The sequence below is a fragment of the Barbus barbus genome (genome assembly GCF_936440315.1).
Source record: "Barbus barbus genome assembly, chromosome: 12".
NCBI lineage: Eukaryota > Metazoa > Chordata > Actinopteri > Cypriniformes > Cyprinidae > Barbus > Barbus barbus.
The window spans coordinates 3328845-3473023 of NC_136740.1; the positions used below are offsets into that span (position 1 = coordinate 3328845).

Sequence of the window (144179 nt, forward strand, 5' to 3'; positions counted from 1 at the left end):
ACCACATGTGACACTTTCTATAATTGTAACTTAAGTCATGGCCTGGAACTGCTTGGGTTTTCCATAATGACACAACAGATGGCTCAATCAAAGTAAGGCCTTGTGTAACCAAAGTAAATCAATAATGATAAAGCTGTCAATCGATAACAATAAAAATGTGTCAAGAAAACAATCACATACAAATACAACATTGACTCTTCTAAACCCAATAACACGGTAAAGTGTAACACACTGGTGGCTACACTATATAAACTACATGAATGAAAAGAAGGATTTCGACCACTGACAATGAGTAAAATTCAAAAATGTGCACATGGAGCCATACTGAGAGCCACGATTTCTCTGAAACTGAACCATATCGTTCCTTAAAAATGGACAAAATCAAAATGACAGTTTAAGACAAGAATCTAAAAGGATATTGAGATATATTTCATGCTTCTTGAGTTACAGGCACACAACCTTTGCAAAAAAGAATATCTTTGGCACTCAATGGAGCTAATATCTCTGGAACTGAACCATACAGGGCTTTAAAATTGAAGATACCAAAAAAAAAAAAAAAGGTTTGTTAAGGAAAAAAAAAATTCTAAAAGGATATTACAATATATTTAATATTACTTGAGTTACAGGCATGCAAACTTTGGAATAAAATGGGAAAAGTGCTTTTTGACCATTGGCATATAATGCAACAAGGATTGCAGAAGTGAACTGATTTTTACTAATAGACCTACCAATCTCTCTGTAAAAATGAAATAATAATGCAGCCATTTCTTTTTCATAATTTGTCCTCCCCCGTAGCTCCAGGTCTAACGTAAAAACTGTTACTTTGACCTCTTTTTAAAAATAGTGGATTAGTAAATTATGCATCCATAGTTTTTAGTATTTTGGCTTCTCATCTTCATTTATGTAGCTTTTTATCCATCAACCAAACAAACAAACAAATAAACAATCTTAGCCAGAGACCTCTGGTTGAGTTGACAATATGATTACTATAAAAGTACATATAAATACACAATTCTACCTACCCCTGCTTCTCTTGATGGCAGAGATCTGGAAGCACACTATTAGGCCTTGCGATGGAGGCTGTGGCCCAGATATTTTGCAGTTCTTTATGGAGAGGTTAAAGTTTCCAGGCTCCACCGACGGCTGGCTTACATTCATCAGTTTCACCAGAGGGTCTTTGCCCTGCCAAGTGTACTTCATTGTAGGGATGTTTTCAGGTTGGAGGCATGTTGGAACAGTGTAGCTCAGAATGCGCACATCAGTGTAGTACGTGGGGGAACGGTAAAATACCACATTGTCTCTGCATTTTCAGGAAAAGCGATTGGGGTAAAGAAGCCCTGGGTTGAGCTCCTCTCTGGAAATTAGCCAGTGCTGTAAAATAAAGTACAACATTTCACATGTGACGACTTTGTTTAGACAATTTGTGCTAAGTTTACCGTTGTACTTACAGTTAATGAGACGTCCCAGTGACACACCGATAACCTTCTTAGAGGTTGACCTCCAGGCACTTCCAAAGACAGTTTGCCAACATTACGCACATCGACTTGTCTTATAGCTCCATTCTGACAAAACCTTCCGACACTGACATTCTCCACTGCGAGCATGTAAACGTGTTTGTCTGGGCAGCTGTCTGTGCCGTAAACCAGTACTACTGAAATTCAAATGTAAGGTCTTCGTAGCTGGCGGCTTCATATTCCAGATGAAGGTGCGATTGAACTTTTGAAAGGCATTGTATTCTTTGGATTCAATGTTATATACTGCTGTGGAGCAAACGTGCATGTCAGAGAAAGAATACAGTAGATATGTTAAGCTGACAACAAGTACACATCTGCAAGCTATCATTTATGTATGCATGCATTGGTTGTAAAATGAAGCTTTTAAAACCCTCTGGTGCTCTTTAGTCATTTTTGACTGAAGTCTTTTTTTTTTTTACTTTGCTGCATGGTATGAAACATGGTGTGGTACCTTGAAAACAAGGTACTGGCGCTTGCTATGTAAAGAAACATACAAACAAAAACAAATGATAGCACTGGAAATTATTTAAAGGAAATTGATTTCTAGTGGAAACGTTTGGTACTGTGCCGAAACAAAATCGAAAAAAACGAAAGTTTTTTTTTTTCTCATATCAACCTCACATTAATTTTTTTAATTCTTCAGTTTTAGAAGATATATATTTTGAAAATACTATTTGTGTATTTTTTGTAACAATAATTATTTTTTTTTTCTATTTTTTTTCTTCTTTTTTTTCACTTCAGCAATAATATTCTAAGTGTCTTCTATGAAAAGACACCATCTGTGTCCCAAAGCGTTGGATATTACATTTTCAGGTCTATGCTCAAAAAGTGGATAACAGTCAATAAATGGACTGCATAAATAAAATTGCGTAACATGAAATGTCTCACCATTATTTCTGATGATCTGTACGGTGAATACATTCTCTGGCTGTGAGCAGCTGAGGACCACAGATGACTGAAACAACAGATGTGTGTCCTGTCTGATGCAAACTTTGCACTTTGTATTTGTGTGAGCCCTAGTATTAATGCGTATGGTTGGCAATATTGAGCCCTGCACTACCTGAAATGATGCACAGACTTTTAACATTTTAGGTTAAACTGTATGATTATATTAGGAAATAATATATATTTTAGTCAATTAACCACTATAACATTTAGGTCTTTTCACATATATAGCGAGTGACAAAATTATAGCCTACAATTATTTATAAAAGCACAAAAAATAATGCCGTCAAATTAAATGGTGTTAGGTGTTGAATGTGTTTTTTGTGTGTCTGTATGGAAAAGAGCTTGAAACATCCAGTGAAATGTGTCATTAGCCAATATAAATCAATAAATCCAACACCCTGCTGTCACTTTTTTTTAAATCTCAGGAGATGGAGCACATTGTTAACCTGTAGGCTATTTTAGCGAAGCTATAATTCATTTCTAAAGTGAAAAGACATTTCAAAATGACTAAAATACTGACTAAACATCAGAGCAAATAGTATAAACTGGAACATTTCAAGATCATTTCCTTAAAAACGGTGTAACTTAACAGTCAGGTCGAGTTTGTAAAACCAGTCGATTTGGATTTACGTTTAAATTTGAAGAGGAAAAGATGAATAAAATCGATGTAGCCTGAGCTAATACCTGTGCAGGTAAGTGTTGAATGTTAGTGAGTTCTGCTGTTACCTGTGAGATCCGGGACTGTCGACAGGAAAAACACAATTAAGCACATGAACCGCCAAATTCGCATGACTTTTTAACATTAAAACTCCTTACAGTGGGCTAAAAGTATAAGAGTGCGCCATCGACCGTAGACATAGGTCTTCAGAGGAAAGAGAAAAGCGGCTTGCTGGTTTGCGACAGACATTAGTCACCCATGCTGCCTCTCTCTGAAGCCGCATCAAGAGTCAAAATTATTAAAGAAGACGTAAAAACGACCTGTGTTCACTCGGGTCACCTAAAAAACTTAAGCTAGAGAATTAAAATGAGGTGAAAGCATCATGCAAACAGCGTGTAGTAACGCAACTAAGTGAGGTAGTCCCGCCTCATCCATCAAAACAGGTCAGTAGCCTACTTAAAAGACCCCTTTCTCTTTTCAGAACAATGTACATTTTCACGTAAAATAGCATTGTACAAACGCTTCGAGTGTTAACTTAACATGGAAATATCTTTGCTAGCCGTCTTCACATTAAACAAATGAACAAAGTTGCTTTAATTCACCTTAAAAACATGGCTTCTCTCACAGTATTTAGACAATGATCTAGGACCATGTAAATTCATAAGCCTGCAGTGTTTGTCTTTTTATTCAAGAAGTTGGCATTGCAATGAAATTAGCAATAAAAGCCAATATTTTTTGAGACCATGGGAAAGTAGGAGCCACCAGCTAGTTGCATTAAATGTCTAAAGGCTTTTTTTCTTCTCCCCACTTAGTTTGATGCAAATGGGCGCAGGCCAAAACCTGTTTTAGTCTGTGTGTGCATGCCAACCGGAAACACATTGCAGTATCTTTGCCCTGTATAAGAAATGTAACCATTTATCAAGACCATATGTGTGTATTTCACATTTTTTGGGACATTATCAGTTTTTACTTTTGCACACACAGGCTATCTATATTCATCAAGTCGCTCAGAAGGATCAGTGGAGATGATGTTTGTTCAGGCAGAGCTGGACTATAAGAGAGTCACGGCAGAAATAAAGGTCATTAGAGGTCAGTTCCAGCACAGCTTTCCTTAATTCTTGTGAGTAAATTCAACATGCAACAAGACAAAATGACAGTTGTGGCAAGGGCATTTATGTCATGTAATATTTGTAAACTGTTTTTATTCATTCCTATTCCCTCCATTGGCATTATTTCATTTGAATCATGTCTTATTTAGAATGTTATCAAAGTGTTGTGAAGATATAAGCCACTTAAAAAGTCTGGCATCGCCCATTTTGACTTGTTTGCATATTCTCTCAATGCAATCCAAAACTTAACGAAACTCGATATCCATAGACAACAGGTCATTCTGAGGATGCACACCAAATGACGTCACCATCTGTCAATAGGGGGCGTGAAAACTGAAAACCTGTCAGAACTCTGCAACGTTTGATCAAGGAAAAGCTAATTTGACAAGACAAGTGCTAACCAAAATTATGAAAAATCAGTTGTACAAATCAACAAAAATGACCAGCACTGGCCAAATTTCAGAAGTTTGGCATGAATTCGGGTTGATTGGGACACATTTTTCTGGTCATTTCAATCAACCTGTATTCTTATGTAAGGTATAGCGTACATTGGGCTGTGCACTAATAAGCTATTTCACATCTTAGCTAATAATTCTGGTGATTGCTAGAAAAGAAGTCATCTTTAATCTGAATCAGTGAAACCAAATGACGTCTTCACACATTCATTTCCACACAAAGTGTTTTCCACAACCTTATTCTTTTTTTCTTGTTTTTTCAAACTCGTCTGGCCGTTTGTCTGATTTGTGCACAATTGGGTATGCACCATCTCAAGATACTCCAGATACTCATCAAAAGACTACTTTAATTACCCTGAATTCAGCATGCAAACTTCACAAAACTCTGTATTTCATAAATTTCTGATTGAATCTGGGGCTAACAGCAACTACTATATAATGCTCAAGGCTTCTGTTTATCCCAATGTTTTAGTTTTTTTCTTTTAGGAACTACCATGTATTTTTGTATGCCTTTTCATCAAAATTACAATATGACTTTTCAAGCATTTAATAAAATACATGGTAATCTTCCATTTGAGCCATTGGTGCACGGACCCTGATGTTTGCTGCCTATTACTTTTTATTGTGGATGTTGTACTTAATGTGAAATACTAACAGAGAGAGTGAATCTGACTCTTCTCCACAAAGGACCATTTTATGCATTTATTCATACTACAAATAACAGTTATGACAGATCTATAAAGTATAAACCTTATACAAATTTGTTCACTTTTTACAAATGGATTGCCTGTCAAGTTGCCTCTCAAGCTATAATTGAGTTTTCCACATTAAAGAAATGTCTAATCACGTTTTATTAGGCTATTATTTATACAAACAAATACAAACACAAGAAAGCTGTCCTCCAACATTTGAAAGCCATTGGAATATTTCTGCAAGTGTTTTCGTATAATTGTTCCTGTCTTTACGCGCACGTCCTTTAATGAGCTTTTTGTCCGTATATATTTGTAAATAAACACTAGAAATCGTATAAAATAAAAACATGACAAACATTTGGAATAACATCTGAATATCACACATAATGTTTTTCTATTACAATCAATTTATAAAAACAAATGAAATCTAATAAAATACCTCCATCCTTCAGGAGATGCGGCTATAATAGCAGTTTCAAACACGAGAATAGTACGGTTTAAGCAAATGTATGACACGTTTGCCACTAAGCATGGGATGTTTGGCGAGTCAACTAGTTTAGGATCCTCTATTATGCTCATGTGAATTCTATCCTGTACTGTTCTATTACCTCTGCCGTCTCTGCTCCATTCCATTGGGCAGAAATCCCGCGATAATAGGAACTGGCCATATGAGGGCAGCGACGCTCCATATTATGATGACTAAAGTCATGAAGCACGCCACCAGAGTGGACTCGATGGGCTTGCGGTTGAGCCTCCAGCTCCGGTCGCCCTTCAGCTCGTCCAGAGCGAAATCCACGCAGCAGAAGTGCACCGAGTCGCCCGTCTGCGGACCCTCTGACCTGCCCCGTCTGAATCTCCGGTACCGGGACAGACCGCATCCCACGCACAGCCTGAACTCCTGCTGGCCGCCCGTGACGCCCAGGTGCTCGATGTAGACCGGCGAGATCGCCCGGTTGAAGGCGGCGGAGAAGAACGCCTTGCCGTGGTTGTTGGTAGTGTACATGAGCACATCGCACTGGAAGCCGAAGTTGATGTCCCAGCGCGCCACGAGTTTGGTGGGGAGCCTCTCCACGCTCACGTTGCACTGCGAGGAGGCTTCGGGCTCCTCCACGGATCTCTTGGAGTAGCCCACATCCACCTCCAGGCTGGCCAGGAGTCTCCCGGAGGAGTTGATGGGCGGCAGCAGGAGGTCCTCGTCGCTCCAGCTGTGTGCGCAGCGGACGGGAGCGGTCAGAGCCAGCAGGAGCGCGAGGGAGATGCTCAGCATGGCAGAGCGTGCGGTTCCTCCAGGCTCATGGTGGTCTCGCTCGTTATTCCGCTGCAGCTGCCGAGCAGTTCGTGTTCCATTAGTTCTGCGTGTATCTTGTGCTTCTGCTGCTGCTGCCTCTGCGCGCACGGAGAGCGAAGTGAGTGACCGAGCGCACGGTTGCGCGCCACAGCGTGTGACTGACTGTCTGTCTGTGAAGCAGATTTCTGCTCCTTCACCTCTCTGCTTCAGCTGTTAGCGTGATGAGATGATGTCCTCGTCGAAAGCAGGGGTAGGAGGCTTCATACGACAGTGTGATAATGTCACACACAGATGATGTGTTTTATGCATCGCATTAGAGAGACTGGGGCAAGTTGTCACAAGCGGAAGTTCCATTTATCAGTAACTATAAGGTCTGGAGACGAAAGTCCACAAATGTAGCAGTTAATAAAAAATTAGTTGTTTAAAATAATGCCAACATCATTTTATTTTGTCATATCTTTTGGGTAAGAAGTGGACACAATATTACTAAACTGACAAACTAACAATTGAAATAAGTTTCTAAAAATTTCTATATGATATTTATTATTAAATATTTTTTTCAGCATAATATATCTTCTACATTTGTGTCTGTTCATGATTTGTTTTATGGTTGTTTTACTGTTTTATTTGAATGTATCTGAAATTTGTACATACAGTGTGACAACATACTCTTATTGGAGGGGTCACAAAAGGTCAAGGGATTCTCTCTGTAATACCATTTACTATTTTATGATTTTCATATCACATGAAAACAAAATGCCATGTTAGTTACATCATATCATATCATAATTTAACACAGAAGTACTGCACTAGTTCTTATTCTTTTTTGATAAAAAAAATAAAAATAAAAACTCATCTCACATGTGACACTTGCTTTAGGCAGACTCGCCTATGTCCTGAGGGAACATCTAACCAAATATTAATATATTTATGGACCTGTCACACGAGGTATAAAAATGAGCCCTGTGAAGTTCACAAGATGTGATTCATTTTAAAGGAATAGTTCACCCAAAAATGAATGCACCCTTAGACAATTTAAGATGTAGATGAGTTTGTTTCTTCATCAGATTTGGAGAAATGTAGCATTGCATCAGTGTCTCAGCAATGGATGCTCTGCAGTGAATGGATGCCGTCAGAATGAGAGTCCAAACAGCTGATAAAAACATCACAATAATCCACACCACTCCAGTCCAGTCCAGTGCAGCCCATCAGTTAATGTCTTGTGATGCAAAAAGCTGTGTGTTTTTAAGGAACAAATCCATCATTAAGATGAATTTCATAATTAATCTGGCCAAAATACTAATACAAGTCCATAATAACGCTTCCTCCTGTGAAAGAGTTGTCTTGTCTGAATCAGGAGAGAAATATGCACAGATCAAGCACCGTTTACGAGTCATAATTAATAGACTAGACTCATGTGGATTATTGTGATGTTTTTATCAGCTGTTTGGACTCTCATTCTGACGGCACCCATTCACTGCAGAGCATCCATTGCTGAGACACTGATGCAATGCTACATTTCTCCAAATCTGATGAAGAAACAATCTCAGATAGTCTGAGGGTGAGTGCATTTTCAGCAAATGTTCATTCTTAGGCAAACTACTCCTTTTACAAAAGAATGAAAGTTTGCTGAAAATGTAAACTTTCACTGCAGCGAACTTTCCAATCTACTGCATTACAATATGCTTATCAACATAAGAATTCATCAAGTAAAGAATATTTGAATTATACATTTATAAGAATATTACAACATAAGATGATTTATAATAGCCAATTGCTTTTCTAAGGAATACATGTATGAATCCTTTTCTTTATAGATGTTTAAATGGCTTAATTAGTGCTTGAATACCGCCTTCTGTTTGATGCGAGAGCCGACTGATGTGTCGCACACATTACCTTCCATTTGCACCTGAAAGAGGAACGTCTGTCCTGCACTGGATTCAGCAGAACGGCGTATTCATCCTCTCGCCTTGCCGTCCCCTTTCCTTCACACACTGTCCAAATTCCCAAATACTGGCCTCTCAAATATAATATTCTCCACACAGTGTGGCAGTGAACAGAAGGAAAATGTAAATTACTTTCTTGTTCATTAATTATGCTATAAAAATGTAAATTGCTCCAGTGCCAAAAATGCTAATGGGACCAAGATAAAAGCCTCCTTTGTCAAAGCAGAATGTATGAAAGATTCAGAATATTTCTTTTCTTTTTAAAAATCAGGAAAAAGAGAGAGACATATTTGTAGATTCTGGGTTGGCTAATACTGGCTTTTTGAAGAACCTCCTTTTTTCATTTTTGAAACACACACACACACACTAACACTGACTCATTGTAGGTATTGGCTGGTAATTGTTTTCCCCCGCCAGGTCAAGTTCAAGTGTAGATTAGGCTCTAGATGTTTCATTGATTCCAGGGGCCAGTCACATACAGTATGTTAAGACTGTCTTAATAATTTGACAGCAGTTATCCAAGAAAGAATCAGTCTTACTTGTCTGATTCAAATTAGGCCAATCTATCTTTTTTTGTCTGACTTTAAAAAAGTTATGACCAGCCTTTTAAGAAAACTTTTTAAGACCAGTATAAGCAGTTTATGCTTTTGCATTTCCTCATTGCCACTAAAGATATAAACACTAAAGATTGACCACTGTCCACTGACTTCTGTTTGAAAGAACTGTGATGAGAAACTTATAGAGTTGCTCAAACCAAAGTTTATTACCTAAGACCCTAATATACTCACGACCATGCAAACATGACAGTAGTGAGAAAACAGCCGTTAAGACAGCATCTGATCATAGCACAGTGGACATGTTTACACCAGCTCTGCAATTAATCACTCCTGTCAAGTAAAACCACGTCATGTGTTTATAGCACTTTCTGCAATAGATTGCTTTAAATCAAGCAGCTTTACAGCATTAAACATGACAGCAGAAAAACATTTAAGTGTTGCTTTCAATTAGAATTACAGCTTCAGTTGACTATGAGGCAGCTCTGCGTTCATGTTTTTACTTGCATCTGACCTTGACATACTGAACAGAAGAACCAAAGAAGATTTCCCAAGTATAAAGGTCACTGCACACTGAAGGTCATTGCGCACAGAGTCCGAAATTTTCGCATGCTTTTTCCATTTTTTCGTATTCCCCATCCTTTCCTATCAAAATGCATGCTACAGACGTGAAAATGCAGAAAATCGAACCTGAATTTTTTTTTGACGGACGAAAGTTTCGGAGGCAGTGTACAAACGTGATTGACACAACGTGAGGTCGTGTTTATTTTTTAACGTGCAAAGATTTCGGACTCGGTGTGCAGTGACCTGTGAAATTTTAAACAAATAAATAAAATCCAGCTAAATAAATGAAAAGATAAAGTGAATCAGGGTTAACCATGTTTAACACCTATAGCATTGTGAGTGGCTAACACAAATCTTGCAGCTAGTGCAGCTGTGTTGTCATCAAGTATAAAGGGCATTTTCTCAATATCAGTAAATGATGGAATCAGTGCTTCTGGGGAGAAATGTTTCCCTCACATTGTGATATTTAGGACAAATAAGCAGAAAGTGTTTCTCGTCCTCGATTTGCTGTAGATAACAGTGTCTACAGATCCTCTCTGCTCTTGCTCTGTGTGTCTATGTCTTCCTCTCTCTATTTCTAAATCATGGTTACCTAATCTGTATTTGGAGAGGATTTGTCTTTCTTTAAATGGTTTAATACAGGGCTGTCCAAACTCGGTCCTGGAGGCCCGGTGTCCTGCAGAGTTTAGCTCCAACCCTAATTAAACACACCTGAAGCAGCTAATCAAGCTCTTACTAGGTCTTTTTGTTCGCTCGGGCAGCCTTGTTGCCGCTGGTTATACTCATACCCCTTCGTTTGAAGTGTGGTCCCGAAAAATCTTCATTTGAAGGTCTATCTGGCCCTTCCCCTTACCCCTACCCCTCCAACCAAAACAGAATCGAGACCAGGGGTAAGAGGTAGAAATGGGATTGTGCCTAAAGCTGCAGCCTCTCTGTCGCCATCTCTGTTTGAAACCTGCAATTATTTGCGTAATTATATTTTTTACATGGGTTGTGCACCGGCACGGCTCCAGTGGGGATGAACATGGCCACAGCCAGGCTTTGAAAATAGCCTTTATAAGAGACGGATTTTCTGATTTGATCATTTTTAAATCATACCCTATTTGTTGCATCAAAATTTGTTAATCCTTTAATATAGTTAGGGGTGGATCATTTTATAATTTATTTATTATTCATGCAACAATACATATTACTATAGTTTTTATTAATATTGCTATAAAGCTGATAACTTTGTCTAGTGCTTTTTTGAATGTTTATAGCATGATTTATGAAAATGTAACTACTATAGCCTACTGAATGACATAGCATAGACTTCTTCTTGGCTAGTGTTTGTGTATTTCATTTAATTCTGTAATCTGTTCTACAGATCTATGTACTAGTGTTAAATGTTAAATGATCATGTTCCTGACAGATAATATCATGATATTTTTTGGGTTTCCCTTACTGAATCCTGTTAGCTATAACCTGTCCGTGGCCTTTTTTGATTACTGTCAGTTTAAGTGCCAGCGATGCAATGTTGCCAGATATTGCTATTTTAAAAAAACGAAAAAAATAAAAATCAATTATTTCAAATCTTTTCCAAATAAGATAGGATAAACATATCGCTGAACATAAACCACAACTTACTACTTTATTACCTTTCTAAAGTGTTAAATTAAGTGGAAAAGACAAGTCCGAAAACACTTATAATACATGGATCTGGCAACACGGAGGCTGCGCCCGCGAGTTCACACCTGCCATGGAAGCAAAAAATTCTTGCAAACGGTCTAAACTGTATTATATGCAGACATTCATATGAGGAGTTTAACAGCAAATTAGTCATTCAAAGAACAAATTTTATTTTTGAACATCAAAAACTTACCAAGGTCCGGACCTCGGTGACCTCATAGCTGGCTATGGGCCTGGGGATGAATCTAATGTTTTGATTTGTAGTCACCACAGTCCTGTGCTTTGGAAACATAAAATCTAGCATTGGAAGTATGACCCAAATAAGAATTGTCACCGGATATTGTAAATAAAAAGTAAGTAAAAAGTCTGCCACTTTTGTTCTGACCAACTGAGGAAAAAAGCATTACATTAAATCACGCTACCAATGGGGATTAAATCTAATGATGGTTAGCTCATATCAAATCTAACCGTGCAAATTATACTTTGTTCTCAAATTGTTCATGTTAACAACCTCAGCATTGCGTGACTACGTGTGTGTGTGTGTGTGTTAGCGTTATATGTGGACAGCCCTAGAATGTATGTCCTTTTCCTGTTACTCATTTCTTACACAAATACATTAAAGTTGATGAATCAAGTCCCACTCTACATCTTTTCATGTTGAATATTCACTTAAGAAGTCACATTATGGAAATTGGCTGCCAACACAATTTCATGTTGAATTTTAACTGTCTTAACACTGAAAAAATGACACACCTGACTTTTAATGATAGTGTTGGCTGAATAAAATGGCTAGACTCTGGAAGCTGAGACAGACAATGCACAGCGCAGGAGTCTTGGGACACGTGATCATCCCCTTGTGTGCACCAGCTCTTTCCCACTTCTTGGAGGCAGCCAAATGATCAGGGCGCTAATTAGTAATATTAATTAATGAGAAGCAGGAAGGGGAAAGGACAGAGAGATGAGACTGATGCGCACACAAGGGACTGAAGGAGCTGTCAGCATGATAATCCACAGGAACTGTGATGGAAAACATCAAAAACCCTGATTACAGATCACACAATCACAGGACAATCTCCTGTTGGGCTGCTGCACTGAGGAGGGCCGTGTTTTCATAATTCTTTCATATTTTGTTTCAGTTTATACTAAAACTCCTAGGGCTTGCGGCTTGGATAGATATAACATGATTTACATAGCTACCTTTTACCTTCCATATAGACTCAGGCTGCATTTCTGTACTGTTGCTGGTAGCAGTTTTATAGTATATATGGACGTCAATGGCTACCAGCAACTGTTTGGTTACTATTCTCTAAAATATCTTCTCTTGTGTACAACATAAGGAAGAAACTCATACAGGTTTGAAATAACTTGAGGGTGATAATAACTATAAAACCTGAGTAAATGATGACCGAATTTTCATTTTTGGGTGAACTATCCCTTTAAGTACCACTTTTATATTTACTAAACAATCAAACTATATTCGGAGCTTGTATGCCTGAGCAAATTTTAGTATTGATTATTGTAAATTAAAATCATACAGGACATGACTGTTAGATATTTGTGAACTAAATCTGCTTATACAGTATTTTAGTATATTTAAGTTGAATGTTTTCATAGGATATTGTAAGTTTTGATAATAAATTTGAATATTTCCCAGTCATTTCCATGCCAAAAAGTGTCCTGATTTACCTCCACATATTACATTTCTGCACTAATTGTTCTTATTAGTGTTGACTAATGACAAGTCTGACTAGTATTCACTAGAATAAAAAAATAAACGGTTCATTAATCAGTACTTTTTACTTTAAATACTCAAGTATGTACATTAAAAATCAAGTACTTATTTCTACTCAAGTAAAATTGAAAATGAGTACTTATACATTTACTGGAGTAATATTTTATTATGTATCTGTACTTTCACTCAGGTACTTGAATGGTATTTGTGCACTTGTTAAACACAAGTAGAAAGATAAGAACATCTATAGGAAAGTGCACACGTAGAGATGAAAAAAATGTAATAATTTGCAAATAATGGAGCTTTTAGAGTGAAAGCTCATGCAAATGGCTGCTTTTAGAACCAAACAATGTGTTTTTGAAGAATAACTGGGCTACAAAATGTGGAAGAAATGCAAAAATGCAAGCTTCATTTATGACCAAATTTAGGGTTAGACCTTCATCCTTGCTTATTTTTCAAAATATCATCTGTACAAATCACATCGTACAAATTTATACGGCATCACCAGCTCGTGTTTTCTTATGAGATGGGGCTGCAGAGGATGATAATGGTGATCCGTCACTACAAATACACAGCTAAACAGGACAAATAGGAGAGGAAAGTGAAGGAAATGAGGGAGGAAGATTTAATCTCAGATTTGGACTTCATTGCACAGAGCCCGAGGCGCTGAGCATCATTCATCAGAGAGAGTCTCACAGATGCCCGGGGCCTGAGAGGAGACAGCAATGAGGAAATAGGATTGGGGAAATGGGCATTTCACATAATTATAACCAGTTCCTGACTAAGAGATCTTCATAGCTTTGAGGCAGAACGGTCAGATCCAACCACATCTGTAGAATGTGTGCATGTTGCTTCTTTAATAAAAATGATTGTTCAATATGCTGTAAATGGGGTTTAAGAAGAGAGGACATATTTTAATCATTTAATCATACAGGCTACTCATAACCCTGAGCAACAGATGATGTTTAATTTATTCAACTTCACTAATAAAATTAATAATTATCTATACTTTTCGCTTATAGAGCTTTTGCTTTTGGGGAAGTCGTGGCCTAATGGTTAGAGAGTTGGACTCGTAATCCAAAGGTTGCGGGTTCGAGTCCCCGGCCGGCAGGGATTGTAGGTGGGGGGAGTGAATAACCAGCGCTCTCTCCACCCTCAATACCACGACTGAGGTGCCCTTGAGCAAGACACCAAACCCCCAACTGCTCCCCGGGCGCCGCAGCATAAATGCTGCCCACTGCTCCGGGTCTGTGTTCACTGCTGTGTGTGTTCACTGCTGTGTGTGTTCACTGCTGTGTGTGTTCACTGCTGTGTGTGTTCACGGTGTGTGTGTGAGTTCACTGCTGTGTGTGTGTGTGTTCAGTGCTGTGTCCATTATGACCATCATAAGAAAAGAGTTTGTGGAAAAAACTGATTTGTGCACTAAAAGTGGTTCTTGGCTCGTAATCATAGGGGAACCACTTTAAAGGTGATATACAGCACCTTTGTCAAATGGCGCTATGTAGAATCATAGGAGGTGCCAAATTTCAATGTATTTCTTCAACAAAAATGATGCTAAACAGCACCAATAGTGGTTCTTTGGCTCGTAAAGAACCTTTAAATGGGCTTAACAGGTTCTTTGTAAGGCAGTGGTGCTATATAGCACCTTAATCACCCCAAAGAACCAGTGAAGAACCACTGAAGAACCATACAGGAGCCTAACAGGTTCTGTATATGGTAGCGGTGCTATATAGCCCCTCAGTCATGCCAAAGAACCGCTGAAGAACCATACAGGAGCCTAACAGGTTCTGTATATGGTAGCGGTGCTATATAGCCCCTCAGTCATGCCAAAGAACCGCTGAAGAACCATACAGGAGCCTAACAGGTTCTGTATATGGTAGCGGTGCTATATAGCCCCTCAGTCATGCCAAAGAACCGCTGAAGAACCATACAGGAGCCTAACAGGTTCTGTATATGGTAGCGGTGCTATATAGCCCCTCAGTCATGCCAAAGAACCACTGAAGAACCATACAGGAGCCTAACAGGTTCTGTATATGGTAGCGGTGCTATATAGCCCCTCAGTCATGCCAAAGAACCACTGAAGAACCATACAGGAGCCTAACAGGTTCTGTATATGGTAGCGGTGCTATATAGCCCCTCAGTCATGCCAAAGAACCGCTGAAGAACCATACAGGAGCCTAACAGGTTCTGTATATGGTAGCGGTGCTATATAGCCCCTCAGTCATGCCAAAGAACCGCTGAAGAACCATACAGGAGCCTAACAGGTTCTGTATATGGTAGCGGTGCTATATAGCCCCTCAGTCATGCCAAAGAACCACTGAAGCACCAGGATGTGGTGCTATACAGCACCAAAAGTGGTTCCCTTATGATTACGAGCCAAAGAACCACTTTTAGTGCTATATAGCACCATTTTTTTAGAGTGTAATTTATGTATTTGTTTAATTTGTTTATATTTTAAACTCAGTTTTATTGTTAATTTTAGTTTTAGTAACTTTAATGTTTGATATTATTTTTTAGATATTTGTTGTACATGGAAATGTCAGTAAAGTTACTGCATAATGTCTGGGTAGAAAATTACCATGCTTTTTTTGTTTCAGTATATGTTTGTCATTTATATTAGTTGTGAATTTTTCTCTTTTTTAATTTTTTAATCATTTAATCATACAGGCTACTCATAACCCTGAGCAACAGATGATGTTTAATTTATTCAACTTCACTAATAAAATTAATAATTATCTATACTTTTCGCTTATAGAGCTTTTGCTTTTGGGGAAGTCGTGGCCTAATGGTTAGAGAGTTGGACTCGTAATCCAAAGGTTGCGGGTTCGAGTCCCCGGCCGGCAGGGATTGTAGGTGGGGGGAGTGAATAACCAGCGCTCTCTCCACCCTCAATACCACGACTGAGGTGCCCTTGAGCAAGACACCAAACCCCCAACTGCTCCCCGGGCGCTGCAGCATGGCTGCCCACTGCTCCGGGTGTGTGTTCACTGCTGTGTGTGTTCACTGCTGTGTGTGTTCACTGCTGTGTGTGTTCACGGTGTGTGTGTGAGTTCACTGCTGTGTGTGTGTGTGTTCAGTGCTGTGTCCATTATGACCATCATAAGAAAAGAGTTTGTGGAAAAAACTGATTTGTGCACTAAAAGTGGTTCTTGGCTCGTAATCATAGGGGAACCACTTTAAAGGTGATATACAGCACCTTTGTCAAATGGCGCTATGTAGAATCATAGGAGGTGCCAAATTTCAATGTATTTCTTCAACAAAAATGATGCTAAACAGCACCAATAGTGGTTCTTTGGCTCGTAAAGAACCTTTAAATGGGCTTAACAGGTTCTTTGTAAGGCAGTGGTGCTATATAGCACCTTAATCACCCCAAAGAACCAGTGAAGAACCACTGAAGAACCATACAGGAGCCTAACAGGTTCTGTATATGGTAGCGGTGCTATATAGCCCCTCAGTCATGCCAAAGAACCGCTGAAGAACCATACAGGAGCCTAACAGGTTCTGTATATGGTAGCGGTGCTATATAGCCCCTCAGTCATGCCAAAGAACCGCTGAAGAACCATACAGGAGCCTAACAGGTTCTGTATATGGTAGCGGTGCTATATAGCCCCTCAGTCATGCCAAAGAACCACTGAAGCACCAGGATGTGGTGCTATACAGCACCAAAAGTGGTTCCCTTATGATTACGAGCCAAAGAACCACTTTTAGTGCTATATAGCACCATTTTTTTAGAGTGTAATTTATGTATTTGTTTAATTTGTTTATATTTTAAACTCAGTTTTATTGTTAATTTTAGTTTTAGTAACTTTAATGTTTGATATTATTTTTTAGATATTTGTTGTACATGGAAATGTCAGTAAAGTTACTGCATAATGTCTGGGTAGAAAATTACCATGCTTTTTTTGTTTCAGTATATGTTTGTCATTTATATTAGTTGTGAATTTTTCTCTTTTTTAATTTGCAGTTCATTTTAGTTAAATTATTTGTAATTTTGTTCTGTATTTGTCATTTTTATTTTGATTTAGTTTTCATTTTTATATTTTTATTTTCAGTTTTTATGTTGATTTCAGTTAAAGTATTTTGGTGTAATTTTGTAATTTTTTTTTTTTTTTTTTTTTTTAATATATAACTATTTTTTTTATTTTTTTTTATTTAAGTTGTGATAATTTTAGTAGGATACTAGTTTAGTAGCCAAAGCAAAATTATAAATGTTGTTTTGGCTACTAAATAAAATATTTTTTTTTCTGTATTTTTATTAATTTAAATCATTTTTAAAACATATTTTTAGATTAAGTGAAAAATAACAACTCTGAGGTTTGAGTGTAAGTCTGTAGTATTATCTGAAAGAAACAGGCACCTTCAGTTTGACACAAACAAAAGAAATCTAATCATCAAGTGTAGGTTCACCGCGGACGGATTTTTAAAACATATGACAGCCTTTGGGTGTGAAGATATGACTGAACTTCACTGACCTTATATAATAAAGGAGTTAATGCTCTGTTTGTTTCGTTTGGTGTGAAATGGAGCCTGTGCTTCACTGCTGATTTCACAAATCTGAATGCTTCAACAGAAAACAATCTGCTATTGAGAGATAAAAGGGTTGCTAAGGTAACAAGGAAAAACTTCCAGCACTGAATGTTCATGCCTGGCAGCTACTGTATGACTGTGCCACTCATTGTGATGCTTCAGTGTCAGATTCAAAGATGAAGAAAATTCTGATAATGCTATAAACCTATAATAAAAGTACACTAATAAAAACATAGCTCTAATGGCTCATGTGGATGATTAGATGATGCAGTTGAAATGCATCTTTTATATTTATGTTTATTTATGCACATGACCGCTATAACTGACAGCAGCAGCAACATAAACCAAGACTGTCAAATTTAAAACAATGATACTAGTTTACTAATAATTAACGTAAAATGTTTTCAAGCTGCAATGCATGCTGGGAACTTGTTCAATATAAAATAGTTTGTTCAGATGACTCGCTTCGAAAAGTTGGGAGAACATCTGGATGTTGTGAATAAATACTTTAGGTAAACAAAACTGCTTTTGCTAGCGACATTAGAGTATTTTAGTTCAGATCTCACAAAAATTTAAGCTGACTTCTCGTGCTAAAAATGATTTGTTCAGGCTATTTGTTTACATTGGTTAGTAGAACTTTTCGAAAGTAGTATTTTTTACAGTGAAGAGACGGACGTGGTGATGTTTGTGAAAGCTGTTTTCTCTGTTTTAGAGGGATGCACACTGTTAAATTATACCGTATTTATTGCATCAACATTTATCAATGCTTTACTATAGGTTAGGGGTGGATAATTAGCTTATTATTCATGCAACAACACATATTACTGTTATAGTTTTCATTAATAACCATTGCTATATAGATGCTAACTTTGTCTAGTGCTCTTATGAATGTTTTTAGCATTTAAATTCTATACTGAATGAAATAGCTTAGACTTTTTCATAGCTAGTGTTTGCATATTCATTTAATTCTGTAACCTGTTGTTCTGCTAGTGTACAGTGCATGGACCACCTGAGAAGATTATGAACGGCACGAGGCACTGATTCTGGTAGGTCACGTGACAGTAACACAATGACGGATGTTCATTCATGCTACTCATATTCTAGAATGCACTTTTTTTTAACACTCACGAAGTAAGTTCAAAGTCAGATGCACTATATCTACTCAGTATGCGACGCACCGACTATTTTTTTTGATGACACATTTTCGGGTGAACTGTCCCTTTAAGAGCGTGAATAAGTTTCGTTTGCTGTCTATTAATTTACACTATTAAAAGTGATAAAAGGCCAAAGGAAGCATCTCCAGTATGTTTAGAAAAGAATGCCAGTGAAGAATGCTTTCACTTGTCTTTAAATCTACTCCATTGTGCCTCCAGCGCGGTGTTTAAATAAAGTTGGAGTTATTTGAACAACATGGCGGCGCCCGTGTAGCGGCGTGAATCTGTCAGATTAGCGTGTCGTGTATTAATGCGGCACCAAAATGAAGCTGTGAATGAATAAATAATATCGATGACACTGAACGGATCGCAATATATCGGTATAGGTCCCGTTGTTCGTCGTGTAAGTAGAATGTGATCTCTCTTCCTCAGCTCTAACCATTTGACATCTGATGTCTTTATTTTTACACATCCTCTCCTGCTAGAAATACTGGCTTTATTACTGAAACGGATGGATAATGTTGTTAAAGGCGGCATTACACATTCAAATGCGTTAGACTTGACTTGCATATGCGTTGCTGAGGCTCTTCTAACACTCATGATCACATTGAACATTGATATTCACTTTGGAGTCCAAGATCACAATGAATCTTCCTCGCTGGAAGATGGGTAACCATAGCGACGGGACACTGCTTCTCCTCCTCCTCCCTCACATCTCTTCCACAAGCATGAGACCTTGAGTGTGTGTGTGTGTGTGTGTGTGTGTGTGTGGGGGCGGCTCTGAATGTTTCTCAATAGCCTCATGTGCATCAGATTAGCAGGTGCTTGATAACTGGGTCATCATGAAAAGAAATCCAAATATCGGATACACATGCTAAAGTGCTATTCATTATGCTATAAAGTATTCATATATGCTATAAAGTGGTATGATTTAAGTATATTTTGGGATGAAGGCTAATTTTTTAAACGGGCATTGGGCTCCAAATGCCACTGAAAATATAAATATGACCCAATATGGCAAAAATGCCTTAGTAATGAATTACTGTTTCGTGAAGACTGGCCAGTTATTTTATTCCAGAACAGCATTTTATTTATTACTTTCATGATTTCTGTTTTCTTTCTGTATCTTTTTATCACTTACTGTACTAAATTACGACACAGGTGCGATCAGTAAGAATCATTATCAATTAACAGTTCACTTTTTAAAAAGTGATTGTTATTTTGATTTATGGATTGGCAAATTAAAACAAGGGAAAGATATGATGGTAATTTGAGGATTGACAGATTTCCATCATTTATATTTTTTTAAAGGCAAGACACTAAAGGTTTTTCAGGCACTGGTAAAGCTTTTGGCTGTTTTACATGCATGCCTGTCTTCTTTCAGACTAGTGGAAAGAAACATCCAAGGTACACTTTCAGTTTTTATTGTATAACACGTCCGTATATTTAAATTACAATACATATCTTAAAAGGCCATTTTCTCAACATGAGTCAGAAGTCTCCACTTCAGCAGCACTTTCATGCCTCAAATTTGACTGTTTTATTCAGTCCACATTCTAAAGGTTTTTACAGAGGGGTTTATTCATGTATTATTCACCTGCTGTATATAACACTTTATTATGATGGAGCGATAAAAAGAGAGATCCAAAATCCCCTCTGTGAAAAGTAAAATAAAAACTGAACCTGGCTTCATGTAGTGTTCAGATTTCTGTTTTGAAAATGTTTGTGCATATTTAATTAGATAATGCCTCGTTTGCATATTTAAACATAATGTAATACAAACAGTTGTCTTAATGAATCAGAATCAGCTTTATTCGCCAAGCGTGCGCAAACACACAAGGAATTTGTTGTGATTTTTAAGGAGCTCTTGGTATATACATGCATACATACATATCTGACATGAGAACAGAAACATTTAAATAGACTTAATAATAATGTGTAAGAATCTGGAACAGAAGAAGATTTATGTACAGATTTGTGCCTCATATATACAGCTGTTTAGAAAAATATGCATATGTGGAAATTGCAATAAATCGCAAGTGGCAACTTCTCACTTTGAGCACACGAATGCGTGTGTCATTTATTTTTAGGTACAACACAGAAGAAAGAACATGACGCTCAACCGCGTCCACGTCACCACGCCATTTAAAGGGACCGCGATCCCTGTAGTAATGAATAACACACTAAGAACAAAGTGCTGAGTTTATAATCAACAGTATGTAGAACTACGCTTAATAACAAAGGTGAATTATGTATGTCACATTCACTACACACGTCCCCCCAGAATTCACCATATCAGAAGAGAAAGAAAAAAAAAAAAAAAAAAAAAAAAACAGTCAACGGGGAGGTGGTCGTATCAGTCGGCCACAACGGCTGCGCTGTTCCGGAGGTCGAGGAGACCCCACTGCAGGCGGAGTCCCGTCATTACACGTGTGTGGGGCATGGAGTGGAGATGGTTTGGGAGTAAGGGGGGCAAGGGGGGGGGCGCAGAGCAGGAGGTCGTCCGCGTGGTGGGGGCTGAGCCAGGTCAATGGGCCTAGCAACGTCCAAGTGAGCCGGTTTAAGGCGGTCAATGGAGAATCGCTCCGGTTTGCCGCCCCGGTCCACCACAAAATGTTTGTCCCCTGTCTCCAAAACCCGAAATGGGCCCTCGTAGGGCGGGTGTAGCGGCCCCCTGTGGGCGTCGTGGCGAATAAAAACATAACCAGCCGCCTGAAGCCCAGCGGGGATGTGTGACTGAGGGAGGCCATGACGGGAAGTAGGGACAGGTGCGAAAAGCCTCGCATTGTCCAGTAGAGCAGAGCGCTGGAGAGAAGCAGACCAGGGAACCGTAATGCCAGGGACAAAATCCCCTGGGACCCGCAGCGGCTGCCCATAAACCAGCTCCGCGGATGAGGACTGAAGATCCTCCTTTGGTGCAGTCCTGATGCCCAGCATCACCCATGGGAGCTTGTCGACCCAGTTACCGTCTTTGAGGCTGGCACGCAGGGCAGCCTTCATCGACCTATGAAAACGTTCACAGAGTCCGTTAGCCTGCGGGTGATATGCGGTTGTGCGATGGAGTTTCACTCCGAGGCTCCGTGCGACGGCATTCCATAGCTCAGACGTAAACTGCGCGCCTCGGTCAGAGGATATGTCCGAAGGGGTGCTGAAACGGGCAACCCAGGTGCCAATAAATGCCCGTGTCATTTCGACGGATGCCACTGACGTCAGCGGCACAACCTCAGGCCAGCGGGTAGTCCTGTCAACCATGGTTAACAGATATGTGAAACCGTGAGAGGAAGGCAGAGGACCAACCAGGTCCACGTTTACATGGTCAAAACGCCTCTCAGGCACAGGGAACAACTCTAAGGGAGCTTTAGTGTGGCGGTGGACTTTGGCCCGTTGGCACTCAACACAGGTGTTAGCCCAGTCCCTAACGTCCTTCTTGAGGCCGTGCCAAACAAACTTCGCCGCAACCAGTCTCTGTGACGCTTTCGAACCTGGGTGGGAGAGACCATGGATGGCATCAAAAACTTGTCGTCTCCATCCCGAGGGAACAACCGGCCGAGGACTACCTGTGGAGATGTCACACAGGAGCGTGGCGCCGGCGTCGCCAAAAACCACGTTCTCGATCTGCAGCCCTGTAGTCGAGGTCCTAAGGAGTTGAACATCCGGGTCTGTGGTCTGAGTCGCCGCCATGCGGTTGTAATCCAAACCCAGATGGACTGCCCCTGCCACAGCCCGTGATAGGCAGTCCGCCACGCGGTTATTCTTACCGGCAACGTGCTGCAAGTCCGTGGTGAACTCGGAAATGTAGGACAGATGCCGCTGTTGGCGGGCGGACCACGGCTCAGCCACTTTGGCCATGGCAAAAGTCAGCGGCTTGTGGTCCACAAAAGCGGTGAAGTGTCGGCCTTCCAGCAGGGAACGAAAGTGTCTGATGGCGAGGTAGAGAGCCAGCAGCTCCCGGTCGAAAGTGCTGTACTTCCGCTCACAGGGGCGCAGCTGACGGCTAAAGAAAGCCAGCGGCTGCCAGGCCCCGCCTACCCACTGCTCGTAGACAGCACCGACAGCGTAGTCCGAGGCGTCCGAGGTGATGCCGATAGGGGCTGCAGGAGAAGGATGCGCCAGCATGGTGGCATTCGCTAGGGCTGCCTTAGTGGCAGCAAAAGCCTCGACTCTGCTCTCAGTCCAGTCCACAGCGTGCTTGGGTTTACCTTTCAAAGCCTCGTGCAAGGGCAGAATGAGCTGAGCGGCACGAGGGATGAAGCGGTGGTAAAAATTCACCATGCCGAGGAATTCCTGCAGGGATTTGACAGTGAGCGCGCGTGGGAACTGTGTGACTGCCTCCACCTTTGATGGGAGAGGGACTGCCCCATCCTTAGTGACTCTGTGTCCTAAGAAGTCAATAGTGGAGAGACCGAACTGGCACTTGGCGGGGTTGACAATTAATCCGTGTTGGCTAAGCCGCTCAAAAAGTGTCCGAAGGTGCACCAGGTGCTGAGACTTGGACATGCTCGCTACCAGGATGTCATCCAAGTACACAAAAAGAAAAGGCAGCTCCCGCAAGACAGAGTCCATAAGGCGCTGAAAAGATTGGGCAGCGTTTTTCAGGCCGAACGGCATACGCAGAAACTCAAATAGACCAAACGGCGTAATTACTGCCGTTTTAGGAATGTCCAGTGGGTGTACCGGCACCTGATGATATCCCCGGACGAGATCCACCTTGGAAAAAATCACCTTGCCAGCCAGGTGTGCTGAAAAGTCCTGTATGTTTGGGACAGGGTATCTGTCAGGTGCCGTTGCCTCATTAAGCCGCCGGTAGTCACCACACGGGCGCCAGCCGCCGCCAGGTTTGGGGACGATGTGGAGGGGTGATGCCCACGGGCTGTCGGATCGGCGTACTATGCCCAGGCGTTCCATGTTGGCAAACTCAGCCTTTGCCACGGTAAGCTTGGTTGGGTCGAGGCGCCGAGCTCGAGCGAAAACAGGAGGACCAGTAGTGGCGAGATGGTGCTCCACACCATGCTTCACGGTAGATGTCGAAAAAGTGGGCTGAGTGAGGGCTGGGAACATGGCAAGCAGACGGTGGAAATCATCGGACGTTGAGAGCATGCTAGACAGTCGTATGGGGTCGGACTCGCTGAGGCTGCACATATAAGAACAAAACGTGACGGCGTCAACCAGACGGCGGTTCTTTACATCCACCAACAGTCCATGTGCGCATAAAAAATCAGCGCCGAGGAGGGGGGCGGCGACCTTTGCTGTAACAAAATCCCAGCCGAACTGCTGTCCTCCGAAACACAATTCGACATACCTCGTTCCATATGTGCGGATGGGGCTACCATTGGCAGCTTCCATAGGGGGGCCGTGGCTGTCGGTCGCCATGTCCAAACGGGATGCAGGCAGGACGCTCCTTTGTGCCCCCGTGTCGCACAGAAAACGGCGTCCGGAGATGCTGTCGCGGATGAAAAGCAGCCTGCCTATGCGGCCGACGCTCATGGCCACTGCTGAGCGCCGGCCCTGACATTTCCGGAACCGCCGAAACTGCATGGTGAACGGCATTTGGTAGCCTTGGTTCCAAACTTTGCATGGTAGAAACACAAACCCGAAGACTGTTGGGGGCCAGAAGGCTGCTGCCGACGAGAAGTGGTTGCAGCAACGAGTGTGGAGTCGTCCCGCGTCGCCATAGCGACGTGCGCGGGAAAAAACGCGGCCGCACAATGTTCCTGACTCGCCAGGAAAAATTTATCAGCCTCTTCAGCCAGGCTCCGACAGTCAGTGATTGTGGTGTTGGCCAAAGCAGCTCGCACTTGAGAAGGCAGCTGACGCAGGAAAAGCTGGATGAAAAGAAAATCTGGTCTGTGCTCGCCCAGAAGATCCAGCATACGGTCCATGAGCTCGGACGGTTTGCTGTCACCCAGTCCGTGAAGTGAAAAAAGCCTGCTGGCTCTCTCAGCGTACGACAGTTCCAACGTTTTTAACAGGTGGGCCTTGAGCACTGTATACTTGTTAGTTGCTGGAGGATTTGTTAAAAGGCTCACCACTCTGGATGCCGTTGAATTTCCGAGAGCTGACACAACATAGTAGAATTTTATTGTATCCGCGGTGATCTCACGCAACGCGAACTGCGCTTCAGTCTGGGCGAACCATGCCGATGCCGACGATTCCCAGAATTCGGGGAGTTTAAGGGTGACAGCGTTCGCGGTCATGGTCGTGTCGTGTCTCTGGGTACGTCCAGCAGACTAATGTCGGGGTCACCAGTGTGGAAATTGCAATAAATCGCAAGTGGCAACTTCTCACTTTGAGCACACGAATGCGTGTGTCATTTATTTTTAGGTACAACACAGAAGAAAGAACATGACGCTCAACCGCGTCCACGTCACCACACCATTTAAAGGGACCGCGATCCCTGTAGTAATGAATAACACACTAAGAACAAAGTGCTGAGTTTATAATCAACAGTATGTAGAACTATGCTTAATAACAAAGGTGAATTATGTATGTCACATTCACTACACATATATATTTACAAAGTACTAGGGAGAGAGTCAATAATTAAAGATTATATATGGTGTATGCAACCACTGGCAGCATAAGATGTTTCGAGTGTGGAGACATCGGACACAAGGCTGGTTGAACGTTTTCAGTTGACGAAGAAAGTGCTGATGGTGCGGGTGTTGGATGTGAGTGCAGGTGTTGGTGCAGCCTCACTAGCTGCTGTCTGTCTGTCAGGAAGCTGGTGATCCACTGACAGACGGAGGTGGGGACGGAGAGCTGTGTCAGTTTATTCTGAAGGGTGTCCGGGATGATGGTGTTGAAGGCGGAGCTGAAGTCCACAAACAGGATCCTTGCATAAGTCCCTGGTTTGTCCAGATGTTGGAGGATGAAGTGCAGTCCCATGTTGACTGCATCATCCACAGACCTGTTTGCTCCGTAAGCAAACTGCAGGGGGTCCAGCAAGGGACAAGTAAAGTCCTTCAGGTGAGCCAACACGAGCCTCTCAAATGACTTCATCACCACAGACGCAACAGGTCTGTAGTCATTAAGTCCTGTGATTTTTGGTTTCTTGGGTACAGGGATGATGGTGGAGCGTTTGAAGCAGGAGGGGACTTCACACAGCTCCAGTGATCTGTTGAAGATGGATGATAGCTGGACAGCACAGGCTTTGAGGCAGGCTGGAAAGACACCGTCTGGGCCTTTGGCTTTCCTTATCTTCTGTTTCCTGAAGACTTTGCTTACGTCATCTTCACAAATCTTGATTACAGGCTGAGAAACAGTAGGGGGAAGGTGTTGATGGCTGTGTTGTGAGATGGTCAGAGTGGGTGTGAGGTGTCAGACCAGGCTTTTGCATTTCAAATCTACAATAAAACTTGTTCAAGTCTTCAGCCAGTTGTTGATTAGCCTCGGTGCTGGGGGGAGGGGTCTTGTAACTGGTGATGGCTTTCAGGCCTTTCCACACTGATGTAGAGTCGTTACTTGAAAGATGGTTTTTTTTTAGCTTTTCAGAGTAGTTTTTCTTTGCCACTCTTATCTCTCTATTCAGTGTGTATTTGGACTGTCTGTACAAGGCTTTGTTCCCACTCCTGTGAGCATCCTCTTTGGCCGAGCGAAGCTGTTTGAGTTTTGTACTGAACCAAGGTTTGTCGTTGTTAAATGTTAAGTAAGTCCTGGTGGGTACACACATGTCCTCACAGAAACCAATGTAGGACGTCACGGCTTCGGTGAGCTGATCCAGATCATTAGCCTCAAAAACACTCCAATCATATACTGTGAATAATCAACTGGGAAAGAATTGAGGTTTATTAATTAAAAATGTTTACTCTATTCACATGTAGTGTCTTGCCTTAAAATATAAAAAGAGAATAAAGAAAAACAAACAATATTTTAATAATAATATAAAACATGAGGAATAATATAAGATACTTAAAAAAAAATACTGTATATATAAAATTACTCAAATTTTATATTGGATTGTTAAAGCCATTTTTACCCACATTTATATGAAGGACCCAAATGATACTAATTTATTAGAATGACCTCGGATGAATTATAACAAACTAATGGAATACTTTTTCATGAGAAAATAAAAAAGAAAGTAACTTTCTTTTTTGAAACCTTTTACAAAACCTTCCACGTGTGTTGTCTTTGTACTGATAAATTAATTTTCTTTAAGTGACCAATTTAGAAGTTTTTGTAGGTGTTAAAACATTTGTTTCCAAGGGGACAGGTTTATTTCCACCTTACACTATCTAATGTTGCCATAGTTACGGCTCAAATATATCCAAGTCTATTTGTTTCTCTAACAGAACAGACATCTGATACACCATAATCTGTTTAATTGAAGGAAAATTATGTATATAAAACTACAGTCGTGGTCAGAATTATTGGCACCCTTGGTAAATATGATCAAAGAAACCTGTGAAAATTAATCTGAATTGTTAATCAATAACTGAAAAAATCTGATCTTTTATTTAAAAAATTCACAAAAATCTAACCATTTATTGGATAATAAGAATTTAAAAAGGGGGGAAATATCATTATGAAATAAGTGTTTTACTCTAAAACACATTGGCCATAATTAACGGCACCCTTTTATTCAATACTTTTTGAAACCTCCATTTGCCAGTTTACCAGCTCTAAATGTTCTCCTATAATGCCTGATGAGGTTAGAGAACACCTGACAAGAGATCAGAGACCATTCCTTCATCCAGAATCACTCCAGACCCTTTAGACTCACAGCTCCATGACGGTGCTTCTTCTCTTCAGTTCACCCACGCATTTTCTACAGCGTTCAGGTCAGAGGACTGGAATGGCCAGCAGAAGCTTGGTTTTGTGCTCAGTGACCCATTTTTGTGTTGTTTTTGAGGTTTGTGTTTGGATTATTGTACGGTTGTAAGATCCAAACATGACCCATTATAAGATTTCTAACAGAGTCAGTCACTTGTTGATACTACATGTGGCGATGTAGGTGCTGTTTTTTTTATAAGGTTTTCTGACCCCAAGACTCAACTATTTTCTGTAATTCTCCAGCTGTGGTCCTTGGAGAGTCTTTAGCCACTCAAACTCTTCTTCTCACCGTGCATTAGGACGATATAGACACACGTCCTCTTCCAGGCAGTTTCGTAACATTTTATGTTGATTGTAAATTCTTAATTATTGCCCTGATGGTGGAAATGGGAATTTTCACTGCTTTAATAAAGCCACTTCACTAATTTGTAATATATTTCTTTTGCTGCACATCAGAAATATATTATTTGGTTTTTCTCATTGTGATGGATGATTAAGGGAATTTGGGCTTTGTTTTCCCTCCAATTTATATTTCTGTGAAACAGGAAGCCATGGCTGGATAATTTCATGTTCATAATCACCCTGGAGTGCTTAAAATTGTGAATATGAATGGGAATATACTTCAGAGATATTTTACTCACAAGAATTTCTAGGGGTGCCAATAATTGTGTCCAACGTGTATTTGAGAACAACATTTATTTCATAATGATATTTCCCCCAATTTTAAATAGTTTTAGTTCAATGAAAGGTTAGATTTTTGTGATAAAAAAAAAAAGATCAAAAGGATAATAATGCAGGTTTATTTTCAGAGCCTTCTTTGATCATATTTACCAAGGGTGCCAATAATTCTGACCACGACTGTATCTGTATTGGGATTCATCATCAGGCCATGCTGTAATTGTACCCTCTTTGACTGGTCAGCTGTACTGTGATCTTTAGTTGCCCAGTTTAATCTCTGACCGTGTGCTCCCTCAGAGTCATGCCGCTGGCTGTGTGGAGGGCAGGTGTGTGTCTGCGGAGGCCGCTGGTCGATGGCCGTCTGCTCAGGCTCAGCATCCGCAGTCTGTTCAGTGAATCAGGGGTCTGGGAGCGTGATTATAAGGCGGAGACGCGGCGGCGGGTGGAGCAGTGGTGGCACGGCCGCATACAGGAACAGAGAGATGCGGCGGATCAGGTAACTCAGGAATCATGTGACTGATGATGTACAGCAGATTATACTAATATGCAAAGATGTTTAGAACATCAGCTAACTGTCAGTAATAACTGTCTAATCATTATGTAGTTTTTTTCTTGTTTTTTCATGTAGTCTTTCTTAACACAAAAGGTGAATATATAAAATTCACATGAAATGTTATTCCTAAAATCATTGTAATTTTTTTGTTGACATCATTTGTGATTTATGGAGTAATAAAAAGAGATCCAAAATCCCATTTGTAACAAAACCACGAATATATCAAAATAAAACAAGAATTCTGAACCTGGCTTCATCCAGTTTTAAGATGTAAAAAATTAAGAAAAATATGAATATAATAATGAAAATCAAACTAAATATATAAAAAATGTACACAAAATTAGACTTTAATATATATCTTAAAGTTTCTTACGTAGCTTTTTAAAGTTTCAATTGAGTAAAATCCACTTGACATGAAGAAAGTGACTAATGATGTGCTCAAGTCATGTCAGAAAGGTCATATTTATGAGTTGATAGCACATTAAAGGTGCCATAGAATGGAAAACTGTCTTTACCTTGGTATAGTTGAATAATAAGAGTTCTGTACATGGAAATGACATACAGTGAGCCTTAAATACCATAGTTTCCTCCTTCTTATGTACATCTCGTGAATGAAAAAGACCACTGAAAAATAGGCGAATCAGAACATAACACGGACTGTGACGTAACAGTCGGGATCATTAATAGTTACGCCCCCAACATTTGCTTAAACCCACCCACGATCTAGGCCAGCCGGACCTGCACAGCCGAAGCAGTGTTGCCAGATATTGCTATTAAAACAACCAAAAACCGATAAATACATAAAAATAAACCGATATTATTTAAAATCTTTTGCAATTAAGATAAGCTAAAGATATCGCTGACCCTAAACTGTGACATCCTACTTTATTAACTTTCTAAAGTGTCAAAAAGAGTGAAAAGACAAGTCCAAAAATGCTTATAACAGCTGGATCTGGCAACACAGAGGCTGTGTCCGCGCCCTCATTCACAAATCTCTCTCAAGCCTCGATCACTCCACCAGCATCTCACAGCGATCATGCTCATACCACGGACGCTAAACATTCTTGCAAAATCTGTATCTTCATCTGATACAGGCTCAAACATATAAGGTTGGATGCCTAATCTCTCGATGTTCACGCCGGACAGTAGAGATCTGTTTGCTGTGTGAGCTACTGAAATGAGCCGTACTGTGAAACAGCCAATTATTATTCGTGACCCTTCCAAATAAGGCAATAACAGACCGTTTCATTCTGGGGAGAAATCCTAGGGTTGTAAATGCACATGTAAAACTGTTTCTGGAGAATTTTTGCCCTTATCTAAGCCACATACCTTCTATGTAGATATCAGAGAACAATTTAAAATATTGTATCAATGTATTCTGTGGCACCTTTAATGCCACCATAAAGTCATATGTACAAGTTAGGAAACTGATTTTCTTTAAGCTTGAAGTTTTTTAAGTTTCTGAGTTGGGTTCATGAAGAACGCAACTTCTGCATTGATGGCAAATTTGCTGAATTGAATAAATGTCATTTATAAGTTGCATTTAAAAAATTCAGTAGAACCTTCATTATTGAATAAAAGCATAAAAAGCAAAAATGCACATGATGTACATTCTTTATTCATCATTTAGGATAAGTAGAGTAAAAAAAAACTTGCTCTGACAAAAGTGACTTGAATGTATCTGATGGTGTAATTACAATTTACACCAACTCTTAAATACCAACGTCCCAGCAGGACTTGAACGCACCATAAGTGAACGAATGAAGCAAAAAACATCACAGTCATGATACAACCATCCCTAACCACTATCTCTACTCTTCAACAACTCTTTTAAATGTCAAACATAGCTCAACAAAAAACACTAACAGTTCTTACACTTTTACTTACAATGCATACCATAATAACCCTTTATTTCAACATTTAATCTCCCAATTCAGTCCTATGCAAATCATGCAGGGAACTAAAATTCAGTTTCAGTTAATGCAATTTAAATGATTCATTAAGTCCTAACACAAGTTTTTTTAGAGTAAATGTTACATGTGAGAAGTGGACTGAACACAATGAAATGAAGTTGTGATAAAATACCAAGCAATTGTATTGCTTTAGTTAAGTAAAATAAATTGAACAAGCAGCAAAAATAATTTTCTTCCACCAATGTATAGGTGACATACGGACTGCTTTTACGATACATTTCTAGAAGTTATCCGTGTGAGCTGTCTTTGTATGGACAAGAGCAAGTGAAAATGCATTAGAAATTCTCTTTTTAAAGGTGAGAGGAAGGGATTTTCAGTTACAGTCTGCCATGTTTTTACTTTCAAGAGATTTTCATTCAAAGAATCCCTTCCACCTCGCAGAGAAAACCTTTGTATGTGTGAGAAAAGAGACGTCTGGCTTCTGAAGCATTAGTCTTGCAGAGAAGCTGCTTTTTGTTCAGGTTTGCAGGTTGGTCTCTGTTGGCTTTTAAGCTTGTTGTTGTGTTCTGTAGGAGACAGTGAGGACGCATGTGTTTGCTGGAGCTGCCTTTATTAATGGAATCATTCAAAGACTGAAGGTTCAGTTCTAGATGTTCGTAGATCAGATCTCATCCATCCAACCAACCGGCTCAGAGATGAATCAAATTACACTTTAATTCAATATCGGTAACATTAGAAATTGTGATTTGAGTATTTGAAAATAAAAGACAAAAGTACAAGATTGTGTTTAAATTATTTTTCACGAGGGAATGAACTGCTCTTATGAAACATTGTGAATGATGTGAGTAAATCAGAAATGGCAAAACAATATGAAACCGATATCGATATTTTAAAATTCTGGCAGTTTAATGCCTACAAAAACGACTGGTAAGGGACTACAACGTTACTTTACGTCACGGACCCAGATAAACCCCGCCCCCGGGAACACGCAGCATAGGGGAAATCTCCAAATCTGATGAAGAAACAAACATACATCTAGGTTGGCCTGAGGGTGAATACATTTTCAATAAATTTTCACTTTTGGATGAACTAGTCCTTTAAAATATGTATCAAAATCAGATGCGTTTCTGCTGTGGTATTTCTGTGGTCGTTTGAAGGTGTTGGCTTCTAAAACTAGTCTGACCCTGAGCCGAGACCATTTAACACCTTTCATTCCCCAGACATGTGCTGCAGTCCTGCTCCATCTGCCTTGTTTTCCTTTAGCAGGTCTTTCTATTGTTTTCTCACACTGTTAGTTTTCACCACACCAAGGGCTTTTTGTACAGTCACTGGCCTTTCATAAAAAAGAAATATGCTTCTCTTGCGCTCCGAATAGATTTTAGTGGGGTCGACTCTCTGAAAACTGACCTCAATTGTTTATGTTCCAGATTCCAGTTCCACCCACCTGTAGACTGATTCACTAGATTAAGGGAGATGCGGTGGAGATGTATTCTCTCCCAAAATGTGTCTCTGTCTCTTTCAGCTGCTGAATAATTCAGGCCTTTTTGACCTGCACTGATTAATGCTTGCCCAGTGCGGCGCGCTTCTTCAAAGCCGTCATGAATCATTAAAACTGCCGTGGAGAGCGTGACTGAATGTATGAGCCTAGCGGGTCTCGCAGGTCAGCATCCTGCACTTAAACAAGTCATGTGAATGCCTCATATTAGGGATCTGCTGTGAGAACTACCTGGTGATATTGAGTTGTAACCTCAAGTTTCCACTACACTAGACGTATTTACTTGTATTTGACCAGGACAGGACCATTGCATCTTGCCATGGAAAATCAATATAATTATAATGTAAACCATATATGAAAAATACCAGTGATTCCATCGTTGCATGCTACCACCAAAGTTCTGTTTTACCGGACTTTTCCAGGTTTTAAGTGCTATAATCAAGTCCCCGGTGCATCTACCAAGCAAGGAAACGTGAAAAAGATTAACCCGGTAACTTTGTTTTAGTAAGCCTTTTTCGGCAAGCATCTGAAAAAACGAGCGCATCTGATTTCTCTCCCCTTGTGATGTTGCAAAGGGATCTCATTATAATATGACCTCCCTTTAATCTGTAAGTTTCCACCCGCTCCGTTATTTTGATTTCGCAAGCAACAGCGGTGTAGCAGTTCTAATGCCATGGCAAAAGTTTGAGCAAAGCATGCTAACTGTTCTGTGTTTGGCTGCACAGACAAGCACAGAAAACACTATTTAGAGCCCCAGCCTCAGAGGAGACGAGAGCAGTGGATTTATTGATTTATTTACTGTATATTACGCTGCTGCCACACAGATCTAATAGAAACATGTCATTTCTTTCACAGCTATTTACATTCACAGACATAACCGACTGTTTTTGTAACTCGTGTGTTTTTAACAAACTTGTGTGTGAATGAGAACTTAGTTTACTCACATGCCGTGTGACAGATGCTTTCTGTGTGTGCTTCGGATGTGTGCGCTCAGAAGAACGTATGTCAGAAGTTTAAACTAATATGGTTTAAAACACATGATTTCAGCGCGATAAACATGATAATCAGAACCAAAAACAGATGTTTGTTAGCAGGTATGAGCTGTAATGGCACAGCTCTATTCTGGAAAAGGGGGCAGGGAACAGCATCTCATTTGCATTTAAAGAGACAATCATGAAAAACAGCGTGTTTCTGCTTCTACTCAAAATAGACATTTTCAAAATGAAATAATAAATGATCTGTGGATTTTGAGCTGAAACTTCACAGACACATTCTGGGGACACCAGAGACTTATATTACATATTATAAAAAGGGGCATAATATGTCTCCTTTAAAATAAATTTATTGATATGACATTTTTTAATTCATTTAGCAACAATTTATTTAAATAATAAAAAAAGTAGAACTTCTATTTTTTTCCCCCAAATTTAATTTAATTTTCCTGAGTTCTGTGTTTTTCTTTTTTTAAATGGTTTATTTGAAGTGCAATAATCAAAAACCATGTCTAATCAATTGAATTCATAAAATGTTTTTACATTCAAAAACAATTTAATAATTTATATATTTTTTTAGTCAAGTCAATATTATTTGTATAGCGCTTTTAACAATGCAAATTGTGTCAGCAGCTTTACATCGGCTTGATATCAGCTTTACAGTATTTAGATCAGCTTTAGAGTATTTAGATCAGCTTTAGAGTATTTACATCAGCTTTACAGTATTTACAGTATTTACATCAGCTTTACAGTATTTACAGTATTTAGATCAGCTTTAGAGTATTTAGATCAGTTTTAGAGTATTTACATCAGCTTTACAGTATTTACAGTATTTACATCAGCTTTAGAGTATTTACATCAGCTTTACAGTATTTACAGTATTTACATCAGCTTTACAGTATTTACAGTATTTAGATCAGCTTTAGAGTATTTAGATCAGTTTTAGAGTATTTACATCAGCTTTACAGTATTTACAGTATTTACATCAGCTTTACAGTATTTACATCAGCTTTACAGTATTTACAGTATTTACATCAGCTTTACAGTATTTAGATCAGCTTTACAGTATTTAGATCAGCTTTACAGTATTTACAGTATTTACATCAGCTTTACAGTATTTACATCAGCTTTACAGTATTTACAGTATTTACATCAGCTTTACAGTATTTACATCAGCTTTACAGTATTTACAGTATTTACATCAGCTTTACAGTATTTAGATCAGCTTTACAGTATTTAGATCAGCTTTACAGTATTTACAGTATTTACATCAGCTTTACAGTATTTAGATCAGCTTTACAGTATTTAGATCAGCTTTACAGTATTTACAGTATTTACATCAGCTTTACAGTATTTACATCAGCTTTACAGTATTTAGATCAGCTTTACAGTATTTAGATCAGCTTTAGAGTATTTAGATCAGCTTTACAGTATTTACATCAGCTTTACAGTATTTACATCAGCTTTACAGTATTTACATCAGCTTTACAGTATTTAGACGGGAAATAGTTTGTCGAAATAGTGTCATTCTCCTCTGGCCAGACAAAATCAGCAGTTTATATCTAGGCTAAAGCAGAATCAGATTGTGCAAAGGACTCATCTGGTTCCTGTGGTCTTGATGGTCATCTTGGAGACAGGGTCTTCACTGGGGATCAGTCTCTGGGGCTCATCTAGGTGTCCTGGCTGTAGAGGTCATCTCTAGGTGCCTTAAGCGTAAAGAAGCAACCGTATCTAAAGTGCTAGAAAAGTGAGTGTCAATGGTTTCTGTTACATCATCAAGTTGTTCTGAGCTATTGGATATGCTGAGGAATTGAGATAAGTCAGGAAGATTATTTATAAAGTAGTATTTTGTGGTAGAAGTGATGGTGCTATCATATTTGTAACAAGGAGTTGGCTTTACAGCTTTAGCTATATGGAATATACACAAAACTAGATAATGATCTGAGATATCATCGCTCTGCTGCAATATTTCAACGCCACTGACATCAATTCCATATGACAGTATTAAATCTAGAGTATGATTTCGACAATGAGTAGGTCCTGAAACGTGTTGTTTAACACCAACGGAGTTTAGAATCTCTATAAATGCATGTATTATCAACATGGATATTACAATCACCAGCAATTAGGACTTTATCTGCAGCCAGCACTACCTCAGATAGAAAATCAGCAAATTCTTGAATAAAGTCTTTATGGTGCCCTGGTGGCCTGTATACAGTAGACAGTACAAACATCACAGGGGATTTATCACTAACACTTGTTTCTTTGGAAAACGTTATATGAAGCAACATTACTTCGAACGAATTATACTTGAAACCCGACCTCTGAGAAATATTGAAAAATAAAGTTTTAATCATATTATCAATATTATTATTTTTATTATACTTTGAGAAATACATTCAACTATATAATCTAGCTCAAATAACACAAGTTTTATCAGAATAATTGATGTAAGTGCTTTATAAATCTATACGCATTATGTTTCTTGATAACTGATAGAGCTTAAAGGGATAGTTCGTTCAAAAATGAAAATTCTGTCATCATTCACTCACCCTCATTTTTTCTGTTGAACACAAAAGATATTATGAAGAATGTTGGAAACCAAAGAGTTTGAGGTCCCATTGATGTCCATAGTATTTGTGTCCATGCTATGGGACCTGAAACAGTTTTATACAGGTTTGGATCATCATAGAAAATCATACAGAAATTCTTCAAAACGAAAAGGGCACAGATTGACACTTTCTTTTTTTTTTTAGAGCTCGCGAAAGAAGTTCTATGTCCTCTCCATGTTCCCGTACCCATCGGGTCGGCTGCATATGGGCCACGTGAGGGTTTACACCATTAGTGACACCATCAGCCACTTTCAGAGGATGAGGGGCCATCAGGTAATTTTACTCTTAAAACAGTCATATCAGGATTTACTGCTCTCTGTCTGCAGCACACACATAGTTTGATGATTTATCCTCTCTTGCTTCGTTTTTATATTCACTCACCCACGCACAGACACACCAAAACACGCTCTCGTAAATGGAAAAGCTGCAGTCAAGGTCTGCTGGAATGATGTGTGTTTTAATTATGAGGTGTCTGAATAATGGTAACGGTGTGAATATGTTCTTAATTAGAGCTCAAAGTTTGTCATGTTTAGAATGTGCTCACACCTTTAGAAAACGGCACTTTCTAAAGCCTGTGGCTCACCGCAGCAAAGAAATTAAGTTGTGAGAATGTTTCTGAAAAATGCCCTCAGTTTATAACAAGGAGACAGAAGCTCATTGCAGACATCATTATCCTGATGCTAAACTCATGGAGTGTGTTTTATACGGGTGGGTATGATATGATATGACCACAGGAGTCGTTTTATGTCACGGTAACAGTACATACTGTAATGTATAGAAGAGTCATGCTGCTGAAAAGTCAACATGTGATTTATTTCCATGTGGTAATGTCTTTTTCAACACATTCTCATGGGAAAAATGTGCCTCTACCTACATTTTTTGTAAATACACTTCCGTTTCCAGCTGAAATGAACATTGGTGTTATTAGTATACACTAGTATTATGCGTTAATAAAGACTTATTTTCACACAGAGAACTGTTATGATCTCAAAACATTTTACAGTAGTGCTTGGTTTGTGAACTGCATTTTGAATACATTTTGACATTTGCATCAAATAACCAGCTCTATATGGCATTTCTGATATAGTAAACTTGCTCAGTAGCTCACCTGGTACAGCACTGCACTTGCAAAGACATGGCATGGTTGATTTAGCTAATTGCTTTTGATAACACTATTGGTTAGATTTAGCGTAGGCATTTCATTTAATTTCCAATCTTCCGTGATACAAAAAAATGTTGCCAGATTCACATTCATCTGTTTTGGATAAAACTAAACATGCTTTTCAGTGCCTCTCATTGGACATTTCACTTTGAAAGAGTCGCGGAAATATCATTGTCAATATCACATGTACAAACGTGCTTTAAAATAGCAAAATGTGTCAAAGTCTTTTCATTTTTTTCATATTCTGTGTAGTGGTAAGTTTCCACTACAAAGCAATATTTACCCCCATATACTAATTTCAAGGTAATTTTTACCTTCATAAGGGCAGTTTTTCCTAACCTTATTAGATGTATGCATCATCTTTTTTGTAAAATACTTACATTTAATCAATAAATTCAATGTGAATAATAAAATACAATACCAATCAAATGAAATGAGTTTCAACTAAATCATTGGCATTTAGATACATTTACACAGACTGTTTAATGCAGCTCAGAGGTGGAATGAATGAATGTACCCAATTGCATAAATAATGCTATGAGATTTAAATAATAATAATAATAATAAAAAACTTAGACGGCAAGTCATTCATTCAAACAATTTGTTCAAATGGCTGATTCATTCAGTAATGAAGCACTGCTATGTGTTACTTGCAGGTGTAAAACTGTTCTGCTGTGATTTAATTTAGAAATGATTATGACAGAATAAAGATAAAACAGACAATATTGAAAATATTTTGTAACTCAAAATGTTAACTTGTTTATTGAACTGTTTTTATAAAATCAGTATGACTTTTGCATTTGTGTTGAGATTTAGGAGCACGTGTGATATTGCTTAACTATATCATTTTATATAAATATAAATTTGGCCCTGTATTTGTTGATTGATATGGCAATGAAAGTGCATTATGGTGCATTTTCATTCGTTTTTTTGCAAAACAACTGACATACTTGATAACATCAGCTCGCACATTTTGCAAACAATAATTACGACGTTATTAGATTTCGGTTTCCATCAACCTTCACTTCTTTTGGTGGTCATTTGTGTTATCGTTCAGTCATTATTGTAGATGATACATCATGTCACACAGCCCTGAGCCTGTGCTTTCCTCAGCAGATGTTTACTCTTCGTTATTGTTTGCTGTTTGTTCTTTCACTCAGTCTTTCTCTGTTTCTGAGTCTCTCTCTCCCTCGTGTCCTTTGAATCATCCCCTCATCCATCTTTGTCCTCTGCGTGACGAATCTCTCTCTGCTCAAAGGCACAGGCCGAATCTGGTGTGTGTTGTAAGCACAGCACTAAGTGTGTGATGATTTAATGGAGCTTGACGAAGTGCTGCTGCTGATTGAATTGGAATTGACAGTGTTCGGTTTCGAAGGCTTCGCCAAAACAGACCGACAAACCGTTTGAGTGAGCGACTATCAGTCTCATCATGCTGTCATTGACTTCAACTACAATTTGGTCTGTGTTTGTTCTTACATGTTTAGTTGTCATAAGAATAGCTTAAGATGCTGACATGGCATTAAATAATATATACTACTACTCTTACATGTTTAGAGAACGAGTAAAAAAAAGCCTTGGTGCCTCACTGCATATAGACAGTCGATGGCTTAACCAATCTTTACATTTATATTTAGTTATTTAGCAGACGCTTTTATCCAAAGCGACTTACAAATGAGGACACTTGAAGCAATCAAAATCAACAAAAGAGCAACAACATGCAAGTGCTATAACAAGTCTCAGTTAGCTTAACACAGTACACATAGCAAGTTTTTTTTATTTTATTAATTATATAATAAATAAAAAGAAAACACATAGAATAGAAAAAGAATAGAGAAGCTAGTGGTAGTTTAAAAACAAAAACAAGCAGTAAATGAATAGAGTGCTAAAAGGGGCACGTTTTTTTATATAAAGTCTATATAAGGTTTCAGAAACAGTCGGTTTCCATCAGAAATACAGTGATATAAAAACACGCGCACTGGGTTTCGATTTAGAAACGTGCAGAGCTCAACCAAGAGTTCTCCCCAACCATTCAAATTTCCGTAGGCGGGATTTGCAATTTGTGATATCACAAATACAGGAAAACAACTTTGTAGTCCAAAGAAGCCGTTCGCTGTAGTTCTTAAAAAGGGATTTAAAAAAAACTAAATATCTTCCTTTGGAGTGGACTTTGAGATTTGTAACGTTGTAGATCTTTTTATGCCCAAACATACACACTACACACTGAATAAAATTCAAAAAGTGAAAAAGCATAATAGCACCCTTTTAAATCCCCTTTCTTCCCCATTCTGATGCTCGGTTTGAACTTCAGCAAGTCGTCTTCACCACATCTAGATGCCTAAATGCATTGAGTTGCTGCCATGTGATTGGCTGATTAGCAATTTGTGTTCCCAAGCAATTGAACAGGTGTACCTAATAAAGTGGCCGGTGAGTATATATATATAATTCTAATAATAACTTATAATATAGTTAATTTAAATAATAATTTTATTGTATATAGTGCAGCACAAAAACAGGGAAACCAATTTATTTTGTTTGTGTTTTAGGTTGATCAGACTGTTTTGAGTTTCATGGCTCTTTAAAACCAAATTTATATTAAAGTGTTGAGGTGCAATTTAATATATAATAAAATTGAAACTAAATTGAAAATGTTTAAATAAAGCAAGTGGTTGTGCCTCCCTCTGTACCATGGTAAAATAACAGTAAATCACAGTAATGCACATTAATGGGTTTTTTTTTTTTTTTTAATAAAACAAGGACAACAATATGGTAAAGAGGTAACAGTGTTCAAATAATAGTTCTATTAATTGTAAAAAGTAAAAAAAGATTTAAATTCCAACTGGCAAGTAGACCATGTATATCTATTTGAAGTGATTTATTTTAGACTTTAAAGCTGCAGCAAAGTGGAGTAAACTGCAACATTTGGTTTTATTATAATTTGCTGTGTGTTGAATTTATATTTTTAAAGCATACACTGCAGAGTGTGATGTCATATTATGACTGTTGCGATGTTTGAAGAAATTGTGTGTTCAAAGTGTGAGCGTAGCTTTAGCTAGCTGGTTTTTGTATTATATGGTAACGCTGTGCTCTTTTAGCAGATGTTTTGCAGTCATCAAACCACTCAGCTGTCTGGAGCAGGAGTGTTAGAACAAAAAACTGTATAGACAAGGGTGCATTTTCAGCTGTGATTGACACATCTGTTTGACAGCTCTGTCAATGTGTTGTTTTCGCCACGATTCTGTAAAAAAAAAAAAAAATGTACAGTGTTCACTCATGCACATGCCCACACACACAAGCTTAAGCGTGGATTCTGAAGAAAGTAGACCTGTTGAAACATGGAGATGCTGGCTTTGGTTCAGCATGAACAGACAACATGGTGTCTAAAATAACACAATATCAGCTTCTTACTTACTGAACTGTTGTATGTTAGTTTCACATTTGCACTCGTGTGATATTGCACTTAGCCTATTGCTCGTGTGATATTGCTTAACTATATGATGTAAATATGAGACAAAAAGTCAAACAGGAGCATTTTTGGCCCATATCTTGAATTTTAGGGACATTCTAGCGAAGTTCTCTAGTCTCCATCACGCAGTGAGTTGTTCGCTGTATGAAATGGTAGATGACCCATGTAGGGGCGGAGCAAGTTTGTTAAATGCATTAATTTTAACGCTGTAACAATTTAAACTTATCTTACTTTAAGTCCTATTGTTACCAAAGGATTCTTTTTTTGGGTAATCTTGTTTTAAACGGTTTACCAACCATCAATTCAATAAAGCATGTGCCAAACATAAGTCTCTCAGGATTCAATGCATGTATTAATAAACATATAAACTTCAAACAAACAGTGTTCAATCCTACAGAACAAAGAACAGCATATTGGAAGGTAAATAAGTAAAGTGAGTCCAAAAGGCAAACTCTGTTATGAGTCCAGGAGTCCTATAAAGGCACAGATATCCAAATACCATCCATCAGTCCACAACAAAGAAGCAGTCCAATAAGCAATAAGCCCAGCAAAAAAGAAGTGGTAAAACGGACAAAAAAAAAAAAACTTGATCAGTCTCACCCACGTTATCTTCTCAGGGATTCCTGGATCCAGCCTGCAATGCTCCAGGAAAGAGGGAACAATCCACAAACGATCCGGGACAGAGAAAACGTTCTTATTCACTGAAAAGTAGGCCTCAACCCCCCAATTCAAGTAATCCTCTGGTCAATGGCCCGATATATGATAAATCCATGGCACTAGTGAGAGCAAGGCATTTCCCAGCACCTTTATTTGCCAGCCTCTCAAAGCATGGCCCAGTCCAACCATGTGCCATTACCTAAAATTAAATGGCCACCAGTTCCTACTTCCTTAAATAGTGGCCTTTTTCAATAAGAGTCTCTCATATTCCAACTCAAAACAAATATAAATAACATTACCATAGCAAAAATATAAACAATCAATTATCACCGCATTATTAGCAATGTTTGAAATCATTCGAATATCTGAAATGAACACAGTTTCTCTGTTTTGTGGCCGTGTCACAATGTGTTATTTTTCACCGTAATTAATCTAATTACCAGCCCTAATATATATATATATATATATATATATATATATATATATATATATATATATATATATATATATACACACACACATACACACACTTACATTTTATTAGCTTAACATAAAATATAAAAAAAAATGTCTCTCACATCAAAATCCACCAATATTATTTGTTTAGTGCTGTTTTTTCTTGTAAACAATGCCTGATTTGTGTATATGTGACCCTGGAGGACAAACGCAGTCTTAAGTCTCTGGGGTACATTTGTAGTAATAGCCAACAATACATTGTATGGGTCAAAATTATCCATTTTTCTTTTATGCCAAAAATCATGTGGATATTAAGTAAAGATCATGTTCCAAGAAGATATTTAGTAAATATAACAAAACTTAATTTTTGAATAGTAACATGCATTGCTGAGAACTTCATTCAAATAGCTGTATCTCAGCCAAATATTGTCTTATTCTAACAAACCATACATCAATGGAAATATTATTTATTCAGATGATGTATGAATCTCAATTTTGCAAAAATGGACCCTTATGACTGGTTTTGTGGTCCTTGGTCACATATTTCTCTTCTTATTCAGACCAGACCATATTTCACTCTTTTTCTGTCAGTTAACCAATTAACCAATTGATACAGTTGTGTTTTATTATTATTATTAGCATTGTCTTGGGAATCACTGACTGTAAGTGTGAGCAGCATTAACAGCAGCAACATACAACATCTTAACAGTCTGGCAGTGAGAAGAATCCACTCCTCTGTTTTATTAAAAACCTTCCTCTGAGAGGAAGTCAGTTCTCTTGTGTTAAAATGTGAGTAGCTTATTTTAGTGAATGTTGTATATAACAGTTTGTGTGGTCGTGTGTTACTGAGTTGCTTTATTAATGTTCAGCACTGCACTTAACGAATGAGATGCAGCCGGTTACCAAGGAGACAGCATCTCCTCCTGGAGCGCTCACTCTTCACACGTCTCTGCTGCTCACTTAAACAAACCGCACATCCACACTTCTGTCATTGTTTACTCACTCGTGTGACTTTTGGAACACAAACGCAGAATTTTAGAAGGATTTTCACACAGATTTTTAAATATTGCAGGTTCATACTAATCCGTCAAGTTCCAGAAAGGACCAAAAACACTATGAAATTTAAACCTAATCTGTTATTTATCTCTGATTTGCTTTCTTCTCTCTGCCTTTGCATAAACATGCGCTCAAAAGAGAAAGAAAGAAAAAGAGAGAGAAGGGAAAAGCCGACAGAGGAGTGAGTCAGCTGTTATTAAATCAGTGTGATCATCTGCGCCGATGAGGCCACAATGACATGACTCAACATTAGTCTGAAATATAGATCATGCTTTCATAGAGTTCATGCTCTCCATTTGCATTCTCCATTAAACACTTTACCACGAGCACAGTCTTTATGATCGACTGCATGCATTTCATTAGTCACATCTGAGAGCACATCTTTCTGAGGTACAGTATGTCACGTATGTTGTTACTCTTCCTGGTTTAGAGGCTGTAATCCATGCTGGAACAGGGAAGTTCATCAAACTTGGCTGAAAGTCAAAAAAACGTGAAGTCTGAAGGTTATTTAGGCCTTATGAGCTATGAATACTGGGGCCGTTTGCAGAGAGAGCAGTCGTTTGCTGATGCTAAGTGGTTGCATGGTGGTCACTAAAGGGTTGTGGGTGGTTGTTAGGGTGTTTCTAGGTGGTTAAGATTTTTGGAGTGGTTGTTAGGGTGTTACTAGGTGATAGATTTCAAAACAAATTTGAAAATAATTCCTTAAAGAGACCTATGATGTAGGGTTGGGCCGATACACGATGCCATCGCCGATGGCTGATAGACACAAAAAACATCACAATAATCCACACCACTAACAATATAAAAGTTAATCAATTAACATCTTGGGTGAAAAGCTGCGTGTTTGTAAGAAACTAATTCATTATGAAGATGTTTATAACTTCAAACCATTGCTTCTGGCTAAAATATGAGTCCATAATCCATAATAACGCTTCCTTCAGTGGAAAAGGCCATCTCTATCGAATCAGGAGAGAAATTGGATTGGATTGGATTCAATTTATTGTCATTGCACATGTAGGTACAAGGCAACGAAATGCAATAAAGAAGAAGAATACAGCACAACATGAGGAAAGAGAGGAGAAAAAAATAGTCCTCACACTACGCTCCTGAACGAGAGTGCAGTGTGAGAACAGACAAAAACCTCAAAGCACAGTCAACACAGGAACATAACTTGCATAGTAATCCAGTCAGACAAAACAGCCATCCGGCCTGCAGCCATTACAGCGCGAACACAGACCCGTTATCAACTGACGGGATGAAGCGACGAAGGCGTGGGATGGGGGTAGGGAGGTGGATGACAATCTGTATATATGAGCGTATGAGTGCGTGTATGTGTAAGTCCGTGTGAGTTCGTATGCCTTGAAATCCGTTGCGCCAGTACTCCAAACCAGTTGTCTCAGTTCGCAGGTTGTGGTGCGACATAGCAATTGCCATGGAAACGACCTTGGCCAGAGCCCAAGCGCCCGACAATAACAAGGTGTTTGATGGGGGAGGGAAGAAAGAGCGTCTCCCTGCAGTATTCACAGGAGAGTTGATACCAGAGCGGCCTTGCCAAGCCGTTCTGTTTTGGGAAGCCGGAAAGAGATAAGATTGTTTTGTCTTTGGGCGAACAGCTGTCTTCTGGTTTCACAGCTATTCTCATTGTCCATTCTGATCTCCTTGTCCATCAATTTTCCTTTCCAAAGCCGAGAGCTTAGCTGTGATCGAATCCATATTGCGGTTAATCGTCTCTGTTTCAGAGCCGACCGCTCTGCCAACAGCCTCAATCATGACGGGCAGCCTTGAGAGGTTTTGGATAGCCAATCCCGTCTCCTTAATTTTCCGATAGTTTAGGGCAACACCTAATCCAAACAGCAGAAACCCAGTTATCATGGTTCCGAATAAGAAGATGTCTTCAATGTCAGACACACGACCCGCCATCTCTCCCATGTGTCCATCGTGTAGCCAGCAGCAAACGTCCCAGCAGGACATTCCGGTTCTCCAGATCCCGATCTTCTAGTCGAGAAGATGGTGTCAATTGCGTTAAGAGACCAGAAATCTGCACAGATCAAGCAGCGTTTACAAGCCAAAGCAGTCAGTGTTTTGAACAGCAGTTCAGAACAAATATGTGGGTGGATTTTGATGTGAGATGGACATTTTCACTGGAGGAAGCGTTATTATGGATTATGGACTCATATTTGGGCCAGCAATTATGGTTTAAAGTTATAACGCCTTGATTATGGATTTGTTTATTACAAACACGGAGCTTTACACTTCACAAAATATTAACTGATGAACTGGAGCGGTGTGGATTATTGTGATGTTTTTATCAGCTGTTTGGACTCTCATTCTGACGGCACCCATTCACTGCAGAGCATCCACTGGTGAGACACTGATGCAATGCTACATTTCTCCAAATCTGTTCCCTCGAAGAAACAAACTCATCTACATCTTAGATGGCCTGAGGGTGTGTAAAACACATTTTCACTATTCCTTTAAGTTGGATTCACATTGTTGGTTGTGGCAGATTAGGACAGTAGACCTGCGGGGTTTGACTTTACTAGCAGCTCGATATTGTTTGTCTTGCAGGTGTTGAACCCGATGGGCTGGGATGCATTTGGTCTGCCGGCTGAGAACGCTGCCATCGAACGCGGCCTGGACCCGGAGGACTGGACCAAAAGGTGCGGAGCCGGGGGACGCTCGATGCTTATCCAAACAGACACAACTACACATGCATAACGATCCATCGCATGAGCTCCTGAACACCTCTAATCATCCTGCACGTCTCTCTCTGTGTCTTACAGTAATATTGAGTCCATGCGGAAGCAGCTGGACAGTCTGGGGCTCTGCTTTAATTGGGATCGGGTGAGTGAGAGCCTGCATTCAGCAGATGTGGGACCTGACCTGTGCCTCTGTCTCTTAGCTTCGCTGACTTATATCATTGCATCAGGATACTTTCTTATCTCAGACTCAGACAAACACACACACACACACACACACTGTCTGAGTTAAAGAGTTTCAGCATCAAAGGCCACCGCAGCAGACAGTACAGCACAGCTGTGTTTCTACTTTCTTAAAATAGTTACAACAGAATAAAGATAATAAGGTCACACGTGTCTTAAACCATTATTTTAAATCAGTTTCCTGAGGTAATGGAAAATATGAAAAAGTCATGGAGATTTATAAAATAGTTTTCTCTTCCCTATATGCAATGTGGAGAGGGTTGCTTAACCAAAAATAATCATGGTTGTAAAAAAAAAAAAAAATTATTGACATATACACTACTGTTTAAAAGTAAAAAAAGCTCACCAAGGCTGCATTTGTTTTGATCAAAGATACAGGAATATCAGTAATACTGTGAAATGTTATTACAATTTAAAATAGCTGTTTTCTATCTGAATATATAGTAAAATGTAATTTATTCCTGTGATCAAAGCTGAATTACTCCAGTCTTCAGTGTCACATGATCCTCCAGAAATCATTCTAATATGCTGCTCAAGAAACATTTCTGATTATCAATGTTGAAAACAGTTGTGATAGCATGACATATTTTTTTGTGATGAATAGAAAGAACAGAATTTATTTGAAATAGAAATTTTGTGACATTTTGTAACATTATAAATGTCTTTACTGTCACTTTAAATCAGTTTAATACATCCTTGCTGAATGAAAGTCTTAATTTCTTAAAAATAAAATAAAAATCATACCAACCCCATACTTTTGAATGGCAATGCATAAAAAGAAAATTATCTAAAAAAATGTCTATAAGATTTGATAATGTCAATCGTGTTATTTATCTACTAATTAACAGAGTGAATTAAACTTTGATTGATGGTTAAAATATATGGATATCATCTGCTTTTACAGTTTTTTTACAACTTTTCATTATAGACTTATTTCAGAATTGATTTAATTAATTTTTCCATAAATGGACACAAAGCACTCTTCAAAGACAAAATAAAGGACAGCTTACTAGAACTTTACATATATAAACCTTAAAGAAATCTCTCCTGCCTGTGGCTATTTAAACCCAGAGTGCCCTTTAGGCGTCTTTTTGTCGCTGCTGTGTGTGTCTTGGCCATGTTTGTGTCCTCTCTGGCAGCAGGATGGCGTTTGACTGTCACTGTGGTAATATCCAGCTGATGAGAGGCTTTGGACTTGGGCCAGACGTGCCACTTGGAGTTCAGTTTTGCCTAATTGGATCAGAGAATGTCTTCTTCATGCTCTCAGAGTTGGTTAAGTGTTACAGACTCTGGCTCTGGCTGTCTGAGGACTTTTACTCAAGACTGCCTTCAGTCACATTACCTCAGAGACCAGACTGATGGAGAGCTGATGCTCAGAGTGGACATTTACTCACTGAAAAAAATGATGCTAATTTTTTTTTAAGGTGAGTGGTTGCAAAGTATTTATTTTTAGCTACATTTAAAAAAAATAAAAAAATCACGTTGAAGTAGTCAACTAAATTTGTTTATTTAAATGTAGCTAAAATAAACTGATTGCAACCACTTACCTTAAAAAATGTAGTAAATTCAATTAATCTTTTTTTTTCAGTGCGCTTAAGGCCAATTAATATGTCCTTATTAAAGGGGGCATAACACACAGTTTCACCCAATCTCATGTTAATCTTGAGTACCCATATAGAGTATTACTACATCCAGTTTTATCATATATATAAAAGAAAGCTATAGTTTTACGACTCTCTCCGAAAAAAGCCGAGCTCCTGAAGGTGCGCCGTGGGCGGAGCTAAAGAGTGACGAGCACTTGCGCCGATCGCCAACAAAACAAAGACATTTGATGCCGTTTCACTTACCGTCTGCAGTTCTGAATCATGACCGGGATCTTTTATAGCTGGAACTGCTCCATCTTTCAGTACCCGGAAAACAACCTGCATCCACTGTTCACGTAACGCTGGGTTCTTCGGGAAGCTGAACAAGGTTATCTTTCCCTCACAACCAAAAACACACTTCTTTAGAGACATTCTTCCCGAGCGAGTCCTGTGCAGTGCAGCCTAATGAAGCGCATTGATGGGCGCGGTCTCGCGCTCACTCTGGTCGATGCGTGCACGGGCGCGTTCTTCCGGGAGAAATGCCCATATAAGGAGTTCCACCCTCGTTTATGTCATCAAGAGCCATGATTGAAAAAAACTTTCTGAAACTTGTAGGAACCCGGAAGGAAGATTTTTGCCACAGAAATACTTCCAAATCATTTTTTGAAACTTTGGCCATGCTTAGCATGAGAATCCAACTCTTTAACAGTGTAAATAACTCTGAATGCACGAAACAACATTGCACCCCCCTTTAAGATTATATTTTAATGCATAATGCAATTAATGTAACGCAGCACAATGATAATTGAGAGATGAATAATTAACCTTTTCTCAAAAGCCTTATATCTGATTTCTGAGACTCACATTTGAGTACAGCACCTACAGTTGCTTCAGTCCAGTATGTGTTCATTCTGAAAAATTACAAATAATTTAAAAGTTATTCTTATGTTTACTTTAAAATAAAATAAAACACACAAAACTGGAAATAAGACATGTAAAGCATGAGCTGAAAGTGGATGTTTTTATAATTATACTAAAAGACATTTCACTTACTCAGGGAAATATATATATATATATATATATATATATATATACAAAAATGTGTTAGAAAAGTATCTATATTATGCTTATTGTTAAGCGCTGTATGTTGTCACTGATGATTTTTGCTTTACCTTCCTCTGAATGTTTTTTTTTTTTTTCAGACATTTATGTTTAAAGTGAAGTTTGCCTTCTTTAATTAGAGCGTGGTCTTGTCTAATGTTTTGTCAGGAGGTCACTACATGTCTGCCTGATTATTATAAGTGGACTCAGTATCTGTTCATCAAGCTGTTTGAGGCTGGACTGGCCTATCAGAAAGAGGTGAGAACATCATTATATTTATTTATCATCATTTATTTATTGTCTGTTTTTCATCTACTGTTGAAAGATAAATTAACTTCAAAAGATGATCTGCTTTTCTTATAATAATAATAAAAATAAATGATGTTGTTTATGTTTAGAAAAAGACTTTAAATGATAAAAGAGTACAGTACAGTTTTTTTTAAGAAATTACTACATTTATTGAGCAAGGAGGCATTACAATGATCAAAGGTTACAGAAAATACATTGATAATTTTACAAAAGATTTCTATTTCAAATGAATTTTGCTCTTTTTAAATTTTCTATAAAAGAATCCTGAAAAAAGTGCCATGGTTTCATCAAAAATATGAAGCAGCACAACTGTTCGTTCATTGATAATAATCAGAAATGTTTGTTGAGCAGCAAATCAGCATATTATAATTTTTTCTGAAGGATCATGTGACACTGAGGACTGGAGGAATGATGCTGGAAATACAGCTTTTAAATACAAGTGAACATTAGCGAAGATAAAAGATCCTGCGGCATTTGTTTTCAGATTCCACCTGCTTTAATATTTATATCTAATGCAGTGACATTTAGACATTTGAAGTGTTGAAATGCATTTCCAGGCGCTGGTGAACTGGGACCCAGTGGATCAGACGGTTCTGGCAGATGAGCAGGTGGATGAGGGCGGCCGCTCGTGGAGGTCTGGAGCTCCTGTGGAGCAGAAGATGCTTAAGCAGTGGTTCATCAAAACCACCAATTATGCCAAGGTACGGCAGCCTGATCTGATTCATTCATTCATTTTTATTTGTATTTATTTTTTGAGAAATAGGAAAATGTTAAACGCTCAAAATTTCTATGTTAATATATCATGTAGGATTTACTTTAAAACATACTTCACTCAGAATTTGCTTGTAAATTTGACAAATAGTTACAAAGAAATGACATTGAATTAAAATGTAAAATTTAAAGCAGAAAAACTGAAATAGTGTTTTCTTGCAAAAACATATAATAATCTTTGTTTTATTTACTTTGAAATAAAAAGCAATGTTTTTACACTGTGATGAGAGTAAAATTGCATGCTTTGTTCTAATATTTCTTTGCCTAAATATTGCTCTTATGTCATTTAAAAGAAGATTTGCAAATCTGACATCACTATGGTTTGCAAGCCAGTTTTGAGTTCGAATCAGTCAAACCAGTTCAAAAATTTATTAGAGAATTATTTGTTTCATTTATTTTATTAATTACATTGAATTAATTTGAATGAATGAATGTATGTGCATATTCTATGTATTTGTTTGTTTGTTTATTTAAATCATTATCCAGTGTTTACAAATAACTGGAAAGTCTATGGAAAGGTACTAGCAATTTATTGCCATTTATTAGTTATTTTTTTAATCTAACAGATCTGAATTTTGCTGTTTTTTTTTACAGTGTGCCATTATAATATTCCAGAACAGCATGTTCTTATGAGATATTCAGATTTGACAATCAAATGCTCTCAGTTACAGCAGAGTGCTTCATTATGAATCCACACAACCATGCTTGCAATTTATTACAGTACAATATGTGCTGCTGGCTAGAGTGCTCTCCATCTTAATTATACGTCCTCTATTTAAAAAATATATTCCACCCACACAATAACTGGTTAAAAGTTCTGTGAGTCTAAATCAGTTTAAGATCTCACGGAGGAGGCCTGTCTGTGCTGAGGATTTGGAGGCTTATGATGCCCTCGAGTCATTTCCAAATGATCACATTCACAAGATGACCGTACATGAACGCCACTGCCGTGTGCTAATTATCAGTGGAGGCGTCGGTTAAAGAATCATGTTGGAAGCAAATTGGTACTGGTCTTAATTAAGTTTAAAATGTGAATGTTGCCTGTGGAGTTTCACAGTTGTGTTCTGCTAATGAAGAATAGCAATAAAGCTTGTCAGAAAATCATTGAGATATTTCATAAATCAGACCGGTGCTGTGAAACTTTTCCATCATTTTTTGTGGCAAACGCTAAGAGTTAAGACTAATAATGTTAAAGGGGTCATCGGAGGCAAAATTCACTTTACAAGTTGTTTGAACATAAATGTGTGTCGGAAGTATACATCCATCCTATAATGATAAAAATCCACCCAGTGTTTTTTTATATATGTTAAAATCCCCTTTCTCAAATCTGGCTGTTCTGAGGTTCCTGTCAGAATGATGTAGTTCTGTGCAGACCGTTCCCACGATAGTTGATTGACAAGGCCGTCTTACCTTAGACCCGCCCTGAGTGAGCTGAGAGCTGTCCGACTCCGGTGCAGGGGAAGATAAGATGTCTCCGATTAAGCAACTGAGGTGTTTAGTTGTTGGATGTAATAATGAATAAAGCAGTCGTCAGTTACTCCCAACATCTGAGCCGCTGAAGACGCAGAGGATTAACATTACTTTCATTTTGAAGTGAATGCGCCGATCCTCGATCTACATAAATGTGTCTATGTTCGCTCGAATCATTCGTGATCCAGCTTTATCTACAGAAGAAGTGAGTATAAGGGTTTTTAATTAATCTTTGCAAATCGTCTTTCCTAATAATTTGCTAGATAGCCAGTTTGAAGTTTAGTATACTCCATAGATATACAGTGCCCTCCAAAAGTATTGGAACAGTAAAGACAAAATTGCTCTGTTGGCTGTGGAGTCAAGACATTTACAAATATGATGAAAAAAGATGAATATGAGACAAAATTACAGAATTTCACGTTTTATTATTGGGTGATTCAACACGTGTTTGACCAGCTAAGAAGTTCAGCACTTTTAGAGTTCATCCCTCTATCTGATGAGAGCATAAGTATTGGAGCAGTTGCCTCACAGGTCTTTCTAAGTGATCAGCTGTGTTCTGTTGCATTAATTCTTCAGATATTAAAAGCAGGGAATGTGACGTATCAGTTATATCCATTACTTCTGCATTCTGAATCTTGCATTCGATGATGACACACACAAACCAGGATGAAGATGAGGGAGCTGACTTTGAGAGAAAAGCAAGCAATTTGGATGCTAAAAGAAAAGAGGAAGTCAATTAGAGCTCCAGCAAAATCAAAGGGCACCAGCAACCAACAATGACGTGATCGTCTGAGAAAACAACAGTAGTTGATGATAGACAAATCATAAAAGCTGTGAAAATGAATCCTAAAAGACGTGTCTGTAAAATCACCAACAACTTCCAGAAAGCTGGGGTGATGCTCTGACAATCTACTGTCCTCCGGAGACTTTGACACAGAATTACAGATGCTACACAGCAAGATGCAAACCTCTGACCAGCACCAAAAATAGAAAGGCAAGATTAGAGTTTGCAAAAAAGCACAAAGGTGAGCCAGAAGAGTTTTAGAACTGTGTTTATGGACCGATGAGACAAAGATGAACCTTTATCTAAGTGATGGGAAAGCACTAATGTGGAGAAAAAAAGGGAACTGCAATGATCCCAAGCATACAGCCTCATCTGTAAAGCATGGTGGAGGTGGTGTCATGGCATGGGCATGCATGGCTGTCTCTGGAACAGGCCCTCTCAACTTTACTGATGACTTAATGTATGATGACAGTAGCAGAATTAATTTGGAAGGGTACAAAACCATCTTGCCTACCAATATTCAAGAAAATGCCACCAGATTCATTGGGAAGTGCTTCATATTGCATCAGGACAATGACCCGAAACACCCTGCTAGTTCAGTCAAGGAATTTATAAGGGCAAAGAAATGGAAAGTCTTAGATTGCACAAGTCAGTCTCCAGATTTAAATCTGATTGAACATGAATTTCAGCAGCTGGAGAGGAGAGTAAAGGCAGAAACTCCCCAAAACAAGCAACAATTGGAATTGACTGCATTAAAGGCTGGGAAAAGTCTTTCAAAGATGAGACCAAGAGTCTGGTGATGTCTATGGGTCACAGACTCAAGATTGATTATTACAGTGAATGCGAGATGGCTGATGCGTCAATATCTGGAGCGGTCGAATAGAGATCTACACATAACTATGGTCTGCTCGTCACTCCACGGAAGAGAGGGGCGGAGTCAGCAGAGTTCATTAGCATTTAAAGCAACATGGACTAGATCAGCATGCTGAAAACAGAGCTGATTTTGACAGGGTAAAGAATGTGTTTTTTACACTACCATTAGCCAAAGAATGTTATAGACTTTTTTTATTAAGACCCTAAAGAATCATATCAGCTTGTGTAAAATGGGCATCCGATGACCCCTTTAATGGATTTACAGTCGGGTTCTTTTGCGAACGTTATACTACATCTTTGCTTTAGATGGTTTAGATTGTTTTGCTTTCAGATTTGTATTATAACGTTTACATCTCCACACAAAATATATACTTAAAACCTTTTCACTTATTATTTCGGTTTATTCCCTGGATAATTGATTTGATTTATTTCAGTTGTTGCTGTTAATATTGTAATAGTGAGTATGCTGTATAAATTATCTGTATATTTACATGCAACTGTAGTTGTTTTGCAATAAAAATGACAAACGTCATAATTTTTTTTTACTATGGGAAAAATTACATGGACACAAGTCATATGTTCTAATAAATATTCTCATATTACAAGATTCACATCCCTAAATGCAAGTGGTCTGAAAAGAAACCCAGTATTATCCAGTTCAAGAATAAAATGGGTTTATATTGAAACAATGCAAGAAGGACCACCGTCAAGCTGTAGTGCTACTTAACTATGGACCTCTACAATTACTTAAACTCCTCTGTTTAATTTATCTTTACCTGTATACCCCTTTTTTGTGAATTATTATTGATTGATATGATTGATCATATTTTATGTTCGTTAAAGGCTATATGCAATGTGATCTTTAAAAAACAGCAGATGGATACCAAGTTAGACAACATTCACTCCACGGGCGTAGCTCACGATCAGCGCATCGGTTCCCTTGAGTCAGGGCTCACGGAGGTGAGCCAACGTCTTGAGCATTTAGAGGCTGCTTGCTCCGGGCTCCGCAAAGACAACGAGTCGCTGCGGGTCAAAGTCTCACGGTGCATTTCCTCTGGCACTGAGCGAGTGCAGCAGAGTGTGCCTTTTCAAATCATTCCTATGGAAGTTGAGCTTAAATGCTTGCGCGGTGCAGTATGGGATTAAAAGTGGCGTAGAAAGCTTTTATGCTTACTATTAGTATTCTATGCCTCCTGTGATCAGTGTTCAGTGGCGTGGTGATGGCGCAGTGGATAAGACACATGCCTTTGGTGTGAGAGACCAGGGTTCGAATCCACTGCGAGACACCAATGTGTCCCTGAGCAAGACACTTAACCTCTAGTTGCTCCAGAGGCGTGCGACCTCTGACATATATAGCAATTGTAAGTCGCTTTGGATAAAAGCGTCAGCTAAATGAATAAATGTAAATGTATTATAAATGTTACACCACCTAGCGGTTTACTTAGATTTACCAGCTGGAATGTCAAAGGGCTTAATTCACAGACTATTTTCTTCTTGATAATAAAGTAATTCCACTTATCCGTGACTGTTCCTACAGTACTACTGTAATCTCTCACTTTCTGGTGGGATAACTTTCAGGTCTTTTTGGCGCCTAAATTCTCTGTTACTTAATGATCCAGATTTTGCAAAAGTTATTAACGACCGGATCAACCTTTTTATTTCCACAAATGTCACCCCCAACACTTCAGCTGTCACTATATGGGAAGCACGTAAAGCCTTCTGGTCCCACAATCAATCCTCTTCTTATTAATGATCATTTTAGGGATGTCTATACCTCTTTGTACACTTCAGAAAGTTTTACAGAAGAATCACACGTTGAAAGCTTTTTTTAACCATCTTGACATTCCTACTACGGATCCTAATTTGGCCTCTAAACTGGATGAACCCCTTACTTTAGACGAAATGAACCCCTTAGACTGCAGAATACAAAGTGTCCAGGTCCAAATGGGTTTTCCGCAGAATTCTATAAGACATTTTCAAATAAACTATCCCCTCTTCTATTGAACATGTTTAATGAGTCATAAAAATCTAGTATCCTTCCTCAAACCTTACGCCAGGCCACTATTTCCCTAATTCTTAAAAGAGATAAAGACCCTCTTCAGTGCAGCAGTTATCGTCCGATTTCTTTACTGTGCGCAGACGTAAAACTACTTGCTAAGACATTGGCATGTCGTTTGGATACTCTCTTACCAACATTCATTTCACCAGATCAGACTGGTTTTATTAAACATAGGCATTCTTTCCATAGCGTCAGACGTCTATTTAATATCCTTTACACTTTTCCCTATAAAAAGATCCCTGAGTTAGTCATCTCCATGGATGCTGAAAAGGCATTCGATAGAGTTCGATAGGGATTTCTTGTTTTATACTTTAAAATTTTTTGGAATAGGTGATCATTTCTATCTTGGATTAAGCTTTTATACACTTCTCCCCTAGCTTGTGTACGCACAAATAACCACTATTCAAAGTATTTTCCTCTTGGTATAGGAACAAGGCAAGGTTGCCCGCTCTCCCCTCTGCTGTTTGCTGTGGCTATCGAGCCATTAGCCATCGCTCTCAGGGGTAGTCTGATGTTAGGCATCTCCAGGGGGGGAGTGGAGCACATAGTGTCCTTGTATGCAGACGACCTTTTGTTGTTTGTCTCTGACCCGGCCAATTCTATTTCTCTGGTGCTTACATTGCTATCAGAGTTTGGTCAAATTTCAGGATACAAGTTAAATCTGACTAAAAGTGAAGTAATGCCTATCAATAATGCTGCCTCTGAATTTCCACTATCTTCCTTACCATTCAAGGCTTCTTTACATAGCTTCAAATATTTAGGTGTACAGGTGACGAAGAGTTTTGCGGAGCTATTTAATCAGAATTGCACAGCCATCTCACACAGGATTTTCGCCACTTTGTCCTTAGTAGGCAGAATCAACTGTGTGAAGATGATTGTGCTCTCTAAATTTGTATATATTTTTTTCAGTGTATCCCTATTTTTGTCCCTAAGTCTTTTTTTTTTTTTTGTTACATTAGATCAGGGGTGGCGAACGTCGGTCCTGGAGAGCCGCATCCCTGCAGAGTTTTACTTTAACCCTAATCAAACACACCTGAACAAGCTAATCAAGGTCTGAAGGGTTACTAGAAAGCTTCAGGCAGGTGAGCTTTAATTAGGGTTGGAGCTGAACTCTGCAGGGCTGCGGCTCTCCAGGACTGGAGTTCACCACCCCTGCATTAGATAGTTATATTTCTCAATTCATATGGAATGGCAAGACTCCAAAGATTCGAAAAAGTGTTGATAACATTGAGAATATTTCTTGTAAATCCTCCACGCTGAAAGCTTTTTTATGTTTTCCTATCACACTTTCTCCACTGAAGTACTCTGATAACATAATAGTGAAAAACTGTCTCAAAATTTGGATTCAGTTTTTACGTGATTTTGGTCTTCAAGTTACCTCCCTGTCAGCATTAGGCAGCATTAGCTCAGTTTTAAGAGGCTGAAGTTGACAGGCATCATCAGGAGGTCATTCTAGTTCTGGCTCAGTTTCACTTCCCTCGTGAGCTGATTGAATAGAGCCCCCTTATTCTGTGCAGTTGGCCGGTATTTCCCACAGTGCTTAGTGCCAGTTGAATCAACACTTCCTCCTGGTTCAGATTGACTCATGTGAGGTCTGGTCCTCCACCTCTGATTGTACTGGGATTGAGAGCCTGAGCTCTGCTGGATGGAAGTGGCACCTGTGAACCCACAAATGTACTGCTATTATATTGTGTAAAATCTGTTATTATACAACCTATAACTTGAAAGCTTGTTCATTTGTTGATCCTTAAAAGCACAGTGCCTGGCAAACCTTTTCACAGGCAAATGCCACTCATAATTTCTTCAGGAAAAAAAGGCACCGAACCCCTAACTGCTCCCCGGGCGCTGCAGCATGAATGGCTGCCCACTGCTCCGGGTGTGTGTTTACGGTGTGTGTGTGTTCACTGCTGTGTGTGTGTGTGTGTGTGTGTGTGTGTGTGTGTGTGTGTTCACTGCTGTGTGTTCACTGCTGTGTGTGTGTGTGTGTGTGTGTGTGTGTTCTCTGCTGTGTGTGTGTGTGTGTGTGTGTGTGTGTTCACTGCTGTGTGTGTGTGTGTGTGAGTGTGTGTGTGTTCACTGCTGTGTGTGTGTGTGTGTTCACTGCTGTGTGTGTGCACGTTGGATGGGTTAAATGCAGAGCACGAATTCTGAGTATGGGTCACCATACTTGGCAGTATGTCACTTCACTTTTTTATTATCACTCACTTTATATTCTATTGATTTTAATAATAAACGTTGAAATTAACATTACCTAAGACTAATACAAGTGAAGTATTTGAATAAAATGATTTTGATACAGATGGATGCTGAAGTATTTCTGCAGCATGTAAGAGATGCTAGAAATGTGCTAAAACATGCTAAAATGTTAGGAACATGATAGAAACATGCTTGAAGTGTGCTAAAACATGCTGACAGCAAACTATAACATCATGAATCAGAATAAGAATGAGCTTTATTTGCCAAGTGTGCACAAACACACAAGAAATATGTTAGAATGATAAAAAAAAACACATGCTAGCAATGTGTTAAAACATGCTAAATCATGCTAGCCACATGTTAACAATACCTTACAACCAGTGCTTGACATTAACTTTTTTGCTCACCGGCCTATGTGGCTAGTGATTTTCCAAATTTATTAGCCACTCAGCATTTTATTATTGGGAAATTACATTTTATCTGACTTAATACTGCATACAAAAATGTATTTAAATTTATTTCCAGGTAATTTTTGACCTATTTAAAGGGCATTTTCCCGTATAAATGCACGCATCATCTTTCATATCAAATTCTTACATTTTATTAATTATTTCACTTAGTATAATAAGACAATATAGGGCTGTTACAATATATGAAATATGAAATTAGTATCTACAAAATCGATCTTTCCACTGCAGAAGAAACAGAAGTGACTGGAGCGGCATTCAGAAATATAGCATGAATGCATTTACACTGTAAAATTATAACAGCATAAATAATGTTGAGAGCTTGGTGTTTTAAACAAAAACAACATATTTTAATATACAAATATGAAATGTTGGAAAAAATGCAAAGATAAGCTACTATGAAAGTAAACCGCCAGTAGGTGGCAGCATCTTAATTAATGAGTCATTAAAGCATGCCTTCAAACGATTCATTCAGAGGGCTGATTCATTCTTTATGAATGGACCACTGAATCATTGACTCAAATGATTCAAAATTCAAAAACGCAAATCATTCATTAACAAAACACCGCTGCACGTTGCTCAGAGATGCGCGACTGTACTGCTGTGATCTTTGGAACTATTTTTATTAACCAAATGGAGCAAAAACAGTCAACTTTGACAATATATCAAATTCAAATAGTGAACTAAAATGTATATTAACTGCTCGTTTTAACTCCTTTAAAATGTCAAATTTGCAATCGTGGTTTTCAGGGAACTTCCCTCTCTTGGTCGTGTCATGTTTTTTAACTAGGCTGTATGTTATAAATATAAAAACTAAGTTACATTTTTATCTTTCTTCTGTGTGCAGTTGCGTTTATTTGTTTTGATTTCTCCACAAGATTCTCTCACATAGGCTTGTTGTTACTGTTGATTATGCATTATCAATCGCCATTTACACCGAAAGTAAAATCAGAATCAATCTCGCCAAAATTTTACTTGCCCCTTCAAAAAAATCTACTTGTCCTGGACAAGCATTAATGTCGAGCTCTGTTAAGCCTATATAAAATTCAACCCGCCAAAGTGTCTAGTGGGAGTGACCGTGTTACCCGCCACAGCTGAAATCCACCCGCATTTGGTGGGTGTTAATGTCAAGCCCTGAGAAATGCTAACTGTCAGAAACATGCTAACAGTGCTTAGAAAGATGTGGTCTGATGTGGTTTGTTAGTGATCTTATTTGGTTTAATTGGATCTGAAAAGGTTTGTTGGGGGCTGAACTGGTTTGAAAGTATTATTTGGGGGTCTCCTAATGTGGTCAAACAAATTTGTTTGTTTGTTTGTATCTGACTTTCCTCACCCTAACCCATTTAACTTCAAGCTTTTAGAACTATATACTTTCAGGCCAGGCTTTGTCAAGCCAACAAGCTTGCCATCAAGTACTGTATCTTTAGTTTAGCTACCTATATTGTATTTGTGTCTAGTTGCTTCCTTCCAGACCTGTAGTTGCTTCCTGAGTTCAGTTCAGTTCAGTTCAGTTTTGTGTAGGATGGTGCTTTAGATCAGTTCAGAGCTGCTCGCTGAAACAGTGTGTAAGTTTATGTTGATTCACTCTTTCGCTGTCAGATGTGTTAAAATGACACAGCATGTTCCTGCGATTCACAGAGACTCTCATTTTCTCAGTAGTGGAAGTGTGTGTGTGTGTGTGTGTGTGTGTGTGTGTTTATTTTTGTAAACACACACACACACACAAAAATTTATTTTTGTCTTGTCCATTAAAAGTCATGTCAAAAAAGTGCACACATCTTTATCATTATTTCAAAAGCTGTTTTAAATATATAGCTAAAAGTAACAAATTATAAATCTTTAAATATATTTAATATTTTGGGGGAGTTGCACTACATGACATTTGACAACCTGAACTGGCCTAGCTTTGTCAAATTATTTGCTATTTTAAGAGACTTATTGGCTTTGATATGGAGTCAGGAGGGTTGACATATCAATTCCTGTTATTCTGCATGTTGGATGCACCACATGACGTAGATCTAGTAGTCAAAAGGATTTTAAATAATAATAAAATAAACAGCCAAAGTTTTTTTTTTTTTTTTTTTTTCCTTCAAGAATTTAATTCTTTTGAGTTTTGTTCTCTGTGATACCAGGACAGTTGTACACTGACATTTACAACAGTATTTGTTCATGTATTTGAATAAATTAATAGATCTGTACAAAAATACAGTAATATATTGTGAAATATTATAACAATTTAAAATAACTTTTCTATTGTTGTACTGTTATGATGCAAGAGCAGGCAGAAACAGGCTGAGGCGCAGGTCTACGTGCAGGTAGTTTAATTAAATAAAGCAAACCAAGAACTGGAAACGAGAACGGAAACACAACCAGAGAGGCAAAACTGACAAAGCACAAGGGAAACACAAGTCCTATTAATACAGAGAACTAAGGCAATGAACTAATCCGTAACCAAGGCAACTAACAGGGAGATGGGTGTGGTTCAATGAGTGTACATGACAAACAAGGGAGCAGAGCTGCAGGGAAACAGGAGAGGAACAAGGCAACAATAGGGACTCAGAATTACAAACTAAAAGTCCTTGAACACAGACACAGATCGTGACATAGCCCCCCCTCAAAGGAGCGACTTCCAGACGCTCCAAACAGAGGCTCAAGTCCAGGAGGGAGGTGGAGCGGAGGCGGAACAAGGGAAGGATGGAGGGCCAGGTCCATGGAGTGGATGAGGAACTGGAACTGGCAGAGCAGAAGGCCAGGGCGGAGCCGAAGACCACCACAGCTGAGCAGATGGGTCCGAAGATCCCCACGGTGGAGCAGACGAACACCAGGGTGGAGCAGACGAACACCAGGGTGGAGCCGATGGTGCAGGAGACCAAGGCAGATCAGGTAAAATTGGATCAGAGAGCACAGAGAGGTTAACAGTGTGGTCTCTGCGACCGCAACAAGGCAGGGAGAGAGTTCACAAACGGCCTTCATAGCCATGACCGGACAGTCAGAGAGTTCAGGAACGGCCAGAGAGTTTACAGACCTAGTCTCCTTGACCGTGACAGGATAGACGGTGAGTTCAGGAGTTGACGCTGCCGATTCGGGAGCTTCTGCAGCGGGAGCTGTCACCATCGGGAGGAGCTAGAGCTGGCTCAGATGACTTGGGAGGTTCTGCAGTGGGAGCAGCCACCTCGGGAGCTGGAGCGGGCTCTGAAGCGGATTCAAGGACTGGAGCGGACTCATTGGCTAGAGTGGGCTCAGGAGTGGGTTCACGAACTGGAGCAGGAACAGAGCAATGTGTTGCCCAAACACACAGAATGGCGACTGCCATAACAGGGAGCACCGAGGATAGGGGAACAGTCTCTGTGATGGCCATTGCTGAAGCCCTTGGAACACCCGCTGCACACACCAACATCAACGGTGTGTCTGCCAGACTGGAAGCCAGCCTCAAACGCCATTGGAACGCCTTGTTGTCTTCAAACACAACATCCACGATGCTCGGGAATACTGGGGTGGCACAGCTTGAGGCTCTGGTGTGACGGCCATTTTGTGCAGTGGCTCTGGGTTGGCGGCCATCTTGTGAAGTGTCTCAGGGCTGGCGGCCATCTTGGGAAGAGACTGGACTTGAGAGTGCTGGTACAGGAGTGACGACCTTAATGACTGGACATGGTAGTGACGTTGGTAAACCAAGCTCCATGGCCATCGGAGCTTGATGCATGGTGCCCCCCCCCCCCCCCCCCCCCAAAAAAAGTTAATTCTTTGGGGTTTCAACATGGTCCTCCTCTACCTTCCCCACAGTTAGAGGGGATCCACACAGCCTCAAGGCAAAATCGATATACTGTGCCAGAGTCCACCTGGACTCACCCTTTGGCATTAGACGGCCAATGTTCTCATCCAGACCACTCCAAAAGCATTCCATTAACATTACATCATCCAGTGGGGCAAGATGGCAGTAAGACACAAACTCCTCCACATAAACTTCAATGGGTCGGACATCTTGGTACATGGAGCAGAGAACACTCACAGGATCACGAAAAACTCCTGCTAGATCCATGGTTTGGGTCAGTTGTTCTATTATGATGCAAGAGCAGGAGGAAACAGGCTGAGGCGCAGATCTACGTCCAGGTAGTTTAGTTAAAAAGCAAAGCAAACAAAGAACAGAAACACAACTAGAGCGGCAGCACTAACATTAAACAACTGACAAAGCACAAGGGAAACACAAGGGCTATTAATACAGAGAGCTAAGGCAATGAACTAATCAGTAACAGGGCAACTAACAGGGAGATGGGTGTGGTTCATTGAGTGTCCATGACAACAAACAAGGGAGCAGAGCTGCAGGGAAACTAGGCAGCAATAGGGACACAGAACTACAAACAAAAAGTCCTTGAACACAGACACAGGGAACACAGGCAGGGATCGTGACAAGTATATATTGAGATGTAATTTATTCATGTGATCAGAGCTGAATTTTCAGCATCATTCTGATCATTATCAATTTTAAATTCAGTTATGTTGCCCAATATTTAAATTCCGAAGAACAGCATTATTTTTTGGAAAAAGGAATTTTTTTATCACTTTAAATGTCTTTTACGGTCATATTATTCAATGCATCGTTGTTGAACAAATGTATTAATTTCTTTACAAAACAAAATCTTAGTAACTTCAACAGTGTACATTGAAGGAGGGAGCTTCATAGAGACTTGCTATATCAGGGGTGCCTAACCCTATTCCTGGAGATCTACCTTCCTGCAGAGCTCAGCTCCAACCCTGATCAAACACAACTGAACCAACTAATTAGGATCTGAAGGAGCACTTGATCATTTCAGACGTCTGTGCTATATAATGTAGGCTAATAAACAACCATCCAGAACACCTTCGCGATACCCCGTCATTCAAAATTTATGCAAATAGTTTTGTCTCCTAACAGATCACCAAACACTTGCTACCTTGCATCACTTTTTCCACTGTTTCACAGATTTGTGCGTTGCCATGGAGACTCTCTATATGGTTTCAGAAATGTTCTCTATAGCCTTGCTGAAGCCTTGCCTTGGTTTGAGTAGAGAAAGGTAGCCTTTGGTTTGGCTCTTCTGCCGTTCTTGGCTCTTTGAGCGTTTTGTTTGCCTCTTACATCTCGCAGTGTGTCCAAGTCAGATCTAAGCGTGTTTGCAGACTGAATGCTGGCAGGCCTGTTTGGCTGATAAAATCCTCTCCTGCATTACATGCTGTGAGAAACCAAAGCACAAATTACGTGGACATCTTTAGTGAACATTTTTTGGGTCCAAATATCTGTGGTTATAATTTCGGTTTGAATTTAGCTTATGATGTTTTTCTAGAAATATTAGAATAAGTATTTTTCAGGTTGCATATCCCACTAGTCAACTTTTAACAATGAGACTTTGGTAGGGTTGTCACACCCAGGGTCAGAAATGAATGGGGGCCTGGGGGAAAAATGGCACCAAATGAACAAAAATATCCCCCAAATTCAATATAAGGGGGCACACAATTAAGATATTTTTGATGGAATCTGAGAGCTCTCTGACAGCAAGGGTCCTACCACAATCAAGGCTCAATCCATGGGACATCAGGGTTTCAACCATAATTTTACAAAGCTACATGAATACTTTGGTGGGCGGAGATCTGGGTGGAGCAGGGTGCAGTAAACGCAATAATTTAAACACATTATTTTTCCATAATTAATCACACCAAATGAACACGCTAAATTGACAGCCCTAAAATAAACAGATACGCCATGCCAGATGCAGGCATGTTCCACCAAGATGGCTTTTGTTGATAAAATTTGGTTGGTAACAGTCTATAGTATTAGTATTCTGATTTATTGAAGTAGTTTGTTTAATTTAAGTGTTTGACACAAAATATACCATAAATGCATTTAAGAAGGTAATTATAATAATTGTCCCTTTCTGTAAAAAAAATGCTCCCTGAAACCACTTCTAGGCTATATTACTCCTTTAATGGGAAAATTAAAGGGGTCCTATTATGCTCTTGATTTTGGGAGTGTACTAGAACATGCTGTCATGCTTGGTAGTTCGAAAAACGAGAACCTTTGCATGCACGGAAATTGCAAGACATATTAGAGTGGTAACGTTATTGTTGTTTTTTTTTTTTTTGGCTAAATCAGGTTTTAGATTCGATGTCAACAACCGCTTAAAAATAACTGCATTTACTATATACAAATAAGTGCAACGGTAATATGTATTTTGTTTATTGTTCTTTAATGTTAACATTATAACATGAATTGCAGTGAAACAGTTATACAGTTGAATTTATTTATAACATAGTCTCATAATTGAAGTGTAAATTCTGCAGTTTACATCATTGTGCAGTATTGTACTGTCAGCAGTTTATAAGTGGAACTGGGAACTGCTCTGTCTTTCAGCGAAACCAGCACTGTACTCCCTCATGTTGTGGAAGCTGTCCTCAGTAAAATGCGCAGCACACAGCACCAAATGGGGGTTATAATGCTCAGGAACATAGTTAATAAATTGCAACCACTGTTTCCTGACGTCGTCCGCTTTAGGAAGGTTGTTTAAGCACGGTGGCAAAAAAACAGTGTTTCTTCGACATGGTGAAAACTTGACGCTACAGCAGGACGACTTCGTCTGATGCACTCAACCAAGCGTTCTAACCACGACCTCGCCCCTTCTCAAATTGTCTGAAAGCAATTAAGGATGGAAGAGGATTGACACGCTACTAAACACATGAGGTTCTCCAGAGCAATGCTTTAAAACCGACAAAGTGTCTACACACTTCAAGAAGTCAATCTACTGGCTTATGAATAGTTCTCCCTAGACATCCGACTGGAAGAAAGTGTTTCAGCTGAAAGAATGACACTCATGACCTTTACGCATTTCAAAAATTGCTCGCATTGTCTTGCTCAGAGCTCATTTTGTAGAGCGCTCTGCTCAAATGAGTTGAAGATTTGAATACCATGATTAGAGCGCTCTCAAATGAGATGGCCGCATCTCTACCCCCTTCCGCCTCTTCGTGCAAGTGTGAAATTTCCTTCCTGCGAGTGCGTCGCTAATGAGTGCAGTGCTGAGGAAACGGACAACATTTGGGGTCCTTCAATTATTTTCTATTTGTTTTGCGCTCAGGGAAAGAAGCCTCTTGTGAGTGAGACCGCTAATGGCTAGTGACAGAGAGGAGCGAGATGTCAAAACCCAACCGTTAGCTTTTCATATCCCATCCTTTCAGTGCTTGGCAGCCCAGCTGAGCCTTTTGGCCTGAACCTTCGTTATTATGCATAGCTTCCTCTTTTCCATCGTCTGCCTCATCTTTTCTTCCTCCACCCCAAGAGTTTCTTTTTTCAGCCCGAGTCTGTGTGTGTGTGTGTGTGTTGAGACTTTGGGCACTTCATAAGGTTTTCTTTAAGCTGCGTTCTTCACTTGTAATGTGAAGGCAGTTGCTGTCTTCTAACCGTCTTCTGTTAAAACGGTTGCAGTTGCATGACATTTGCATGGAGGGATCAAGAAATTCTATAGTACTTGAAGTTGTCCATTAGCATTCCCATTCATCTCAATAGTGGTTGCTCAGGACTGACTCCCCATAAGTATGCAAACTACACACAGTTTTGCTCATTCTTTTTCTCCTGCTAAATTATGTAGTTCTACCGCTTGGGAGAGATTATTGCAAATAGTGACCACAGACAGGGTACTGCTGAACACTTCTGTATTGTAAAGGAAGCCGTTGAGTCATTGAATTATTCACTCAACCTTTTTATTAAAAACATTCATTCATTTGTTCAGTAACGTCACTACTGAGACTATTCCTGCTTTGACTTTGTTTGGAGGTATTTTAGTTGGTAAACCTGGAGTAGGTAATATATTTACATGTGCAAAAGTTTGAGGGGTTGAATAAAAATACTTTTTCTCAACCAGGATGCATTGAACTGATTAAAAATGGCAGTAAAGACATATAATGTTAGAAATGATTTCTGTTTCAAATGTGGTTCTTATGAACATCAAAGAGTCCTGAAAAAAGATGTATGAGGGTTTCCAAATTGGTAATAATCATAAATGTTTCTTGAGCAGCAAACCAGCATATTAGAATGATGCTGAATAATAAGCATGAGAAGAGCTGTATCCAATAAATGCTGCCTTGGTGACCGTACGAGACTTCTTTCAAAAACATTCAAATCGTACCATTTATTGATTTATTTCTGTATGTACAGTTGAAGTCAAAACTTTACATACACCTTTCAGAATCTGCAAAATGTTAATTATTTTACCAAAATAAGAAGGATCATACAAAATGCATGTTATTGTTTATTTAGTTCTGACCTGAATAAGATATTTCACATAAAAGATGTTTACATATAGTCCACAAGACAAAATAATAAAAATGACCCTGTTCAAAAGTTTATTAACATTATTAACATATTATTAACATATTAACATGCAAAATAATTAACATTTTGCAGATTCTGAAAGGTGTATGTAAAGTTTTGACTTCAACTGTATGTATGTAGTTATTAATATATTATTTTGTCTTGCAGCCTCTTCTTGATGCTTTGGCAGATCTCCCTGAATGGTATGGAGTCAAAAGCATGCAGGCCAACTGGATTGGCGACTGCTCAGGCTGCTTTTTCAACCACATATTGAAGGTACTGAATGCCTCATCTATGAAATACCCTTTCAGCTCTTGTGCAACCAATCAGGATTTGGTTTTTATCAGCTTCACAGCTCTTTCAGTGCCGTATTTACTGCTAACCGCTCACACAGCGCTTTCTATGAAATGATGAATTTCCATGCTTGCATGTGAGCATGTGCATTTCATCAGGTTAGATTTGGAGTTTGGCTGCAGGCTGTGTACTGTGTGTACAGCTTTGTTTCTTCGAGTCTGTTGTGTTTTCTGTTGTGGGAGGATATTTGTGCTTATTAAAATCATAATTTGATTTCTAGCACAGAGAGTGTCCGTTTGCCAGAATTGGTATGTGTTGCATCTCTGTTTGTCAGGAGGATGGTCGTGACTCAGGGGAGGTGCTGTCTGCATACACTTGTTCTCCAGAGGCTGTGTTCGGAGCGGCTTATGTCTCAGTCCTGCCCTCCCACCGGCTGTTGCACGGCTCCAGTGCCCTCAAAACAGCTCTGCTTAGAGCCCTGAGACCCGGCAGAGGTGCGAAACACACACACATACTCCTGAGGGCACAGATATTAGATGCTTGAGAAGTGAGTCTCTCAGGAACATCATCTATTGAAACTGAATTCAACAGGGTTCAATAATAAAACATATTCCATCAGCACTTTTAAAGGTTTGCACCAAAATATTTTGTTTTTGCCAAAACACTGAAACCGAAATAAGTTTTCCAAAAGCAATACGGAAAATATTTAATAATGAATTAATTATATGTATTTACTCATCAACACTCAAATAAAAACTGAGTTGATCAAACATTTAAAGGCAGTTTTTTGATGTCACATTTTTAATAATAGAATTATGTTTCTACTCAATTTGTTGTTGAAATATAGGCATTTAAATGGTGGCTGTAACAACAATTAGTTTTCATGATTTATTCAAACATGCATTAAATAATGATGTAAAAATATAACGAGTATATAAAACACTGCATACACTACCAGTCAAAATATTGGGATCATTAAGGTTTTTGAATGTTTTTAAAATAAATCTCTTATGCTCACAGGAATAAATGACATTTTAAAATGTCCAAAATAGAAAATATTTTTTTTTAAATTGCAGTGATATTTAACAATATTACTGAAAAAAAAACCACACCATAGGAGAAGCACTAAATAGACATCACTATTTATGTCAATGATTTCAGCCCTGTGTTTGAGGCAAAACTCAAAACTGCTGTTTTAGCCAGTTATTAACATGAGGATGACAGGAAAAGAATGAATGCATGTAACGGAGATCTACAGATGCATTTATATCCTGTTTTTGTTGTGTTTAGGTGTGTTTTAAATCTCCAGGCTGTGGTTGTAAGTAGTTGATTTTGTGGTCTCGCACCAAAGCTTGAAATAACTGTGAATCCCAAAGGCTTTGGAAAAGAACAGATTTAGAGTTAATGAGATCTCAGACTCAGCCTTAGTCACCAGCGCTGTTTGATTGACCTTTGACTCCTGCTTGTGCAGACAGCCTGACCGAGGTCACGGCCCTCAACGTGTTCACCGGCCGCGAGGTTCCAGTGGTGATCTCCGGCAAGAAAGAGTTCGACGGACATCTGGATACTGTGATAGGTGAGATGATGCTTGTGTGTGTGAAGGGAGGATCTGTCTGTGAATCTTTAGTTAATGCAGTACATTCAGAATGCATTTGGATTTTATCCAGCGGGGACAGCAGTGCCATTACATTTTGTCTGTGAGTGAATTTTCTTAAGGAGAATCTACAGAATGCATCAGGGATGTGTATGGATTTCACCGCTCTAGTTATTTTCTGGTGTTTTTACGCATTTATACTATAGACACCTCATTAAACAATTTCCCAGCATGCACGGATTTCTGTAAGAGCTCTTCAGCCTCCTCTGTGCTTTTGTCATCGCATGCACAGTTGCCCCAAAAAGTATTTAGACACCTATAGCATGCTTAAAAATGTCTGAAAGTCAATGACATGACGCTCATTAAAATGTTTCATTCATATAATGAATCCACTCAAGAAAATGTTTTTAAATTCTGATTTAGAGATAAAATCAAGACGCTTTATCCAACCTGAAATTGTAATGGAATTAAAATACTGAAATTCTTATATGTAATATACTGTTGGAATAAAACTATTTTTTATTATTTTAAATAAACTATGAAGTAGTTTGTTTTTAAAATGTTATTCATATTTGAATTTGTCCACCCAGTTAGTGCAGGGTTGTTTATTTGTAATGATTTTGTTTCACGGATAAGTCAACCACGAAACAATAAATATTTTGAAATGTATAAATATAATGTTTTCTATACAAAATTTATACAAATGTTTATTGATTTTTATGAAATTGCAAGAGTAATTCAGGTTTTCAAATGGTAAACCCTAAAAATGATATTTATAATAATAAAAAATATATCATATTTATTTACTCCCACAGTATAAATAATTGTAAATATTTAAAAAATAATGATTAAGATGCAAACACTCACATGTATGCAGTTTAAGGATATGGTTTCTTAATGGTTACACTGATTGACATTACAGTATATAAAGACTTGTGGGTCATTCCGTGTCAACTCAACCAGAGGTCCCTGGAATGACCCTTGCATTTTGTATAAATTGTATATTTCAGTATAAAGGTGTGAAACCATCATGAATGCAAAGATTATGTTTCTGCTAACTTGGCACATTCATTTTGACCCACAAATGCTGTTGCATTAGATTAGAGATTAGATAAAAAATAGAAACTATCAAACCAAATGACACATGGATAGCTAAGATTTGAATTTATATCCATTTTGCCGACACACATTTATGTGGCCAATAGTATATGAAAATTTTAACAAATCGGATTGCTATTTGATGAGTAAAAATGCGTGAAATGAGTTCAAGTGACCCTTAAACAGGGCCTTAGGTGAAGGATCCAGTCCTGAATTTAACACCAGTGTCCTGCAGAGGAACGCTAAACAACCACAAAAAGTCACACTTCTTGCATTTATCATTAGATATATAAACTAGTTTTCTTTAAAACTACTAATCTTTATAACAGGCATCCCAGAGAGCAGTGAGGAGGATGCAGAGTTGGCTCAGTCTCTGGGTTTGAGCTGGAACTCTGTTTTGAAGACAGAAGAAGACGGCACGCAGACTCTAATAAACTCAGATGAGGTAAACTCACCATCACGATTAAACAAGAGCAGAGGTTAACCAGCTAACCGGTTACACATCCTGATCATCTCATCTGCTGTAGTTCACAGGTCAAAGCCGGGCAGAAGCTTTTAACTCTGTTACCCAGAAAGCCCGGGAGAGGAACGCTGGTGGATACCTCACTAGTGCCAAGTTACGTGATTGGCTGATCTCGAGGCAGCGCTACTGGGGTACACCCATTCCCATCGTGCACTGCGGCGCCTGCGGGCCTGTGCCAGTTCCAGAGCAGGAGCTGCCAGTCATGCTACCTAAAGTACCGTCACTCACAGGAAAAGGGGCGTCGCCCTTAAAGACGGCACAGGATTGGCTGCGATGCCAGTGTCCAAGGTGAGTGCAAGAGTTTGTTAAAAAAAAATAATCTTTCTCTATGATAGTCATTCACAAGTAGATGTTAGTCGTGTTTTTACTAGATATTTTTGTAAGCAGTATTTAGTACGGTGGCCAAGAAGTGCAAAACAAATCACAATTCTGAAAACAAAATAACAAATTACAAACGCAAATGTAAAAAACAAAACAATTTAGAAAACACAACAACAATTCAGAAAACATTATAACAATTCAGAAAACAAAACAACAATTCAGAAAACAAAACAACAATTCAGAAAACAAAATAACAAGTCAGAAAACAAAATAACAATTCAGAAAACAAAATAACAAGTCAGAAAACAAAATAACAAGTCAGAAAACAAAATAACAATTCAGAAAACAAAATAACAAGTCAGAAAACAAAATAACAATTCAGAAAACAAAATAACAAGTCAGAAAACAAAATAACAAGTCAGAAAACAAAATAACAATTCAGAAAACAAAATAACAAGTCAGAAAACAAAATAACAATTCAGAAAACAAAATAACAAGTCAGAAAACAAAATAACAAGTCAGAAAACAAAATAACAATTCAGAAAACAAAATAACAAGTCAGAAAACAAAATAACAAGTCAGAAAACAAAATAACAATTCAGAAAACAAAATAACAAGTCAGAAAACAAAATAACAATTCAGAAAACAAAATAACAAGTCAGAAAACAAAATAACAATTCAGAAAACAAAATAACAATTCAGAAAACAAAATAACAAGTCAGAAAACACAATGACAAATCAGACAAACCGGAAGAGGTAGGTATAGTTTGAGACCGCGCCATTGGTTTGGGAATAGATTACTCACCGCTGACTGGACGAGACATCTGTCAATCAAGGTGTACAGGAAGAACGAGAAGAAGAACAGCAGAGTCACCTGTTGAAAGCGTCAGCTCCAGTGGTGCAGATGATAGAGCGCGTGTCATTGTGTTTTTGGACGCGATCGACTAGGGTTCAAGTCCGCCTTTTGCCAAACTTTTTTTTCTCTCTTTTCAAATCTCGTATCACGTCGCATTGGAAAGGCATTTATTTTCAATAAAAAATGAAGGAAAATTATCAAAAAGTTGAAAAAGTATCGGGTAGGGTTAGGGTAGGTGCAGGGAGGGCTTTATTTTACCAATAACGTGGCATCCATTTAATAATTTGAATTAAAATTATAATTTACACTCAATACGTTATTACTGCATACAGTTTTTTTTTTCTACAATACTGAGGTGCAGATAATTGCCACTATTTGCAACAAGTAGTATACATAGCACAAAACCCTGCTATTTTCACTTAGCTGCTATCGCTATTTGACAGAACTATGTCAAATTTACCATCACTCCCATAGACACTGTATTAGAAACACCCTCGCATTAGCTTTAACAAGTTTTTGTATTCTGATTCAAAGGTAATATAATACAGAGTACAGTGTTGTAAATGTACATGCATGTCTATTTTTAGGCAGCAGCTATTTGCACTGTGTAAACAGCGATAGAGGCTATTTAACTAAGTGCAATATAGTAATAGATGCTATTTATACTAAGTGCAAAGATTTTTGATATTCACTGCCGTTCTTGAAAACTACTTTGGCAAACTAGAGCGTGCCTGTGCATGTTGATTTATGCTAGTATGCTAATCGGTTAGCATGCTAAACAGTTGCCATTCGTTCTAATGTGGCTTTTCAGCTATCATGTTAACCGTAAGCTACGTTAGTATTAAGTTAGCTTAGCATGCTAATCTGGCTAAAATGCTAAGTCATGCTTTTGTGATCTCATTCTCACTCTTAAACTTCTGTTCTGGAGCCTGTTGGATGTGCGTCAACTGAGGCGCACTCTGCTAAGCCACTGGCCCCAAACCTTTTAGGTCGTGGGTTCGAATCCAGGGTGGCACATGCCCAGACAGCAAGAGGTGGCCAAACATTGCTTTTGTTCCAGACGTTGGATCTTCTGTGCGTGTTCGTCTTGAATCAGAAACGTGTGTTTGTTCGTTCTCATCCGAACTTCTGTTCAATTGTGAACTTCTGTACTTCTGAACCTATCTGTTTTTTTCAATGTACGTTCTATTTCTGCTGTTTTTGTTCTTCCCGCTCTGCGCTGCTCTACAGCCCCTTCGCGGGCTTGGCCCCGGAATCGCTGCTTGCAGCTATATGTTGCTTTGCTTTTGTTTGTTTTTTTGGGTAACACAATAACGTTCCTTTCGTTAACAAGTTAATGTGAACTAACAATGTAAATACTTCTAAAGCATTTATATATATTATCTTAGTTAATGTTCATTTCGATATTTAGCAATACTTAACAAAAAACCCCAAAAGTTGTATCTGTTAATATGATTTAAGGAACCTTTAACAGTTGTAATTTTGTTAACAAAGATTAATAAATACTGCAATAGATGTATTTTTTATTCTTCGTTAATGTTAGTAAATGCATTAACTAATGTTAAGCAATGAGACCATGCTGTAAAGTGTTACCATTTTGTGTTTTGCTTTGCTTTTTGTTTTTTTAGTTTGTTTTTGTTGTTGTTGTTTTGCCTTGCTTTCGGTGTGCTTTTCTCTACTTATCTCAGTTTTGTTCTGTTATGTTGTTTTTTTGTTTTTGCTTTGGCTTTGCTTTTTGTTTCTTGCTTTGTTTTGGTTTATATTTGGCTTTGCTTTTTGTTTATTGCTGTGCTTTGTTTCTCTTTTTTGCTTGTTTTTAATTTTTTTTTGTGGGGGGGGGGCTTTGTTTTGCTTTACTTTTTTTGTTTTTTTTTTTACTTTTTTGCCTTGCTTTTTGTTTTTTGCTTGGTATGTTTTTTGTTTTGTTTTATATTTTTTGTTTTGATTTGAATAAGGACAGTACATGCATAGAACACATTGAACTCACCGAATTCGATCCTGTATCCCTCATTTGAGCACCAAGGAGCTGTCTGGAGCATGTGCACTGATCACTAGGCCTTTTCTCAAAGGAAATTTCTTCTCAGATTTAGAGGTCAGACAGTTTGGTTTCTTTGACGCAAGTCGGAGTAAAAATTGAACTCTGAGAAAATCAAAAGTGTTTGATAAGAGTTTCATCTGGTGGCATTGTAATATAAGTGGAATCATTTTCTTCCATTATCTGAGTCTTTGTACTCCCACTCTGTCATGTGAAATAATGGCAGACTCCACCAGAACTCATTGTCTCAGATCTCATCAAAACAGAGCCAAGTTAAGACTAAAGTGGCTTGTTTCTGGGAGCTCTTGTCCCCTGGAGGCTACAGGGATCATTACCACTGAGTCATGGAGGTGGTGAAGATATGCGCACAGATAGCACCTCCTCACTGTGAAGGGTATTAATAGACCCTTTCTGACCATGAAGCGGACTAATGCTGGCTGAGCCGCTGAAGTCTGATGACATTTTTATGAAAATCCACTGTCGGATAGACACATGAATGAAGAAACAAATGCGTATTAGAGACCTGATTTCATGCATTTGTAAAATATCCACTCTTCATACACAGACTCAGAAACGCGGATCAGTAGAGGTCGAACATTATGGGTTTTTAGTGGCTGATGCCAGTATCTATAAAGCAGGGTGGCAGATGGCTGATTTGATGCCGATATTTATAATGACAATTCTATCGTTTTAAAAAGACAGGCAACAAAGAGGCCAAAATGTGCATCTGGGGACCAAATTTTAATTGAAGTGAATATAAGAGCTAATTCTAATTGTTTCCTTTTTTTAAAGTTATAAAAAAAATTCATAGGCCCATTTCCAAGTCTACAATTAACACAATTATGTGTTCATATGCACATTTATATATATAAACAGACTAACAATTAGGTATGCACAATATATTCTTACTATATTGGTTATCAACTGATATCAGCACATATTTAATTCATTGTAATAGGCCATTATTAGATATTTATCTGGCAATTTTGGGTATTAATTAAATCATCATCTAGCACTAATTTCATGAAATAGTGATTAAGGCAAAGATTTTGCAACCTCTAGCTCCTAAACCGCTCTTAAAACAAAAGTGCTCATGACGGTGTGTGTTGCTGTGTACCAATATATTTTAGGGTGTTTTATTTAATTTTATTTTTTTAAACAAAGTAGTATAGAAAAAACAAAGCCTATTATAGTATCTGCCATTTATTGGTTATCAGCCATAACATGAAAATAATTATTGTCATCAGATGCTTTCTGAACAGGAATGTTCCCTCCCCATAAATTATAATTATCTACATATACAGTAATTAAAGTAAGTAAAGGATGAAATCTGTCATATTTGCAGAAACTAGTAAAATGACAGTCTTTGATTCAGACGGTAAAGTTTTTGTCTGTGAACACTGCTTGTTCCTGTGTTGACGAGGAGATGGATCATCTCTTATCTGTGAGACCTCGAAGAATATCACCTCAGTTCTTTAAATGATCGCCTACATTGAGTGAAGTGGCTGTGGAGAGAGAAAGGCACGGAAACCAGATAAAGAGAGAGATGGTGCTTATCTGCCTCGTCCTTGAGGAAAAGAGGAGTCATTTCCTGAGCTGTGATATTGTCTCGGGCTTCGCTGTTAGAAGTTTAATTGAAATCTGAGGATAAAAAACAGAGAAAGATCTCACAGCCGGATATTGGTGCTGAATATATGTTTGAGTGTTTGTTGTGGGACACTAACACATACATATAAATGCACAACAAAACTCGCTTTCAACCCAGCCTCTTTGGAAAAATCTGCCTGTGGTGACATTTCTGCAAAATGCTATTGGTCATTAAAAGTAATTGTCATATTATACTGCTATGAATTACTTTACAGAGAGCTTTACTTTAAGAACAAATGGTGCAAACAAATAGTTACTAGCTAGTATTTTCAAAGCCCTTTCATTACAATTGAAGTAAGAACTAATGAATGGCTGGTGCAACTCTATGTTGGTGTGTATTACATATAAAAATGACGAGTGATTTGCGCAGGTCAAGGTAATTAGTTCAATTAGTGCCCCAGGAAGTCATATTTTCAGGTCTAAAATCCAGGTTCGCTCTTAACACAAAAGTGCCACGAGACATGCCACAATAGCAGCTGTTCAGAACGTATTTGAAGTTGTACAGCGGGATATTGGACCAATAAGATTGCACTCTGGGCGGGGCTATCCACTGCAGAAATGGAAACCAAACATTTAAACGAAAAACTGTCGTCATTTACTTACTCTGACTTCATTTTGTAGAACAGGTTTTTTATTTATTTTATTTAATTTGTTTGGTAGAACTATGCATTTAACTCTTTCCCCGCCGAACACAGACTTTTCCAGGTTTCCGTGTTTCCACTGTTATACACTTGAAGGCGCTATTAATGTGCCGATCAAAAACACAGGCGAAGAAGACGAAGAAGCTTTAGGGGTGATGATGGATGACCTGAAAGTAAATGTTCAGCAAATTTAAAAGCTATATAACTGACCGCTGCTTTACTGTGGTGTCCGGACACAGCTGCTCTCACTCATGTTGTCTTCAGCTGTCAGTGCTGAGCTGCTTTCTCTTGTCAGTGTGCATCTAATGGCTTCCTCTTATGACATTCTGTGTTCAGTCTATTATCGGTGCAGCCACAAACACTTCCACCATTTTGTCGATAATGAGTCAAAAAAAAACTAAATGGCAAAATCAGTTTTTTCAAAAGCATAAATAATGTCCTAATTTCCCAGTGTAGATCTGTTATAAACACACTCTCTGAGCTTCTCATTACGGCTCATATGTGGGATGCTCGTCTCTCAGATGGCACCTGGCTTTCAAAGAATTAACCTGCTACACCTTCGCCCTGTTGCTAGGCGACCGCCAGGCGCTTGGCTCCCGCTGCCGGCGGTATAATAGGCAGGATTGTGTGATTATCAAAGACGGGCTGGACTCTCTCAGACTGGAGTGGAGGGAGGGCCGTCCGGTCACACACTTTGGGGATGACATTAGCAGGGCTGGATTCTGCTCACACCGTGCGCGGGTCCGGCCGTTAATTAGTTTCTTTTGATGCGGATGATTAGCCGAATGAAGTCTGCCGAGACTCGTTAGAGTAAGTGTGACTGTATTGTAAACTGACAGATGGCCCGGAATGCAAAGCGCTGTTTGCTTTGGTGTGAGACAAACGCACGAGATTTCACTGGTGCCAGCTGAGAAAACACACAGCAGGGTTATTAGTGTGAAAAATTCATTCAAAATTCATTTCATTTTGTATCTCAATTTTCAATTGTAGTTTTTGGTAGCTCTAATTGTTCATAAAAAGTCTTAAGAAATTGACTAGTTTTAGTTTTCATCCTTTATTGTGTCAGATACACATGGCTGATTCTTATGAGGGGCCATACAAGCCATAATTCATTCTGGTGCTCTCACACACATACATTCTCCTTTCACTTACATACATTTCTGCTTTCACACACATACATTTTTCTTACACATACATAGATTTCTACTCTTTTTCACACACATACATTCTCCATTCACATTGTGACGAGTCGGCTGCCTCCCCCCTTATTGTCATCACCACCCCGTCCCGTATTCGCCGCCCTTCACCAGGCTCCCGACGGGAGTGGGTGTGAGAGAGGAGGGGCGCTGAAACAGCCAGGGCTGGCGGCGTGTGATGAGGCGCACCTGATGTGAATAGAGCCTCATCACCGCCGCCGTTTAAATGCCGAGCGCGCCTCTCCTCTGGAGACCGGTCTCTTCCCCCGTGCATGCACGCTGGTGTCCTCGTGGGTGCAGGAAGGGAGCGTTGAGGGATTTCCTGCCACCGCCAGAGACGCGAGCCGCCGGACCCGCAGTCCAGATGACGCTGCACTCGTGATACGGCCGACGGGCCAGGATGCCGGGCCGTAGATTCCCCCAGAAGTGCCGCGGCCAGCAGAGGACGAAGCCGTGAGCAGAAGCCGCTGCCCCTCGCGCCCCGGACCAGGAGGGGAGCGCGTGCGGCCACCGGACTCCGCCCCTTACCTGGACCCTTCCCTCCTGAACACTGCCCTCCTTCACAAGCCCCGCAGCACAACGAGGACACCAGATCCCTGTTTATTTTGGACACTTTTCCCCCTTTGGACACTTTATTTTAATATTTTTGTTTAATAAAAACCTCTCCGAGGCCTGACGCCACGCCCACTGTGTCTGTCGTTTGCTCCTCCCCCCACAACATACATAGATTTCTAACTTTTTTTTTGGTATCCATTACTTCCTGTTTAAGTAGGAAGTCACTCTCAGGCCAGGAATTACATGTGCAGACTTGCTCAGCTCATCCTAACACAACTATGCAATTCAAAGTCTTGACTTTGACTTTTTTTTATTTATCTTAATTTTAAAATATCGTTATGTAACCCACTTGTTCTACAGATGTATGTACAAAGGATGCACTGATCAGGATTTTTCGTGACCAACTCCAATTGGCGATTTTTTTATATTAAAATGGGCCGATTCCCATACTCGTTGCCTATTTATTTATTTATTTTCATTTATTAAAGGTGCAATAGGAGATCTCGGAAAATGCTAACTTTAGCCTGATAGCACTGAAAGCGAATGTCCCACCCTCCCAGCAATCGCCGTCCAAAGCCACGCCCCCTGAACGCACATACACTCAAAGAGCAGAATACCAGAGACAACATTAAATTACTACAATAGGCTACATCAATGGTTCAAAATTACAGTCCTTGCGCCCTCCCTGCACATTTCATATATCTTATCACGTCCGATGGTTGTTCTATTCGACCGTAAGTCATAAGTGCCCTGCGAAGTGGACATCACCAGATATTCCGCCATGATTCCAGTTCAAAGCGAGCGTACCATACAAATGACATTAAAGTGTGCGAGACATGAATTTAAATGGTTTATTTGCAGAGGTCACAGATGTCACACGTCACACTTCTCTAGTAAGTTTCATCTGTGTGTAAAGACGCTGCGCAGCGTAAATCTGTGAATGAATGTTCCGAAGTGAAATAAACTTCAACAGATTTCCCTGCTCAGGGAGTAGGGAGCAATGAACACTGTGTAGGGAGCATGTCAGTCAGAACACAGTTCATGCACGGTAGCTCTCTTCTAACGAGCTGGTTATCTGAATCGGGTGTGTTAACTAAGAGAGACATGCAAAAGGACTGGATTTGGGAACCGCTGGGCTACATCATGTGTCATTCACCAGTGAGAAAACTTTATAGTTCAGTTAGTAAAAGTACTAAAATACCAGGAAGGAAGATTGGGTTGTTGCACAGCGTGCGTGTGCGATGATGATGAATCCTGTCTGCGTAAACAGGTTGCGCAGAGGTATGAAAATACATAGGTTGACAGGCAGGTAGGAAAGCCAATTAAAGTGCTCGGACCGAGCGTTTTGATTGGATGAACATTTCTTGGTCCAACACCTTCCACATAATATATAAATACAGATACATTTAGACCACTTCACTTAATGATTGCTATCAGGATGTGAAGAGACTTTCAACCAGAATAACATAAAATGTTTCTGAAGACAATCACCTATTGCACCTTTAATTGTTTATTTTGCTCTGTTACTGGTCAAATTAACCTTAAGCAAACAAACAAAAATATCTGCAACATGAAGCAACGGCACGAAACTAAAACATCAGACAAGCTGAATAAATATTTTATTATTACTCTTTATTATTAGTGTTTTATTACCTTAATTATATGTATGTCTGCACTATGCCTGTACTTTCTGTACTGAAGCTCCTGACACCACGACAAATTCCTTGTGTGTGTGTCTGTGTGTGTGTGTGTGTGTGTGTGTAAACGCACTTGACAATAAAGGTCTTTCTGATTCTGATTCTGATGAAAAGACAAATTCACTTTCTGACAGCAGGTGGCGCTAGAACAGCAATAGCAATAGAGAGTTTCCACTGCTGTACACAGCTCCCCGCTTATAAACACATTTAATACTGTATGTATTTTACAGAGGTAAGAGGAAAAGAAAATGCCATCAAAACTTTTCTGAAGACAGCTGTCCTCAGAAATACATTCATAATAACCCCCATCCCAATTCAATATTTATGGTTTTCTTCCAGTACTTCGAGCATCTCAAACAATGAATTTGATCTCTGGTACAGTATTTTATCTGCTTGCGCGACTATTCTCTCCTCTTCGTGTCTCTCTTCAGTGCATCTTTGTAATATGATCATCATCGCAAGCAGATAAAATACTGACACGTGTCAGTTTAAATGCTGGAGATGCAGCGTTGCCAGATATTGCTATGAAAAACAAACAAAACTATCTAAAAATAAATAAACCTCAATGAGCCCAAATCTTGAGTAATGGAAATAATATAAAAATATCGCTGACCCTAACCTGATTCTGCCACCTCCCACTTTATTCACTTCCTAAATTGTCACATAGTGGAAAAAATCCATAGACGCTTATAGTAAGTGTCTCTGGCAACACGGCTGAGGCTGCAGCCAGACCCTATTGGATGTTTACATTATACTCCTTCCGTTTCCACTATACTCTCTCACATATTCTTCTCTTACATGTACATATTTTCTTTAGACCTACATGCATTTTCTTCTTTTTTATAATATTAAATGTATACTTTGAATACATTTGCATAAGAGCAAAATGTATAAACGTGTGCGTAAAATATATGAATATGAGAGTTAAATATATGAATGTGAAAAGAGAATATAAGTGTGTGTGAGAGTAGAAATGTGTGTGTGTGAAAGGAGAATATAAGTGTGTGTGAGAGCACCAGAATGAATTATGGCTTATACGGCCCCTCATAGATTCTTGTCTAGTTTATATATATATATATATATATTAAAGTAGCAGTACTTATTATCATCAGCAAATCTGAGAGTAAGCCGGAAGTGCTACAGTATTTCAACTCTTTCATACTGGGTTTGTAAATGATATACAATGCCATTCAAAAGTAGTCTGTAAGATTGTTCAGTGTTTTTAAAAGAAGTCTCTTCTGTTCACCAAGGCTGCATTTATTTGATCAAAAGTACAGTAAAAATATAAAATATTATTACAATTTAAAATAGCTGTTTTCTATGTGAATATTTGTTCAAATGTAATTTATTTCTGTGATCAAATCTGTATTTCCAGCATCATTCCTCCAGTCTTCAGTGTCACATGATCCTTCAGAAGTCATAATAATATACTGATTTACTGCTCAACAAACATTTCTGATTATTATAAAATATATATGTATTTTATTTTCAGGATTCTTGGAATAGAAAGTTTAAAAGTAGCACTTCTCATTTTAATTTAGTTGAATTTCATTTACTAAAATAAAACTGAAATAAAAATAGACTTAAATAATGATGATGATGATAAGAATAAGAAAACACTAAAAAAGACAAAAACAACAAAATTCTTAAAACTTAAAAAAAGTGTAAAAATAGAAAGTTATTCAAAATAATAATACAACAATAGTATCTAAATGATAAAATAACACTGGTTATAATAATTTGAATGAATGGTAGTATCACTTGGTTTCGGTCTGTATTGTTAGAAATCACGTTTCATGAAACAAATAATCAAGTTTAACGCCATTTGTATATTGTTGCAAGCATCTATTTGAACCATGTGTTCAAAAAGGCTTGGATGATGTAACTCCCTTAAATATGATGTCAAAAAAAATCTTAAGAATTTTTTTTTTTTGCTTTTCTATTTTTTCTAAGTAAACAGGCTACTGTAGATTGATGTGTTTGTACCTGCATCAAGAGTTTTGCAGCATCTCATGCATGACATAAAGGTCTAAAAATGTGCTGCACAAATTCAAAAGTTCAACTGAAAAAAAGCTATTCCACTGCCCTGCGGTTTTTTAAGTGCAAAAACACGTTTTGTGTGAATGTCCCCTAATGGGGTTCATAAAAGACTGAATGACTTGCTTTATTTTGTATATTAAGTTGGAAAAAAATATTTTAGCTTTAATATGAACATCACCTTTAAATATGTCAAATAGTATGACCAAGTTCAGTATTCTGGTAATTATGATTCATGGAGACACAAATGGCAGTGTTTCTTGAAATGAAGCATGTCTAGTAGCCCAACACTCACACTCTTCCTCCTGTTGATGTCAGGTGTAAAGGGCCGGCGGAGAGAGAAACAGACACCATGGACACCTTTGTGGATTCCTCCTGGTACTATTTCAGATACACTGACCCTCAGAACCCGCTGAGGTAAGGAAAAGCGGCTCTGTGTGTCCCACCAGGTGTTTGTGGAGACTGTTCCAGTCTGTGGTGCTTCCAGAGATGCTGAGAGAGCGAGACTCAGAATGGAAGACCATCTGTGTGTGCTATTTCAGATGAACAACACTGATTTTAAAATGTCACTCCTTTGTCCCTGTAATGCATCGCACACATCTTCATAAACACAAAATAATAGCACAAGCATATCTACACACTGTTCCAGAAACTTCACAGGCGGCATTAATGCATAGACTGAAAGCTATATGAAATATATAATCAGTCTGCCTTCAGTCTATGCATTAATGCGGCCTATGAAAGTTGTACCAGATATTAACGTGTTTATTTTATTTGATATAACTGTGGTGTGATTTCTAAAGACTGATCCGAACCTTTGGAGCTGACTGGAACTGAAACTAAAATCCAACAAAAGTAAAGTAATTTGCATTGCAGGGTGGAATTCAATCATCATCAAAGTTCAGTGAATATAAGTATTATGTAAATACATTGTTGCTTTAACTCAATTGCCATGAAGAAAAAGCATGGGAATGACTTCCAGAGCTCTGTCATTGTTCTGTATTGTATGGTTAGTTCGGTGCTGCTGGCAGGTGGATGCAGAGTGTGACGCGTTTGTTTATCACAGTTTGTTGAAGTGTGCTTATTGTTTTGTTTAAATTCACTTAGCAGTTCACATTCTCCCTTCAGAGTGCGTTTGAATGTGTTATTGGAGTGTCGTGATTGTGATGCCGATATAAAGCAGCGCCAGCATTTGTGTTCTTAGAGAGTTTGTGAGATGTAACACCTGTCACACACACACTAGTCATGTTTCTGTGGTGATGTCTGTGCATGAGCGCCTCCTAGTGACCGCTCTCATGTAATACAGATACAATGTGAGTGTTGGTGTCCTCTCGCAGGCCTTTCGAGCGCTCTCGAGCGGATCACTGGATGCCTGTGGATGTTTATATCGGAGGGAAGGAGCACGCCGTCATGCACCTGTACTACGCACGCTTCCTCAGCCACTTCTGCAGAGACCAGGGCATGGTTTCACACAGGTGTGACACACACTCATAATCAAACACCTCCATGAGAGCCATGAGAAGAGTGCTTTTTGGTGCATGACAATTTCTCCTGTTTTCTTCCACACACACACACACACTTATAACATATATTATATATACAGTGCTGCTTGAAAGTTTGTAAACCCTTTCGAATTTTCTATTTTTCTGCATAAATATGACCCAAAACATCATATATGTTAAGAACTTGTGCTTTGTGCTTATTTACATGTTGAATTTCCTTCATATGCTGGATTGGGTGACCAGTAATGTACATCCAGTCTCTTGATTTCAGGGAGCCCTTCAGAAAGCTGCTGGTCCAGGGTCTAATAAAGGGACAGACGTTCAGGGTGGCAGAGACCGGCCAGTGCCTCAAGAAAGAGGACATCGACTTCACAGGTGTGTGTGTGTGTGTGTAAGAAGATATGAAGTACAGTAAGAAGATATAAAGTACAATAAAGTGCAGTGTGCTGCACAGGAGGTTTTTTTTTTTTCATCCACCATCGTTTTGTGGCTTTTTCTTTTGTTTTTTGAATTATCGGTTCAGACACAATACCATTTTAAAAGTATCGATATGGCACCATTTTCATAAAAAAACCCAAACAATACCCAACCCTACAAAAGTGCTTTAGTTTGTGCTGGATTTATGAAATCTCGTTCATCTGGCTCTGAATTAGACTTTCAAACTGTTTAGGAGTGGGTAGATCAGAAATTGCATGTTACGCTGAGAAAAAAAGTAGAATGTATAAAAATAGAAACCCTTCCTTTGGTTAAAAGAAAGCATCTTATTGGAATCTACCATCTATTTTTACTCTATAATGTGCAGGTGCATTAGCTGAGCCAACCTGAAAAATGTAGGTAACTTTGTTAAACAGACTGATAAAAAATATGTGCACTCTGGCTCCTGTAAATTGCATTAGGCCAGCCAATGAGACTTGAGTATAAAATTGAAACAGCTTGTGCCATTTTTGTGTGAAATGCATCAGTACTGTGAACAGCCCTTCTCACATTTCTCACTCACTTCCTGTGGATACTGGAGCCAGAATAGTCCTTTTTTGTTGTTGTTGCCAGGCGACAAGGTAAACAGCCTCACATGAGCATCTGAATTGGCTCCCAAAAAAGCCTGTAATTGCTGTGATCTTAGCAATTATGGTTTCATAATGCGTCTGTGTACACAGTGTCGAGGAGAGATGCTTATTACGGTAAACACAGCTGCGTCTCTTCCTGAGGGTTCAAGAGCACACCAAAGACCCTGTTTACACCTGCTCTTAACATCTTGAGTGATCCAAACACTGGTGGTCTTTCAGCGCTGCTCAGTAACATAACACGTTCCAAATTTTGGAGTCAATATTATTTTTTTAATATTTTTGAAAGAAGTCTTTTCTGCTCACCAAGGCTGCATTTATTTGATCAAAAATATAGTCAAAATGTGAAATATTATTACAATTTAAAACAATGGCTTGCTATGGTAATATATTTTCAAATATAATTTATTCCTGTGATCAAAGCTGTATTTTCAGCATCATTCAGTGTCACATGATCCTTCAGAAATCATTCTAATATACTGATTTACTGCTCAAGAAACATTTTTGACTATTATCAAAGCTGAAAAGAGTTATGCTGAATGATATTTTGGTCGAAACCGTGATACATTTTGTTTTTCAGGATTCTTTGAGTATTAAATAGTAATAATAAAAAACAACCTCTAAACTTTTTTCACTGGAGATTTTCATTTGTTACTACCAGGTGTAAACAGTAGTGTGTCTCAGATCACATGATTGATGTTAATAGCAGACGTAAACAGATCATCTGTGGCAGGTCCGGAGCCCGTCCAGAGGGACACCGGCAACCGACTGCAGGTCACATGGGAGAAGATGAGTAAATCCAAACACAACGGGCTGGACCCGCAGGAGGTGCTGCAGCAGTACGGCCTCGACACCATGCGCCTCTACCTCCTGTACGCCGCTCCACCCGAGCAGGACATCTTATGGGACGTCAAGAGTGAGTGGAGCCGTCCCACATCAGACACCTCCATGAGGGACATGTTCTTGTGATGCATCTGTTCTGTGTTTTAATTGTAAGCAGTGTAATTATGTGTCAGATAGACGTCTTTGGCCACTATGTTGTGTCTCACTGCCCCCCCCCCCCCCCACGTATTTAGGACACCAATGGCAAGTAAACTATTTAGACCGTTTTAAAGTAGTCAGATAAATCCTAAAAAGTGCATTGAGTGTTTATGGGTGACATGAACATTTTTTGGGGATGTTCAGATGCCCTAAACTAGTGGTTTTCATTCTTTAAGCCCCTCATTTTCCAAGACAAAAAAATATTTTTAATTGTTTTACATTTGAAAATATTAAACATTTTATTCTTATTTTATTTTATTCATATTAATATAATATATATATTTCCATAATTCTAGAAGTTTTAAGAATGTAATATTCTGTAGCGTTCACACACTTTGACAAATTAATTTACACAACTTTTTCAAGTCGTCGTGATTATGGGCTAAGTTATTTTTATTACAATTTTTGACTAACAAATAGCAATTTTTCAGCAGTTTATACCCAATAAAATATTTTATTTAATATTATACTATTACTTTTTAACTAAATAAATGTTTTATATGAAATTATATTAACTTTGTAACATTTGAATTCTTTTAAAATAAGCGTTCTGTTTAACGTGATGCTGTGTGTGTGTGTGTGTGTGTAGCTGATGCCATCCCAGGCGTGTTGCGTTGGCAGGCCCGTCTGTGGGGTTTGGTCACCAAACTGAGAGCCGCACGCGAGGGTCCAGAGACGCCCAGCCCCTCCGTCCTCAACAAGAGAGAGCGATCAGAGGCCAGGAAGATCTGGGAGAACAAGAACTATGCCATCTCGCAGGTAAAGCCAGAGATGACTGTGATCATTATATGCCTATATTTTGTCTGTTGTCATGCTCAAAATGCACATTTTACCTGGTTGTAGCATAAATGAGCACTAAGGTACTTACTAAACATTTGAGTGCTATTAAATATACAAGTGTTGTTCCAATAAATGTAGTTGGCACCACCTATTAACGGAGTATTTACTAAAGCCTCCAACCATGACTAATGCTTGACATTATTTGGTAATATAATAAAAACTGTAATATAATGATTGCAACATTATACTGTATGCTGCTTGCAGAAAAGGTTAATCAGGATATACAGGTACTTTTGAATGGCCCTCATGAAGTGGAGAAAGCATTTGCTGCAGAAGGTGTAGTTACAGCATCTAGAAGCAGAGGCAACAGCCTGGATATGACCACTTTAACTAGTATTCAGGAAACAGTCATGTTTCTCACTCTTTGACCAGTGGGGGTCACTGCATCACTCATCCGTATTTGTTCCGTTCTGGTAGAGTTCCTTGGTTTTTTTTATATATTTGGCTTGCAATTAATTTTAAAAGCACCAATATTTTATGTGTGAATTTCTCAATATGAAATCATAAAATTCACTACATGAAACTTTGTGTTATGTTGTGTTACATAATGTCAGGAGCCGGGTTTGTGCAGTCCTAAAATAACACCTCTTTTCAATCAAAGCAGAATTTTCTGTATGTTTAGTAACATCTGAACACTGTAAAACATTTCCATTTACTTCAAATTAAACATTAATTAAGGGATCGTTCATTTCATTTTTGGGTGAACTATCTCTTTAAGTATCAAATTGGCTGTACAAGTCATTTTGAATCTCCTAGAACTTCAGAAAGTTGAAATTGGTTAAATTATATTACTTTTTTTTAAAGAAATTATTTTTACACTTAGAACAGCAAAGATGCATTAAACTGACCAAAAGTGAGAGTAAAAGCATTAAAAAAAAATTTATTAGCATTAGGTTTTTTTTTTTTTTTACTAAAGAATCCTGAAAAAAGTGTCATGTTTCAACAAAACTATTGGGCAGCTCATCTGTTTTCAACATTGATTAATCAGAAATGTTTCTTGAGCAGTAAATCAGCATATTAGAATGACAAGACTGGAGTAATGATGCTCAAAATTCAACTTTGAATCACAGAAATAAATGACATTTTACAATATATTCACATAGAAAACAACTATTTTCAGATGTAATATTTCACAATATTACTGTTTTTACAGCATTTGGTTTTTTAATCAAAAAAGACTTGGCGAGTCTTCTCTTACAGTATAATGTGTATAGTGTGTAAATGACTATTTTTTATTTCTGAGTGAACTATGTCTTGAACAAAAGGCTGCATGCAGTGGGAAAGTGATCTTACATGTGGAATGTGTATAAATAGGCTCTCTAGGGCCGGGATTGATTTTGCGCTGGTTTAAAAGGGCCTGGACTCTACTTGATCCAATCCAGAGCTTCTGAGCCTCACGGTCTTTGATCTTCTGCCGGGAAAGGCCTCTGTCATCAGCTGTGTCCTTCCTTCGGTCCGGGTCTCTGGAGGATAGCTGTTGTTCTTTCTGTTCTGATGTAGTCACAAACCACGACAAAAGAGCAGCTTCCAGCAGCAGAGATCATGTGTTCACACACTATCAGTGAATAAACCTCCATCCTCATTCGTTCATTCATGTCAGGGAGTAATGAGGTATCTTGTGACATTCAAGCTCTGAAACTCTGCTGTATGCTAACTGTCTTCTAAGAAACATCCGAAGGGACTGAACTGAAATGCTCTACATGGACAGCAACATATGCCACAACATGACACACTCCGGAGGCTTGACTCACAACTGATACTCAGAATTTAGTTTGGTGTTACATGGCTTACATGCTTACAAAACACCAAAATAGCACATCAAATATTAGATCAAATATTTGTTTTAAAGTATTGTGTTTTTGAAAAAAGTATCTTATGCTCATCAAGTCTGCATTTATTTGATCAAAAAGAATTATTACAATTTAAAATAAGTGTTTTCTATTGTAATATTTAGTAAAAATTCATTTATTATTAATTTTATATGCTTCATAGTTATGTTAAAATCCATGATATATTTTTTCAGGATTCTTTGATGAATAGAAAGTTCAAAAGAACAGCATTTATTTGAAATATAAATATTTTGTAACAATATAAATGTCTTTATTTTCAAGTTAATGCATCCTTGATGAATGTGTTAATTTCGTTTAACTTTTTACGTTTGAACTTTAGCGTATATTTGAAAGAAACTGAAATCTGATATTGTGCTGAATGAATGTTATTCTGTTGACAGGTCACAGGTCACTTCACAGAGGACTTCCTGTTTAATGCGGCCATCTCTCGGCTCATGGGCCTGACCAACACACTCTCAGTGAGTCATCGACAATCATCAAGAATAATGTGCTTGGAATTGAACTTTTTATTATGTTTTCTGCTCTCTTGCCGTAGCAAGCCTCGTCTCGGGTGGTTCTGCACAGCGTGGAGTTTGAGGAGGCTTTGGCATCGCTCTGTGTGATGGCGGCACCCATGTGTCCACACTTAGCTTCTGAACTCTGGGCAGGTATGACACACACACGTCCACCTCATTGTGTCAAAATATGAAAATACGTTCATTTACTCATCCTCATGTTCCCAAAGCTGTTATTTGAAGGTAACGGTGGATGGACACTGTCAAGCTAGAAAAAGGAAAGTGTCATAATAGTAATCCAAAAGTGGATGCTGCACACTGGTGGTGGTCGAGGAGAGACCCCCCACATGATTGTAAAGCGCTTTGGGTGTACAGCAATACACAAAGCGCTATATAAAATGCATCATTCATTCACATCTGTAAAACTTCTGTAGTCATTCAGTAGCTGAAATTGAAGTTATTCACTCTTTGCAATTGCTCTGAAATCCTATTCTTGTTTGCATTTATTTAAATGCGCTACACGAGGCCATTCCTGCCAGGTTTGCATTAAACTGATAGGATGCACATATAGTTTATAAGGACTTATATATTGGACCAGTTTCATGGTATTTTTGGAACATTAAATGAAGCAGGGCAGGTGGGTGGATGCTAACTTTCAGGGAAACCTGTCCATTTAGCAGCTTATCTGATCCTGAAAAAGTCCGTTACACCCTAATATGTGACCCTGGAGCACAAAACCAGTCTGAAGTCGCTGGGGTATATTTGTAGCAATAGCCAAAACACATTGTATGGGTCAAAATTATGCCAAACATCATTAGGATATTAAGTAAAGATCATGTTGCATGAAGATATGTTAAATTTTATACCGTAAATATCTCAAAACTTCATTTTTGATTAGTAATATGCATTGCTAAGAACTTAATTTAAACAACTTTAAAGCCGATTTTCTCAATATTTAGATTTTTTTGCACCTCAGATTCCAGATTTTCAAATAGTTGTATCTCAGACAAATATAGTTCTATCCTAACAAACCATACATCAATGGAAAGCTTATTTATTCAGCTTTCAGATGATGTATAAATCTCAATATCGAAAAATTGACCATTATGACTGGCTTTATGGTCCAGGGTCACATGAGTTACGTAATCAATTACTTTTTCCAAGTACATAGTAAAGTAATGAAATGCTTGCAACAAAATATCTGAGTTACATTTTTAATTTACTAATGCAGGCTACTTTGACATCTCCTCTGAAGGTGAATGAACCTTTACAGCTGCCAAAAATATAACTTATATTTTTGTTATTAAAAAAACAAATAAGCAAGCCCAGCCCGGGTGATGCAAAAGTAACTTAGTTATTCTTTATGGCAAGTAATGCATTAAGTAACACAATTAGTTACTTTTTATGTAGTAACATAATATTTTAATGCATTACTTTTACTTTCCTCAACACTGTCCATAGCCGGGTTTCCATCCTAAATTGTGAATTGAACTTATGCGCAAAATTGGAATATCGCATAAAACATTTGCAAATAAGCACTGTTTCCATCCAACGAGTTAGAGAGAACAAAATCATCACTTCCTGATAAACTGGCACTAAATATCACTAAGTAGGAGAAGCCACTGATTAGAATAATTCTCAAATATAACAAATTGCTTGCTCTTCGATAGAGCAGATGAAACAATAATTGCGATCTTGCTTTCGGAGGTGAATGTCAGCTGTTTGGGAACGCAGTTGTGGCAGACCGTTCTAGGAGGCAATTATATACTTTGACGACAGACTTTGCTCGGGCACTTCAGAATGACCATTACATTTCAGATGCTGTGCAACAAAATCAGTCCGCTGGTTAGTCATGTTATGCCAACCAATAGCAAAGTCACATATGACGTTTTTGGATGCTCAAGCGGGATTTATTTGCTAAATGCGTTTCCATCTCCCATTATTCACATTAAGGCTTTTTCGTCAAAAACCACCTCAAGCAAGCATAAAAACTTTGTGAATTAAGGGATTTATTTTCGATATTTGGCGTTTCCATCACTCATTTATGATGCGATACTTCAAAATGTGCATAAAAAGAGGGTGATGGAAAACACTGGTGGTGTTTTTTTGCTACTGAATGAGTACCATATTCACGTGCCACAACATTTATTGATTTCGATGGTAGTGCCATTTATGAACTGGTGTCCTTTCAGTTGAATTTGTATAGTTTTGTAGTTGTATGCATGCATTGAATTGCAATTCAATGAAATTCAACACAGTAAGACAACAACATATTTTAAAAGTATTTAATCTTGAATATCAGTGTTGGGGATGTTACTTTTGAAAGTAATGCATTACAATATTGCATTACTCAAAAAAATCAACTGATTACATTACTTTTACTGATACTTTTATGGAAAGTAATGCATTGCAATTACTTTTGTTACCTGGGCTGGGCTTACTTATTTGTTTTTTAATAACAAAAATCACAAAAGTTATGTTTTTGGCAGCTGTAAAGGCTAACAACATTGGGAAATTATAGCTGTCAGTTAGTGAGTGAGAAAACAAAGTAACTTGCGTTGCTAATTTGAAAAAGTAACTCCGATATTTTGTTGTAAATTAAAAAGTAACGTGTTACTTTACTCATTACTTAAAGTAATTCTGATTACATAACTTGCTACTTGTAATGTGTTACCTTCAACGCTGATTTATAGAACACATTTTTCACAGAAAATTTGACATATTTCTTTAAATGTCACAAAAATGATTTCTGGAAATACCCTGTGTGTGTTAGCTTGCTGAATTTGTTATGAATTTGAATTTGTTAATTCAGCATTAGTTTTACATCAAAACAAATTCAGTTCAAGAATCATTTTTAATTGGGCATTCCCAGTTCAGCTCTGAATAGTGTGGATTGGTGCTTTCTGATGACAATACCAAATTGCTTGCATGATGATAGTAGAAAAAAAAGTTCACCCAGCTCACAATTATTCACTTTCATCCTGAGTCAAAGTCGTGCAAATACTAGAGGTGAGGGGGAAAAAAGGAAACTCTTGGCCCCTGTTGTCCATTCCATCACATCCCGCTATTGTCACACACACACACACACACACAGTGTTTGTCCCTTAAGGAAAAATGAACATGCCCACATGCTCTGATATCACTGACTGATGCTGGCCAGAAGATGTGTAGCTATGGGACCAAACGTTGCTTGTTAAGGATATGTTTGTGTGCGTTACATGAGGATAGTAAATAATACTCATCTCATTTTTGGGTGAACTATTCCTTCTTGTCCCACTTCCTCCTGTACTTATACACACACAAACACACGCTAAGGACAAGCGGAAGTGTACATCCTTCCTGAAGGCCATGTTGAGGTCAGACACAGGTTTCTAAATTTGTAGTATTGACCATCGTGTGACCATCGGACGCCTGTTTATGTGCAGATCATTCTCTGCCATGTTACAAAACAGTTATTGCTTTTGAGTTTGGTGACACTAGTGGATCTTTAGAAAACTATAAAGCATATTTTATCATATTTAAAGCCTGTAAATGATCAACTTGATCAAAACTTTGCTGTAAAACCTGTTGCACACGATCTACTACATCTTTTGTCATCTGATTGAGGCCTTTTAGTAAAATTGTGCAAATATCCACCTTCAGAATGTGCTTCCTGTGTCTTTTTGCTGTGAAATATTTACTGAATTGGATCAAATAAACATAACTTTTATATTGTTAGTAATATTTCAAGATGAACACTTACTGGGCTGAAGCAACTTTTAGCTTTACTTGATCATCCATGTATGGGTTTTAGGAAAAATCATGTTCAAATGTGAGTCTCAAATATGATCATCAGGATTTGAGGAATGTGTATTTGTTCATCAAATATTGCATATGTTTTGATAATTAAAACTTACAGTAAGCATTTTAAATATCATCATATCATGATATGTCTGCTATACTGTTTGAAATATTTCATTGATTTACATTACAAGCTATCAGAATTTCATCTTTTTATGATTTTTGGCTAAATAAATACCAGCAAGTGCACAAAAATGGCATATTTTTGCCCATTAAAAATAATGAATAATGAAACTGAGGTGTTTTTTCCTCAATGTATGAGCTCTGTATTCTTACTATATATGAGCCAAAAAAGCCTGATGTATCAAATGATACTCAATTTTTTATTTTGATTAAATATTCAATACATTTTTATTTTTCCATTTAGATTTACCATTTTTGTGGCTATTATTTCAGATGTCAGACATTACAAGGATTAGAAGTGATCTTAAAAAGCTTTTTTTTTTTTCACCCGTCACTGATGTCTTTGAACTGCCTTCATTTAGGAGCTTTTCTCACCAATATGTGATTGATTTGATTACGTATTATTAGATTATTGGCATTCAGACTATGTGACAGTTTCCTGCAACCTCTCTCAGGTTTGTCTCAGGTGAGGAATCCTCTAGGAAGTGTGCTGTCTGGGAAGGGAAGTGTCCTTCAGCAGCCGTGGCCTAGTGTGGATCCAGAGTACCTACAAACACCCGACACACTGCAGCTGTCCGTACGGGTATGTCTCACACACACACACAGAGTCCTGAAAACACCCCAAATACATGTTATTTGCAGCATGTGTTTGGAGAATGTTGCCTTTGAGGAAATTAAATCCACAGCTGATTTTGGACAAAAAACTAAAGGGATAGTTCCCCCAGAAATTAAAATTGTGTTAATGCACTCGGCCTCAAGCCCTTCAAGATATAGGTTACTTTTTCTTTTTCTTATAGATAAAACTGATCTTGGATGATTCATAAAATGCCATGGCTACCATCACTTTTAGAGTAAAAAACTGCATATCAGGCAACAAATTAATACTCATCTCTCCTGATGATATATGGAGGTCTTATGAAGTGAAACAATCAGTCTGTGCAAGAAACTAAACATTATTTACAACATTATTACCTGTAATCCAGAGCCTTGGAGAAATGTGATTGTTATGTAATCATACAATCATACAGCAATCATTCCGCTTCATAAGACCTCAATAATTCATCAGGATTCATTGAGGTCTTATCGTCATTGTGTTGCCTGATATGCTTTTTTGACTAAGTGACAGCAGGCATTTACTTGCATTGTATGAATCACAGAAAAAAGTCACCTACATCTTGGATGACCTGAGGTGAGTAAATGAACAGGATATTTCTGGGTGAACTATAGCTTTAATTTAACTTTGTTCCCTGGGACAATGCGAGCGGTGCTCGTTTGGAAAAAATCACTGCCACAAGTCTAGGCTGTTCTGTGTACTTTACATCTCTACTAAATACTTAGTGTTAGGAGTTGATCTGAATGACTATAGCCTTAAGCATGATCAGTAATTATAGTGATGCAGAATTTAGCAAACAACCTTCTCTCAAACAAATCGGTATTTTTGCGATATTTTCGTGTCATCAGGATGTTTTTATGCAGAATATTCAGCACAGGATGTTCTCTGGGAAAGTGGCAAAGGGAAAGTGTTTACCTCCAACTTAAAAGCCTGTATTTCAGTACAGTCTGTCTGTAATTTGTGCGTGTGTGTGAAGGGATTGGCCTCTGAATTTGGCGTGACGAGTGAACGATTATTACAGACTTGAACCATCTGAGAGCTGAAATCTGAAACTCTTTTGAGGACTTGGGCAAATGTGTCTCTACTTGCCCTCATGCATCTGCCATTGGAATAAATTAGTACATTTATGCTACCTTCTAAGCTATCTCATTTTGTCCAAAATCCAAGGCAGCATCACTGCTCAAATGCGGAGTTTTGTGCGTCGTGTGTGTGTGTGTGTGTGTGAGAGGGGGAAACGGTCACACAACCACGGCTTGTGTTCAAGCACACACAAGCATCATCACTGTGTCTGTCACGTGACTCTGTTCGCCTCTCGGGCTTGAACTGATGATAAAACTAAGGACATTATTAACTGTCTTTACATTTATTTTGAAAGCTAAAGCTCGTGATTATGGAAAGGGGCGCCACATTTCCGACGCGGCTTGTGGTGTTCGGCCAATCACAATGCACTGTACCAGTTGGCCAATCAGAGCAGACTGTGCTTGTGGAACGAAGAACTTTGTAGAAAACTAAGCGTTTGAGAGAGGCGGGGCATAGAGGACCTACAATAATGTACAGTATTTGAAAAATAATGTGTTTTTTGAACATTTAAACATGTCAACATATTCTATTACACCAAATACACAAAATAATGATCTTTAAAAAAAAAAAGATGACCCCTTTAATCGCCAAATAAGGAGATGTTACTGCATACTCGGTTGAAATAGTACTACCCAGAAGGCTTTGCTGCGCCCGCTCTATGCCAGGTCTCAGGCTGGCACCAGCCTGCTAGTATTTTAGGGAATCCCCCTGCTTTGTGCGGGTGGCTGAACTACTTTGGGAGTCATAATAACAGGGATGATTTTCTCCCATGATGCAGTCCAGCTGTCTGGGTGCGTTTCATTTTACCACAGACACACTGAGGAGCAGATGCATCAGAAAACCAGCTTTCGTTTCACACAAACCCACACACAAAGCTAACAGCAGATGCAGAAGCAAGGTATCCGCCCTCAAAGGTTTTCTTTAGTCATCCCAGGATACGGCATAAGCACTTTAACACACAGCATGTCAGCTTTAAAAACTAAAACTACTGCTGATCAAGAGGAAAACCATTTTACCCATATTTTTTCCTCTAGCATAAAGTATTAAACTTATATGTGCAAAGATGCTTACAGCTCTGACAGAGCATTTTATGAATGTATTTTGAGGATGTGGAAAGAGCAATGTCTGTTTTAAACCAGGCAGGAATAAAGCAAATTGATTTCTGAAAGCACTTTTCTCAACTTTCAGTTGCAGTGACTAATGATCTTGTGACTAGTGTCACTTTTGCAAAGCCTTGAGATTTTAGAGAATAGACTAAATTTTTGAGCCTAGATTTTGAAAGAAAAAACAAGTTTTGTGTCATGGTCACAGGTAAAATTGTTTTTTTTCTTTCAAATTATCTATATTTTGTATTTATCTCAAATGTGTCTGTGTGTGTACGGAGTACCGAGACGTGCTACTGCCAATACATCCACAACATGGAACATCCACAATACATCCCCCCCCCCCCCCCATGCCATATATATATATGCCCATCTAATTAAATTTCTTTCAATGGATTCTGTGACTGTCTTCTCCATGAAAAGCTCTCAGCCTCCCACAACATGAGTTTTATCTGACGGACAATCAAACGGGCAAAAATATTAAAAATCCCTAGACTCACTGTGAAGAACTCAAATCTAGAGAACAAAAGTTCCATAAACGTCAAAATTTAGTTTGTCATTGTTTTGCATAAAATAGTCATTTTTGTCTCAAAAAGTAAAACCACTTGTTTAATTGATTATCTTCCGTTTCTAACCTGTCAGATGTGATCAGTGCTTTGTCCTCAGATCAATAACAAGGTGTGTGGGAGTGTATCTGTACCTCGTGAAGTGGCTCAGGACGCACAGAAGGTTCAGGAACTGGTGCTGAACAGCCCTCTGGGTGCCCGTCTGCTCTCCGAGCGTGTCATTAAGAAGGCCATCCTCTCACCCAGAACGGCCCTCATCAACTTCCTGGTGGACGAATGACATGATGTGCCTGATTTCAGAACGGCCCGTACGTGAAAAGAGCAGGAATACAGATGATCGAGGATTTTTGAAAAGGAAGCAAAAAAGGACATGGTGTACAGAGTAATATTTTCAGTTTTACAAGATGTTCTTGTGTTGAAAATGAAAATGGCTAAATAAAGAGGATTTGAAGCGATTTTCAGTTTATGAGACACATTTTTTGTACCCAGCCCCACCTCTCAGCCCTCATCACCTCAGACTCCAGGCCGGTCTGGTGGTGTTAGTGTTTTGTAGCGAGCTATTTCTGAACTCCCAGTTTTAGCCTGACATTACAACACCTCTGCTCTGACAGACCTGCACTGCCTGAAATGGAGATGTGGAGGTCATGCTGTGCTTTCAGACAACAGTGGGATTCCTGCTGGGTCTCATAACCAGCGTCTCACCCCGATCTCATCAAACACTCATTAACTATAGCTGACTCACTGTCCTGTATGGAGTCTTTAGTTTTTTAACATCCTGGCTGTGGTGTTAGAGCACGTCCACACTGAAGATTACACAACGTCAAACACTGTCAAGCAAATGATTTCAGCGAGGACGCTGCATCACAAGTAATCTGAGAAAAAGAATTGGTGTAGGATTTACTTTGAAACCATTTTCACTCTGAAATCGCTGGTCAATGTCACAAATAAATCATAGATTGAATTAAATGTTACATTTGAGTAACATTTGATTTACAGTACAACTTTTAATTTACAGAAATTGTTGATGCAACTATGTATTAACCAATAAGAATGACTTTCAATGTACTTCTTTACACATTCCTATGCATCAATGAGTTTGACTGTGTGCAAGCGCTTTTACCAGTTTATGCTTTGATAGTAAACAAGCAAGTAAAGTTTGTAGTGGATCATCTTGATTAGGCCTATGTTGCAATAACCAGCCAAATATTGTAAGTTGCTTTGGATAAAAGCATCCGCTAACTGAATAAATGCAAAGCAGAAATAAAACGGCATCATAAATAGTGTTTTTCAAGCCATTTCATAATGCACATGCACATTAAAGTCGCGTCAGATTTTTTTCCCCTAAATTGTGATTTGCATGTGACTGAAGAGGTTTATCGAAGAAGAAGAAAAAAGTAGTACATGGACTTGACTCTGTTCATCAGTTGTTGATTGGATGGAGGTAGATCTGAATTTGCTTTGAACTTTCTTTCTTTGTTCTGTGGAACATATAATAAGATATTTTGAGAAAAGTCTTAGTGTTTTTCGTCTGTATGATGGTCAATGGTGACAAAAACAGGGGTGAGTAAATAAACAATAACAGAATTGTAATTTTTTTCATAGTAAAACTAGATAATTAATATATTTACACTGTAAAATTATTTTTCTGTAAATAAAAGAAAAATTATTAGAGTATGTTTCAAAAGGAAATACCACTTCAGTCTACTTAAAAAATACTAAAATAATTCAATGTTTCTTTCTAAGTATTTGTATTATTTACCATCAACTTCTGAGTGAAAATAGTTTCAAAGTAATCCAACATAATGTGTGTGTGTACACAATAGACATAATTTATATAGTCAAATATGTATGTTCAAAATAATCTATAGCAATAAAATGGAATCATACTTTTTGGGTGAACTACCCTTTTAATTTTAAGTTAATGAGCCTCACATCTGAAACCATATTTCCATTTTTAGTGGATTGTCAGGACACATCATGTGAAACCATAGAACAATTATCTGAAAGCGATGAATAGATCTCTCTTTTAAAAGATTACTGTTAGACAGCTTTAGGAATGCCCATCATTCCCTGTGGAAATGAGAACGGAGAGACTTGAGTCATCACATTTCAACACCAGAGTAATTTGGCCCCATTTTCTCAGTCTCGGCAGCCCAACCCAATGACACAACGCACACTAACACCACACTCGAGTTAGCGCTTCTCTAAATGGGTTTCCAATGTGTTGAGTGTCTGACCTTCTCCAAATGCATCTGAGAATATGTTTCTCAGTACTTGAGTGAACAATAAGTTGAGAACTGGCATAAAGGAAGCCTTTCATGTCAAATGAAGTGTTATGCCTTTAGGGTATTGACGTCCTGGGACAGTCGCTGACAGTACCTCTGTTGTTTGGAAATGTTTTTTGCCCTGTTACTCAGTAACCACACATAATTCAGTCTGAAATCAATCCCCTCTGCTGTCCCTTATGGCCTTCTACAAGTAACTCACTAATAAAACACTGTAGAATAATTTCCCAGAAGTCCCACATTCCTCAAATGTGCTGACTTTAAAAGGAGGAAGGGATTTTTTTTTTGTCTCAGATGACATGTGACTTGATATTTTTAGAGTATTCATTTCCTATGTATTGTGTCTTTTTGTATTGTGTTGCTGCGTTCACATTAGTGGTCTGTTATATTCTTCTAGTTTCATTTATTAGTTGTGTGTGCTAAAGCAAGCAGCACTATTACTATTTTGAATACTTAAGATTAAAGAGATAGTTCACCCAAAAATGAAAATTCTGTCATTTACTCACCCTCATGTCATTCCAAACCTGTAGGACTTTCTTTGTTCTGTGGAAATATGAAACAAGATATTTTGAGAAACGTCTCAGTACAATGGAAGTCAGTGGTAACCAAAGCGTTTGGATACCAAATCCTTATATAAGGACTTGATAAAGGGAGGTGTGTTATTGTTTTTCTAAAGAATCAGATTATTGATTATTCCACAAACCAAAATCACCCAGACTTAAAGTGGAGGAGTCCCAAGAACATGTACTATTGACAAACTTAAACTCATAAATAACACCTTTAAACACATCATTTTATGTCAAATATTTAACATTCTGCAGTATTTGTAAGTTATGAAATAATAAAATATTATAACTGATCGTGCAAATTGTCAGATTTTCTTCCTTTGAAGCACAATGATGGAAAACATGATCATCAGGAAATTCTAAACTTCATATTCACTCAATTTTTACTGATACCATAACAGCTCTCAGACGGTTAGAGCCAACTGTTTGTCAATACTGGTCTACAATAATGCATAATCATTGTCAGCAGCTCTACAGTGGCCCCAAAAAGTATTTGGACACATTTGGTGACACTCATGAATGTTGTTGCAGATACAAAATATCTAACCAAGTGGAATTTAGTTTCAAGAGAGATAGCGAACACTGTTCAAGAAAAACTTCTCAAAAAGCTGGGTTGATGAAACAAGTCTCAAAGTGAAGAGAAGTGTGAAACATTGGAAAATGTTCATATGTGACGAACAACACGAAGGTAACGGACTAAAAATCACTGTCACGGCATTTAATGAAAAGTCATAAAACGAAGAAGTCGTTTTAAGAAAAAAATCCTGCAGCATTTTAATCCTAATGACACTTGCTTTTATTTGTAGTGAATGCAAAACCATGTTAAGTGTCCACATACTTTAAGGTACGACTGCATAATGTTACTGGACTTACTGTGAGGTGTGTGCTTAGGGGAAAGCATTTCTGTCCCTCTTCACACAGCAGATGATGTTGCTGTGTAGGAATGTTTGGCTTGTGGAGTTGATCACATGAGTTGTGTTACCCATCACTTCACTTTCCGCTTCACAACATCATGGTTTGGTTTGGCTACTGGAACTCTTGAAATGTCTTCAGATGGGACCTGTAAGGCTGATCAGCATGATGCTGTGATCTCCATGTAGGCCTATGTCCATAGGCGTAATTTACGGGTGGGACGGGTGGGACATGTCCCCACCACTTTTTACCAGGCTCGATATTGTCCCCACCACTTTTAAAAAGTAACTGAAAAATAGATTGCGTAAGGTATGTATTAAAGGAAAAGCACCATCTACAAATCGGCACTCTTCATAATCTAATTCATTAATTTAACAAATTTTTCCGCCGGTCAGAAGCTTTTCAACATCCTCAAAGATGAATGTTAAGTCTCGTTGTGAAACTATCGCGAGATACGCGATATGCGTCATGGGATATGTAGTTTCCTTTCCCTATAATTAATTAGTCTACAGATCCTGTACCTCTTTTAAAATTTATTTGTAGTCTACAATGTTAATACTGTATTTTAGTCTTAAGGTCTCTGCACACTGAGTCCGAAATTTTCGCATGCGTTTTTTCGCATTCGCAATCTTAAAAATTCGTCACGCACAGAGACCTTGCACACTGTAAGTAAATCGTGACGTATTGTCAAGTACGTCAAGTATTGTCACTGAGTCCAATGCGTTTTAATTAATCCGTTGCGAAAGAATTCGCAAAACTATACAAAATGTCTTCAAGCAGTGAGGATGATTTTGTTGGCCTCTCTCTTTTTAAAAAAAGAAAAAGAAAAAGGAAATATTGGGTCCATCCAATCCTTAGATTGGGCAGAGAGGAAGGAGAGTTCCACCTCCTTATCAAAGAGCTGCGGGATTATCCCGAGAGATTCAAAGTTTATTTCAGGATGTCAGTGCCTCAGTTTGATACTTTGCTAGCGATACTGAATCCACATATTAAAAAGAAGACCACCAATTTCCGTGAACCAATTTATCCTGAACAGAGACTGTCTGAGGTATGGACACACACACAGACACACACACACCCCGAACTGCGGCATCGGAAAGGTGCGCGCCAGGCATAAAAAAATAGGCAACAGCAGTTCTTTATATTCTGTATCTTTGTATTCCGCAATTTGTTTGTCATAAAGTGCTCTGTGCTGCAAGACGAAGTGTATTAATTTGTCTGACACCATTTTGGATTTTGGCTTTCGCTTGTACGGTGGCTCTGAATGGTCAAAACACCTTCTCAAAGCATCTCAAAATGCTTTATACGGATGCGAGAAACGCAAAAAAATCGAACCCGATCCGATTTTTTTTGACGGACGACAATTTCGGAGGCAGTGTGCAAACGTGATTGACAACGTGAGGTCGTATTTATTTTTCAACGTGCGAAAATTTCGGACGAAAAATTCGGACTCAGTGTGCAATGGCCTTTACTGTGCGTGGCTGCTTCACTAAAAAGCTTCTTGTATCACTTCCACGCTTTCTTTTGGACATTTTGTTGATGTTTTAACATTTATGCTATAGGTAGCAACATTTACCGTTAACTAGCCTTTACATGTGGGGTGGGGGAGGAAAAAATAGAGCTTTTATAAAAACGTCATAAAAAAAGATTCGTCAAAACAATTTCATTTATTTAATTAATAAAGGTAGTTTAACTATTTCAAACACAAATTAACTCTCATTCATGTTTTACACAAGGTTTTGCGTAGTTCAGGATTGGTTAAATTATTTGATTGGATGAGGAAACATTTTGTGGGCTTGTCTTGACTCTTGACGTAATGTTGATTCTTCGTTCAGCGCGTGCATTGATCACCTACTTTTAGCAAGTTGTCCTTTTAGCAAGTTGTTCCACATTGTGAATGTTACGTTTTTCTTATTTGGATTTTTATAGACATATTTGTGAATGTGATGCATGTGTGGAAATTAAGTGCATTTCCAACTCTGAACTCAGTCCCCAAGTAAATTCGGTTATTAAATAAACAAATAGCAAAACGTTTTGTGCGGTGTCCCCACCACTTTTCAAAGCAAAGTTACGCCACTGCCTATGTCTATATAATAGCTTTACATTGTGATGCATTTGAATATTATGCATCGAGTTACATAATGTTTTGAAAGATTTGAAAGCTAAAGAGGAAAGATTGTCGGTGAATAAATTACATTTATGACTTCAAGTAGCCTATTGGAATATAGCCTAGCTATAGGCATGCACTTTTACGGTGCTTTTTTTTTTCTTTTTCAGTTTTGAAGCATTGAAAAATTATGAAACGTGAATTTTAGGGACTAAATGTGAAAACAGTATAAATTCACTAATTCAATGAAAACCTTTCATCTAGCCCAGGAATCCTCAAATCTGGCCCACTCCCTAATTAACACACCTGAGCATGCTAATCAGAGTCTCATTAGAAAATCACAGGTAGGTGAGTTTGATCAGGGTTGGAGCTAAACTCTGCAGCAGATTGGCCCTCCGGGGAAAGATTTGAGGAACCCTGATCTAGCCTATGCATCATTTTTTTTCATCTATCCCAGGGCTGTCCAAACTCGGTCCTGGAGGGCCGGTGTCCTGCAGAGTTTAGCTCCAACCCTGATTGATTAGCAGCTAATCAAGCTCTTACTAGGCATACTAGAAACGTCCATGCAGGTGCAAGTTGGAGTTAAACTCTGCAGGACACCGGCCCTCCAGGACCGAGTTTGGACAGCCCTGATCTATCCATTCATTCATAGCTTAAAATGAATGAATGATTCAGGCTCATTCTTTTATGATAACATTGGAGTTTTGCTCCAGTCCAACAGACCAAGTTGACTCCTCAAGTAACTGTCTCAAATTAAACGTCAGATGTCAAATTCACTATAATATATAAAATGAAGTGCTGGATTATTTCCACATGTCTTGTGGTGAGCAAATTCTCCTCAGTGTAGGCTACTTTAATCATGTGAAATTACAACGCAACCACACGACAGCAGAGAGTCTTTACATGTCTATTTCAAGTACAAGCTCTCTAAACCGCTCAAAACATTGTCCAACCCCAAAAAGCCCGATCTTGATGAATTAGCACGAGGATGCATGTGAATAACCTGCAGGCGGACACTGTTTTCCTCTCGGCGCGCTCGTGAACTGCACGGGTGGGTCGCGCGCTCCTTCATTCACAGGCACTCGGCGGGAGTCGCTCGGTTTCTCTCAGTGAGGAGAAGAGTTCACTAAAGGAGCTGTTTAAACTCGCTGTCGTCCACTGTGAAGTACACTTCGTTAGATGTTTAGGTCGAGTTTCAGTCGATTTAAACGGAGAGCTGCCTCTGAAAGTGTATGTTTCTTGTCAGTCAGCTGTTAGTTCGCTTCATAGCAGATTTTCCTTCTTTTTGTCGCTGTCTACAGTTAGTTTCATTCACAGGTTGAGAAAATGCCGAGAGCTTTTTAGTCAAAATAGCTTTCCCGTCACGCTTGGTCACTTATTTTCTCCGGTCGGCTATTTTAGTGGATTTAATCTGTGTGGAAACCTCAACTCTTGACTTGGCTTTTGCCGTTTTGCCTGATCTTACCGGTGGCTTTTCACAGGTGAAGGAGTTTGGACAGCTGTTGCCCATCAGTTTCCGTCTTCAATGCTTTGACTAAGTTTACCGCTGACAGAAGACGTTAAAAACTTTCTGAGTGTTTCAGTCGCAAACATGGATAAATACGACGATTTGGGACTTGAGGCGAGTAAATTCATCGAGGACTTGAACATGTATGAAGCATCGAAGGACGGCTTATTTCGCGTGAAGAGAGATGCAGGAAACAATCCGGATTTTGAAGAAACCAGAAAAGTTTTTGCTTCAAAGATGACTAAAATACACGTACAGAAGCAGCAGGAGGAGATGGCAAGAAACAGTTTGGCAGCAAGGATCAATGGAAGTCATTCAAAAGTGTCAGATAGCACATTTTACACCAAAGACAGACCACCCATCAATAGTTACAGACAGGGAGGTGAAGCAGCAGCCAAACCACCCATCATGTCTGGACCAATGGTTGGCACTGCCAGTGCAACTCCATACATGTCTTATGAAGGACAAAAGCATCATTCGGCCAGTTTACCTGATGGATCCAGCAACAGGGCTCATGACATTAAGGAGACTGGGAATGCTGTTAACCCAATACCAGTGCCAGCCCGATCGGCACCCTCTACCAGCCCCCCTGGCACATGGGCTTCAAGAAGCGTTTACCCGTCTCAGACGCCATCATCTCCTTTCTCAAACAGTTCCTCCTCTTCTAGCTCACCTGGAGCGGGTCAGAATTATTCTCCAGTGTCTCAGGGATTCCCTCAAACAGGGAAGTCTCCCTCTCAGTCTCCCACAGGAACATACAGGGATGCATATCACCAGCCTCAACAGGTTAGCTCTAGTCAGCACTGCCAGCCAATCTCTGCCCAGTGGCCTGCCAGTGGACCTACATATCAAAACGGGGGAGCTCATAATATTGGCACCCCCTCCCCTACCCAGGTGACCCAACCTCCATTGTCCCATGGAGTGAAGCAAGGTGAGCCATCCCATCCTAAGAGCCCTGCACCCAGTAACCCGACTGTGCCCGCTTCTACCCCTGCTGAATCACCCCATGATGAGTCTTCCAGCCCTTCTCGGGCGCTCAAGCTGCCATGCCAGACCCTCCATGTACAGGCAGATCAGGGGCCATCTGCGGCTGAAATAAAATTAGAAGCTCTGACTGAACGCCTGGAAAAGGAGATGGACGCCCAGCCAAAGGCTGAGTTCTTTGGTAAGCACAACGTGATCACTGCCAGTGTGTTTTTCTATTTATCTTTTTCACATCTGCAATTGTGTTTAGCAGCTTGCTGATTGAAAAACCCTCTGCCTGTTTCCATTTGACCTTCACTCTATATATGTGTGTGTCTGTGTGGTTCTTGCCACAATGAGCCGTACATTCAATTGTATGTGAGTGTGCGAAAGAGCCATGTAGATCACTGTTACCGGTGCATTTCCAGGCCTTTTCCTTTCCAGAAGCTATTCCTGGACCTGCTTTTTTTCTAATCTGTTGTTAACTTCTATTTCATTACATTTCATGCAAAGGCAGACTTCGCCGTTACCTCGTTTCTTTTTTTATTGAGTTAGATTCTGATCTGTGGGAGTATGTTCAAGCTAATGGAGATTTCTCACACTATGAAAAGTTTCCTCCCTGTCGCATGGTGCCCGCTGTGTATGAAACTTCCCTAAACCAACATTGCCATCATTATCATTCGCTCAGTGGGCCTGCAAAACTAATCTATATTCATTCACTTGTGTCTCTACGTAAGACCTACCAATGGTCTGTGGCAGGCGATATCACAAAACCAAACACTCAAGGTATTTTATTATCTTTCATGCTCCGTGTTGAATTTAGTTTCAGTTTACTTTGGTTACTAGTGTATTGACCGAAGACTAAAATGATTTATGGTTAAAGTGAAGGTGTATATACTTATGGAAGTTGGCATATTTAAAGAGGTAGTTCACCCAAAAATGTATATTCTGTCGTTTACTCAACCTCATGTCTTTACTGTGTGAGTTTCTTTCTTCTGTGGAATATAAAAGAGAATAGTTTGAGATCTTTTGGAAGTCAATGGGATCAAAGGTTGTTTGGTTTCCAACATTCTTCAAAATATTTTATTTTGTGTTACTTAGAAGAAAGAAAGTCTTAGAGGTTTGGAATGACGTGAGTGAGTAAATCATGACACAATTTACATTTTTGTGTGAACTATCCCTTTACCATGATGCAAAAATAGTGAATTTCAGCCAGTGTCTTTATAGTTTTACATAGGTAAATTTTCAGTTTTTTGTCCTAAATTATTTTTTTTTCCTTTGGAAAGCCATATTTTCATATTTTGAACAATCAACACCTAGCCAACTTTAATGGCTAACAGAAGAAGTTGACAAGTGTTGACATCTGATGTGCTTGACTTCACGGTTTCCTCTGTGTTCTTGAAAGTGTAGTCTCTGATGGTGCACTGAGCAAAGTTGTATTGTTTTCCTTGTCTTAATATTCGTATAGTAGAAGGGTGAAAAACATAGCAAAGGGAATCAGTTCACCCATAACTGAATGGTTTATAGGTTTTACTGCCATATGGATAAAGTGCATTGAGATATCAGTGCAGAATAGTTCTCAGATATAAAGCGTGGTGGTCTAGCAGTCCCTAGTTGCACTTGCTGTTTCCATTGAGCTCTTGTAAATCATTCAGTCTTGCTCAAGGAATTTCCTGCTGGAAAACCACAGCCATCGTAGAGTGTGTGAAGTATCTTTAGTATATGTTACTGTGATTGCAGAAGAGATACAGACATGCATCATGCATATAGACACAAGCATTAGCATTCTTGTGCCTGAGCGTACATGGACACAAATAGTTTCCTCTAAGCATGTCTCTGGACATTTGGTGTTTACATAGACTCTATAATGTGATCACTAGGGAATAGCTGGTTTAAATTTAACTAAACAAAGCCGGGGAGCGCATGGAGTGTTTGCCGCTCCGCTCATATCCTCTTGACCTTTGTACTGTACTTTAGCTTGACAGTCTCTCACTCTCTCTCTCTCTCTCTCTCTCTCTCTCTCACTCTCTGATTAATACTAGAACATAAATTGAGTGAAAAATGGCCTTGCATGAATTTATAAAATTAAGGATTTTTCATAAACTGAGGAGTGGGTGATTAAAGTACATTGCTTTCATCGTCAAACCCACGCAGTATTCTCTTTTTAAAGAGCTCTCAAAGCCTTGAAAACATCAAATGTCATTCAGGCCATAACAAGTATCTTTTTGACAATAGTAGGGCTGCAAAACGATTAAGGAATAATTGACGACAGGCCATTTAATTCTTAGAAAATAATGCACACCTGAGGTGTCGATGCAAAGCGGAGTGGCCGTTAAACCTCAGGAGTGCATTATTTTCTAAGAATTCAACGGCCCGGAGTCAATTATTCCGCTTATACTACGGTTACCACACCTCAAGACTTCGATCAGATGATATATTTCAAGGCATTTGACCGGTTTTTCTACTTCAATCGCTATTGTGAGTAGGATTATTTCTTATGCATCTCATCCAACGCCTCTGTTGCTAATTCCAAATGTCATTTTAAACCTAGTAACAGAGGCTTGAGCCATTGATAGCAGACTAATGCAGTTAATACAGAGAGAGAGGAAGAGAGAGATTACCTCTGTGAGTCTGTCTCTCAATAGTGTTCGGCAGCAATGTCTCTAGTTATAGGGAAACTTTGTTCATTTTCTTCCTGAACAGCGGCGTTGTTACCTCGCTTATGAAAAGTCACGTAGTTTTTAAGTTGTTAAACTATGTTACTGATAAAATTGTCAGATTAGTGCTTGCAACATTAGTGCGTATGTTAACATGTGGTGTGTGCAAACTGTCTGTGAGGGAGAGATAGAGTATGTGCTTTCCGTACATAAAACTTAATTTTGTGGCAAAAACACGGACATAATCTGTCGTTTTTATCTTTTTGTTGCCTATATTTATTTGTTTGGCCAGTGTCGTTGTGAGTTTTGGTTCTTTTGCTGTTGTAGGCTGTAAGGACCTTTTGAAATGAATCATTTGGCGAAGTGATGTGGTCATGTAATATGGTCAAGACCTGCCTGGAACTACGTTCGCTGTGCGTTTCCCTGAAAATAATTGCACACCTTAGAGCGTTCATCAGCCAGTCAGATTCAAGCATTCAACGGCCCCTTATCACGATTAATCGATTCAAAATAAAAGTTTGCTTACTTTGTGTTCTGTGTATATTTATTATGTATATATAAATAATATATTAAGGAAAAATAGGTTAGATTTGTATACAAAATATTTATATATAATATAAATAATATGCAAGTTTTTACATACTGATATTTTTAAAATATATACATATGTTTGTATTTATTTATATATATATATATACATATATACATACATGCATACATAATAAATATACACCGTACATGCACACAAATAGTATGTAAACAAACTTTTATTTTGAATTGGTTGATCGCGATTAATCGTTTTGCATCCCTAGACAATAGTTTTAAAAAATAGATTTTTTCAAGTATATATTCTGGTTATATATTAATGGGAGTTGTGTAACCTAAATACAGCCAAAGGACCCTATTCACAAACTGTGAAGACATGTTTCCATACTTACTAACATTTGTAAATCTAGCAGTTTTCAAATATATTTTAATTTTAAAAAAATCCAATGAACACATCTAAGGCTAAACAAGGTGTGCTTTACCTTGACATTACATTTCAGAACACTAGTTGAGTGTTTATTGTACAACAGCTGAGAGTGATGGCAAATTTGACATCTAACCACTGTAAACAATTATTTTGGAAAGTCATAGCTTTTTTTTCTTTGGCTATTAGATCAAATGGGAACGCTATGATGTTTGTTGTAGATGCCATTCACTAAAAATGTACCCAACTATGACAACTTAAGCTTCTGAGAAACTCAGAAATGTGAAAAGAATAAATTAATAATACAGTGTGAATTAAAAAAAAATCCCAAAATATAATTTTAGACTTTATACTAGACTGCTGCATGTCCAGTGGTTCTATACCACCACGTAGTGCATTAAAATAGTGTAATACAGAACTAGCTGTGGATTATTCCTAATTTATGCGCTATTGAGAAGCACATTGATGACCAAACTATACTGTTTACATTAGGGAAGACCAAGTTTAGGCACTGAAGGATGTTTGACATCCACCTGTGTCCTGTTGATGCGTTCTGGATGGCATAATAAGCCATGCTGGTGTTTATAGTCTCAGTCTGACAGCTGCTGCACCGCCGAGCTATTAAGGAATGTCTGCATTTTACAAAGTAGCTAAACGAGGACAAAGAGATAATACATTACAAGACTCTTTAGTGAAGCCAAATGGCGGTTTTGCCTCTGCTGACATCCAAATAGTTGGCGTCCCCCCTGTCTGGAGTCGGTTATGCTTGGCCTCTCCCCTGCTGCTGTGTTTTGTTTTGGAAGAGACAGTGGATGAGATGTGAGTCGGGCTGAAGGAAGGGAGGGAGGGAGTCCCGCCTTGTGCACACAGACATACCAACAGCAGACATTCATGCTTTGTGCCCTGCTCTCTTTTGATGAAGGATTCCTTAATCTGCCTGTTGACTAGATGGCTTTATCTTAATTGTTGTCTAGGATTCTTGGCTTCCTGTCCCTTAGCTCTCGAGTTCATGTCCTGCTCTCTTGAATGGCTGTACGCTGGGTCCAGAATTAACTGTTTGGCCTACATCTCAGTGGCAGGTGAACTGAGAAAATGTGCCCTATTTGGACATTTTTTGACTGAGACTAAAGCCATGTGATTATTTAATTGCTGTATGATCAGTCCCTTCTCTGTTGCACGTTAAATGTGAATGCATGTTAAATACGGACACTTTTATTAGTGAAATGCTGGAAATTGTTTACAAAAATAATATTGCAATACTGCTTCACTACAGTGAATGGTAACCGTTAAGAAGGAACTGTTCTTTTAATTATGGGCCGTTCAATCAAATGTAAAATATTTCTATACATTTACATAACTTTGAGCTTGCATAATAATTTTGCTAGTCAATCAAGTGGCCAAATGTTCACTTTATCAAAATAACAGTTTGGTTAAGTTATTTCTGCTAATTCACACATTTTAAAAATGACATCAATCATGTGGAGAACTGAAATGCAAGATAGAAAACCATTTAAATCATTGCACATTCATTAAATGGTCAGGATATTATTTTCATGTTATTAAATTAAATATTGAGTTAATAATTTAACACATTTACTAATAATTTAACTGTATTTTGCATAATTTTCAGTTTTCTCTTTGCATAGTTGTGACCGTTGGTGTGCCGCAACCAGTTCAGTTTATGCATTATGTGTCCGTTCATAATAAAGGATGGGATAGCTGGCAAGAAACTGTTTTACCTATTTGCCAAAGCTAATTTGTACTTGTGTGACATTTGGTAGGTGTACATTTAGGGCCCTGGCTATACTCGCATGAATGTATTAATAAGCACACGTGGGCTAATAAATAGCAAAAACAGATTTAGTCTTTTATTTTAGATGCTTTAAACAAATAGCATTGGTGCTGATGGGAATCTACTGACTGGTCATGCTAGCTCTCAAGGGGCTACAGTTACTGGTAATGGTCATGTGTGTCCTCTGTGATGTGTTAATGTAACAGAGAGGGATGCTTGTTAGAAATTCACTCCACATGATTTGTTCCAGGTTTAGTGCATCTTCACCGCTATTGACTGCATCTGGAACATGCTCGATTACCACAGAATATCATTTTGATCTGTCTAACAGTTTGGAAAGTCTGCAACATATATATGCTCAATATATATATATATATATATGTGTAAACACAACTTTGGGACTTGCATCCGTATTCTAATGCTGAGTAAACACAGCCTGTTTTCTGCTGTGAATAGTGCTGCTGAGTATGATTTACTTCAGTGCCTAGTGCTGAATGTAATCGGAAATGCACTTTATTTATTTGAAAATGTTGCTTATGCCATCTTAGAGCATAACATAAATCTACATTGTTTAGTTTCATAAATATCTTGCAACTTGCGTTGCAATGCTAGCCATTAGTATCTGCTCTATGGAGTCTTCGTAGAGATTTTGTGTGAAGCATGACGTATAAGGAGGTAAGTTCAGGCAACAACAACTCATTGGCTCCCAGTTAAAGGTTTCCTGCTATTTTGATTGTTGGGTTCGAGATTTTATGTTTTATTTTTTTAAATGTCCAGTTGTTTTGAATCCAGACTCCGTTTAAAAGTGCTACAACATAGTGTTTAAATGAATCACTTCAAATACTTGGTTTAATGAAAAGCCTTTTTGTGAACAGATGTGGATCTGATTGTGTTTGTGTAGAAAGTCTGGCTGTGCTTGGCGCGTTTGGACCAGGCTTTGCTGAGTGGGCAGAACTTGTTAGCGTGATGTTTGCTGAATACCAGATGAAACAGAGGCTCTTTTGTGTGGGGCCAGCGCTGGCTAAGAGCGGACCTCTGTCTGTTTAACGCTGTTATCTCAGCTCATGCTTGCTTAAATGTTCTCCTTGCGTATGCCACGTAGACCAGCCTGAACCAACCGAGATGGACAAAGAGACTCTTGTGCTCTCAGCTCACCTTCCTAACAGCCAGTCTTGTGATTTCTCTTGAGCTGTACAGTTATTTTAAGCTCATCTTTATGTAATGTTCTCTTAAGGTCAAAGGGTCTGCTTGTTTACTAATTAGCTCTCACATTACCGTGTGTGTGTGTGTGTGTGTGTTTGTTTGTGTGAGTGTGTGAACTATCAGAAGTATAGTATTACACTCTTGGTGGGCAGCAACGAAATAAGAAAAACTATATTAGGAATTTATATATGGCATTTAGAATTGAATATGAATAATTTTTGAGTGAGAATAGTTTGAAAGTAAATGCTACTCAGTTTATTTCACTGTGGTTTATCTTGCTTTAACTAGGAGTTGCACCAGTTACAAAGCTAGACAAATTACTGACTTGTCAAACATTTCAAATCTAATGTACATACAGCTTGACTGATTTTAATATCAATTGCATTATTACAATTAAGTTACATTACATTACATACGAGTCAATACTGTTTATAAAGCATCCCACGTAGGGTTGCCAAACCTGCAGTTTTCCCACAAAATGGAGTTACTTTTACAGGGTTTTTTTTTTTTTTTGACTGAAATGCATATATTGAAATATTTGACCAATTTTATATATTAAATACTCCAGATAATGAGTTTTTCAGAGAGGGCACTGGTAGGAGCCTTTGAGCTGTATTACATATACTATATATCAGTGGCGTTCCATCCATATAAGCTGCGAATGCTCAGCATACTCAGGCCATTTGAGAGAATAAGTTCACTGGAAAATTCAGAAACATGATTATAAGTTGATCCCTCGTCAACTGAAATGTAACTTAAAGAGTTAGGAATAAGTAAAATGGTGTATTTGCCAAATGGCAGTAATTTTCTTTAAATCTACCAGTTGCAGAAGCGTCCTATTGCTGTGACATGTCAGGCTTGTAGCACGTTCTCATTGGTTTACTGGCCTGCAGCTGATTTCATGCACAAGGTTAGCTGTCGCTCGCCCAAGCAGGAAAATGCACTGTTCCTGTCAGATCTCGATTGCCGAAAATCATATCGTGTTTGATGCAAAACCAACTTGACTAAATCACAAGACAAAAACGCTGTAACTGTATATTTGTGTTTTCTCAAGCAAAGCAAATTTTAAAAGTCCACTGAAAACATATCATCTTACATTTTTGGCCATAGACAACATACAGTATGCTGAAGATATATGTTATTGTCAGCATGCCTAAGCAGTAAATAATAAAAGTTAATAAAAATGTGCCTGGTCTATATAAAATTGTAATAATAATAAACATCAGGAGAAGAAAGACGCACAAATCCTCTGAACATTTTGAACATTAAGATGCTATTGTTCCCTTTGTTTTGTGTATGCTCGTGTCGCTTACAGTTAAAGTCCTTCTCTGATGTATTATTGTTTGCAAGGTATATTTCTAGATCCTATAATACATAACGATATCTGTCTAAACAAAATGCCTGTGAAACGGTTAAGTGCAAGTTTTCTTTCTTTATTGTTAGAAAACAGCAACAAAAGATCTGTAAATCGTTTTAACATGTTGAGTATGCTATGGATAAGGATCACGATAGATCGCCATATCGGTTTATTGTCCCACCCCTAGTAGTGGCATTTGGGATTTGGCTAGTCTTGGTCCATTGAGCTAGTTTTGTTTTGCAGACATGGCAACCCTGATCCCAGGATGCACCTCATGAAGCTTGTTTGAGAGAGTGAGTCAAATGTGCAGAGCTGTGGTCTAGTTAAGAAATATAACAATGTCGATTTATCATTTTATCTCTATTTGTGATTACATAACTCCAATATCTCCATGTTTAATGTATTTACTGTTTTTCTAAAATGTAGAAATAGTAATAAACAAAAAAACATTTTTAGGCGTGTGCCAAGCTTTTGACTGGTAGTGTCTGTGTTTGTTGAGAAGGTCAGAAGTGGGCAGAAGTGTGGTGCTTCACACTGACTGTCCGGTCAGAAGAACAAACATTATTGTGGTTCGTGTCACAACACAGCTGACCTCTGCACTGACGCTCAGACTCCTCTTCAGCATTGCCTTCTCTCTTACACACTCTTTCATTAAGTTCTTCTGACATATTTTTTAATTGATGTTGATATGGAGTATAGAATGACATTGGAAGTGTGACCTGGTTTGTTTTCGTGCTCTTTTGCAGGCAGCTGTGTGAAGTGCAGCAAGGCTGTGTATGGAGCGAGCCAGGCGTGTCAGGCCATGGGCAGCCTGTACCATGACAGCTGCTTCACCTGCAGCGCTTGCAGTAAGTATCTCATACAAACTCTCTCGATATAAGCGCGCTGTCATACGCAAGTAAACACGGAGGCTGCTTTTTGCTTTCCTTTATAAGCTGATGTGCCACCGAAGTCAGCGAATTCATGAGCAAAGATAAGAAAAGACAGAGCAAAGTATTTAAATATTTACGATGGGACCCTGTAAGTTTAGCTTGTATAGAGATGTTCAACACCTCTGCGTCTCTCCACTGACTGCACATATATATATATATTTTAATGCTTTTAAAAGAAGTCTCTTCTCACCAAGGCTGCATTTATTTGATCAAAAATACAGTAAAACAGTAATATTGTGAAATATTATTACAATTTAAAGTAACTGATTTATATATTTATATTTGAATGTTAAAATATAATTTATTTCTGTGATCTGCAGCTGTATTTCCAGCATCATTACTCCAGTCTTCAGTGTCACATGATCTTCAGAAATCACTCTAATGCTGATTTACTGCTCAAGAAACATTTCTGAATATTATTAATGATGAAAACAGTTGTGCTGCTGATTATTGTTTGTGGAAACCGTTCAAAAGAACAGCATTGACCCCAAGCTTTTGAATGTTAGTGTAGGTAAATATTGCTGTTCATTACTATGTATTGAGTTCATTCAAACATTCATTCATACTTGACAGCAGTGACTATTTGTTTTATTTTATGGTTTATTTTAAACTAGAGTTGCTACTAACGACTATTTCTATTAATCTATGGATTTATCGATTAATCTAAACGATTAATTTCCCACGCAAAAAATCATCAATTTTACTTGAGAATATATTATTAAACCAAATGAAATCCAAATTTAGACGAAATCCTTTTTTTTAAAGCAAAAGTAAAGTGCAACAGTGCAAGAAGCACGTGTCCATGTCATAATCCAAATCACTGAAATCAAAGTTCAATATTATAGTGTAAGACAGACCACATATTCACGTGTTCTAGTCTAATAATACTACTATTATAATCAAAAAACACTTTTTAAAGGAGCATTTACCAGAAATAATATTTACCGGAATTTATTTAGATGAAAAATGCAAATGTGCAGTATTTCTGAAAAAAAAAAGAAAAGAAAAAAAAAATACTTTTTTAAAATATAAAATCAATTAATTGGAGATGCTTTTGATTATTATAATTTAATGCAATAATTAATGGAATCCAGAAAATAATGGAAAACAGAATTTGGTAAAGATAAAACTGTAAAACTCAATTAATTAGACTGTAAAATGTAATTTAACCATTAAAACGGAGTATAGAAAAATTAAAATGGAACAATCTGAATTTGGAAATAAAACGGATTTCATAGGGCCCTATAATTATAATTAATATTTTTTGTGGTAATAAAAATAGATGTAAGTGAACAATAGCTTTTAAAATGACTTAATACATTTATAATAGCAATGATGCAATAATTGTTCAAATAAAGTATCAAAAGCAAGAATTCATATGGTTTTATGGAACAAAACTGTTAAAATACATGAGGGCTTTTCACACTGCGCTTAACCCCGGGTTATCGTCATTCTAAACACCGCTTTTAACCCCGGGTAAAGAAACGTTTCACACCTGTAATTTGAAAGCGGTGTTAGTTTTCCCTGGGGTTATGAAAGCCTGCTCCGGAGCAGGGTTAGCACCGCATTGCTGCGCCGTGTTTTTTCAGTGTGAAATTGAGCGGTGTTTGCTTGTTGCTGCTGGACGCTTGGCAACAGCCAATCAGAAATTGAGCAGCGAGGCTCGTGTCACGCCAGTAACAAGACAGGCACGTAAACAGCAGGCGGTGAGAGAAAAGTAAGAAATGTCAAAAGATGGAAAGCGTGTGAACTGGAGTGATGAGAAGACTGTATTATTCACTTTAAAAAAATTATTTGTTTTCTTGCCTTTGTGTGTCTCATGAGGCTTAAACCGGCTAAATACCTAAGCGGTGACTTTTTGTTTAATAACTGGCAAGACACGGAAAAAGCCGTGTAAACAGGTTGCCTGCTGTTTGTTCAATCAGTGACGGTGACACCGCAAATATACAAACGAGAGCGTTAACCCCAGGTATAGTATGAGCAGTGTGAAACGTGATTACAGATAACCCAGGGTTCCCTTTATCCGGGGTTTAGGATGACCCAGGGTTAACCATTTCAAGTGTGAAAAGCCCTATAATGTATTATAAACAATAGAGCTAACGCATCACAACAAAGGCCTGCAGGGGCGCCAACAGCCTCACGATAGTTTTTACACATTACTGTGCGATCTAAGCCTTGTTTAATATTAACCAAGCACCATTTAATTCAAATGTCCACTTAATCTTTAATATTTGGACATTTCTTTAGGACAGAAATGCTATAGCCACTGTAATTAAATGAATATGTGGACATCAAACCGTGTAAACTCAGGGTATCGTGAGGGTTTGAGCTTTTCCAGATGAACGTTATGATAAACCCAAACTCACAAAAACATGCAGAGATGAGTTTGAGACGCTCCACATGTAAATAAGTTTTTTTGGAGCTACTGTGAACGGAGCCGCGGTGAGATGCACGTGCTTAACCTACACGCATGGAAATAATTAAAGCACATATACTGTGTTAGAACTGTATCGCATATAATTTAGTTATGCTTAATTATGATATTTAAATGGGTTTAATATATCACGCAGCCTTGGAAAATAGTCTAATGTGTTTTATGGATTCTCGTCCGTGAAATGTGCCACTTCTGGTATTTGGCCGGTTAGTCGACGTGAGCAGTAGGTCTGTGTTGGACATCAGGCTTAATTTCAGTTTGTCTGTGTTTTGTAAATGATTTAGCTTGTGCTTCCGGCGTATATGTGTGTGTTCGGAGCAAATAGACTGACAGGAAACAGCAGTGGGTCTGACTGAACTAAACTAAACGGAGCCCATGCACTGCGGTGAAGTTCAGATAAACCTTCATTCCATGCATTCGTCCAGTCTTGTTTCCTCACACTTTATTTAGCTCCGCTCCGGCCCCTGGGACTGGCCGCTATTTGAAGGAAAATGAGCATTCCTGAGCTTCTCCTCTGCATGGCTGCCTCTGACCCACAGCGTCGCTCTCCGCAACGGCTCTTTTGTTCTCTGTGTGTGTCCAGAGTCTTGTTATAAGCGCAGTAAACGTGTCCGCATGTACCTCCACCTGTTTACACGGATTACGAGACTAAAGAGAGTGAGAATGCACAGCGCATAGAAGAGAGAGCGGTTGCCTCGCTGGAGAGAAATGCAGGGAGCGTGTGAGTGAGGACGGGTCCGATGAGCAGATGGAGGAATGTCTGATGTGTTTGGTCAGCTGGAGCCAGAGAGGGAACGAGAGAAACAGGTGTTTGATCTGCTGGGTCAGAGTGCAGTACGTAAATGAAGACTCGAATGCTTGGCCAATGCAATGCAAGACCCAAACTTTTATTTTGACAGGTTGTTGTAAAGACCTTTTCTTGTGTTTTTTTTTTTTTTTTTTTTAATTAAATTCATTTTTTATGACTAAATTCTGCGATTTAGTCCATGTTAGAAATCATAGAGCCCTGCAAATGTCTGTGCCTTTAAAGTGATTCCAACTGTTTGCTATAAATATATTAACTTGCTCGAGATTCTCTTCAAACTGTTGCTGATAAAGAACTATTTGCATAGCGTTAATTTGACATTTTTATTTCTTTTTTTTTGCACAGATAATTTGCATTGGTTTGTAAGGAACATTTTATTTTTACTTTAAAAAGTGCTGTAAAATACTCAAGAAGATTATGATTTTCAGAACAGAACAGGAATGAAAACTGTAGGTGTAAAATTAATTTTTTATAAATGCCAAGCCTAAACAAATTTATTTGAGGCAAAAAAATATGCAATACAAATAAACTTGGGCTCATGTTCCTCTTTCATTTGGGAAAAACTCAAATATGTTTGCTGTGCGCGTGCTTTGAATGCTTGAAGTTAATTTCACTATGTAAGTCACAGAACGTTTCAGAACAAATGCAACTTATATTCCATAAAATACAGTAAACCATAAACAGATGTTGGGCTGTAATTTGGCCATAGTTTTAGCCACCAGATGCTGAAGACACTTTCTAAATGATTTATTCTACAGTATAGACTAGGGATGGTAAGATTCACTGATTTGCATCGGCGCATCCACATAAAAGTTAGCAATGCAATGCATCAATTTAAAAAAAATTGGCATTTGTATCACGATGCATTGCTTCTAACATATTTTGCATTGTAAACTATTTATATATAATTTTTAGTAGATGCACTATATTTTTATTATTTAGAAAGTGACCAATTTGTGACCAATATTTGTATATTATGTAGATTGATTTCTCCTTTCTGAACTGTTTCTAAAGCATGTTCTCTCATCGCCACTGCTGCTACGTGACTGTGACGTATCGCAAGACCGAGGTGTGTCCTGAGAGTCACATAGAATATAGATTAACATGGCTGTCTGTCTGAACCAAAGAAAGAAATGCCAACTATCTATACCATATTGAATTGCATAGCATCATATTTTCTTTTTTCAATTGCATTGTATTGATTCACATTGTGTTAAGCCTTATTGAAATCGGATCGCACTGCATCGTAATAGTGGTATTGCATCACATCAGTAGCTGCTTCATATGTATTTTTAATGTATCATTGGCTGTGCATCGATATGCGTATCGCATTGCCCTCAATTATGGCGATGCACATCCCTAGTATAGATGTCTTCTGTGATTGTAAGTCCACAACTCAAACTGTCAGCGAGCTCAACAGTGTCCTAGTTTTGGCGTGTCACTCAAGTCACAGTTTTTTATGTTGCAGATTGAGCTGGATCAATTTTCTACGCTCAAACTGATCTCTCAGTTATATCCTACAGAAGAACTCTTGCTGTGTTTAGATCAGATGGCTTCGTCAAGCAGAGAGACTTAGAAATAGCATCATAGACTACACAAATGGCCTATATAAGGGAAAGTGTGAAGGAAAACATTGCAAAGCCCCCATAATACTTAAAATCTCAACAGGCCGAGAAGAAATGCTTTGATTTCTGGCTTCTTTTTGGACACACTTCATGGACTTCAGAAAGTTGTGCTAGAAATGGCATAGTCTGCTGCACTAACTGCAAGTATTTTACATTTCAAACTCCCTGCTTTGAACATCAGATGAGTCTTTGTATGTCTTTACCGAACACAAGCTCATAGAGAGTAACCCAAAAGTCACTGACTCTACCACTCCCAAGCTCTTTATCTCCTCTGGACAATCAAGATTTGCCTCCTTGAACTCAATTTGGCTTGTTTTGTGGCTTCTCTGTGAAGTCCCGGTGTTTGGCGGAGCCGGCAGCAGTGGTTTGTGTGAAGGGACAGAAGATCCTTGTTCTGGAGCTGTTAGGAGGCCAGCTTTGTTCGTGACCCAGTCCAAATGCGCTCAGTATCAGACCCACCAGGGATTCCCTGACATTTAAGCGCTGTACAGAGGTTTTTCAGCTGAAATTGGATGGTATGGTGGCTTGGTAATCCTGTATCCTCCCATGTATTTATAGGTACAGTGGCCTTAAAAAGCCAATACAGTAGATAACAAAGCAATGGCACCTTTGCTTATCTGAACAATTAGTTGAATAAGTTCGTCTTAAAGGGTTAGTTGCCTCAAAAAAGGAAAATTCTGTCATCTGTTGCTTACTCTCATGTCATTCCCAACCTATATGACTTTTTTGCAGAACATTACAGAAGATATTAAAAGAATGTTGAGGTCCAAACCACATTGGACTCCTTTGATTTTTATTGTATAGACACAAAAACACAAAACATTTCATTTTTTATTGACTGTTTGACAGAATGCAATGGGGAAAGAACAGATCACATAGATCCTTTACAAGTATTTTCAAGTTTAAGCATCCTTAAGAACACATTTGTATTTGAATTGAATTTGGAGGGAATGTTTTAAAGACACCATTTCTCACATAACGTTCTTAAAGAGATAATTTGCTTAAAGCACACATAATGTGGTATGTACCAAATTAAACACAAGTGGGTGGCTGAATTACATGATAAATCAGACGGCTGAATACCAGTTGAATTCCAGTCTGCATTGCTAACATTTTGTGAACATCATTGAGATGCATAGCTAAAGCTCTTGAGGTGCAAAATGATCCATATGCTTCACGTTCAGTAAAATATGGCCATTCATTAGTCCGGTGTCCTCCCATTGGATTCAGAATGGATTGTTTCTTAGAAATCCTGTGTTTTTGTCTCTGCAGAATAAAGCTGAAGTTAAATAACGTGTAGAGAAGTTTCTCTGGACAGTCATAAATCTGTTATCACATTCCTCTCAGTTCCCAAAAGCACTGCCATCGTTCAAAAATCTAGTTCAGTGAATCTGTTAGTGTATCATAGTTTTTTTGAACACATCAGATTTTTTAAATGAGGTGGGTTTTTTTGGTGGGTTTGTGTGCTTGCTGGTTTTTGAGTCCCCCGTAAGCCTCAGACATGCTCTCATGAGTAGTGAGTGTGTGAAAAGTCTCTATGTACTCTCATCTCTCTGGAGAAAGATGAACTCAGTCCTTTGGTCCACAGCTCCCAGCATTCCCTGGGACTAACATCTGTTTCCTGGCAACAGACTGATCTTTGACTGGTCTGTGAGCTTTTTAACCCAGAAGAATGTCTTGTCATTTTCTCACATACTGCCGATTGTCTGTTGCAGACTTCCACGCTGCCCAGGCTTAATAATGTAATTGTTGGTCTTGGGAAGGGGAAAAAAAAATCCCCCAAAATATATGAAGTTGCACAACATAGTTTCCAACATTGCTAATCATCAGAAATGTTTCTTGAGCATCAAATCAGCATATTAGGATGATTTCTGAAGGATCATGTGACACTTAAGGCTGGAGTAACGGCCATCACAGAAATAAATGAGATTTTAAAGACCTCTGTTTTAACATTTAAAGGGCACCTATTTGGCCTCTTTACAAGATGTAATATAGGGTAAACGTACCTGTTAAGCTCACCAAAATCTACACTGAGACAGTTTTAGTGCACAAGATATTGGTGTCAGTATGAAAGTTATGCTTGCATTTTTTTTTTGTGTGATTAACTTTGTACCTTCAAAAAATGAACAAGAACTTTTTAATAAAACATGATGTGAGCTTAATGGGAACAGGGGTGTGCTTAAAGGGTACAAAAATGTACCCATTAAGAACAGCCAGACTTTTTGAATTTAATGATGTATATCTTAATAGAAATGCTTTTGTCATTTAAAATAAAATTAAATATTTTTGTGTGAGAGATTTAATATTTTATTTTAACATAACGTTTTGTACTGAAACCAATATCTTGTGCACTAAAACTGTCTCAATGTAGATTTTTGTGAGCTTAATAGGTATGTTTACCCTATTTCCATGTTTACCCTATTTCCATTTCCAAAAATGTTTAAATGTAATTTTGATTATCAAGGATGACTTTTAAAGGATAAAATTAGTGACTAGTTTTGGAATAGAAGACATCTATTTTAAATTAATATTTCACAATTATTTTTGATTGCATAAATGCATCCTTGGTGAGCAGAAGAGACTTCTTACTGGCCAGAACGTTTGAACGGTTGTGCACTTTAGTGTCTCAGCACAAAAAAACGTTTCTGCCAAGCATCATTTGAAAAATGCAGCTGAGCAGTGATGGTTTCAGCATTAAAGTAAACGTTCCTGTTGCCAGCAGACTCATTGGCCCTGTGAAGTGACTGTGTTCCACTGAGCCTGGATGGCAACAGCATGAAGGGTTTCATTGAGGTTTGGCTTATAAGGGTTAACTGCATCTGCCTGAACCCCCCTCTGCAGAAAATGTGCGGAATGTTCCCTTTTCCTGTGGGACGGGGTCTGTCTGAATGGGGAGGGTTTGTCTGTCTGTCTGTTGAGGTAAAAAGCCAAAATCAGTCCAAATTGGGGCAGGAAGTCCTCACCATGGGCTGGAAAACAGTGTCTGAACTGCACGTTTCACAAAGTGCTGACACTTTCTTAATGCGTTTACTCATTGGATTGAATAAACCTTTCCCTCATGTGCTTTGAGTTTAGCCTCTGATTTATTTTCGAACTTGTAAACATGCATCAGATTCAATTATATCACTGTTAGGTATTTTTCTAATGAGGTTTCCACTGAAGGTTTAAGTGAGAACAGAACGGCTAAGTGACAGTGAGTGTGTTTACATCTGCAGTCTTCTGTGATAGCCTCGTGTCCTTTTATTGGAAAAAATTAATAAACCGTTTAAAGGAAATCCAATCAGCACATCATTACCCGGGGCTATAATAGTTAACTAAAACTAGTTCACATTAAAAAAAAAAAAAAATAGTTTAAAGTGATATACTAAAATTAATAAAAATATGAAGTTTATTTGAAAAATCAGATAACACAATCATATTTATTATGTATTTGTGTTAGTGAGCTGTATTTTTTGTTATTTTTACCTAATCAAAATGCTGTTTGATTGAGATTAAGTGGAATGCATAATGAAAAAACAGGATTTTTTTTTTAAATGGTTAAAAACGGAGTTGTTTTTGCAAATTAACTCTTCATATAGACATTTAAAAAATAAAATTACTGAAACTAACTTATATTAAAACATTTTGCTTTTTGATTTTAATTAATTATCAGTGTCCCATAATGAATTGATGGTAAATGTCTTTGTGTGTTTCCTGCAGGCCGAAAGCTCAGAGGGAAAGCCTTTTACTACGTCTGTGGGAAAGTCTTTTGTGAAGAGGACTTCCTGGTATGTTGTCTTCCCCTCTTCTTTTTTTTATGGGGTTGTTATGTCTCAACATGCCTTGAGACATGTCTTACAACCATAGCTCATGGTTATGTCAGAAGAATGTGTCATCTTATCTAAAGCATGTCTTTAAAGACATTATGAGGTGTCAGGTTTCAAAACATGAACCTGGTTATGAGTTCACATTAGGAGTTCATCTTATGAGCTCACCTTAGCTCAACTTGACTTAATTGTTTAAAAGAAGACTTCAAGGCTTCAGCAGTCTGAAATGCTGTTATTTTGGCTTCTATTTAAAAAAAAAAAAAAACTTTTTATTAAATGTTCTTCCTGAAACAGCAGTAACAAACAAAAAACAACTGTGCAAATTCAGAATTTTCACATGGATTCCAGAAACATCAAACGCTGAATGACACAAACTTACAGTTTCCACACTAGATCCATGCACACGAGAAGTTGAGAGTTCCATCAATATTCCTGTTCCACTATTCCTGTTCTCCACACCTTTGTTTAAAATAGTCATATTTAAAGTCTTCCGCACCAATATTAGGTTTTAGTATCCGAAGATGAGTGAGATACCACTTCATATCACTTATTATTACATGTGTATATATCCTCCTCTTTCTTGAACTAACACTATATCAGTCTTTCTTCTTTGCAAAAAATGCAGAAAACCTGTATGTTTGTGAGGGCCATTTAGGCCTATTACAACTCAGAATATTAAGGTCAGTCATGGGTATCGAACATAATTACTGCATAATAAGACAAAATACAAGTTTGAAAATAAAACCAGTCGAGTCTACCATTAACCCCCCCCCCCCCCCCCCCCCCACACCCTTCCCATCACTATTAAAAGAAATAAAAAAGTGCATTGCCATGAACTATGGCAGATCAAACCAAGAACAAACCTTGATCTGCCAGCTCCCCTTAATATGGTCCGTGGCGTCAACAAAAACCTGCACATTATTGTAGCACCAACATTTGGCCCCATACTCACATATTGACTAGGTAGTATGTCTATTAAAAAATAAATAAATATAAATAAAAAAAGGGAGAGAGAAGGAATACAACTAGAAACATAAAATAACATCATAATCAGTAAAAAAAAATACTGTATGCACAATGAAAGCTTCTAGTAACTATGAATTAAGAAGTGAACATTAAAGTGAGCAGTGAAAGAGACGGTCACCCAACCATTTAGAGCATCTCTTCTCCGATTAGACAGCAAATGTCCAGCTGAAGCTCACTCCGTCGGATGTTTTCACCGGGGCATGAAGTCTGGCGGCCCACAGAATGAGCTCTTTGTCCATGTACTGCAGCAGTTAAAAGATGAAAACCCGTGGTTTAGCGAGGAGAGCTTTGTGTACACGTCATGCACTCGCTCCACTTCAATCTCTTTGCCCGCCAGAGAACGGGAGCCACGTCGGTAGCGATCTTTTCAAAAAGCCCATAGGGTAATCCTTTTTGGAAACTTCAGGCAATCCGACCAGACACAGATTGCTGGCTTGGGTTTCTTCTTAATCGGAGAAGCCGACGGAGACAACTCCTGCTGTTTCCGATTGTATGCCATCAGTGAAAGTATTAATGAATAAAACGCCAAAAAAAACGCAAAAAGGGGCCAAACATATGGAGCTCTACTCAAGTGCGACTAGGTTCATGAGCACATCCCGTGACTCCCTTCTATTTAAATTTTTTATACAAATAGAAATTGATTATCAGCAGAGTAATTTGAGTAAAATTCACTCGACTTGGACTATTTGAAAATCATGAGCTTCAGTGAAAGCAAAAAAATAGTTTCTACATTGTCACGGATTGGCTTAGTTAATTTGTTTAGAAATCTGCAAATAGAGCCGTAGTGTATTTCCTCTTCAATAAATGTAATAGCTTTTTTTTTATTTTAAAATTTTCAGAATCCTAAAACTTCATTTCAGTGGAAAAATAGACTTTTGGGATCAGCTGTTAAATGTTTTGTGCAAATAAGTTTTCATGTATGTATTGTGCAAAAAAAAAAGATTTTTAAAAACATCCAGCTCTTATACTGTAGGTGCATAAATGGCAAATCTCCTCAAGGAGAATAGTTGGGAGGGTGCTTCAAATGAGGTGAAACAGCATTCCAGACCAAACAGTACAGTTTGTGTTATTTTAAGGTTCTTAAATTAGATGTATTGTTATATCTGAGCTGTTAATGTTGTGTGTATTACAGAAAATTCGACTGAAAAGCTTACCTCTGTCTTTACTCTTGTCTTTAATAGTACTCTGGGTTCCAGCAGTCTGCTGACAAATGCAATGTATGTGGACATTTAATCATGGACATGGTGAGTCTGATGTACCTCCACACCCTGCATTAGTCACAAGATCACACTACAGAGCTTGAAGGAATTGGTTGGGTTTAATTTAGAAAGCTCCTTATACAGTGCTCTTTACATAGATTTGGCTAACTGTAATAGTCTTACTGTGTTTTAGGTGATTTAACCTATGTACCTGCGTCAAAAATTAGTTGTTAGGTACAATGTACTTACTGTGTTTATGTTGTATTGCAAAACACATTTGCTGCTATGGAGGTGGGATGCGGTTAAGATTAGGGACTGGTTTTGTGGTTAGTTTTAAGATGTAATTACATGCAGGTATTTTCTTAAACGCAAGTACAATTTAAAACATGTTTGCATGCAACAGGTTTATTATCGTTAGCTAACACTAAAACCATAAAGACTTGAAATAAATGTTAAATGAAATTAAATCTAAAAAAAGTTCAGCTTGAACTTATTTAATTTGAAGTTGATGTACTAATATATATACAGTCATGGCCAAAAATATGGGCACCCTTGGTAAATGTGATCAAAGAAGCCTGTGAAAATTAATCTGCATTGTTAATCCTTCTGATCTTTTATTTAAAAAAATCACAAAAATCAAACCTTTCATTGGATAAGAATTTAAAATGGGGGGAAATATCATTATGAAATAAATGTTTTTCTCTAATACACATTGGCCATAATTAACGGCTCCCTTTTATTCAATACTTTTTGAAACTTCCATTTGCCAGTTCAACAGCTCCAAATCTTCTCCTGTAATGCCTGATGAGGTTAGAGAACACCTGACAAGAGATCAGAGACCATTCCTTCATCCAGAATCACTCCAGATCCTTTAGATTCACAGCTCCATGACGGTGCTTCTTCTCTTCAGTTCACCTCACTCATTTTCTACAGGGTTCAGGTCAGAGGACTGGAATGGCCAGCAGAAGCTTGGTTTTGTGCTCAGTGACCCGTTTTTGTGTTGTTTTTGAGGTTTGTGTTTGGATTATTGTCCAGTTGGAAGATCCAAACATGACCCATTATAAGATTTCTAACTGAGTCAGTCACTTGTTGATTTTTTTATCTGTTGGTATTTGAAAGAATGCATGATGCCATGTGTCTGAACAAGATGTCCAGGACCTCCAGCAGAAATATAGGCCCACATAGGTGTATAGGGTTTTCTGACCCCGAGACTCAACTATTTTCTGCAATTCTCCAGCTGTGGTCCTTGGAGAGTCTTTAGCCACTCAAACTCTCCTTCTCAGCGTGCATTAGGACGATATAGACACACGTCCTCTTCCAGGCAGTTTCATAACATTTTCTGTTGATTGGAAATTCTTAATTATTGCCCTGATGGTGGAAATGGGAATTTTCACTGCTCTAGCTCTTTTCTTAAAGCCACTTCACTAATTTGTGAAGCTCAATTATCTTTTGCTGCACATCAGAAATATATTCTGTGGTTTTTCTCATTGTGATGGACGATTAAGGGAATTTGGGCTTTGTTTTCCCTCCAGTTTATATTTCTGTGAAACAGGAAGCCATGGCTGGATAATTTCATGTTCATAATCATCCTGGAGTGCTCAAAATTGTGAATATGAATATACTTCAGATATATTTTTCTAGGGCTGCCAATAATTGTCCAACGTGTATTTGAGAAAAACATTTATTTCATAATGATATTTCCCTCCATTTTAAATTCTTCTTATCCAATGAAAGGTTAGATTTTTGTGCATTTTTAAAATAAAAGATCAAAAGGATTAACAATGCAGATTAATTTTCAGATCAATTTTTTTGGCCATGACTGTATTATATTTTCATATATAATTTATTTTTTTCTTCAGCTCGTGGCCAAGGCAACACTTCTCATTTTTGTTTAGTTTAGGAGTACTAAAATACCTAAAGCTAATTAATGCATATAAATATACTGTTAGAAAATAATAAATAAATAAAAACACAACAACAGTGAAAATAGAAAAAAAAATCTAATTCAGAAACTATAACTACATCAGTCATAATGTTAACACTGGTACACAATAAGTTCACTCTGTCAAATTATTAATTTAAATGTTAGTACATAGTTAGTACATGATATAAAGATGTTTTGTCACACACAGATGCCCATCTCCTCTCAGAGTCATACTGCCATGAGAGGAGGGATATCACACACACAAAATGTGTCACTGTTGGTTGTGTGTTGTCTGGCAGCATGTGAACATGGTGTTCCTCCTCAGATCCTGCAGGCGCTGGGAAAGTCTTACCACCCAGGCTGCTTCCGCTGCGCCATCTGTAATGAGAGTCTGGATGGAGTGCCTTTCACTGTGGACACAGAGAACAAGATCTACTGCGTGAAAGACTATCACAGGTGAGTTTGTGTGGAGCTGCAGGCCCTCAGCCAATCACAGTTCTTCATTATACGTTTAAATGTGTTTATTCATTGATGGTTTGATCAGACTTCTTTTTATGTCCAGAAGACTTTTAAGTTCATAAAACTGCACTGGTTGTGCCGTGTGCTTGTTTTTATGTATGGACCACAAGCATAACTTCACAAAAAGAAGTGTTTTCCTGGTATTTTTTGCTGTACATTGTCTCTTTGCAAACTCACATTGACATGCAGTATAGTTTATTTTGCAGTGTCACTGGAGATTTTCCAGTGGCCTTGTGTGTTTTCAATCTAAACGGCCTTAACTTATAATTATTGTGAATTTTAACCTACACTTTCACATATTTTTGTAATAACTTTTAAAAGTGAATACAAACTAAGTAGTCAGGCAAGTGTCAGCTATGTACTGAAGGTGCGAAAAAAGTGAACTCTGCGGTGAGGACAAGAGCAAATAGTTCATGTCTGTTATTACTTTACATCAAGGGCTTCTTTGTAGCCAAGACTTTTAGCTAGATCTGTTTCTATTGAAGTTGACTTTCCTGATAAATCTAGCCTGGGAAATACTGATTCGAGTATAAAGTGTGACAACTAGCCCAAGTACTCCCCTATTTATTTCAGTTTGTGTCATGATGGCATTTCCTTTTTAACACTGCTTTTGAACTTTAAATTGACCAAAATGATAAAAAGGATGACCGTATTTGTGTTGCCCAGATATTATTGTAGCACGCTGTTGATGGCTGCTCCCCATAAAAATCATGACTTAACGTCTGCATGCACTGGAAACTGTGACACACATGCGAATGAAACTACTCCTCAAGAAAAATATGTAGGGCTGGATTTTGTCCTTTGTACATGAAACAGCAATTAGTAAACAACAATTAATTCACTTCCAATCTCACAATCTTTAATGTACATTGATGTGCACAGATGAGTCAGGTATAATAAAAACTGCATTCCATTAAAATTTGTATTTTATGGTGACTTTTGGCTGGCAAACCAAACTCCTGATGCATAAAGTGAGCTATATATTTCCTTCAGTTGATGGTAGATGTGTGCTTTTTGTTGTGCACTATTCTCCATAATTTCTTCCACAGGCATTTTCCTAGCAGTAGCTTGATGTAATGACATTTTATTGTGAGTTTTATTGGTGTGGAGGGTGTGTGTGTGTGCGCGCGCATTGCTGCACTGCAGATTCTTCTCATGCATCCTTTTCCGTCAGCAGTGAACTGAGCAATGATTGCTGTTGTTCCAAAACCCCAGACATTCAGTCAGGTTGTGACCATATGGAGATTAAATCAAACAGTGCTTTTCCACTCGGTCCTTCTGGGCCTTATTTATGGTCTATAATCGACGAGCCAGTCTAGTCCAGTACCTCTATTCTGCTCTTCTCTATCTAGCTTTCATCTCCAAGTCATACAGTGGCCCAAAAAAGTAGTTGGGCAAATGTCTGATTGTCAAAACAAAATATCAAAGCAAATGGAAAAATAGCACTTTGTAAGCAAAATATTTCACAAAAATTGTTTTGTAATAAGAAATAAATAATTTGATAGTTGTTGAATTATTCACCTAACTGATTTGTACAAAAATTGTATTCTTTCAAAAATGTAGGTTAATCAACATTAACTTGTTTATTGAGCTGTTGTATAGATGCAATGTCACACTTGACAGCACAAAATAAGTGCTGATTTTAAGAACAAGGAAAGGATTTTCTGTTGGTTGTAAAAACTGTTGGTTAAAATTCATTGCAAAAAATGATTAGTTCTGAGAAAAGATCTAACATCACACCAGTTTTGATATTTCATGACAGACATTATAGCTAAAGTGCCCAAATACTAATTTGGGCCATAGTGTATGTTACAGTCTGGATAAAGAGTCATGCTGATATGATGTAATTGCCATTTAGTGGATGATCTGTGTGATTTATTTCTTCTCTTTTCTTCTTCAGAGTTCTTGCCCCTAAATGTGCAGCATGTAACCAGCCGATCCTGCCCTCTGAGGTAAGACGCAAATCATGACCAATTCAGCCTGTACTCCATAAACTCTCTTCGTAAAGAAACTAATCTCATTTGACTGCAAAAGGTAATCCGTAAAACCCCAGGAAATCACTTAAAGTTTGAATCCACCGGGGGCATGTAGATGAGCCGTTTTCCCAGCCTGTGTCATAGAATCAGCTTTCTCTGCATTAGAGCCACGCGTCACAGCAATGCCAATCTAGACTTATGTCACTTTGCTTGTTGTGAGACAAATGAACCAAAATAATAATGGCGAATAATTTACAGATCCTGAGAACCACTGACAAGCATCTGATCTTGTAAAAGGTGTGGTATGTCCCACCGCTCCATAGTATAAACGGAGTACGTGCGATTGCGAATCTCAAAAGGTCTGATATTGTACGTAATTCATTTAGCACTGATGGAGTGATTACTGCTAAGTTAGGGCATGTCATTTGTTAAAGCCCCCCCGTCTATAATTAGAGACGACCCGCGAGGCATGCTGCTCTCCAACACCATCAAGAGCTCAGTTATCATGCACCTGCATGGAGGCTCTTATGAGAAACTCTACAGGAATTCCTCCTCTCTGATCACAGCCAAGTGTAACATCAGCACTGTTCAACAGCTGAAACATCGCTGTACCCAGAAAAGATCAGAAAACAAAAAAGCATAGTTCATCCAAAAATGACATGCATTTTTCCATGCAAAAACGACGTTAATAGTAATACAACAGTTCATAAAACAATAGTTCATAGCGACAGACTAAAAAAAAGAGTAAAGATTTCTGGTTGAGCTATTCCTTTAAAAGCAACAATAAACATTCCTGTAAAACTCCAAAAATGTACCTACATTAAAATCATTGCAGTTTCCAGCTGAAATGAACACTAGAGGCAGTAAAACGCCAACAAGCTTTATTATTTTCCACACAAATTAAGATTACAGGGGCAGGTTACTGATTAATGAAGGCTTACTTTTGCATGGTTCACAATATGATGACCTCAAAACACTTTTACCATAGCGCATGATTTACCATGATGCGTACAATTTACCAGTGTAATAATACATTGCCACGGTCACATTTAAAACATTTACCTGTTTTGGACTGAACATGCTATTTAGAAAGAGTCACTGGATATTTTACTTTGAGCGTGAATTTGGTTCTTCATCTGAACAGATTTGGAGACATTTAGCATTACATCACTTGTGAAGTCTCCAAATCTGTTTCTCCAAATCTTGGATGGCTAGAGGGCAAGTATATTGTTGACGTATTTTCATTTTATTGTGAATTATTTTTTGTAACTGTTTAGTGCCATTACATTGCCCACAGTCATTTTTGAAACTAATTTAGAAACTAATTTGTATTGTATTGTAGACAGTTCATGTTTCTGTTTGGTTATTGGAGTAGAGACCGCTTTCGATGTGGTCATGCTGTATCTTTGCGTGTGTTGTGGTAAATTGTGTTTCCAGATGTGTTGTCATCTCACTGGTTGTTTATTCTCATAGGGATCAGATGAAACCATTCGAGTGGTTTCCATGGACAAGGACTACCACGTGGAGTGTTATCACTGTGAGGTGAGTTCAACTTGGGAGACGACAACAGTAATAGAGGTCTCATCTGTGCTAATTTAATGTCAATCTCAATGGTTAGTGCAAGTAAAGAAACTTTTGTTGTTGAAAAACAAATCACCACTTCCCCTTGAGGCCTGCATGCCTTGATATTAACAAAGATCTGCTCGTGTCTTAGGACAGAGGAGCATGAAGTTAGTGTGATGTGAGTGTGAATCTCTTCCCGTAGGAGTGTCATATGGAGCTGAATGACGAGGAGGGTCACCGCTGCTATCCTCTGGACGGACACCTGCTGTGTCACGTCTGTCACCTCAAACACATCAACCCTGCCGCCCCGCCGTCTACAGCAAACAGCTACCACAGTCAGTTTTAAACATCTGCTTCCCTCTAGTGGGTGTTCAGAGACATCACCGTTTGCCAAAGATGAGTTAGTTTGTCACTTTTTTCCCTCCTGACGAGTTTGCACCCCTGCATTTTAACAGACAAACATGAACATTAATTGTTTATTCCAAAATCTTTTGCGGATACCAACACATTTTCTGAGTGATCTCATCAGTTGAATAGACTTAACAACAGTGACGATCTGTCATTTGAAATGTTTGAATTGTATTATTCAGCCATTTACACAGAAATATTTTTTTTAATAATTACAAAAAAATACTCCAGTTTGGCACTTGGTGTTAATTTTGGGCCCTGCTTAGAAGTCATAGAAAGAGGTTCATCAACTGTTATTCTTAATATCTGTTTTTATTACACCATTGCACATGGACAGAATTCAGCAGTTCACTACAACTGTATTACAGTTGGCAGGTCAAACCCTCATCTTAACTGATTGGAAGATTTGACACCAATTACTCTCAATTTAAGGCTGTTATTTCAGACCTAGACCTCTTTAAATGATCTTCATTGTTTGTACATTTTATTCAATAAAGAGTTGGTATAATAAAGTACAATGTTGCCTTGTTTGCCAAGTTTGGTGAATCTGATCACAAAACTTATTCTTGAGAAATTTAAATGTTCCCAATCACCAGATTAAGATGTGACCAGACAAATGTAACCTATATATTGTTTAAAAGTTGCCATTCAAAAGCCTTCAATCAGTAACTGATTTATGTGCATGTTTTTACGGTTAAGCGGTTGATTGTGTACCCTGCCTTAAGTTCTCAGATCTCCCTCGATGTTACTTATCCATCTCCTATTAAAAAGTAGGATGTGATGCATTTATTTAAGTGTTATGCTGATGATATTTAAAATAAAACCAAAGATTTTTTATTCATAATTTGTTAAGATTGTTTCAGCACTTTTATGCAAAATGTTTAAATGGTAGTTCACCCATAAATGAAACTTCTGTCATTGTTTACTCTCATGCTGTTCCAAAAACCTGTTTGATGTTCTTCTGTGGAACATTAAAGATATTTTGACAAATGTCTTTTTTTAGTTTTTATTTTTTTTATTCATACAGTAAAAGACAATGGTCACCAAAACCGTTTGGTCACCATTCTTCAATAAATATCTTTAGATTTTCACAGAAGAAATACATACAGATTTTCTCACGAAAATTACGTGAGGGTGAATGACACAATTTTGGGTGATTTATCCCTTTAACACATTTTCATGAAAAACCATTTGACAACTTTTTTACCACTTCAGAATGAAAATGCAGTAAACACTGCACTGAGGTACCTCAAGGATCAGTGCTTGGCCCTATCTTTTATAAAAATAATTTGCTACATTTTGCTTGAACTGAATTTTTGATTATCTCTAGTATTTACTACATGCTTAGAGTAATTTACATTTCACTTTAAATGGACAATTAACATCCAAAGGGTGATGCAGAAGCAGCAAACAAACAATGAAATAAATTCTGCACCCCCCCCCCCCCTTCTTTTTTCAATGCAGAGGCTTTAGGTAGGACACTTCACATTGATACTAAGTTTCACAGGTAAGATTCTGAGTGGGAAATCTGTACAGCTACTTTAGAGAAACGGATAAACTGCTTCCTTAAATGTATTGGTGAAAGTGCACAGATGTGTGTTAGTCAGAGGATCAGAAAATGAAATCGGTCCTCCGTCCCAATCCAGCTGCACTCTGATCACCTTCAGCTGCTTATCAACAGTTAAATGCATGCGGGGCATCAAGCGTGATGTGATGTGTACTGACCAGCCATGTAACGCACACGCCACACTCCAGTGTCAAAGAAAATGCCTCCTTTTCCCTGACTGGATGCTGTGGTTACTCCTAACAGACCAGCATGTGTTGTTTTGCACCTCCACATCCCAGAAGTGTGTTCCATGGTTAAAGCCCTCAGAGCCCAGCACACGGTGATAATAGTCAAACCTCTCTGGATTGTCTGGATACTGTTGTCCATCAGCACTGGATTTCATATGGGTCAGATCATCAGTCAGGAACCGCAGAGGATGTGCAGTATTGGGGTCCTGTGTGAGAGGAGCTGATCAGAACACATAACATGTAACCACAAACCAGGAGTTTTGATGTTAATTAATTAACCACTTTAACAACAATTTACTTTTGATAGAAGTTTCAGTAAAAAATAAAGATATTAGGAGCGAAAAAAATACAGCCTACATATTGATTTTGTGTTTTTAGCACAAATTTTGTTAATTATTTCAACCTATTAATAATTTTCCATTTAAATAAGTCATACTGCAGCCTTCTTAGAAATGTGTTGCCCTTGTGGGCAACAGAATTTGCATTTTGAAATTTGCTGTTTATATGTTTTTTGTGTTTGTTGCACTATCATAACTTTTCCTATGCTGGAGGACGTTTACACAAATCTACATGATTGTGACACAGTACTAACTAGCATGGCAATGACCAACAAGCAAATGATCCTGAGAGTATGTGGCTGTGTGTGGTCCAAATTAACAATTTATCAGGGCCTTCAAATTCATCAGGGCAAGGCAAAATGTGGTGGAGGTCGCCAGATGCAAACTTGCAGTGGCAGGTCAGACAAGAGGGAATCACAGCCAGGTTGAGCACCACAGTGACCCAAACTCCGACCCAGACAGTGGAACAGGCCATCAGCTGTCTGAAACAGAGAGAGATTGTGGGTTTGCCAAAACTAGGCAGAGCTGGTTTTGGCTGGGGATCCAGATCTAAGCCTCAAAAGGGGCTTTCGCACCAGAGGAAATAGTTCCTAAAACTATTGGTGGAAGTTCCCAATTTTTGGCGTATTCACATTGCAGGAACTAGGAATGTATTTAATTCTAGGAACTCTGTTTGGGGGAACAAAATTTGCTTCTACTTCAGAGTAGGATCTAAAAGAGTTCTATAGGAACTACCAGTGGCGTAAATGTACACTGATTGGCCAAATGCATACAAAACACCAGCTACCCGGAATTTTTAAAAAGCCATGTAAAAATATTTAATTTTCCATGAACATGGAAAACAGCTTCAATGGCATTTACCTGTTGTCTGCAGCGTTGTGTTCTTTTCTCAGCCTCGATGGTAACGGCCTGAGGGAGAAATTGGTTCTCTAGGAACCACCCTGCTGGCTAGGTCCTAGAACTAATGCCTTGCGAAAGCCCTTAAAGTAGGAAAAAAGAGACATAGCGATCTTGGAAATCATGAAGATGGGAGAGGAGAGCTATAAAATCAGAGCCATGAGTCAATCACAGCAAGGCAGCTGGACAACCTGGGAGGCAGCAATCAGCAGACACAGTTTACAGCTCAGAGGAGACCTGTAAACTCTCTGCTGTAAAGCAGCATTGGTGCAGTGCCAGTACTGATGGCACCATGACTGAGTCCTGCATAAGCTAGCTGAGTTCTTCGAGGCACATAAAGTAATTTTGCACCGCGTAGAACTAGCCAGCAGGGTCATTCCTGGAGAACCAATTTCTCCCTCGGGCCGTTTTCCTGGTTGCATTCGCAGCAGCAACTCTGAATCGGCCGACAGCAATATCTTTAGTCGCAGGATTTACATGCGTCAACAATCGAGCTGTTTTTGTTGTGTGTCGTAGATTTCGTGATAACGAAGATGGAATGTAAATGCACAATTTACGTGATTGCTAGATTTAGTCAGATTTTCATGCTCTATCAGTGTTATCATCAAGGCTGAGAAAAGAACACAGTGCTGCAGACAACAGGTAAATGCCGTTATCGCGGTTTTCCATGTTTATGTAGTAAATATTTTTACGTGGCTTTTTAAAAATGCCGGGTAGTCTGTTTCTCGTATGCGTTTGACCAATCAATATACTGTACACTTAGTTCTATAGGAACTACCAGTGACATGTTTAAGACCCTACTCTGAAGTAGGAGCTAATTTTGTTCCCCAAAACAAAGTTCCTAGAACTAAAGACATTCCTAATTCCTGCGGTGCGAACAAACCAAAAAGCAGGAACTTGAGCCAATAGTTCTAGGAACTATGAAAAGGTTGCTCTGATGCAAAAGCACCTATGGGCTGTAAGCAAACAGAGTCAGTCCAGCTGACCTGGTTCATCAGGCAAGGAGGCCATGCCTAGAGCAGTACACAGAGCCGTCATCAGTGTGTTGGGTGGGGTGGAGGCCGTTCGTATCCAGTGGAGGTGGTTTGCAGAGGCTATAGTGAACACACACCCAGCGACTTCTGAAGTCACTGGACATTTCATGCTTAAATCTGAGGAAGGGTCTCAAAGACCTGAATGAGGACGCAGTACAAGGGAGCTGTTGGCGTTGGCTTTGACGAAAGGATATAGCATAGGGATCCTAGAACTGGCTGCAGGGAGTGATTAAGAGACAGACTTGCTGCTCCACCTCCTCAAGATGTTCTGGGTTTAAGGACATCTTAAGGACATTTGGGTTCTCTCTCTCTCTCTACGTGTGTTTGTGTGTATTTAAATGTCATAAATGTGCATCCCTCTAATATAAAAAATTAATTACTTGTCTAATCACCCTCTCACCAAATTAAATATTGCAAATAATACTGAGCTAAAGTAGACTAACCCAGAACAGTTTCACACCATGCAGGTGTTACAAATTGTTACAAAACTGAATTGATGATTATCTGTAATTTTCTACATGCTTAAAACAATTAACATTTGACATAAATGGACACTTTACGTACAAACGGTGACAAAACACACACACAAAAAACAAACAAAAACACGCACACATAAAAATGACCAATGCCAGAGCATGTTGAAGTGTCACGCACCGGATGTCGTGAATGCACTCAGGAAAGTTGGACATTGCAGTGGATCAGAGGTAAAAAAAAAAAATGATATAAATACTGTTTAGTTTCTTGCACAGACCGATTGTTTTGTGTCTTAAGACCTTAATGTATCGTCAGAAGCCGCAGGGTTTAATTTGGTTTTGTCTGTGTATGTTTTTTTTTGTCTCTCAAAGCCGTGGGTCCCATTGACTGCCATTATATGACTGACAGACTGCAACGGTTTGAGTTAAAAATCTTTGTGTTCAACTGAAGAAACAAAGTTACCTACATCTTGGATGCCCTGGGTGTAAGCAGATAAACATCATATTTTCATTTTTGGGTGAACTATCCGTTTAAGGAAATCCTGTGGCCCCCTTGGTTGAGAACCACCAATTTAAATGGAACCTATCATGATAAATCAAATCTTTCATTGAATTTTGAAAAGTTCAGTGTACTATGAAATAAACTAACTTCTCATACTGCAACAAAAGCCACTCATTCTGAAAAAAAAAAAACCAGTAGCACATCACTGCCCATATTTATACATCACCGATGGCTAGGCAATAACATATTCCCCCCCGATGCAATTAATAGGTAATAAGGAAGTCAGATGCTATTACTCTTAAACAAGAACCCAGAACAATTACAAAAGTAAAACACTAAAGAAAAATTACAAAATGTATATATATTTGTTGAACGTCTCATCAGTACACTGAAAAGAAAAAAAAAAAAATGATGAAATTTGGAAGCAATCTCCATTCAGACATTGCTAGTAAATATCACCGATATTTACAAAGAAATGATATGTAATTTAATTGAAACGTGAAACTTGGAAGTATAAAACTTTTTTTCTTGTAAGAGATACAGTAATCTTTTATTTACAATTTACATACAATTTACCTTTAGAAGTGGTGCAACTTCATCAACAGGTCTGAATGTGTGATGCAGGTGTTTCTCTGAATCTTTGCACCCCAAACACACAGGATGATTATCATCCAGACAGAAGAGTTTGAGTTTCTCTCCGTGCACATCACAGAGCACCTCAGATGACGACTGCTATGAACCTCTGTTCTGTAAGAACGACTCGCACACATTCCGCAGTGCAAGATTAGTAGGTGTTTGATATCCTGCAAATATTTTCCTGCAAACTGGACATTCCTGAAAACCTCTGGAGCTCCAGAACTATTCCAAACAAGCTCAACAGACACTGAAGATATCATAGCACCCAGGACACAGCAGATCCTCCTCTGAAATTTGACTCAGACAATTCATTTTCTACTGTAGACTCCCTAGTTATGCCTAAAAAACTAAAAGCTTTAATCGTCACAAAATGTCTGCTATACCAGATATCCTTGTTCCATTCTGAGCTGTGGACTCTACAGGTGCATCTCAGAAAATTAGAATATGGTGAAAAAATTCATTTGTTCTTGTAACTTATATGAAAGTTTCAGTTTTTGAAATATGTTAGATTCATTACATGTAAAGTACAACACTTCAAAAGTGTTTGTTTTAATTTTGATGATTAGAGCTTACAGCTCATGAAAGTCAAAAATTAGTATCTCAAAATATTAGAATATTTATATTTGAGTTTCAATTAATGATCATCTCTACAGTATAAATTCAGGGTATCGCTTGTTTGAAACCACAATAATGGAGAAGACTGCTGACTTGGCAATGATCCAGAAGATGAACATTGACACCCTCCACAAAGAGGGTAAGACACAGAGGGTCATTACTGAAAGGTGTAGCTGTTTACAGAGTGCTGTATCAAAGCATATTAAATGCAAAGTTGACGGGAAGGAAGAAATTGGGTAGGAAAAGGTGCACAAGCAACAGGGATGACTTCCCTATGCTTCCATCTGCTGACAAGCTTTATGGAGATGCTGATTTCATTTTCCGGCAGGACTTTTCTGCTTTGCAAATCCTTTTTTTTTATTGATCTTATGAAATATAATATTTTGAGATACTGATTTTTGACTTTCATGAGCTGTAAGCTCTAAACAAAAACAAAAAAGCTTTTGAAGTGTTTTACTTTACATCTAATGAATCTAAAATATATGAAAGTTTCACTTTTTGAAATAAGTTACAAGAAAAAATGAACTTTTTCACCATATTCTAATTTTCTGAGATGCACCTGTAGAGCACATGTATCAACATTACAGGTTAATGATTACTTAAGAGGACTCATGCAAAGGCAAACTGACTCCCAGCCCTTAGTGTAAAGGAAAGCAAGCATAAAAGATGATAAACTTGCCTTCCAGACGAGATTATATCTCTATGGCCAGAGATTATAAATCCAGGCCTTTACTAAAGAAGACTGTGAGGTTTCTTTACAGCTCTTAATATTCTCAGTTCATTTCTTCATACAAAGAATCGAGAATACTTAATACATGCATACTGATTTGTTTTACAGTAGTATAATACAATGGAATAGTTAGAAGTACATAAAAATACATGATCTTTTAGGATCAGTTCAATGTCCTTGAAAGATGTTTTTTCTGCTTACATAGGCTGCAATTATTTGATCATAGATTTAAAAACAAAACTTATTGATCCCAACCTCTACTGTGGTATATGGAGAATGAAAATATGAATGTGCCAGAAGGTGCAAACTTTAATTATTCTTAATAATCATTAAATTTTTAGGTTTGTAAAGCAATTTATTTGATTTCCAATGAAGTAAGATGAAATATGGTGTCTTGGAAATCTGAAGTAGGCTACAATTATTTTTTCTCAACAGTACTAAAGTACAAATCCCAAAGTATAAAGTACAGTTACTCAAGTACTTTACACCTGTGATAAATATTACTGCATATTTATCACGGGTGTAAAGTACTTGAGTAACTGTACTTATTAACTGTACAATATTCATGACAAACATGTATATGCTACTAATCTCCTAAAAAAAGGATTTAACAGATGTTTGGTTGCTTTGTGGACAGTTAAAAAAAAATCTTAAAAGGTAAATGTTACATTATTTGGTTTATAATAGTAAAGCATTTGGTATGGAAACTGCTTCACACATAAGCCTTTAGATTTCATTTTAAAATCAAGCCACTACTGTACGAACATTACAGGCATGCCTTCAAAATAGCAGCGCACTAAAATAGAGCGTTGACTGCTTAGTAAATGACTGTTACATGCAGCAGATTTCTTTCTCCTTACACATAGTAACAGCTGGAGAACTATGTTTGAACAAGCGCTCATGTCGTTAAAGCAGCGCTGGTTCCCGTCCTGCCGGTTTATTTGCTCCAGCTGACTTATCTTATCTGTCAGTTTAATGGCGGCTGTGAAATGAATGTGTTGATGTAGGATAACAGCAGTCAGATCAGAGTCTCTGGATCTCTCGCACGCATTCGATGAACCTGACAATGGCATGTGTTTGGAAAATTATTCTTCTCAACATTTTTATCGTCTTGGGTAGAAGTAAAGTGATGAAAGGTATGTCCTTAAATGCTTTGAGTTGTTTCGGCTGAGATTTAACTTTGAAAAGATGTGCAGTATAGAGTCATTTTCAAAAGCAGAGCCCTTTCTGAATTCATTAGAGCTTGAGAATGTGTAGTTTTTAGCATGGAAGACGTAAAGCTAATATGAATGCAGTGTAAAGACAAGTGAAAAGAACAGTTGGAAAAGCTAGTTATGTAACTGTTCGTCAGTACAAAATGCCAGAATGGCTCCCAGATGCACGGTCAACAAATACTGTGCTGTTGTTGTTGTTTATTTATTACAATGTGTTCTTAATGAAATAATGAATTAGTAGTAGTATACAAAATTGTTTTCCAATTTACATTCATGCATTTTTTCTACAAAGTGACTTAAAGCAGAGGAACTGGTCTGCAAAAGCAGAAACATTTCATATTTTTTATCTCAATTTAACTGTGAAGCTTAAAATGCTTCTTAGTGGAGTAATACACACACATAGATTAAGTCAAGTTACGATGGATGGATGGATGGATGGACGGACGGACGACAAGAAATTAAAGCCTAAAAGAAAACTGAAGCCTAAATTATGAAAAATGGGACAACTATTTCTTGTGAATCGTTGAATATTTATGGTGAAATCTCCAGTCTGCAATGGCCTGTCCATTTAAACTAAGATCTGTAATAGCTCAGTAGTCTTGAGATATATCATGCTCAATATATCAGCAGGCTGATCACAGTTGTTCTCCACTACAGGCTATTTCTGGCACATCTCAGACCTCCACTGGGATCCTTCTTATGACGTAGGGAGTAACTCTGCATCAAAATGTGCTTCTAGTGGAGGCCGTCCGACCCCAAACGCAGGCATATTTGGAGACTATTCCTGTGACTCCCCATGGACTCTGATAAACTCAACATTGAGTGCCATGAGAGGGATCCTGCCTGACCCGGACTTCATCATCTGGACCGGGTTTGTGCCAAGCGCCCTCTTAACTCATAAAGCTGTCCTAGTCTGAGGTTTAAAGTATATTCAAAAGAGTGCTGCAGTGTTGATGGACGTCTGTTGCCCAGCCCATAAGTTGGCATCACCCTGGGTCACCTGTCAAAAACCTAATAGAATTTTTCCATTGGATTTTAGATTACTGTGCTCTGTGACCAACAAAAGGTTATGGTTCTTACACGTTTGTTCATCATGATAATCGTCACATTTTAACACCATTTTGGAATTTTGAAGTCTAAATACAATGCGCAGAAATAAAAGCTAAACGTTTTAAATGAACTACACCACGGTCACATGACTTAAACATCACCACCGTTAAGCTTCCATAAATCTGTCAGTCTTTATTTAAAAACCTTTTTTTTATTATTTAGAGTAGCTGACTATAAACACAATGAGGCTGTGAAAGTGACTAGTGATTAGACGACTTTATCAGTTCGACATGCTGATGTTTAATGTCCCGACAACCTCTGTTGTCCCATTTAGACACTTGTTAGCAACCTTTATCAAGACAAGTAAAAACACAACAGGTATTACTGTGTTTTTACACAGTTTGAATGTGAATTTTATGTTGTAGAATAAAACGTGAAATACCCTGAGCTTGTATTCAGACCTTATTTTAGGTGTTTAACCAAAAACCCATTCAAAAAACCAATTGACTTCAGGGTGATGGAACCACACGAGATAAAATGTGAATCGTTCAATTTGTTATTACTGCAGCGCTATACAGTATTACATTTGTAATTGTTTTAAAGGAGTGCAATAGATTTTCAACTACACTGCCAGTCAAAAAATAATTTATGACTTTCATAATCTTAAAAACATCTAAAGGCTCTTACTTAAATGCTTTAACCTAGTTTTGTAAGTGATAAAATGTGCATTCATATAAAATTACTAGTGAGATAAAATTAGTCAGCAAGTGTCCAATATAGTATAAGTCATGCTTCCATATTATTATTCTGTGAGTAATCATAAAGAATGAGTTGCTGTGTCAAGCATTTGGCCTGTACTGTACAGTGGGGATCGAAAGTTTGTGAACCCCTTGCAGAATCTGTGAAAATGTGGATAATTTTACCAAAATAAGAGAGATCATACAAAATGCATGTTATTTTTTATTTAGTACTGTCCTGAGTAAGATATTTTCCATAAAAGATGTTTACATATAGTCCACAAGACAAAAAAAATAGCTGAAATTATTAAAATAACCACATTCAAAAGTTTGGGAACCCTTGGTTCTTAATACTGTGTGTGGTTACCTGGATGATCTACAGCTGTTTTTTTGTTTTGTGATGGTTGTTCATGAGTCCCTTGTTTGTTCTGAACAGTTCAACTGAGCACTGTTCTTCAGAAAAATCCTCCAGGTCCTGCAGAATCTTCAGGTTTCCAGCATCTTTTGCATATTTGAACCCTTTCCAGCAGTAACTGTATGATTTTGAGATCCACCTTTTCACGCTGAGGATGATTGAGGGACTCAAACACAACAATTAAAAAAGGTTCAAACATTCACTGATGCTCCTGAAGGAAACACGATGCATTAAGAGCCGGGGGTGAAAACTTTTTGAATTTTAAGATCAAGGTAAATTGTACTTCATTTGTCTTCCAGGAAACATGCAAGTATCTTCTGTCGCGTCAGAAGGGCAGTACTAAATGGAAAAATATGATATTTCAACAAAATAAGAAAAATTTGGACATCATCCTGTTCAAAAGTTTTCACCCCTCGGCTCTTAATGCATCGTGTTTCCTTCAGGAGCATCAGTGAATGTTTGAACCTTTTTTTAATTGTTGCGTTTGAGTCCCTCAATCATCCTCAGCGTGAAAAGGTGGATCTCAAAATCATACAGTTACTGCTGGAAAGGGTTCAAATATGCAAAAGATGTTGGAAACCTGAAGATTCTGCAGGACCTGGAGGATTTTTCTGAAGAACAGTGCTCAGTTGAACTGTTCAGAACAAACAAGGGACTCATGAACAACCATCACAAAACAAAAAAATAGCTATAGATCATCCAGGTAACCACACACAGTATTAAGAACCAAGGGTTCCCAAACTTTTGAATGTGTTTTTTTTTATAATTTCAGCTATTTCTTTGTCTTGTGGATTATATGTAAACATATTTTATGGAAAATATCTTACTCAGGACAGTACTAAATAAAAAAATAACATGCATTTTGTATGATCTCTCTTATTTTGGTAAAATGATCCACATTTTCACAGATTCTGCAAGGGGTTCCCAAACTTTCGCATGCCACTGTAGGTGAGCTGTCTGACTTAAGTCATATATTTCTTATTGATTATATAATTAAATATATTTCTAACTCTTTTTCACAGAGATGATACACCCCATGTGCCCGATGAGCAGCTGGGAGTCGCACCTGTCCTGCGTATGATCGGCAATCTCACCCACATCATAAAAAACACTTTCCCTAGTATGTGTTTCATATGGGCTGCTGACTGCTTGTTTGGTTTGTCCATGAAATTAATTTCACATTTGTATGTCTTTAGATACCAAGGTGTATTCTGCAATGGGAAATCATGACTACCATCCAAAGAATCAAATGCCCCCAGAAAAAAACAACATTTATGAGCAAACTGCAAACATGTGGCATGACTGGCTGCACGCGGCGTCAAAAGAGACCTTTAAAACGGGTACAAACTACAGCAGCTCATCATTAACAATACACTGAAACAGACAAAAAGGAAGAGTTTGGTCGATCAATAATATTACAGATTATACAATATTGATATAGCTTTAACTATATAACTTTCATTGTTACTGTCTTTCACAGGTGGATATTACACAGAGAAGCTGCTGAATCAAACTGGCCTCAGAGTCGTGGTCCTAAATACGAACCTCTATTACGACCAGAACAAACTCACAGAAAATATCAAAGACCCTGCAGATCAGTTCAGTTGGGCCGATAAAGTGCTTCAGGACGCAGCTAAAAATAATGAGAAGGTTAGTTGTATCTTAGCTTACACTTTATTGTGATAGTCCACTTTAGACATTCTACTAACTATAAGTAACTAATTCTCATTCATTTGCAACTACATGTCTACTAGCTCTCAGAGCAGACTGTGAGGTTAGGTTTAGGGTTAGTAGAATAAGTTGACATATGGCAAAGTTTCTCATAGTCAGTATGTTGTGGACCCATCAGAATAAAGTGTTAGAAGATATTAAAGAGTCTACTAATACTCTAATGACTGCTAGTTGACATGTAGTTACAAAGTTACTTACTGTGGACTATCGAAATAAAGTGTTACCGTATCTTACAGCGAGGAAGATCCATGTATTGTGTCATTATTTGACATAAAGAGCCTTTGTTCTGTCTTACCCAGGTTTACATGATTGGCCATGTCCCTCCAGGGTTTTTTGAGAAGAAGCGAGATAAAGCCTGGTTCAGAAAAGAGTTTAACAAGCGCTACATAGATCTCATACAAAAGCACAGTGCTGTTATACAGGGCCAGTTCTTCGGTCATCATCACACCGACAGCTTCCGCATGTTCTACAGCTCAAATGGTAATTCAATTTGTGCATATTTTGGAATTTTAATTACCTTTTAAATTAGAAAATGGAAAAAAAAGAGACTGTTCATTAGGGTTATTAACTAAATCAACAAATAAAACTTGTTACAAAATAAGCATTTACTGAATCTATCTATATAAACATTTCATTTCAGCTAGTTGTCAAGGCAACATTTTTATTTTATATTTAACAACGATGTATTAAAAACTAAAACTGAAAATGTGACCCTGGACCACAAAACCAGTCGTAAGGGTCATTTTTTCGAAATTGAGATGTATGCATCATCTGAAAGCTGAGTAAATAATCTTTCCATTGATGTATGGTTTGTTATGATAGGACAATATTTGGCCGAGATACAACTATTTGAAAATCTGGAATTTGAGGGTGCAAAAAAATCTAAATAGAGAAAAATCGCCTTTAAAGTTGTTTAAATTAAATTCTTAGCAATGCATATTACTAATCAAAAATGAAGTTTTGATATATTTACGGTAGGAAATTTACATAATATCTTTATGGAGCATGATCTTTACTTAATATCCTAATGATTTTTGGCATAAAAGAAAAATCTATAATTTTGACCCATACAATGTATTTTTGGCTTTTGCTTCAAATATACCCCAGCGACTTCAGACTGGTTTTGTGCTCCAGGGTCACATATAATAAAAATGACAACACCACAACAAAATGTATTTTTAAAAAGCTAAAGGGTGCATATACCTACAGTGTACATATTAGTACAAAAGTGTACCTTGCAAAAAGGTACCACCCCAGTGACAGCTTTTTTTCTGAGAGTGTACCCTTTCAAAAAGTACACATTTGTACCATATTTATCCCTAAAGGGTGCACTTCAATGGTGCATTTTAGTAACTAAATGGTGCACTTTTGAAAGGGTGCATCAGTGATGGCCTTTTTTCTGAGTGAAGATGCCCTTCACAAATTGTTTGTAAACTGGAAGCTATTAATATCCCTTACAGGATCTCCCATAAGTGCAATGTTCCTGACTCCAGGAGTGACGCCCTGGATAACAACATTACCTGGTGTCATAGATGGCGGAAATAATCCTGGAATTCGCATCTTCGAGTATGACACCAAAACACTTTTGATCAAGGCAAGAAGTTTTAGTCATTTTATTTTGTTTTTATTTTTTATATATATATCTATATGGTTTTTATTATTTTTTGTTATTTTACATCAAGTTAAACAAACAAAAATGAGAAAATGTTGTCTCGACAATAAGATAAAAAAAGGTTAAATTTATCTATCTATCTATCTATCTTTATTAGAATTTTTTTAAATTTCAAATAACATTTTTATTGTTTTAGTTTTTGTTATAATTAAAGCTGCAGCACATAGCTTTTTCCACTATCTCCATCTACACTAGCAGTCAAACATTTGGGGTCAGTAAGATTTTTTATGTTTTTTAAAGAAGTCTCTTCTGCTCACCAAGCCTGCACTGTAAAAAAAAAAAATCCGTGAAATTTACGGTAAAAAAAACTGGCAGCTGTGGTTACCAGAATTCTACCGTAAAAACTACGGTAGCAACGTTTTAGGTTTTAACTTAAATTTACAATTAAATACCGTAATTTCTTCAACTGATATAATCTTAATATACCAACCTATTAAAGTACTGAAATCTGTTTTGTTCCTTTGAAATACACTGATATCCACCAAGTGCAGGTGATGAGAAAGTCACATGATGAGCCAAAGCCCATCACAAGCAACTTTTAAACAATAGAATATACAGAAGGTGCACGGTGTCATTCACACAAGCACTAAACACCATCATGGTGAGACTCATTAAACTGAAATATGCTATAAACATTAATTTAACAACATTAGATGTAACATACAACCCTAATAAACATAACCGATAAGAAAAAACTAAGAAAAAGTTATTTCAAAGAAAAAAACGGTCAAATTCAAACAGAATTTGAAATGGAACGCAGGGAATTCTGGGAATGTCAGTTTACGGTTTTTCCCTGTAAATTTTACAGGAACTTTCCGTTAACCATGTAACAGGTTTTTACCGTAGCATTTTCACAGTTTTTTACCGTTAAAATCACGATCATTTTAATTATGCACCAGATCACACAGTACTCTCTCATAGCTACCAGAAGATAAGTGAAATTTACCTCACTAAAATCAAATTAAATAGTAATAATAATAATAATAATAATAATAATAAAAAAAACAAGAAAAAAAAAGAAAGGACGAAAGAACAAATGAAAGAAAGAACGATGGAATGAAAGAAAGAAAACAAATATCCGAATCAAGCTAATCAGTGCTCTAATGATAGCTAGCTACCCATTGAGCCACTGAAATGTCTTACCTGTTCATCAGAAAAAAAGCCAGATCTCCGAGTTGTTCATTTAGCACAGGCTTTTGTCACTTTTTTTTGTTTTCTGTTTTATTGCAGACCCTCCACAGCTTGAGGTTTCTTGAAAACTGGTTCCCCAGATGTTAAGAGTTGTTGCCATTTAGAACTTTACACATATCAGAGCAGCCCTATGACACGTTTCAATTCTAAGCAACTGTTGTAAGAACAAGCAACAGAAGCACAACTTTTAACAGCTGGATCTTTCTGTTTACCGACGTGACGTAAAAATTACATCAAACTGACGAATTACGTCAATTTCCTGCGTAATTGTACCCGACACATCAAAATTTTAAATTATTATAAGCTTTAATGTTGCAAATTGAGGTTAAAAAAAAAAAAAAAAAAAGTTACATACTGCTATAATAGCACTGATTTACACATTTCTTTTCTTGCTGCTTTGTGTTCCTAAAGGATATATTAACCTACTATATGAACCTGTCATACTCAAATGTGGTACATGAGCGCTGGGAGAAGGAGTACCGGCTGACGGAGGCGTTTCGTGTGC

The 144179-nt window shown here is 38.1% G+C and overlaps 4 protein-coding genes across 6 annotated transcripts in view; 3 read left to right on the forward strand and 1 right to left on the reverse strand.

The window, feature by feature from the left end:
* Positions 1 to 5980: 5980 nt before the first annotated feature.
* On the reverse strand, positions 5981 to 6643 carry LOC306877726 (transmembrane protein 158-like; the record flags this gene model as incomplete). The annotated part of the gene is made up of 1 exon (XM_079429663.1): positions 5981 to 6643. The coding sequence occupies one exon, from the start codon at positions 6641 to 6643 to the stop codon at positions 5981 to 5983; it is 663 nt and encodes a 220-aa protein (XP_079285789.1).
* A 12391-nt stretch (positions 6644 to 19034) lies between these two features.
* Positions 19035 to 94563, forward strand: LOC306877835 (putative leucine--tRNA ligase, mitochondrial). 2 transcript variants are annotated; one of them, XM_079429821.1, is made up of 21 exons: positions 19035 to 19212; positions 28557 to 28755; positions 35969 to 36097; positions 45187 to 45278; positions 45402 to 45462; positions 48413 to 48502; positions 49111 to 49254; positions 65671 to 65778; positions 66131 to 66290; positions 67268 to 67372; positions 68818 to 68933; positions 69016 to 69299; positions 80315 to 80413; positions 81334 to 81471; positions 81770 to 81873; positions 83293 to 83475; positions 84190 to 84359; positions 86671 to 86748; positions 86826 to 86937; positions 91203 to 91330; positions 94196 to 94563. In XM_079429821.1, exons 2-21 carry the CDS (start codon positions 28561 to 28563, stop codon positions 94289 to 94291), a joined length of 2592 nt encoding a protein of 863 aa, XP_079285947.1. In that variant the 5' UTR covers positions 19035 to 19212; positions 28557 to 28560; the 3' UTR covers positions 94292 to 94563. The 2 variants fall into 2 exon arrangements, with proteins under 2 accessions (XP_079285947.1, XP_079285946.1); XM_079429820.1 differs by having other exon boundaries at positions 94210 to 94563.
* Positions 94564 to 101053: 6490 nt separating this feature from the next.
* LOC306877836 (LIM domain-containing protein 1-like) lies at positions 101054 to 133295 on the forward strand. Its single transcript, XM_079429822.1, has 9 exons — positions 101054 to 102651; positions 111175 to 111276; positions 119924 to 119991; positions 122238 to 122300; positions 124505 to 124635; positions 126599 to 126650; positions 128148 to 128216; positions 128440 to 128572; positions 130110 to 133295. Exons 1-9 carry the CDS (start codon positions 101571 to 101573, stop codon positions 130154 to 130156), a joined length of 1746 nt encoding a protein of 581 aa, XP_079285948.1. The 5' UTR covers positions 101054 to 101570; the 3' UTR covers positions 130157 to 133295.
* The window catches only part of LOC306877837 (acid sphingomyelinase-like phosphodiesterase 3b), a 12851-nt gene continuing 456 nt past the window's right edge, over positions 131785 to 144179 (forward strand). Inside the window, exons 1-9 of one of the 2 annotated variants that reach the window (XM_079429824.1) lie at positions 131785 to 133412; positions 133554 to 133666; positions 137536 to 137749; positions 140103 to 140200; positions 140277 to 140420; positions 140561 to 140730; positions 141111 to 141291; positions 142272 to 142405; positions 144086 to 144179. The exon at positions 144086 to 144179 is cut by the window's right edge and continues 456 nt beyond it. In XM_079429824.1, the coding sequence (XP_079285950.1) occupies positions 137706 to 137749; positions 140103 to 140200; positions 140277 to 140420; positions 140561 to 140730; positions 141111 to 141291; positions 142272 to 142405; positions 144086 to 144179 (865 nt within the window). In that variant the 5' untranslated portion in view covers positions 131785 to 133412; positions 133554 to 133666; positions 137536 to 137705. Of the gene's footprint in view, positions 133413 to 133553; positions 133667 to 136522; positions 136801 to 137535; positions 137750 to 140102; positions 140201 to 140276; positions 140421 to 140560; positions 140731 to 141110; positions 141292 to 142271; positions 142406 to 144085 lie in introns of those variants that run through there. The other variant, XM_079429823.1, reaches the window with a different exon arrangement.

What these genes read in the sequence shown, in the direction of transcription:
- LOC306877835 (XM_079429820.1), top strand. Translation starts at nt 28,561, where the DNA reads ATGCCGCTGGCTGTGTGGAGGGCAGGTGTGTGTCTGCGGAGGCCGCTG. An exon ending in CCGGAGGACTGGACCAAAAG is followed by an intron (nt 45,279 to 45,401) that starts GTGCGGAGCCGG and finishes TGTGTCTTACAG; the next exon opens with TAATATTGAGTCCATGCGGA. An exon ending in CACTGCAGCTGTCCGTACGG is followed by an intron (nt 91,331 to 94,209) that starts GTATGTCTCACA and finishes CTTTGTCCTCAG; the next exon opens with ATCAATAACAAGGTGTGTGG.
- LOC306877836 (XM_079429822.1), top strand. Translation starts at nt 101,571, where the DNA reads ATGGATAAATACGACGATTTGGGACTTGAGGCGAGTAAATTCATCGAG. An exon ending in CTTCACCTGCAGCGCTTGCA is followed by an intron (nt 111,277 to 119,923) that starts GTAAGTATCTCA and finishes TGTTTCCTGCAG; the next exon opens with GCCGAAAGCTCAGAGGGAAA. An exon ending in TGGAGTGTTATCACTGTGAG is followed by an intron (nt 128,217 to 128,439) that starts GTGAGTTCAACT and finishes CTCTTCCCGTAG; the next exon opens with GAGTGTCATATGGAGCTGAA.